Source organism: Amblyraja radiata, chromosome 2, assembly GCF_010909765.2.
Source record: "Amblyraja radiata isolate CabotCenter1 chromosome 2, sAmbRad1.1.pri, whole genome shotgun sequence".
Taxonomy (NCBI): Eukaryota; Metazoa; Chordata; class Chondrichthyes; order Rajiformes; family Rajidae; genus Amblyraja; species Amblyraja radiata.
The window spans coordinates 21,422,142-21,544,557 of record NC_045957.1 but is presented as its reverse complement, the minus strand read 5'-3'; the positions used below and the strand labels follow the sequence as shown (position 1 = coordinate 21,544,557).

The following is a 122,416-nucleotide window of genomic DNA, read 5'->3' as shown; positions in this document are numbered from 1 at the left end:
CTAAAACAAATTCAATATTACCTTCCAATGTTACCCCTATGAAGGATATCAAGCTGACATTTATTTTCATGCTTTCTGTCTTCCTACATTTGTAATAAAAGAATTACATTTGCTATTTTCCAATTGAATAGAACTTTACCCAGATTCACGGATTTTTTATCAGAATTCGAAAAACAATACACCAACTATCTTATTAGCCACTTCTTTTAAGACCCGAGGATGAAATCCATCAGGATCCAAAGACTAATGAGCACTCAGCTCCATCAGTATCATTTCCCTGAGTTTCTTAGTTCCCAATTCCTGGTTTATATCTATTTCTGTGATGTTGCTTCAATTCTTACAAAACTGATACAAATACCTATATATTTCATCTGCCTGATCTTTTTTGCTACTTGTTGTTCAGACTCACTTTCTAAAGGAACAAAGCTCTGTGATAACTTTAAAAAATATACTTTTTAATATTATTATTTTAGCTAGTTTTATCTTGTACTCTAATTTTACCTTATTAATCTAGTCATTTTTGACAGGGTGGCAGATCAGAATAGACAATATATTAAAATATGTGTATTCATATGTATTTTCTTTCAATGTGATACACTCTTTAACTGCTTTAAATAACAGTCGACTGAGTTCTCCCCTTCGAATTTATTTTGAGTTGAAATGCATTTATTTATTACATAATAAAAAAACCCACTTAAATGCATCTGATTTATTTCTTAACCGTTTGCTTCAACTAGCTCTTTTTTTCATGCCCCCATGGTTGCCCTTCTCTACGTTTAAAATACCAGTGTTGTATCTTAACTCCACTAACAAATGAGTTGTCATAGCTCTTCACTCGCACCATGTCGAAAGGAAGCAGCGTAAAATTCAGCCCTATTTGTTCATATATAGTCTGGTAAAAATGCACTTTGGAAATATTAATGCTGTCCTCCACTACTACCCATTCACTTCATCACTTTTCTGCAGACATGGAGGATTGCTCTCCTTTCCTAATCTAAAACATGCTGAACTCACTCCGAATTTATATGTAGTGAATTCTTCCAACCTCCTTCAATTCTGAGGAATTCTCTTTGTCATACAGTACTGAGCCATTTAAATAGGATTTGGGTGTGAAAATTAGCCGAGCCTGACACTAAAGTTGCTGTTTAATTTGGATCTCCAATCACAACCATTATAGAGTTAAATGCTGCGTGATTGGATTCCAAGAGCTGTAAGGAGAAGAGTGGGCTGATTACATAATGAAAAGTGGAAGCATCGAACATAGCTCTTCCATAATTCTTAAAAAGACTGTAATTGAAAATATTTATTTTCCAGCAATGATTCTTTTCAGGTCTTGTTCCTTCAAAGGGAATTTTTGATTTGTTTTTCTTTATTCTCTTGAATTTATAGTGGAAATGTCAGGGGCCATTGGTGGAATTTTCACCAAAAGGAAAGAGCACATCCATCATCAGAACTGAAAAACCGGGAAAAAGTAAGAGCACTTCCTCCAAAAAGTCAATAAAAAGCACCAAGGTAAGTATATATAGTAATATACTAAGCATATAGAATAATTTAGAGTGCAATTAAATGAATCAGCTGCAGAATTCTAAGTCACTAACACCTATCAAAGAGTTTTCATAAGTATATGTTTTTCAAATGTTCTTTCACCAAACCAGCATCTAATTCAAAACTGACCGTAATCTCAGTTCGGAATGGTCAGTTTACATAAATTATACATATTTGAGAACAGTAAACACATTGTGTCCAGTCTTGGGCATTAGGTAGCTGTGTTTAAATTATTTTGCAAACTGATAATATTAAACTATTTTATATGATTGGGAACAACACAGCAATGTACTAAACTGGAAAAAAGACCAAGAACATTCAGACCCACGAGTTCAGATTTGTCTTGGTATCCCATCTTTCTGCATGGTACTGGAGGATATCCTATTCAATCATGCACCAGTCACTAATTGGTTGCAATCAATACCCTCCTTAATTGCATTTTCATCGGTCATTAAACATTCAAATTATGTTGATGAGTACTTATGTATAACTTGACAACACTGGGTGGCACAGTGAAGCAACTAGAGAGCCACTGCAATACAGCACCAGAGACCTAGACAATCCCGACCTTGGGCGTTGTGTTTGTAGTCTGCATGTTCTCCCTGTGATTGCATGGGTTTCCTCCAGTTGCTCTGGGTTTTTTCCCACGTTCCAAAGACATGGTCAGTAATTGACCACTGCAAATTGGCCATAGTGTGTTGGCAAGTGGTAGAATTGTGGGGTGGGGTTAACCTAATCCTCTTCACCACGAACACAACCATGACTATATTGCTTACAAATACCACAGAGCTGAACCTAGGCCACATCCCTGTTAAAATCTATAACCTTTACAAACTTTGAGGACAACAGTAGCAGTTCAGGAGGAGGGAGAGGGGTGAGGGATCCCATTGAAACCTACCGAATAACGAAAGGTGGTTGTGGAGAGGATGTTTTCAGTGGTACGAAAGTCCAGAGGTTACAGCCTCTGAATAAAATTATTATTAAATCAAATTGATAGGTTCTTGATTAGTGGGGGTAAAGGTTATGGGGAGAAGGCAGGAGAACGGAGTTGAAAAGGAAAAATGGATCAGCCGTGATCAAATGACGGAGCCGAATCACTAGACCGAATGGCCTATTAATTCTGCTCCTACGTCTTATGCTCTGGAGCAGGTGCAATGGGATGCAATTTCTCCTCCAAGTTAGATGCTGCCTCACTTGGGAATAGCCACCGTTCATCGTTGTTGGGTCCAAATCCTGGAACCTGTCACACAGCATCACTGAATGCAGCTTCCTCAGTGGGTTGTAGCAGTTCAAGGAAACTGTTCACCAGCTCATGATCAATTTCCAGCTGAACCAGACTGCTCATCCTCCACGTCAATCAACATTGTCTGTACCAGCCCTTTTACTGCTGAATCTTTTATCTATTTCTTTATCACACCCTGTTCAATTGTTGAAGTTAGTGTGGTTTTCAGTTACTGGCCCACAAAAAAAAGATATTTGTGTGATTCAGTGAAATTTGATGAAATGCCTGATAGAATTCTACTAACATATAATTCATCAATTTGAGACAATGTTGTGTTTGATGTAATGGCAAGTATACATGTTAGAGTGACCCACTGTTTATTTTAGCAATGTGGGAGGTGCTTGCCCAAGGATTAACAGCAAATGTTTACTTTGATATTCTAATGAGCCATTCTCTGCCGGAGATCCAGGAGGAAAGCCAGAAGTCAAATCTTTGGTTTCATGCGTTTTAAAGTTATTGAGTACATTCTTGCATTTCCATGACTCCTGGGTTATTCTTTTCAATATTCCAAAAGGCTTTTAATTGGATCCTGACATGCTCAAGGTGGGGTCTTTTCAAATAAGTTGGTGTTTAATGTAAAAATAATGAAGCACACAGCTCCTATAACAAATCTAATTGTATTTGTACATCATTTAAACCAATTTCAATTTCAAACATTGATCATGACTTTTTAAAATCACAGTTGTTTCCAAGAAAGTGGTGATTTCAATAGCAATCCTTTTTTAGTTATTTCATCCTTAATGTTTTATGAACTTTTTCTTTAACCTTCAGCACAAAGGAAAATAGCCCTGGCATTTTTAACTATCCATACTAACTGAAGTCCCTTAAACTTTGTACCCATATCTTCTAAATCTGCTATGTATTTTGAACAAGGCCTTTATGTTCTTCCTAATTATATATATTAAATATACCAACCGGCATTAAGAATTTTGCCCAATAGCTGTTATACCCAATGTCTCAGCTCTCCATTCTCCTGTACCACCTTTAACCTATTTAATTTACATTGTATCTCCTTATTCTTCTTTCAAAAATTCATGTTGTTATACTATTATTGAATTTCATCTGCAACTTTATAGCCTAATTTTGCACTTACAAACCCAATATCATCTCTGAACTGCTGCATTTTCATAAGATCATAAGAGCAGAATTAAGCCATTTGGTCCATTGAGTCTGCTCTGCCATTCAATCATAACTGATCTATTTTTCCCTCTCAACCCCATTCTCTATTCTTCTCCCCATAACCTTTGACACTCTCACTAATCACAAACCTATCAATCTCCAATTTGATAATACCTGATGATGTGGTCTCCTGTGGCAATAAATTCTAGATTCACCACCTTGGCTAAAGAAATCCCTCCTCATCTCCATTCTAAAGATACGTCCTTTTATTCTGAGGCTATACTATCTGGTCCTAGACTCTCCCACTACTGAATAATCCTCTCCAGATCCACTCTATGCCTTTCATTATTTGGTATGTTCCAATGAGATCCTCCCTCATCCTTCCAAATGCCAGTGAGTACAGGCCCAAAACCATCAAACGCGGAGTGGAAGATTGCAACCTTCACGTGCCCTGTTTCGACAAATGCAATCAACCCGGCGTGCACAATCAAATAAGATCAATAGAACAAGTTGTCCTACAACTTTAGGCAGTGCACGCTCTACGCAAGAAGAAGAAGACCATCAAACGCTCCTACACATTAACCCCCACGGGATCATTCTTGTAAACCTCCTTTGGATCCTCTCCATCGTCAGCAAATCTTTGACCTTATCAAGCCTCCGCATTACTTAATAGCTTTTATATTCTAGTCCTTTGGAAATGAATGGCAACATTGCATTTGCCTTCCTGACCACCAACTCAACCTGCAAATCAACCTTTTGGAAACTCTGCACCAGTAATCCAGAGACACTTAGCACCTCCAATTTCAGAATCCTCTCACCATTTAGAAAATAGTCAATGCCTTTATTCCTTCCAGCAAAGTACATGACCTTGCTACACTGTAGTCCTCTTGCCACTTCTTTGCTCATTCTCCCAACTTGTCCAAGTCCCTCTGCAGGCTCCCTGCTTCCACTACCACCTACCAAATCAATTTTGTGTTTAACTGGCTTGCTCTCACTAGATACTATGAGATTCAACTTTCTGATCTTTCCAGGACCTTGTGAAAGGCCTTGCTGCACTCCAAATAGACAGTGTCTAACGGCCTGCCCATGTCAATCCTCTTGGTCTCCTATTCAAAAACTAAGATACGAGACAGGACTGACTATCCCTAATCTACCCCAATCTTCCCAAATACATGCAAATCTTATCTGTCAGAATTCTCTCCAGCAACATTCTTACTACAGACATTAGGCTTGTTTCATTGCAATAAAATTCAAACCTCTGAACCACCATTTATTCAAATCTATCATAAAAGTCGCAAAATAATTGTGTGCAAGAAACGGAACTCAAGTTCAAATAAAAATAAATACCTTTGGCATGTCTAAGTTTTTTTATTTTTACATTTAAAACATTTTAGGTAGACAATCTTTTCATTAATCCAAGTTGATAAAGTAGGTTTTTGTACAAGGCTATATATTAATACCACAGGATTACACCAATGTTATAAAATATTCCCAACATATGAAATAATTATGTCAGATGTAAAATAACTCTGCTTTAGTTTGAATCACACCATCATCTTGATTCCCGCATTAATGTGCTCCTGCTTCAGATCACTGACTTTAGTTTCCCACAAAATAATTAAATGAAATAGATTTGACAAATATCACCTATATTATGGGAAGAATCGGTCAATTGATTGAAAAAAGACAGCGTTCATAAAGAAAAAAAAGCCATGTTGAGCCAATGCTCCTGTACATTAAAATATTTCAGAATCAATCACTGCCAGCATATAGTAAACGGAATCGGAGAGCCACAGTCAAAACTGGTGTCACAAAATCCTTTCATCTTGCTTGTTTGGTCAACTTATTTCAACCACACCAAATAGATTTTCAATATTTTACATAAATTAGTTTCATTCAATTCAGCAAAACTGATTAAAAGTCAGTTCTTTAGTTGTAAATGGGTGTTTATTAATTAGAAGGCTACAATTGTCTGAAAATAATTATTTATTGTAATAATAAGGAAGATAGATTTACAGAGCTTAAATATTTGTCTGCAGCCAGTTTATTAAAGTACGTCAGCAAATTGCAATCCCACGTATTTTCCACAAATCAGTTTTTGTATAATCATGCTTAGTATCCATTGCAAGCAAAATAGTACACATGTTAATCAAAGTACACAGACTTTAAGAGGTAAATTCTACAAGATATTTCTTGCACATTATTTAAAGGAATTAAATAGAAACCCATGTTATGATATCAAATATGTTTTCCAAGCCACATTCCATAATGCAGTGAAGGTCATGACATTTTGATTTGAAATAATACCTCAAGAAATGATGGCATATGTACAAAAAATCATTTAATTACAAATTTGCTTGAGAGCTATTAGTTAAGTTGCAGGAATCTGTGGCAAGCCAAATTCGTCCACTAGTACACCATCCTGAAAATACAAATAATATTCGGTATTCGTTAGTGAAATAAAATACACTTTGCTGCCCGCATGAAGCACATTTAACTTAGTTTGCTAAATGACTACAAGCATTAGGTGCAAAACTCAATGCAGAAGTAAGAAAAATAGAAATTGTGAATGAAATATCAATTGGAACAGTACAGCACAAGAACAGGCCCTTTGACCCAGAATATCGGTGCCAAACATGATGCCAAGACCAACTCTTATCTGCCTGTACATAATCCAATTTCCTCCATTGCCTGTACGTCCATATGCCTATTCAAGACTCTTAAATGCCACTATCGTATCTGCCTCAATCACCACCCTCAGCAGCTCTTTCCAGGCACTCACCGTGTAAAAAGGTTTACCTGCATACCTCCTTTAAATCTTGCCCTCCTCACCCTCTAGTATTTTATTTGTCCGTCCTGGGAATAGGGTTTTAAATGTCTACCCTTTGTCTACCAATCTTTGTTTCATTGTATATACTACTATCAGGTCTCCCCACAACTTCTGGCATTGTAGAGAAAACTATTATTATTTCATTATCACTCATTAAAAATGTTAAAGTGCCGCTTTTATATTACTCAATACACTGGAGATGAAGCCGGCAGGTGCATGCAAGGATCCACAATGTTAACATATCATGTGCGACAATTAAATACAAATAGATAATCACACTGTAAACAACAGAATGCATGAATGCAAAGGGGGGGGAACACCAGCAGATTATAATGAAGCATACCTTGTTGGTTTTTGCGTCACTTGGAACACCCTCAGGAATAGACGGTGCAGATGCAGCCTCGTCCAAATAGGAAGAGTCTTCATCAGCTAGAAGTTCGTCACCAAGTGCATCCAGTTCTAAACGTACAAAACAGTACAGAAACATGCATTTTTTTTAAATCACACTATTCATTGTATAAAGCTTTGACTGGGAGAAGCATGTACGCCATTCTCACATCAAATTCTTTGACAACAATCCACACCACAAATCCTCAGGTAACAGGAATTTCTTGTCCACTGTCAGACACAGGGCGGTAAATAATCAACCAGTCATGCACAAGGAATGGGAGATTGCAGGCAGCTGCAGGACTAATAAGGTTGTCGTAGTAGGAATTTTAAAACTTTCCCATGATGGAGGTGCTAAAACTAGAGGGCAAAGGAATAAGGTTAGAGATAAAAGATTCAGAGGGGTCTGAGGGGGATTATTTTCCCCATGGAGTGTAGTTAGAACTATGAGCACACTGCTTGATGTGGTGGTCAAATAATAATAATAATACTCTTTATTGTCATTGTAAATACATACAATGAAATTTCAGAGCAAGTTTCAAAGCAACTACTTTTACCACATTTCACCAGCAACTGGACAAGCACCTGCATTGTCAAACATAGAAGGCACATAAATGACAAATGTACATAAATGGAATTAGAATAGATACAAACTCTGGATATTGTGGGCTGAAGTGGCTTTTTTCATGCTGTATGACTGAACTTTAAAACTATAGACAATAGACAATAGGTGCAGGAGTAGGCCGTTCGGCCCTTTGAGCCAGCACCGCCATTCAATGTGTCATGGCTGATCATCCCCAATCAGTACCCCGTTCCTGCCTTCTCCCCATATCCCATGACTCCACTATCTTTAATAGCCCTATCTAGCTCTCTTGGAAGTATCCAGAGAACCGGAGTCCACCGCCCTCTGAGGCAGAGAATTCCACAGACTCACAACTCTGAGAAAGTGTTTCCTCGTCTCCGTTCTAAATGGCTTACCCCTTATTCTTAAACGGTGGCCCCTGGTTCTGGACTCCCCCAACATTGGGAACATGTTTCCTGCCTCTAGTGTGTGCAAACCCTTAATAATCTTATATGTTTCAATAAGATCCCCTCTCATCCTTCTAAACTCCAGCGTGTACAAGCCCAGTCGCTCCATTCTCTCAGCATATGATAGTCCCGCCATCCCGGGAATTAACCTTGTAAACCTAAGCTGCACTCCCTCAATAGCAAGAATGTCCTTCCTCAAATTAGGGGAGCAAAACTGCACACAATACTCCAGGTGTGGTCTCACTAGGGCCCTATACAACTGCAGGACCTCTTTGCTCCTATACTCAACTCCTCTTGTTATAAAGGCCAACATGCCATTCGCTTTCTTCACTGCCTCCTGTATCTGCATGCTATTTGCAATGTGGAACATGTAGAGCAATTCACTGCTGATATATTCACAGAAAAACATTTAAATAGAGCATTAACCCGCCAAACTAATAATATACACAATGCGATCCTTTGTTGTTCGATCAAACTAAAGTATATATTTGTGCTCCAATATTCAACATTTAGAAAAAAAATTGTATTGTTTCAAATGCATCCAGTACTTTCAGCATGGTAATGCAATTGCAACTACCAAAAATAGGTTATCTTTTAAGTTTCCACTACCAGCAATTAGCTCTGCTGGATTCAATTATACTCTTATTACTACTGTAATACATTATGAGGAGTTCATCCTCACCTGCTTCCAAATCATCTTCATCAATTTCTGGTGTTCCATAACTGCGACTCAAGGCTTCCTGCACATCATTTGCTTCTTCCATCATGTCTTCTAATTGATCTTGTATGTTCTGTGGAGACCAATAGTGAATAAACTACAATGTAGCTTGTTGCATCAAAACCTACAAACCATACAGCAGGCAAACAGGCGTTTCAGCTCAACTCGTCCATGCTATCAATCTAAGCTAGTCACATTTGGCAGCATTTTGACCCATATCCATCTTAACCTTTCCTATCCATGTACTTGTCCAAATGTATTTTAAATGTTGTTATTGTATCTGCCTCAACTACTTCCTCTGGCAACTCATTACATATACCCACCATCCTCCATGTAGAAAAGGTTTGCCCCACGGGTTCTTATTAAAATTTCCCTTCTTACCTTAAACTGTTGCCTCTAGTTCTTGATTCCCCTACCCTGGGAAAATACCACATTCACCATATCAATGGGGTGGAAGTTTGCAACCTTCACATGGTCCGCCCTGTTTCGACTAATGCAATCAACTCGACGTGCACAAACGGAAGATCAAATAGAACAAGTTGTCCAACAACTTTAGGCTGTGCACGCCACACGAAAGAAGACCATATCAATTCTCATCATTTTATACACCTCTACAAAATAGTAAGATTAAATGAGAACTTACCAGTTTGAAGTTTGATCTTGATTTTATGAGGAATTACGATGAGTGATTACGTGAAGAAGGGCCGTCCGTCTGCGTGCGCGTCAATCTTCAAAGCAGCGGTGTTAAATCACAGATAAAAAGAAGACCTGAGAATAGTAAGATTGTGATGAAACTAGAACTTCCATATGACCTTGATAGTATGAGGGTGGGAGCGGTGGGCACGTAATCGCTCATCGTAACTCCTCATAAAATCAAGATCAAACTTCAAACTGGTAAGTTCTCGTTTAATCTTACTATTTTACTTCGGAGTCACGTGAGTGACTACGTGAAGATTTCAAAGCTCTGTGATTTTACGCCGGTTACGAATCCAGGCGTCACACACTGAATGGATTGACCATGGATGCGTGTAATCATTAAAGCATTCAGACATTACGTAGTTAAGTAAAGAAACTGATGCTTTAAATGAAAGAAACGTTTTTTAAAAAGTTACCCTCCCAACCTTGGGGGGGAAACTAAGGGACAGAACTTAAAATGGTACGTGCAAACACCCCCAGTTCGGTAATGGGTTTGTTATAAAACCGGTGGACCGTTATTTCATTCGTCCATCCTGCAGCCACTAGGATGTCGTCAAGGGCACGTCCATAGCTCTTGCTGCCAACGTAGATGCAGCCCTGGTGGAGTGAGATTTAACCATATAAATGTTTACTCCTGCTACCGCCATTACCTCTTTTGACCATCTGGTGATGGTTTGAGTTGACACCTTTTGGTGTGGTTTATTTATTTATTTATTTATTTTTATTTTATGGCTGATGAGGACCGATTGTTCTGAGCCTCTGAGGTTCTCCGTAACTCTCAGATAGTGGTGTTAGTATGTTACCACCCACACAACCGTTGGTCCTCTGGATATGCCAAGAACTGGATCTCCATCCCTGGCATTCCTGGCCTGCTCTGTTTTATAATGTTATGTTGTTCATATTGGTGGTCATGTAGTCCAACCGTAGCCTTTCCAGTGTCTGGACTCTTTGTCAGCATAACACCTTCAGGGTTAGTTATAGGCGGTCCCCACTGTCAAAGTAGGGTTTGTACCACGCTCACATCCCATGTGTCAGTGTACCTTGGCCATGGAGGTCTTTAATTGTAAATTCCCTTCATGAATTTTGTTGTAAAGGGGTGCACTCCTATCGAACTGTGCCCTGCTTCCGGCATCAGATTGGAGGAGAGTGCGCCTCTGGCACTATAGATGCACTATAACCTAGTTTATAGTTATAGTACAGTTGATAGGAACTCCAAGACATCCGTTATCCGAACTGTGTTGTATTTGTTCGGACAGTCCTATGCCTTGAAATGGCCTCCTCAGAATCTGCAGACCAACAAGTTATACGTTCATGTAGTGGATGATTGCTCCCTGTAACTGGGTTCACTAGGAGGTCCCTGCTCTTGGGTACAGCCATTACTTGCTGGACTATAATTCCCAAAATCTTTGGGGACCAGGCTTGAGTAGGCCAATCTGGCACTACCAATATGCCTGTGGCTTAGCCTTGCTTGATTTTTGTCAAGCATCGGTTTGTGAGACAAATTGGCGGAAAGCATACATAAACATTCCTCCCCAATTGAGGGAGAAAGCATCCACTGCCTTGCTCCTGGATCCAGCTCGCAGGACACATATCTGGGTAACTAATGGTTAGTCTAGATGCAAACGGATCAACATCTGGTATGCCAAATCGTGTAGTTATTTTGTTAAATACTGTCTGATTCAACATCCATTCTGTGTTGTTATTAAACATTCATGATCCAGCATCTGTCACCGTGTTATATCTACTTCGTAGATTTCCCAAATATTCCTCTCGATACACCAGTGTCAAATGAGGTTCGACAATCTGTTGTAAGATACAGATTTTACACCACCCTTGTTAATGGATATATGCCACCGCAGTGGTGTTATCAATCTGAATTTGAACAAGCACCAGTTGCATATCGCTACAGAGAACCTTGAGTCCATATTGTGTCCCCAACAATTCTGGGTAATTGATTCCATGTGTTGGGGAATTACAGACTCCTGCTCATTCCATCTGCCCCCACAGCTTTAGACTGTGTTAGTGTCTCCCCATCCTTAGCCGCTTGCATAGGTCTGAAGAACCCTCGATGGCTTTCGAGCAAAATTTCCCTGAGCTTTCTCCCATTCGTTATCCACCATAGTTATTCAACAATGGCCTCTGCTGGCAATCCATAGTTTGCCAATTCGGCCTGCATGTAATCTGAGTGTTCGTTCCTTTGCTTGCTGTAAGTTCTGGTAATGCAAAGGCCCGTACTGCTGGGAATGCAGCTACTATTTGCCAATTACACTCGCTGTTTGCCTGATAGATGGCTAGAATTTGACTATCAGGTCATTGTAGGCTTAATTAATATTGTCGTTTGCCCCTAGGCAAAGTCACCAACATATTTACTGTTTTTGATAGTAAATTCTAGGTAATCAATTACCCTTGTAGGTGTCAATTTTGATTTAACTGGATGGATGAGGTAACCAATTCTTTCAAACAGGGTTTTGGTTTGCTTGACTGATGCTTCTGCCAATTCTTGGTGACTCCAAAATGAAAATGTCCTCCAAATATGCCATTACTATGTTGTTTTGAGACCTTTGTCGTCCCAGAATTGGTTTCCGTAGTTTAGTCAATAGTCTAGGAGCTGATGTCAACCCATTTGGCAGAGCCATGCCATCCACTTAAACTTCAAATATCTCCTGTTCTTAATGAATACACACTGAATAGTATGCATCTTTGAGGTCGATGCATGCCATGTGACCATTTTATAGGAAGCTCCTATAAAACAGTAGTTAGACCGTAACAAAAAATTGCTGTTTCTAAAAGTCTGTACTGCACAAATGAGTTAAACCTGGATGAAGTGACATCCTCCATCTGTCACCTTTCCTGGAAGGCAATCCTGCCCAAAATACTGGGCCTGCCTTGAAGACAATTCCGGTCCGAGTTCCAAGTCTGCTTGGAACCTATGTATGTTGTGCAGCAACAAATAATCACATGTTGTTATCTGTTTTTTAAAACCAGATCTGAAATTCACGTTATTGTCATTTTGAACAAAAACACAAGAGTAAAATTACCAACATGTAACTGGTCCACAATCCCTTGTTTCAGTAAACCCAGACCCACCTACCTCCATGGCTACCGGTGGTCTTGAGGTAAGCCCAAAGGCCCCTGATGCGGGTTCCTTTTCTCTCCTTGATTGGGAGTTGGACTGGTAGGAAGTGTGGATTCCATGTTTCTCCTGACCTCTGCTTGGGTCTTGGTCTGAAAACCTTATCATACTGAGCCTGCCTTGTCGGATAATTCTGGCCATAATTCTGAGTCTGCCTTGAAAGACGACTCTGATCATATTTCCGTGCCCAGCTTTCAAGCTACAACCGGCTTCAGTGAACTGCTTACCCCCTATGGAGGTGTGGGGTGTGTTGTCGCCTACTGATGAAGTTTGCTTGTCGTTGGTACCTTGATTGGTCCGACAGCTTTTGCTTCCTTCTTCTGGTCTTACCTGAAGAGAGGATTCGGCGGCTGGTTTCTCCAAAGTCACCCTGATAGCGCTGTTCCCTTGCCGGCATTTGTGCGGATATTCTGCCAACTGCTGTCTCTTGAGGCCATATGCATGTGCTTCAGTATGTTCATACTTTAATTCGAGATCAGTTACCTACTGATCTCGAAACCAAATTTCGTTTGAACGTTATGTGAGGTTCAAATGACAAATAAATGGTATTGTATAGTATTGTAATTCGAGATCAGTTACCTACTGATCACTCACACTCCCCTCCATTGAGAGTGAGATTTGTAGGTAGCCCTGAAAACAGGTGCTGCCGCAGGCCCCTGAGGATACCTGCGCTGACATGGCCCCTCCAGCGGGCCTAAATGAGATTCTTGCTTTGGGTCAGACTGAAATTGACCGTGAATGCTCCTCTCCTCAGAGCAGGAGACATTTTCTAGATCTCTATCCAGGGAAGCACCCAGTGGAACCTGGATGATTGCTGAAGTATTTCTTTTCTTTTGTGCTTATTATTTATTTTATGTAAAGCTCTTTGGTGCAAGTTAACTTAAACAGTGCTATACAAGTAAAAGTTACTTACTTACTTCCTTTCTTCTGCTTGTCCCTGGGAAGGTCCCCCCCCCCCCCCGCCCCTGCTTTTGTACTCTGATTCAGAGTGGTTTCTTCCATATGTACTTCCCCCTCCAATGGGGAAGACATTGGGTTGCCCCATTATGCGAGGCTCCCGGTACTGCCTGCTGCTGTAGGCCCGGGCTGACACAGCTCTCTCCTTAGAGCAGGTCATTGTTGGAGCAACTTCTCCAAAAAGTTGCTCCTATGTGGGAGAGTCGTCCTCAGACGCTCTCCGTTGAGGCAGGGTATCCCTTTTCCCCCCGGACTCCGAGTCAACGGGTTGTTTGACTTGCAGGTGGATTTTCCCGTACTGCAGGACCACCAACGGATCTCTCCTCCTGCAACAAGTCTCCTGCCGGTTCAGCTGCCGGCGCTATGTCGGGAAACACCGTTGCCCGCTACTGGGAAATGCTGCGGTCTTCGGCAGCCGACTTCCCCGCGGACCGTCTCCCAGACATCTGGGCCCTGAAACTACAAAAAGTTTCAAGCCCGAAAGAATGCAGGTAAGTGATTCAACTTTCCTTACCTGCCATCCTAACGGCCTGGGAGGACGCAGTGCCTGCCAGCCCGTCGCGTTCAGACGTAATGGCGCGCACGCAGACGGACGGCCCTTCTTCACGTAGTCACTCACGTGACTCCGAAGTAAAATCACCCCTCAGCCTCCTGCACTCCAAGGAAATAAAGTCCCAGCCTGCCCAATCTCTCCCTATAGTTCAGGCCCTCGAGTCCTGGCAACAGCCTCTCAAATCCTCTCTGTGCTCTTTGCAGCTTAATGGTATCTTTCCTATTGCCACAGGGAACAAAAACGGAATATAGTACTCCCAATTGCAGCCTCGCCAACATCTGTACAACTATGACATAATGTTCCAACACTTAATTCCCTGACTGATGAAGGCAAATGTGCCACAAGCCTTCTTCACTACCCCATCCACCTGCAGTACTTAACAGATCACCCAGCATGCCTAGACCTCTCTCCTTTACAACACCCTGAGGCGCACCCTTAACCACAGGCCTCCAGTTAAAAATAAACCTTTCACACCACCCTTTGCTTCTTACAACAACGCCAATTCTGTATTCAGCTAGCTAGCTCACCCTGGATATCATGAAAACCTCCAGAGGACCCAGCATGCAAATCCTTATCAAAGGCATTGCTGAAACCCAGACCAAACCCATGGTTCCACCCTCAGCAACCTTCTTGATTAATTCACAAGACAATCAACTGTAATAAGGATTGTCCTTAAGATAATGTCATTCACTTTCTACATTTCCCTCGTCTTCACATCTTTCTCCACAGTAAAACCAGTGGCGAAGTATTCATTGAGGACCTTGCCAGCTCCTGCAGCTCCACATATAGAATACAACTTTAATTTCTGAGAGGCCATGCACATTTTACCTTGGTGCCGAATATACCATGTCAAATCCTTATGGATTCTCCTTAATTCTCCGCAAAAGGTTCACCCACTGACACTTCAATCACTTGCCTTGCCCACTTCCTTAAGAATAGGTCAAGCTTTGCTCTCTCCCCTTGAAGCATCCTCTACCTATTACCCAAGAAACCTTCCTGAACACACTTGACAAATTACACTTCAACTAAGCCGCTAGTACTATGGCAGTCCCAATTTAGTTTGGGAAAGTTAAAATCCCCTGGTGTGACAATGCTATTAGTCTTGCAGCTGTCTAAAATCTTTCGGCATATTTGTTCCTCTGATTCCTGTTGACTATTAGGGGGCCTATAGTACAATTCCAACAGGTGATCATCTTCTTTTTTATTTCTCAGCTCCACCCATACAGCCTCACTGGACAATCTTTCAGTAATGTCAGACTATTGCCATGATAAAGTAATACCTTAATAAAGTAACTCCCCTTTTACCGCTATAAACAGTAAGCTGTCAGTCCTGGCTCTCCCTTAGCCAGGTTTCCACAATGCCTTTAGGAGTGACCGGTAAGGTGGATAAATTAAGGGTGATAAGTATGTGCGACTGGGACGTTAAAGGCATTGCAGAAACCTAACTAAGAGAGAGCCAGGACTGGAAGCTTACTGTTGTTGATAGAGGTAAAAGGGGAGTTACCTTATGACGGTATTACTTTATCATGGGAATAGTCCAACATTTAGCACTGAAATAAATGCAATTCAACCGTCTTTCCTCGCTTCCATCAATGGAATTTGCTGTCATCAACTTCTGTACCGACCTCCAGCCTTCCACTTGCCTCATGATGGCATTGGATCTCATCCTTCTGCAGAACTGGTTCAAATCCTTCCATGGAACACTGGCAATCTTGCCCACCGGGATATTCGTCCCCCTCCAGTTCAGATGCAACCCCACCCCTCTTGTACAGTTCTCCTCCGCCCCAAAAGAGATCCCAATGTCCAGAAATCTGAATCCCAACCCCATCTTCCACCAACTATTCAGCCACACATTCACCTGTCCTATATTCCTACTCTCACTAGCACATGACACCGGGAGGAATCCGGAGAATCATGCCCTTGAGGTCGTTTTTTAAAACTTTTTGCTTAACTCTCTATATTTACTCTGCAGGATATCAAACCTTTTCCTATCCATGTGATTTGTGCCAATTGTGCACAACAATCTCTTGCTGCTCACCCTGAAGAATATTCTACTGCCGCTCAGAGACATCCGGGACCCTGGCATCAGGCAGGCAACACACCATCAGTCTCGTTAGCAGCCACATAATCTCTTGCCTGTCCTCCTAACTAATGAGTTTCCTCTCACTATATTCAGAAAAACAAAAGTGATTTTACACAACAAATCTATAAAATGTTATCTTATACACCTACAAAATATTTTCAGCAATTTTTAAACACAGTATACATCACCTCAATCTGATCAATCTTGACTTGTTTGTAAGCTTTCTTCATTTCCTTGACACCAGTTTTCATTGCATCCACCTGCACAACAGATCAAATGTCAAAAACCATACTGCACTAGTGCGGTTTAATTTAATTTGTGTCTGTTCATTTTAGTAAACTGCACTCCTATATTACAAATTAACTGAGAATTTACTTTATTGCACTACAAAGATATTGTATTCATATTAAACATGGTTTTATTCTACTAAAACAGGCAACATAACAGACAAGCAGAGATCTTCCGTTGTTACCGTGGTCTTTGTGTCTTTCAATGACTGTATGGTATAGTTGGCTTGCTCCATATTGAATGACTGTTGCATTAGGTTGTCCCTCTGTTGCTCATACCTGTAAATACGAACCACATACATTCCAAATAAATTACTGGTCAAATTATTTTGAATAAACTAATCTTATACAGAAAATAAATACAGAAAAAACTCAGGGAGAAAATCAGAGGAAAAAACTCTCAGACAAAAATTACTCACATCCTCTTCTGCTTTAAAATGCGCATTGCTTTTTGCTTTACCATGTTCTGGAAAGTAAACAAAAAGCCATTTTTAGTATTTGTATTGTTAATGGAGTCAAAGGCCCAAGTGCTGATTTACAACAAAAACATGATGAAATTATAGCTAGGTCTCAAGATCCTTTGTGCAGCACTTAAATCTTCAAATAATAACCCCTTCATTTATTAAATGACCTCTGTTACTAGTTATAGTTCTCCGAATACCCTTTGTCTTAAATCATAAATACTTCCATATGAAATATTCCTTTTTCATCTTATGCCAATTTGTAATAATAGGCAGAACTTAGTCATATTTTAAACACTTGCCTTTGCTGCACCCTCTCTCATTTTCTTCATCTGGTCTTTGTATTTGGCTAATTCAACATCAAGTCTGGCGATCTTCTTATCGATAGATTCTGCTCTTCCATCAACCTGAACAAAAAATTGAACAATTCCTTTGAATGGAACCTACTGTACTGGATGAAAAAGGCTGCAATAATTTTATAACGCTCAATCATACATGGGGGGGGGGGGGGGGGGGGGGGGGTATGAGTGCAAAATGTTCAAACACTGAACAATGCAAACCCCTCACGGTGCTATTGAACTCCTCATGAAGGTATTGAGGACAGAAAATGAGGAAGGAAATAGGATGCAGTGTGTTTGAAGGCAGAGCGGTAACTTAAACATACTGTAGAAGACCACTGAACAGGACATATTAAATAAACACAGCTAAACTGTATGTCTAAGTAAGACATTTCTATTATATCTCATGCATTAGAAGTTCACAAAACTCAATCTTTGCTAAAAGAGCCTGAATTACTGAGACAAAATGTGTAAGAAGGAACTGCAGATGCTGGTTTAAACCGAAGATAGACACAAAAAGCTGGAGTAACTCAGCGGGACAGGCAGCATCCGTTTCCCTTACCCTTAACCAGTCTGAAGAAGGGTCTCGACCCGAAACATCATCCATTCCTTCTCTCCAGAGATGCTGCCTGTCCCGCTGAGTTACTCCAGCTTGTGTTTGAGTGTGCCACAATTAGCAATTAGCTTGTTTTGTTGCTGCCTCGCAAAATACTAATGTTACCAGGTACAGCAAACAAATGCTGATACATTTTAAACAGAACAAAAAAAAAAGGCTAATGTTGAGTTTCATGTACAGAAATATATTGTTTTCTAATGGGAAAAATAATCTTGCCGCAGCAGCAGTGAAACTACCTAGGTCGATTCAGTTCTCTTGGACTGAGAGAGAAAATAGACATACCTTCTGAACAATAGGTCAAGACTAAATAAAACCATGCAGTATAAAAAAATCTGCAGTGACTTAAATAATGCTCATTCCCATCAATTCAGCCTCCGACACCAGTATACAAAGAAATGATTAGATAACACAGATGCAATTTCTGTGAACCCACTAGGTGGAAAGAGTATATACCCTTGGTTTCAATACAAAGCTATTTAAATTATTTATGGTGCAGAGATCATAGTATTATATAGTTCAAATCAAATCAGGTGTGAATTTATCAACATGCCTTGTTTGACTGAAAAATGTTGACAGGATGCTGTTACAAATGGAGCTTCACACAAGGGGAAAGCCGGCAAATGGAGCTCATGGAGAAGCACAATTTACACTCTGATAACCAATTAGAAGTACAGTTTATGTTACCAGACCAACTTTTATTAAAAGAGAACAATGTATCAATGCAAATCACATCATACTTTCCAAAATGAGAGAGTGGACACTCCTGAATGAAAATACAATCTTTGAAAGTCAGGAGATGAAGGCTCATCTGATAATATCTAGAATTCCACTAACTGAATGAAGATCAGTGTTCTTTGTCGATGGATTCGAGAAGAAAACAACCAGTTAGTAGCAGTCTCGGCTTCCTGAATGAACTGTTCTGTTTACATGGCAGGGCAAGGTTTATTCTGATGTTCTCAGTAAAACTTGAGCTTTATTTAAGAAAACCAAAGGATTTACCCATATACAATTAGAATCACCATGCTCCTGTTTTGTCTCGTCATGAATGTCAAATTCCAGTTTTATGTAAGTTTTTTTGTTTTACCATTTAAAGGATGTGCATGCTACATATTTTAGCCTCGGGTATCGTATGGTACTGGATTCTGATTCAGAAACCTCCCCTCCCCAGGTTGTAACCCACCCTCCTCCTCCTTCCCTATACTGAAGAATTTGCCATTGTGGTGTCATTGTGAATATATATATTTTTTAAATAGAACAGAAAATTTGCTACGTTCCTCAAAATGGTAAAACAATCAAATGTTATGAGTAAGTAGGAAGGAGGTATATTCTAAATCCTAAAATGCAACCTTTCTCTTGATCATAGAAATATTGAAATCATCAGTCACTGAAAGTACTCATGCACGTACAGCAGGCAGTGAAGAAAGCGAATGGCATGTTGGCTTTCATTGCGAGCAGATTTGAGTATAGGAGCAAGGAGGTTATCCTGCAGTTGTACAGGGCCCAGGTGAGACTTCACCTGGAGTATAATGTGAAAGAATGGGCTTATATTCACTGGAATTTAGAAGGATTAAAAATCTTAAAGAATTGGACAGGCTAGATGTAGGAAAAATATTCCCAATGTTGGGGGTGCCCAGAACCAGGGGTCACAGTTTAAGAATAAGGACTTATTTAGGATTGAGATGAGGAAACATTTCTTCACCCAGAGAGTTGTGAATCTGTGGAATTCTCTGCCACAGAAGGCTGTGGAGGCCAACTCATTGGATATTTTCAAGAGAGTTAGATTTAGCTCTTAGGGCTAAAGGAATCAAGGGATATGGGGAGAAAGCAGGAACGGGGTACATATTTTAGATGATTAGCCATGATCAAATTGAATGGCGATGCTGGCTCAAAGGGCCGAATGGCCTACTCATACACATATTTTTCTATGTTTCTATGTGTGAAACTAAATTTTTGCAGCACTAATCAAATAATTTTCTAAACAGTTGACATGGGATCAATAAATAAAGATCTGTAATGTTTTACGGAAATGGTCGCAGAAATCACACCATTCCAAAATTCGAATCCAATTGAAATTCTTGTATTCGGTGATCTGAAACTTGTGATTGTTTTTCTTTTACTTCTATAGAAATAAGGAAACAAAGGGTGAAGTAAAGATACAAATGAAGAAATTAAGGCAAGAAATCAAAGAATAAAAGGTAAAAATATGCATAATCTCATGTGACAGATGCACGAGGTTGTTGGTGTGTAGATTAATGTCACAGCTGAAATTCTTTTTTTAATTTTTAATGACAAAAGTAGTGTCTTCTGTCCATTTGGACATCTGAATTTCCCCTGAATAGGGGATTAATAAAGTATTTATTATTATTATTATTATTATTATTTGTTTATCGGTCACCCTCAACAGCACATTCACTCAGATATGAATTTGATGAGCATGGTTCAGGATTGCTAACTTCATCCTGGAACATTAAAATTTAGAGTACCAAAACTCTAAACAGAAATAGAACAATATATACAACTTAACTTCTCAATTGCATCATATATTTGCCTCTTTAACTTTAAAAAGATTAAGGCTATTGTTAGTGGTAAAACTATCCAGATACCATGTGTTCCTGGCATCATCTGCATTGCCAGTTGTACGTGGAGGTAATTCAGGTATAATATTGTTTCCATTAATGCAACTGATAAAATGGGGAATATTACTTGTATTATGCAGGCTGAATTGGTTCGAGCGCAATTTCAACTGGGAATTAAAAAGCTACTTTGGAAATTAACAAGCAGTCCTGATTAAAATAAAGTCTAGGTTTCGGTTTCCATGTAACCTCTCCACAATAATTAGATTCCACTGTTGCTTAAGAATATAGGGTGCTCATTTCACTGTGAAATTGACAACATTGCTTCTATTGACACTTGAGCAATAACACTCTGGTATTTTTAGCCTGCAGTATCTCAGATAAACTTATACCTATCAAAAAACAAGATACATTAAAACGAGACCGAAACGGAACAGCAGCTTTTTCCCCCACTTATCAAACTACTGACACTCCCATAATCTAGAGTGTAATCCCGATCTTCCAAACTAACTCCTTGCGGACCTTGGACTTCTTGCACTGTAACTATTGCAATAATACTGTAACACTATATTCTGTTGGTAATTTTTCATTTTGCACTACCTGTTATACTATGAATGGCTTGATTGTACTCATGAACCGTATGATTTGCCCGGATAGATTGCAGTTTTCAGTGCATCTTAGTACACATGACAACAATAAACCAATACTAAATTCTTATTTTTCAAATTCCTGCAGGAAAAATAACTTTGTTACCCTTTTCCCCATTGACCCAATTTTCTTCATAAATAAATTTTCTGTGACACAAGGTTTCTTAGGAATTGTAACTATTGTATTACAGCAAAGCCATCTGTGAGCAACTTTATGCAAACTGAAAGGATACACAATTTCTTAGTCTGAAGAAGGGTCTCGACCCGAAACATCACCCGTTCCTTCTCTCCAGAGATGCTGCCTGTCCCGCTGAGTTACTCCAGCATTTTGTGTCTACCTTCTATTTAAACCAGCATCTGCAGTTCTTTCCTACACCTCCTCTATAATCATTGTTTCAAATTTCCTTCCATCCAATCAGAAAAAATATTTTTTTGTTTGTGCGCTACAAACGCATTTACAATGAAATAAATTTGTCATGTCCTCTACCTATCTCTGAGGATCACATAACCTGAAGAATTTTGGTTGATGCAATGTTACTATTATTTCTATGGAATTTTCCTTTCCAAACCCTTTTCCACGATATCCTTCCAAAGCAGTTCATAGAAACATAGAAAATAGGTGCAGGAGTAGGCCATTCGGCCCTTCGAGCCTGCACCGCCATTCAATATGATCAGTTCTCGGCACCTGGTTCCATTACAAATCAATGCATACATATAGAAACATAGAAAATAGGTGCAGGAGGAGGCCATTCGGCCCTTCGAGCCAGCACCGCCATTCATTGTGATCATGGCTGATCGTCCCCTATCAATAACCCGTGCTTGCCTTCTCCCTATATCCCTTGACTCCACTAGCCCCTGGATCTCTATCTCTCTCTTAAATCCATCCAGTGAATTGACCTCCACTGCCCTCTGTGGCAGGGAATTACATAAATTCACAACTCTCTGGGTGAAAAAGTTTCTCACCTCAGTCTTAAATGACCTCCCCTTTATTCTAAGACTGTGGCCCCTGGTTCTGGACTCGCCCAACATTGGGAACATTTTTCCTGCATCTAGCTTATCCAGTCCTTTTATAATTTTATAAGTTTCTATTAGATGCCCCCTCATCCTTCTAAACTCCAGTGAATACAAGCCCAGTCTTTACAATCTTTCCTCATATGACAGTCCCGCCATCCCAGGGATCAATCTCGTGAACCTACGCTGCACTGCCTCAATCACAAGGATGTTTTTCCTCAAATTAGGATGCCAAAACTGTACACAATACTCCAGATGTGGTCTCACCAGAGCCCTATACAACTGCAGAAGAACCTCTTTACTCCTATACTGAAATCCTCTTGTTACAAATTCTAGTTCAGATTTTACCCATGAATATAGAAAACTCAATTACATTCATTGCTCCTTTAACTGTTGTTCGCAGAATTTGTCCTCTGCTACTTACAAATACAAGTATATCCTCTCCTTAGCAATACAGATTTGTCCTCATTCTGACCTCCACATCAAACTCTGCTTCATCCAGCAATTCAACGAAATGATTCGATTATTTTGTAAAATTCAGAGCACTGGAGTTAGTCAACAGGTCAGGCAGCATCTCTGGAGGACTTGGACAGGCAATGTTGTGGGTCAGAACCCACCTTGGACATGGAAAGGCGATGCTTCTATACTTTTGCACACCAAAAACATAAGCTTAAGTAAAGTGAAGAAGAGTCTCGACCCGAAACGTCACCTATTCCTTCGCTCCATAAATGCTGCCTCACCCGCTGAGTTTCTCCAGCATTTTTGTCTACCTAAGCTTAAGTAAATATTAGCTCACAGCTTTACCTTCCTATACACCTTCTTCCAAATCCATTATTCCTTCCAAACCAAATCCACATGAATTTCACTAAACTTCATGATGTATTCATCCAAGATTATAAACAATTCTTTAGCTCCGGGATTGCATATTTTCTGCTGGCCTTTCTACACCAGCCTTGTCATTTAATCTGAGAGTATGGTAGTTCTTATGGCAGTGAAGCCTTCTCATCAGCGAATGCCCATAACACAAATTGGGTGGTATCTTTTCAAATATCTCTACTCTGTCCATTAAGCTCAACTCCTCTACTTGGTCACACTCCTTAATTTCCTATCCTCACTCATCAATTTTGACTTTGCATGTTGTCTTAATATAAAAATAAGGAATTCACTAAGATAACTTACCAATAACTCTACTTCCTCAGAAGTTTTGAGGAGACTCAGCATGTCACCAAACACTATCACTTCTACAGGTGCCTGATGGAGAGCCTACCGACTGGTTGCATCATGACTTGATTCTGATATTCGATATTCAGGAACAAAGGAGGCTGCAGACAGTGATGGACTTTGCCCATTCCACCACGGGTGCTGATTGCCCCATCATCAAAGGAATCTACAGAATGTGCTGCCTCCAGTAGATATCAACAAAGTTTCACACCACCTGTCCATGCTTTCTTCTCGCTGCCATCTTTGAGAGGTTGTTACAGGAGCCTGAGTAGTTACCTCCAGGTTCAAGAACGGCTTTGCCTCGTCAACCATCAGGTTCTTGAACCACTCTGTGCAACTCTACTTCAGCACCGAACCACTGCAGACTTTGCATTATTGTGGTTGGTCTATGTACTTTGGGTTTTGCAGACATGCTCTCGTTTACTTGGAATAACTAATAATTTATTGTAAATCTTATTAATTATTGTTACATCCATTGTGCCTGAAAAGCTGCAGCAAGTTAAAAATGTAATTGTTGACCCTAAATTAATAATATTGGGCATATCAGAACAATACCTAAAACTCACAATAAACCAAAGAAATTTCCTTGATTACAGTATAATAATTGGGGAAAAATTGATATAAAAATTTTGGAAAAACCCAACAACCCCCACAATCAAGATGTGGATTATGGAGATGTCGGAGACCTTACATTTGGAAAAAATTAGATATGTCTTAATTGACAAACCAGAATTATTTATTAGAATATGGTCACCATTTATAGATTACTTGAAGGGGTAGATCGGACCTGCACGGAGGCCGGACTGAAGCCTGAACCCAGGACTAGATGAATAGTTATGTTCTCTGACCTATGGACCTATCTCCCAAGTTGTATTATTGATAGTTTATCCTATTTTTCTCATTTCTTTCTTTCTTTATTTTTCCTATCTATAAATATAAATAAATAATTAGAGGCAATGTTAATAGGTAACCGATAAAGGAAGATCCCAGCTACTTTGGTAACTGGGTCCTTGGAAACCTAGATATATAATATGTAACTGTTAAACAAAGTCTGTACTGGTTTGGATTATGATATGCAGATGCCTCTAATAAAAATGTATTAAAAAAATAAAAAATAAAAGTAATTGTTCCGGTTCATGCCCAGTACACAAGACGAGGGAAACAGTCTTGGCTCTTGAAAAACCTGTAAGATTACCTCAGAGGTGCTGGAATGTGCCCCTCCTTCCTTTTGAGCTTTAAATGCAACTCTTGTGCAATATCATTAAGTTCAGACCTAATAGATGCACCAGAATAACTAACCTGTCTATATTATCCACAGATGCTTTCCGGCCCGAGTATTTCCTGCATTCCAACTTTAGTTTTCCGTTTTAAACAACCAAACATTAAGAACTAATGCAATGTACTTGTGGATCAAAACTATTGATACAGATAACAGAGATGCTGAAAATGAAGAGAGCTTGGCAACGTTGTTGATATAAGAAGGGCAAAACAAGTGTGCCGGTACAATAAATAAAACCACCTTTGCAAGATCTTTCAAACTTAGATTCCTGCCTATGTCTCACCGAATCAGATGAAACCATTGTGTATACAAAATTCAATCCACAGTGGGGTGTGGAGGGACAGGGAGGAGTTAGAATTCTTATTAACATTACTTCCTTTACTACCCGTGATAGTGCATTCTGATAAGAAAATACATGGTTAGCGGGCTAATTTAAATATATAAATCTAAATAGGACGGGAGAAGCAAAGGAACCTGGGAATACAAAATTATAAAAATAAATCAGTAAATGAAAACGAAAGCGAGCAAGTGAATTTATTTCTAAAGAGAAAGGACTGAATTTAGACTACTTTCTATTGTTCTGGTCTTAAAGTCATAGCGTTAGAGTCATACCGCATGGAATAGGCCCTGCTGCCCATATTGCCCACAGGCCAACACGTCCCATCAACACTAGTAGTCCCACCTGCCTGCATTTGGCCTATACCCCTCTAAACCTGTCCTACCTGTCTAAATGCTTCTTAAACGTTGCAATAATACCTGCTTCACCGACCTCCTCTAGCAGTCCATTCCATACACCTACCACCCTTTGTGTGAAAAAGTTACCCCTTAGATTCCTATTAAAAAAGAGCCTCTGTGCAACTACCCAATCTATTGCTATCTTGATTTTGTACACCTCTATAAGATCACTCATCACCCTCCTGCACTCTAAAGAATTGAGTCCTAGACTGCCAAACGTCTGACTAGCTCAGGCCCTCGAGTCCTGGAAACATCCTTGTAAATCTTCTCTGCACCCTTTCCAGCTTGACATCATTCTTATAACATGATGCCCAAAACTGACCACAATACTCTAAATGCAGCCTTACTAACATCTTATACATCTGACCTCCCAACTTCTATACTCAATGCTCTGACTGATGAAGGCCAATGTGCCAAAAGCCCTTTTGTCCAACCTATCTACATGTACTGCCATTTTCAATGAACTATGTACCTGTACTTGTAGATCCCTCTGCTCTACACTCCCCAGAGCCCTACCGTTCACTGTGTACGTTCTGCCCATGTTAGTGCTCCCAAAATACACCATCTTACAATTCTCTGTATTAAATTCCATCAACCAATCTTCAGCCCTCCTGCCCAACTGATCAAGATCCTGGTGCAATTTTTGACAACCATCTTCACTAACTACAATGCCACCCACTTTTGTGTCACCTGCAAACTTGCTAATCATGCCACGTGCGTTCTCATCCAAATCATTGATATAGATGACAAACAGCAGTGGGTCCAGCATCGAACCCTGAGGCACACCACTAGTCACAGGCCTCCAGTCAAAAAAGCAACCTTCCACTATCACCTTTGGCTTCTTTCCATGAAGCTAATTTTCTATCCATCGTAAAAAAAACTTTCAAGAAGTGGAGTTAATCTTAACGAACTAACTAATGTAGTCTATGGTGACTACACTCCAGACCCCCGATCATTTGGACCTCAGTAGGCGAGCTGCAGCATACAGACATTCAGAGGCTGAGCACATGGCCGCATTCACTGACGCCTAAAGCGCATGTGCATGACAATGCATTTTCAACACGTGGAAGAGAAAGATTCTCCACCAGCCTACCCTCGCTCTACAATGCTGCCCTCTGACAAGAAAAGTTCACAGAAATCATGGACCACTTCTCATATGCCCGAAATATCTCTCAGTGAAAGCAGGCACAGTTGATGTTGGTTGATGCCACAGCATAGCCTGTGATCAATTGATCAAAGGGATGTATGAAGGTAAGGATGTCAGATCTTATACTAAACACATGGTCTACCAGGCAGCATTGTTCCCTGCATAATGCTCTGAGACAAGGACCAGAGAGTCAAGAGTGTTTTATTGTCATATGTCCCAGATAGGACAATGACAGTATATGTAAACTATCTAAGCAATGACCCCAAAATACTGGAAAGACAGTAGCAATACAAAATGTTCCTGGGTAGGATAAGCAATCCAATGTCAATGCCACCCACAAACCAAAGCACTGGGGATTTAATTACCCTCAGCTGGCTTTATTGACCATGCTATTTGCCTACCCAACTCTAGACAACTGTAACAGACACTCTATTCTACCCTTTCACAGAAACACAATTGAAAAGGAGATTCAAAGACATGCTCAACGCCTTCTTAAAAGAGACCAACATAAATGGCCGAAGGAACAAGCTACCCTTCACTTTCTCCATCAGACAACTCCTGTCCCATCTGTAGAATTACAATCATCTTAAAATTTACCAATTCATTAGGGAACATTAGAATCATCCTTAATACCAAAGGATTGCCCAAGTAGAATAAGATATGAAGCAGTAGAGGCACAAAAAAACGTTTAAATGGACAAAAGCAGATTTGTATTGGGTTATACATATCAACTGAGGCCATTTGAGTACAGGAAGACATGATTTTGTAGGTTTGCTGCTGTAATCAAGTCCATGTACAAATGTTATTCCCAGTGACCCCTCTACCCAACCCCTGAACTCATCAACATATCCCGCCTTCTGGCTTTACATTTCAGTCCTCTACTTAACTAACACTCTTTTGTTTCCTTTGCCTCTCTAGCCTTTGCCCACCATCAGCCAATAAATGCCCTCTGTCCACCCATCATTAGCAAGGGTCCCAACCCGAAATGCCACCCATCCATTCTCTCCACAGATGCTGCCTTGCCCGCTGAGTTACTCCAGCATTTTGTGTCTACCTTTATCCCGCCCCCATCTCTCTTCCAGCTTCCTGAAGATGGGTCCTGACCGGAAACGTCGCCTGTCCATGGTCTCCAGAGATGCTGCCACTCCAGCACTTTGTGTTTTGCTCAAATATGTCAGCATCTGCAGTTACTTGTGTCTCCAGCACAAAAATCTGGGAGAGTCACCGAGAAATCGGGAGACAAGGAGGGAGGTGGGGTTGAGGTTTACTTCTCTCATCCAGTGCGGGCAACCCGGACTGAACACAGGCCTCCGTCCGCGGCCTCTCCGTCCCCCGGGGCCGCGGCCTCTCCGTCCGTGTCTGCCCGCGACTCCAGCCCCTCACCGGGCGGCTCCTTCCCCCACACCCCGGGGCCGCGCCCCGCTCTCACCCAGCCCAGCCCGGGCCCTGCGCCCTGGTTTCCTCCCCCTCCTGCCCGCGGTTGGAGCACTCACGCTGCCGATGCAGTCCGTCAGGTTAGGCGGGGGCCCCTTGGGCTTGGCTCGACCGAACAGCCGGTTCATGGCGACGGAGACGGGGCGACGAGAGCAAAACAAATCCTCACCCGACCCCGCGACGGCGGCAGCGTCACAGTGGGCGTGGGCGAAACCACGGGATTAATGACGCGACACGCACGGAGAACCCTTCCGTCACGTCACCCACTACGTTGCGAGTGGCTGCCACAGGGGGCAGTGTAGAGACAGCAGACGCTGAAACCCTGAGCACGTTCAGAACCATAGACAGTAGGTGGAGTAGGCGGCCATTCGGCCCTTCGAGCCTGCACCGCCATTCAATATGATCATGGCTGATCATCCAACTCAGTATCCCGTACCTGCCTTCTCCCCATACCCCCTGATCCCTTTAGCCACAAGGGCCACATCCAACTCCCTCTTAAATATAGCCAATGAACTGGCCTCAACTACCTTCTGTGTCAGAGAATTCCACAGATTCACCACTCTCTGTGTGAAAAATGATTTTCTCATCTCGGTCCTAAAAGATTTCCCCCTTATCCTTAAACTGTGACCCCTTGTTCTGGACTTCCCCAACATCGGGAACAATCTTCCTGCATCTAGCCTGTCCAACCCCTTAAGAATTTTGTAAGTTTCTATAAGATCCCCCTCAATCTTCTAAATTCTAGCGAATACAAGCCGCTAGAATTTCGCCGATGGCTAGTCCTTCCTTCTTTCTTTCTTTCCATCTTTCTTTCCAACTTTCTTTCCTTTTTTCCTACTTTCTCTCCTCTCCTTCTCTCTTTCTCTCCTCTCTCTCCTTCTTTCCTTCTTTCTTTCTTTCCTTCCTTCTTTCTTTTCTTTCCTTCCTTCCTTTTTTCCTTCCTTCCTTCGCGGAGGGGTGTGTGGGCATGGGGGGGAGTGTGGGAGGTGGTTATGGGCGGGGGGGGGGGTGTGGGCGGGTTTGGCATGTGGGCGAAGGGTCTGTGTGGGCGGGGGGCTGGTGGGGGGAGAGAGCTCGGAGAAAAGATGGGGAAGAGCCATGGGGGAAAGGGGGGCAGGAGCCAGCGAGGGAGACCAGAGGGGAAGGGGCTGGAGCTGGCAGTGCGATGGGGACTCACAGCGGGTGCTTGTAGCTGGTCGTTCTCCGCCGGGATCAGAGTCGCCGCGTTCCGTTTGGCAACGTCTCTGACTCCGCGCAGCATCGAAAATTGTGTCCGGTTGGAGACCTCCTCCGGCCATCCCCAGCTCCAGTAAATATACGCGATGGCGCAGGAAGGGGCGGACCGTCCCGTGGAGTGTCACCCCCTTTGTCTCGTTTTCACACCTTTTCTTTCCTTATCTCCCTCTTCCCTGAATCAGTCTGAAGAAAGGTCGCGACCCAAAACATCACCCATTCCTTCTCTATCTAGAGATGCAGCATATCCTGCTAAATGACTTCAGCATTTTATGTCTATCTTTAGTTTAGTTCAATGATACGGTGTGAAAACAGACCCTTTGGCCCACGGCCGATCACCTGTATACTGGTTCTATCCTACACATTATTGACAATTTACGGAAGCCAATAAATTTGAGATAGACAAAAAGTGCTGGAGTAACTCAGCAGGTCAGGCAGCATATAACCATATAAACCATATAACAATTACAGCACGGAAACAGGCCATCTCGACCCCTCTAGTCCGTGCCGAACACATAATCTCCCCTAGTCCCATATACCTGCGCTCAGACCATAACCCTCCATTCCTTTCCCATCCATATAACTATCCAATTTATTTTTAAATGATAAAAACGAACCTGCCTCCACCACCTTCACTGGAAGCTCATTCCACACAGCTACCACTCTCTGAGTAAAGAAGTTCCCCCTCATGTTACCCCTAAACTTCAGTCCCTTAATTCTCAAGTCATGTCCCCTTGTTTGAATCTTCCCTACTCTCAGTGGGAAAAGCTTTTCCACGTCAACTCTGTCTATCCCTCTCATCATTTTAAAAACCTCTATCAAGTCCCCCCTTAACCTTCTGCGCTCCAAAGAATAAAGCCCTAACTTGTTCAACCTTTCTCTGTAACTTAGTTGCTGAAACCCAGGCAACATTCTAGTAAATCTCCTCTGTACTCTCTCTATTTTGTTGACATCCTTCCTATAATTAGGCGACCAAAATTGTACACCATACTCCAGAATTGGCCTCACCAATGCCTTGTACAATTTTAACATTACATCCCAACTTCTATACTCAATGCTCTGATTTATAAAGGCCAGCACACCAAAAGCTTTCTTTACCACCCTATCTACATGAGATTCCACTTTCATGGAACTGTGCACAGTTATTCCCAGATCCAGCATCTCCAGCATCTCTGGATAAAAACAATGGATGACATAGGTACACAGACAAGAGGTGCAGGAGTAGGCCATTCGGCATTTCGTGCTAGCACCGCCATTCAATGTGATCATGGTTGATCATTCACAATCGGTACCCCGTTCCTGCCTTCTCCCCATAATTCTTGATTCCACTAGCCCCAAGAGCTCTATCTAACTCTCTCTTGAATGCATCCAGTGAATCGGCCTCCACTGCCATCTGAGGCAGAGAATTCCACAAATTCACAACTCTGGTCGACATGTCATTAGCTTTCTTCACTGCCTGTTGTACCTGCATGCGTACTTTCAGTGACTAATATACAAAGACAGACAAAAATGCTGGAGAAACGCAGCTGGTGAGGCAGCATTAATGGAGCGAAGGAAATAGGCAATGTTTCGGGTCGAAACCCTTCTTCAGACAATGTTTCTTCCATAGATGCTGCCTCACCCGCTGAGTTTCTTCAGCATTTTTGTCTACCTTCGATTTTCCAGCATCTGCAGTTCCTTCTCAGTCTCAGTCACAGAGGCTGATGTCAGGAAATCCTTCAGAGGGGTAACCCTCGAAAAGCGCCTGGACCTGATGGTATACCTGGTCGTGTTCTAAAAACCTGTGCGGCCCAACTGGCTGGAGTTTTTACGGACATTTTCAACCTCTCACTTCTGAGGTCCGAGGTTCCCACCTGCTTCAAAAGGGCATCAATTATACCAGTGCCCAAGAAGAGTAAGGTGACGTGCCTCAATGATTATCAACCAGTGGCACTAACGCCTGTGGTAATGAAGTGCTTTGAGAGGTTGATCATGGCGCAAATCAACTCCTACCTGGACAAAAACCTGGACCCACTGCAGTTCGCTTACCGCCACAACAGATCAACGGTGGATGCGATCTCGCTGGGCCTCCACTCTGCCCTGGACCACTTGGACAACAAAAACTCATATGTCAGGCTGCTATTCATTGATTACAGCTCGGCATTTAATCCAATCATCCTCTCCAAGCTGGTTGCCAAACTCGCAGAACTGGGTCTCTGCGCATCCCTCTGCAATTGGATCCTCGACTTCCTCATTCACAGACCACAGTCTGGTCGTATTGGTAGAAATGTGTCAGACTTGATAACAATCAGCACGGGAGCACCTCAAGGCTGCACTTTTCACTGCACCTCTGTAAATGTAACAATAATAAACCTAAATCTAAACACAAGAACACTAGAAAGAGGAGGAGTGGGCAATTCTGTCCTTTTTGCTTCCTCTGCCACTTGTAAGATTATGGCTGATCTTTTGCATCAGCATCATTTTCCTGTGCTGTCTTTCTATCTATTTATTCCATTGACAATCCATTTATCTCTGGCTTGAATATAAGTAGCAGCTCTGCAATACCACTGGGGGAGGGAATTCAATAATTCACAACTCTCCGAGGAAATAAATTACTTTCCATCTCTGTCCTAACTGACTGACTCCTGATTTTGAGACAGTGCCTCCTGCTTCTAGACATCCTAGCCAGTGGAATCACCATTACTGTCAATCCCCATAAAAAGGCAGTAGATAGGACTGTTCGGCAAACTTTTGTAGCTTTGGCGGCGCCAAAACATGGCGACACTTGTGTACTGCCTAGGTGAGACCTGTTGTATGATTTTACCGGGTTGTATGGTAAACATAGCATTTCACTATCATTTAATTGAATTGAGCTCGTCCCTTATTCTTCCAAAGGCAAGAGAGTAGAAGCCTAATCTGCGGAAGCTCTGCTTGCAAGATAACCCACCAACCTAAGAATCAATTCAGTGAACTTGCATTGCACTTCCATTGCAAGTATAGCATTTCCTCCCTTGGATACACGATAAGAACTGTCAACAACTTTTCAGGTGGTGTCTCACCAAGGCCCGATATGGAACTCAAATCCTTGTGCGACAAGGCTAACAAACACATCACTTCCTTCTGCAAGTCAAAAGGTCATTGAGATGAGTTGGAGTAGATAGAAAGGGTTAAATGCAAGTAGATATACTTAGAGATAATTCATTAAAATTAATCTCCCTAGTTGAATGTGGATCAAGGAGAAACTCAGTGGTCTTCCATATTGTGTGTACAAATAACAAATTTGTAAGACACTGGGTCAGATATTTTATAGCTACAAAAAATTGCTATGAAAGTGATGGATGTCAGGGGTTATGGAGAGAAGGCATGGGAATGGGGTTAGGAGGGAGAGATAGATCAGCCATGATCGAATGGTAGAGTAGACGATGAATGGCCGAATGGCCTAATTCTGCTCCCTTATGAACTTATGAAGATATAATTTCATGAAAGTATAATTAATAAAGCAATTCACAAATTTACAGAGTGAAAGAGAATAAATTCAGAGAACATAACATTATTTAAGTTATTTACATCACTATTTAATGATATATAGAAATACATCTAGAAACTAATAAGAGTCAACATATTTCAAAAAGGAATTTCATGCTTGTCAAATGTAACAGAATGGTAAATAAATAATTTATGTATAGTTGAAATAAAAGGAAATTATTGGATTATTACACCAGTGCCAATTTTTTTGAATAGACTTGAATTACTTGTATTCCCACATCGATTCATTCTCCATTGGCAGAAGGTGGGATCTACACTGGCAGTGGTGTGATCACCATTGACATGAACAGAACTCCAGAATAAGAAAAACTATTTCAACCCGTGTTATTTGCAACACATTGAGGTAATTAGTTAATAAAAATGAAAGGCTGCAGCAGGGCCATTTAATGTGAGATGAAGAGAAAGTTCATTCGGATGGTGAAATTTTCAAACCTGGAGGTCAGTGGAGCCCTGATCAGTCATTGGTGATGTTCATTTATCCACATTAAAGCAGTTGAGGATACGGTGCAGAAAAAATTGTACATTGGCCATGAATGGGACGAATAATTGAGCAGGCTTAAGGTGGCAATGAGCCCATTCCTTCCCTTCATTGTGTTTTTTTCTGCTTAAATACAGTGTTGCCTCCGTCCACAAACGCAAACAAATTTCTCCAAATAATTAAAAACGACTTTCCAATTCCACAGTGAAACACTGCAAATGGCAGTTAATAACTTCGTTCGATTCCTTCACTGGCAGTTCGAAGATCCTCCTGAATCCCGTGAGAAGGTCCTGGGGGTGGGGTTACTGAAGTGGGAATGAGGGCATGAGTGAATTCACTCGAATTAGTGAATGTTAGAGGGATTCACTTAGGGATTCGACCCGAAACGTTGCCTATTTCCTTCGCTCCATAGATGCTGCTGCACCCGCTGAGTTTCTCCAGCATTTTTGTGCACCTTCGATTTTCCAGCATCTGCAGTTCATGCTTAAACACTTAAACAGGCGATGGGAACATTTTTAAACTACTGGCGGCCTCCTAATTAAACTTATGAAGCGAATTAACTATCTGCAAAATAAAGCTTAATTGGGAACCAAAACCAAATATAGGAAATTACTCTTAATGTAGCTGTTATAGGTTAGCTTCATTTTCTATTATATTCGGGAACAATTACTCTTGGGGTTAGAGCTTGCAGGAAACTATCTTAACCAGGCAGTCTGCCCAGAATTGTTTTCAGCCATTTAGGAAATATCTACAGTTCAGGCTATATTGTCGAAGAATTTACTTAAAATCACTCGGTCTTGTCGGCTGGGGCGATATTTATTTCCACAGCTTTCCTCTTGAAGTTGTGTGGAGATGAGTATGGAGGGAGTCAGCTTATGTTGAAAGCAGTTTCCTGCAAAGATCCTGCTCCGCTATAAGATCTTTGGTTTCCTGCTCTGGAGAGACGATCACTAAACCGCCCATCCCACACCAGGCTGATTATACTGGGGCAGGGGGATGCCTCAAGCTGCCCTTCCCTTCCCTTCATTTAGTCCCACCGCTGTGAGCAGCCAAAGTGGTCGCCTTGCTTCAGCCACCAGGTCAGTGCTGTTTCAGATCCTACACTTTCCCCTTCACGTTTTAATTCGTGCAACATGTAGACGATTAAAAAAAAATCCCCTCTGATGTTTTGTTCCCGTTCGAACACGATTAGTTATTGAGCTGTTTTGCTTCCCTAGAATCAAGAATGCTTCTCTTGCTGGTCGTGTTGTCGTTGTGGCCCATCGTGTGCCCTGTTTCCACTCAGCGGCCAACTTGCGCTTACTACCTGAGCAGTAAGTAGTTTTCGTGCTATTTTCTGTTTAACCAAGTGGTTATCGGATTATCAATACTTAGTCGCAACGTGCCAGTTAAATCCAGCGCTCTAACTACTGTACGATTGCTAACTCGTGCCGTAGTTATAGTAAAAACATCTTACAAAGTACTGGAGTAACTCGGCGGGTCGGGCAGCATCTTCAGAGTATGTAAAAACATCGTTTTACGGCACAGACTGTATTAACCTTTCAACATAAGAGCAAGCACTGGAAGTTAAATTTGCCTTGAATCTGTTTTATCTTTCTGCATGTTAAGAATACTTAATGTTATTTCCCCATGAGACAGGGGACCATTTTGACCCATCAAGTATATCTGGCTCGTAGACCAATCCCATTCCCTTATTTACCATGTAACCTATTTTACCCACATTCCCATCAACACAGCTCAGATTCACCTACTCACTGACGGCCAATTAACCGGCCAGGCACACAGCTTTGGTATGTGGGAGTAAACGGGAGTCCCCAGGGTAAACCCATCCAGTCACAGGTAGAATGTGCAAATTCCACTCAGGCAGCAACTCTACGATGTTGCCACAGTTATAGAACACATACATGGGCATGTTTACAATATTTATATTAACTACATAGAAGCCAACGTTGATCAGTATAAGTATCACCACCAACAATTTGGCCTGGCTCAATCATATTACCGCGATGGCCAAGAAAACACATTACTTCCACTGATAACCAAGGAAATTTGGCATGTCTCAAATAACTCTTTCTAATTTGACATATATAGCATACAAATCATCCTATCCAGATGCATCACAGTCTGGTATTGCAACTCTCTGCCCAGAACTGCAAGAAATGTACAGCTATGAGCACCACGGGGGGCGAGAAGAAGAAAGGAAAAAAGAAGAGGAGGAGCCCGAGGGCTGAGGGAGAGCTGAGAAGGGGAGGAGTCAGCAAGGGCTACCTGAAATTGGAGAATTCAATGTTTATGCCGCTAGGGTGCAGACTGCTCAAGCGGAATATGAGGTGCTGCTCCTCCAATTTCCGGTGGTGCTCGCTCTGGCCATGGAGGAGGCCCAGGACAGAGAGGTTGGATTCGGAATGGGAGGGGGAGTTGAAGTGCTGAGCCATAAGGTCAGGTTGGTTAATGTGGACCGAGCGGAGGTGTTCGGCGAAACGATCGCCAAGCCTACGCTTGGTCTCACCGATGTAGATAAACACTACAGATTCAAGAACAGCTTCTTCCCAGCTATTATCACACTATTTGTTGGACAAATTCCCGATCTTCCAATCTACCTTGTTTTGGCCCTTGCTCTATGTTTTTTATCTGCGCTTTCTCTGCAGCTGGAACACTACATTATGCACTGTTTATTTTCTCCTTTGCACTACCTTCTGTATTCACATATGGTATGCTTGCACCCATATATGGTATAATTTGCCTCAGGAGCAGAAAGCAAAGTTATATATTCACAAAGCAGATGTAGTTTGCTGCATATGGAAGTAATAAACCAATAGCAATATCAGTGACGAAGAGATGGATGGGTGAATGGATCAGTGTAATTTGGGACAGTCAATATAATGTGTTGATCTCTAGTTTAAGAGGGGTTGTCCAGGCTAGAGGTAGAACGGTCCGGTTCAAGGTTTCTGCAGCAGCATCTGTTGAAGGAACTGAGTAAGACAATGTTATGGAGAGCAAATGAGATAGTCTTATAGATGGCACGATTATCAGGTTTAAAGCTCAGTCCAAGGCCAAATATAACACCAAGGTTGTGAGTATAGTTCAGCCTCAGATAATTTCCAAGGAGAAAGGTAAAAACAATGGCTTTACTTTCCAAAACCTTTGGAGGAGATTTCTGCTTTCTGGTCCAACATTGCTCTGCAAGATAATACAATGGAAGTGTCAAGAGAGGGCCAATGAAATGGTTATGGGCATTTTTATGTAGTTGTACAATCTGATGGTGTGTTTTTTTCTTCTTCTTCCAAGAAGCACTATATATATATATATATATATATATACACACACTATATATATATATATATATATATATATACACACACACACACACACACACACACACACACACACACACATATATATATATATTTGTTACCAAATTACACAAATTTGTTACCAGCACGTATGGCAGGGTAAGTTGGGAGGCTAGAGTCGGGTGTGGGGGTTATAAAAGAATAAGAATCATAAATCCAGCCTGGACAGCCATTATTTACCATTTTATGACTTAAGTTTTCTTGCACTCCTGACTCTCTTAAAGCACTCCCTTCATCAGTTCTCTACTGTTAAGCTTTGGTGACCTCTATTGCTTTATCATTCTTCTTTAGAAAAAGTTCATACGTAGTAAAGCACTCCCTTCATCAGTTCTCTACCCTTTGCTTCCTGCTTCTGGTAGTTATGTAAAATCATAGAATTAACTTTCCATTTCACAATGCTGAAGAAATAGAAGAATCTCATGCAGTTAAATATCCACACAGTGATACTAATTATTCCTTGTTGAAGTCCTAAGCTGTCCAACAGAAGGGCAGAAAACAGTGCATTTTCATGTAATTGGAATGATTTCATTTATTTGGAAATTAGAGATCAAGTTGATGTCATCAATCGTGTAATGCTAACCTCTAATTATGCTCTAATTTTTTGAGTTTCTTTTCATGTGTTTTTAATTTTGTAGCTGTTAGCATGTGATTTTAAAAAGTCCTAAAGCAAGGAACCTTACTAAAAAACAGATAATGACCCACTGAAAACTGCAAAATACCAAGTGGCAAATTCCAAATTATGTCTGCAGATTTTTCTTTAGTCTACAATGTAATAGTAATTTCTCAACTTCTACTTTATAATTTGCACTGGAAATAGAAAACAGCTACAGTTAAGTCTGTTGTATATTTGAAAAATTTTCATGTTTTTAGTTCTACGCAAGCCCTTTTCAATTCATCCTCTAATGCTAAACAAATCTTGATATGAAAATGCCCCAATTAAGAAGTATTCTACCTCCAAATGCAGAAGTCCAATTTTAGATATTTAATACAAAATTGTACCAGTTTATTAATTTGTATGTAATGGCATAGAGAGTGCAATGATTTTTATACTTGACAATGACTGTTATATTTTCTGAACATACTTATGTCTATATCCAAATATGCTGAGACTGAGTTTGTCTTGAAATTCACTCGTATTCAAGGATTGAGATGATAAAAACAGAAATGTAATATGAATCACCAAGTCTCATCTGAACACAATATCACCTGGCATTCCAAGATGAGGCCTGGGAATTCTTATTCTACTGCTGTTTTTATAATCTCAGTGTACTTTTTTTGTTTGGTTTTAAAAGGAAAAAAGGCAGATCCATAATGAAAGAAATGCTGAAAAGTAAAATATATGTTTAGTATTTATTGTGCTCTTACACTGGAGTAAGTCCATCATTAGCTGTTTCCAACTGTGTCCCGTGAGATTTTAAGTCATTGCTTACTAAATGCTATAACTTGTCATCCTGAGTTTTACATCTGTGTGACTGTATTAGAAAAACAGGTAGAGTGCCTTGAATTGTCAGCATATGTATTATTTATATTTAGCAGATATTATTTTAGTTTTTCCTTAATTGCGAAATGATAAACTATTAATGATTGTAACAAGGGTATGTCTCAATATAGAATTTAGTTGTGGAACTAGATCATGAAAATGTAATGACAAAAAATATCTCTTAAGGGGATGTTTCAAATACATTTTTCGAGTGCATATTTTTAAATGACATGCTTCCTTTCCTGCAGGGCGTCAGAGTGGTGTGTTTCATTATGATCGGCAGAATCGTTATTCTTTGACTTTTCCTGCTGCCAAACTGGCTTGTGAACAAAGCTTTGGAGCTGTGATGGCAACTAGGGATCAACTTCATACCGCTTGCCTTTCTGGTCTAGAGGAGTGCAGGGCAGGCTGGCTGTTGTCAGGAGAAGTAGGTTATCCGAGGATTCACAGAAGCTGGAACTGTGGCCTATACAAAGTAGGCATAATATCATATGGTGTCAAAAAAAACCTGCAGGAAAAATGGGATGTGTATTGTTATAAACCTGATGATGACTGCTCTAATTATAATAAATTGCTACAACTGGAAGACAATATTTTAAACAGCAAATCAGTGAACATGTCACTGATCAGAACATTAGCTTCCTCAAGGAAGAATGTTTCCAAGAAACAAGAAATGCCTAAACCAAAACAGATCAGGACACAGAAAGATATAAATGTTCAGTTTTCCAATATAGCAAAACCATTGTATCTGAGTGAGCACAGTACACATCTATATAGCACGGAAACATCAACCTCTGTCCTATCTGTAAAATCGTCAACTGCTTTTCACATCAACAGTCTGGAAGCAGAGAGCAGTAAGGAACCATTGCACATTGAGAACTCTGATAAATGTTCAAATTGTAAGCATTCATTAGAGACTGAAGAAAAAGGCAAAGTTACTGCAGCTTTGGATACAAGTGGGACTAAAAATGAAAACCAAACTGAAGTGATAAGAAATTCATCGACATCTTCTGCTGCAGAGTTGTTACACATTTGGAATGTGCCTGTGGATGGATTTACAACCTCTACAATCAATAATGATGCAGGAGATGAAGACATTAGACCTTCTCAAGGTTCTTTTAATCAGCAAAAACATGTTGGGGTTGCTATCCCAACTGCTGGCCTTGAATCTGCTAAAACCAACTCTGTGACTTCACAAACTGTGCAACCAAATATGCATTTAGTGACTTTAAAATCTACATCTCAAATATCACCAGTTATAAGATTTATTACAGAAAGCAGTAATACATTACTAAGATCTGGGACAAATACATTTGGCACAGAGTTACCTTCATCCTCTGTGGGGGCTGTAACACCTGGACTGTCCTTGGAGGATGTGAGTAATGACAAAATGGGTCAACATCATCAAACTGTCTTGAAACTAATAGCGAATTATCTGAATGGGTTAAGACGGTTCCCTTCATCTGATTCAAATGCTACAGAATGGAAAAGTGAGCGTGCTGATGTAATTAATAGCACACACTCAGAGTTGAACATGGAGAAGCCTTTTATAGAAAAGAAGAAAGGGAAAAAACTCAAATTTGCTTTTCAAGGAGAAGTCGCCCAATTAGACTCTGTAAACACAAATGGGGTAACGGAAGTGGAAGAAGCTCAAGCACTCAGTACAGATCTTCAAATTTTTCAAAGTGTAACATCAATAAAATACAATACAGCATTGCCAGAAATAACAAATGCAGGAAATGCTTTTCATCTTAAGACAGCTAGGATTGATAATATCCGGTATCCAAACGAAACAAATCCAAAGAATCAAGGAATAGATCAACTTGGTTTCATCAGGAAAGATAATAAATCTCTTTCAGAAACAGGACACAATTATGGGGCAGTAATGAACCATTTACAAATAACTGAGGCAAGTCTTCCACAAACTGCAGTCACCAATATACGACTGACTACATCTGGTCCAGATGAAGTCACTTTTCCAGTAACGTTCACGTCAGAGACATATGTACAGCAGGATGTGACCTCAGATGAAAATTCTATCAACATAGCGACCAGTAAGAATTACTTGCACATGATCAGAAATGACAGCGATATTCACCTTCTAACAAATGCAGATCCAACTCCAATGCAGTCGGTTAAAACTAATCCCAATATCTCGGAGCCATCTTTCATAATTAGTGAAAACAGCACGGTGCTACTAAATTCTTCTGAAGACTCTGTTGAAGTGGAGACAGAAGGAGTTCCAACACCAACAGAGCAGTCTGGCTCATATTTTGTGACACATTTCATGGTGGAGGGTTTTGCCTCATTGGATGTAACCAATGTTGCCAATGTCACAGATGACAGCACTGAATCTCCATTGCCAGCTACATCATTTATGAGCCCTGCTTCTGTACAAATACCTGCCACCGATGAACCATTTTTGCAGCTCCATCAGATGAGCACTTTGAGCTTTTCAGCTGTCACCAAAGAAATAACACCAAAAGGAGATACTCTACTTCCATTCACTTCCTCGTTTATGTCCTCAGGTAAATCAATATATACTTCAGTCATTAAATGTACCATTTTTTAAGTGTAAGGTTCCTGAACCAGATTATATACCAAAGCACATCTACCTCCTTTTGGTTTAAGTTGAATGCTACAGGGTTACAAAATAATCATTAAATATGAAATCCTATGCAATGTACTATCATGCTATCATGCTCTCGTAACCACTGAATTTCCATGGCTGTTCTACTTTAGTTAGTGACTTTCAAGATATTGATACTGACTGTGGGGGACTAGGCGATCTAATTGAATATAAAGGAGAGATGGTTGGATTCTCTCGTTGGAGATGGTTATTGCCTGGCGTTTGTGTGGATCCATTATCATACTTCACTTATCACCATTTGCCTGAATGTTATCCAGGTTCTTGTTGCATACAGACATGGACTGCTTCATTTGCTGAAGATTTGTAAAGGTATTTGTACACTGCATCATCAGCAAGCAGCCTGACTTCTGATGAAAGAAGAGTCAATGATGGTGCAGCTGAAGATAGTTGATCTGAGTAATTATATTAGTTGAGTGTTTTTCCCTTTGATCGCTGACAGGTTTTACCAGGAAACTTTTATACCTCCCTTGATCAAATGTTGTCTTGATGTCAAGGACAGTTAGTGTCACCCTGCCTCCTTGCTTTCATCCCTTTGGTATATGCTGATGGAAACTTTCATTGTCATAGAGTTGTACAGTGTGGAAATAGGTCCTTCAGCCTAACTTGTCCACGCCGACCAACATGCCCCATCTACATACGTCTGCCTGTGTTTGGCCAATATCCCTCTAAACCTAGCCTATCCATGTACCTGTCTAAATGTTGCAATAATACATGCCTCAACAACCTCTTCCAGCAGCTTGTTCCACATAACTGCCACCCTTGTGTAATAAAGAAAGGTTAGGTTCCCATTAAATCTATCTCCCCTCCCTATGTCCTCTGGTGTTTGATTCCCCTACTCTTGTGCAAGAGGCTCTGTGTGTTTACCCAATCTATTCATCTCATGATTTTGTACACTCTATAAGATCACCCCTCATCTTTTTTAATCTCCAAGGAATATAGCCCTATCCTGCTCAATCTCACCCTGTAGTTCAGTTCCTTGAGTCCTGGCAACATCATGGTAAATCCTCTCTGAAACATTTCAAGCTTGACAACATCTTTCCGAATACACGGTGACCAAATCTGAACACAATACTCTAAATGTGGCCTCACCAACATCTTGTATAACTGTAACATGACCACCCAACTTCTACACTCAATATTCTGACTGATGAAGGCCAATGTGCTGAAATCTATCTTGACCACCCTATCCAGAGGTGCAGCGAGTTTTGGCATACAGGCCTTCAGTACCACAGCTGTGATGTTATCCAGTCCTGTAGATCCTGCTGTGCCAATTCGCTCAGCTGCTTCAAATTAGTTGGAGATTGAGGAAACAATTAGACAGGTACATTGATAGGACAGGTTTGGAGGGATATGGACCAAACACAGGCAGGTGAGACTAGTGTAGCAGGGAATGTTGGCTGGTGTAGGCAAGTTGGGCCAAAGGGCCTGTTTCCATGCTGTATGACTCTGACTCTATTGTTTCTGTGAAAGAGGAAGTCAGGATGAATCATCTATTCTGCACTTTTGGTTGAAGTTTTCTTATGCTGGTCCCAGCCATTGCTGAGGATGGAAATGTTTCCTAGAGTTTTATCTTCCTGAAAGCTGTTTAATGGTTAACTATGAAGAGACTCGAAGGACTGTAAAGCTTAAATCGCATCCATTGCTGTGGGATCTGTCAGCTTTGGTTGTTGCATGCTGTTCTGGCTGTTTAACATACAACTAAGGCGGAAGAGTGGTGCACATGATAGAGCTGCTGCCTCATAGTCCCAGAGACTTAGGTTTGATCCTGACATTGGGTGAGGAGTTTGCACATTCTCCCTGTGACTGCGTGAGTTTTCTCCTAATTCCTCCCACATCACAAAAATGTGGAGGTTTGTAGGTTAATTTGTGTCTGTAAATTGTCCCTTGTTTGTAGGAATGGGATAATGTAGAAATAGTATGAATAGATGATCAATGCTCAGCATGGACTTGGTGGCCAGAGGGCCTGTTTCCATGCTGCGTCTCTTATCTAGTTCTCTACAGCATTTTCACGAGACTGTGACCCAGGGAATGCCAGGAGTGCATGGTCTAAATAGAGAGAGAAAAGGATTAACTTCAAGGATTAAAGTAAATGATCACAAGTATGGAAAGTGAGCAAGCAAGCAAGGAGGTGTGGGTGGGTGTGTGTGTGTGCGTGTGTGCGTGTGCGCGTGCGTGTGTGTGGGTGTGTGTGTGGGTGTGTGTGTGTGTGCGTGTGTGCGTGTGCGCGTGTACGCGTGCGTGTGTGTTCCAAGAATCGTGAGCAAAATACAAAGTGTTGGAGTAACTCAATGGTTTACACAGCAGCTGGGGAGGGAATGGACAGATGTCATTTCAGGTCAGAACCCTTCGTTCATTAATTACAGTAGCGGGGAGAAATATGGAAAATAGCTGGGGTGGGACAAAGCCTGAGTGATAGGTGGATACATGTGAGGGGGTTTCATATGGGGATGGGTGGTGACAGTCTGCTGATTGTGGTTCATCTGTTTGGTGGTGTAGTGTAAGGGTGCAAGTCGAGAAGAATGAATGAGAACAGTTGAGAGAGATTTAAAAAGTGATGGAAATGAGAAAAAGGACATCCCCTGCTAGAAATTTGAAATAAATGCTGGAACTGCTCTGCAGATTAGATGTCTGGCATCTAAAACAGTTGGCTTTTGGGGTATAATGTAAATTTTCACGGAATCCTTTGAATTAGATGAGAACGGTATTGGATCCAATAATCCATTGAGATAATGCTTTTTAAGTAAAAGAACAAAATGTGAATCCTAAGTAAGAGAAATTTGTAATCTTGTTAATCTGTACAATATTGAAAATATTTGTTCCGTGATAATTGCTCTCAGTATCACATTTTGAATGTACATAGTGTATTATATAGATCATAAGGTGCATTGTGTGAAGGTTTTCCTCAATAGGCAGCACCCATATGACCAAGCATGCTCTGCTTCCTGCTAGATTCATGCGGTGGTGTGATGAGACAAACTGAGGGAAGATTTCAGACACCACACTATCCACAATCCTACCCAAGTGACATGGACTGCACCTGGGAGATTGAAGCTCCTCGAGGATATCTCGTCCGTTTGGATTTTATTTCTTTGTTTATCGAAGAGCACAGAACGTGCAAGTACGACTATGTGGTTGTTTACGACGGCAAAGGACCCAGCAAAGTGGAAATGGGCAGGTAACGACTGGACTTGTGATTCATCAACTTGTGAGTCTATAAGAACCTTAAAAATAATAATTAAGATGTGCAAAAAATATATATATATTTGAAAAAGAAATGATTGAGGTTTTAGGAGTATGTAGGCAGTATTTGTTCTTCATGCAAGGTTTATGAATTTGATAATAAATTCCATCTTATTATAAATATTTAAGGCACAAAGTCATTCACGGCTATCTCTATCGAAACATTTTGTACATCCATCTAATGGTTCTAGTACTCGGGAGCATCTTAAAATTCTGACGACACTGCGGAAAGCCATGAAATTGAATACAATAACCTGGTAATTTGTGGGCTGACTATGAAAACTCTCTTTGTAAAATCCCAATTAGTTCATTAATTGCTTTCAAGGAATGATCTGTTAATTGAACCTCTTAATGATTGTTAATTGAACCTCAACATCTATTTTTGGGTTTTGTTATGGTATTGGTTTATTATTGCATGTGCACTCTGATACAATGGGAAAACTTTGTTTTGCATGCTAAAAGGGAAAATAATACTCTGAGTGTAGAATATAGGTATATAGAATGAGCTGTCAGAGGAGATAGTTGAGGCAGGAACCATCACAATGTTTAAAAAAACATTTGGACAGGTACAGGAATAGGATAGAAACATAGAAATTAGGTGCAGGAGTAGGCCATTCGGCCCTTCAAGCCTGCACCGCCATTCAATATGATCATGGCTGATCATCCACTCAGTATCCCGTACCTGCCTTCTCTCCATACCCTCTGATCCCCTTAGCCACAAGGGCCACATCTAACTCCCTCTTAAATATAGCCAATGAACTGGCCTCGACTACCCTCTGTGGCAGGGAGTTCCAGAGATTCACCACTCTCTGTGTGAAAAAAGTTCTTCTCATCTCGGTTTTTGGATATGGGCCAAACACAAAAAAGTGGGACTGGTATAGATGGGGCATGTTGGTCGGCATGGGCAGGGTGGGCTGAAGGGCCTGTTTCCATGCTGTATGACTCAATGATGTGATAGATTGAAAAATCGGGAATTCTAATTTGGCAAAAGAGAGGTCTGATCGGTAATCTGATTACAGTGGGGGAAGTAGCTGTTCCTGATCTCTGGAACAAATTCCTGTTCTTTATTTTGTGGTTCTCTCTTAATGATCGTTAAAGGCAGAAGGAAACATTTAAGAAATGATTAAAACCAGACATTTTGGCACTGGTATGAGTAGCTTACAAATTAATGTAATGTGATTCAATTTATGATTAATTATGTATTTATTTACATAAAAGCATTTCCTGCATACTAAAATGTTGTCTTTGCTGTTCAATCATATAAATCAGATTCTGTGGATCTAAAGTGCCACCACAGCTCCAGGGATCATCCACCGTAATGAGCATCACCATGCGGTCTGACTCCTCCATGGAACTAGAGGGATTTTCAGCACGGTTCAGCACTTTCCAAATCCCTACAGGTAAATGTCAATCCAGTGGAGGTCAGCAATCTCTCCACATGCTGCTGATTTGGAATTCTCCTTGTTATGCTAGACTTGGAAGTTGCCAACTAAGTTAGCAGAACCTAAAGCTCATGGCATGTTTTCTTTCCTGCTCTGTTACTTGCAGGTTATATTCGTCTGGTTGGAGGAAAGACTATTTATGACGGCGTAATAGAAATTGAGTCTGATGGGCAATGGGGCGGAATATGTGCTAAGCAGTGGACCCATAGAGATGCCACTGTAGTGTGCCGCCAACTAGGCTTCACTGGACCCGCTTTATCTACAAGGTAAATAAGATATGTGTAGAAAGGGACTGCAGATACTGGTTTAAACCAAAGATAGACACAAAATGCTGGAGTAACTCAGAGGGACAGGCAACCTCTCTGGAGGGGAATGGGTTACGTTTTGGGTCGAGACCCTTCTTCAGACTAGAGTCATATAAGATATGAGCTGCATGATATGAGCTGCATATAAATGTGAGGTTATCCATTTTGGTGGATAAATGTGAGGTTATCCATTTTGGTGGCAAAAACAGGAAAGCAGACTATTATCTAAATGGTGGCTGACTAGGAAAAGGGGAGATGCAGCGAGACCTGGGTGTCATGGTACACCAGTCATTGAAAGTGGGCATGCAGGTGCAGCAGGCAGTGAAGAAAGCGAATGGTATGTTAGCTTTCATAGCAAAAGGATTTGAGTATAGGAGCAGGGAGGTTCTACTGCAGTTGTACAGGGTCTTGGTGAGACCACACCTGGAGTATTGCGTACAGTTTTGGTCTCCAAATCTGAGGAAGGACATTATTGCCATAGAGGGAGTGCAGAGACGGTTCACCAGACTGATTCCTGGGATGTCAGGACTGTCTTATGAAGAAAGACTGGATAGACTTGGTTTATACTCTCTAGAATTTAGGAGATTGAGAGGGGATCTTATAGAAACTTACAAAATTCTTAAGGGGTTGGACAGGCTAGATGCAGGAAGATTGCTCCCGATGTTGGGGAAGTCCAGGACAAGGGGTCACAGCTTAAGGATAAGGGGGAAATCCTTTAAAACCGAGATGAGAAGAACTTTTTTCACACAGAGTGGTGAATCTCTGGAACTCTCTGCCACAGAGGGTAGTCGAGGCTAGTTCATTGGCTATATTTATGAGGGAGTTAGATGTGGCCCTTGTGGCTAAGGGGATCAGAGGGTATGGAGAGAAGGCAGGTACGGGATACTGAGTTGGATGATCAGCCATGATCATATTGAATGGCGGTGCAGGCTCGAAGGGCCGAATGGTCTACTCCTGCACCTAATTTCTATGTTTCTATGTTTCTATGATATAAGATATATGGAGAAGGGTCTCGACCCGAAACGTTGCCTTTTTCCTTCGCTCCATAGATGCTGCCTCACCCGCTGAGTTTCTCCAGCATTATCGTACCTAGGATATATGGACTGTCAGTGTTAAGTGTGACACCTGACAGGCTGTTTTCCTTGTTTATACTCAAACTAAAGCCCGTGGCTTAGAATTTCCTTTGCACAACTCCAAAATATACGCTAAATGAAAACCCAAGCAAATTGTAGATTGTGGAAATCTGAGATAATAAGAACAAACGTGGGAAAATCTCAGAAGGTCAGACAGCATCTGTGAAAAGAAAAGCAATTCGCATCTTGGCTCTGAAAATTTCTGCCCATTTTACTTCTCTCTTGCTATTTACAGACCTGGCATTCTCCTCATAACTTGCTTTACCAATTATTTTGCACTGTCAGTAAATTTAGCTGTTTCCCTGCTGTGTGCTATCTAAGGAAGCTTGAAATGGATAGTGTTGGACAGGATAAATTGTGTATTTCAAATCAAAAGGTGCAGCTGAGGAGGTTAAACATTTAAAGAGAAAGGTAGCACTGCAGAGCAGTTGACGTCAGTGTAATGAGGAGGGATAGATGTCTGTTGGAAAATTATCTTGTGCTGGTAGCACTAAATACGCAATTAAGTAGCAGCTACATTTTACATTCAACTTCTGCAATTTGGCACCATTGATTTCAATGACTCCTGCTTTAATCTTCCCATGTTTCTGTTTTGTTTTCAGGGTTGATGGAAGTGGGCTTGAGAGTCAACAGGCAATCTCTTACATTAAATGTAGGGGAAGTGAGGTGACAGTGCAGGACTGTGACGTTAAAAGGAATGGTACCTGTGCAATGGGACAACGTGCTGCAGTCATCTGCCTGGGTAAGTCGCTCTCTCAGGCTTTAGTTTGTAGCCTAACGGAAAGTTCTGAGATCTGTAAATGGAACTTACTGTTGGCATAGACAATAGGTTCACAACATCCGTTTTGTAACCAGTTCTCATCTGTTATCCCACGATGTACAAATGAAACATACAAAGGAGCATAATTTACTCATTGTGTGACACAATTTTAAGTAAATGTTTAAAAGGAGGTAAAAAGGAGAAATGTCTTCCACACCTCTTGTTTAATTTATCAAGCAGTTTAGTTCTTAATACCACACTGAAGCTTCTTCCTAGGTTTTCCATTGTAATAAATGTCCATGGGGCGAGTTAAACAACTTGTGAGCTAAAACCAATGCAGGAAGCATTTGTCAAGTTACAAAGTTTGTACATTTTCTTTGCTGGGTTAGAAAGCAGATTGAAATCCTCCTCCTGCACCTCTTACTTGCTGGAGATAAACCGGAGCAGGTCTGATTGGTTATCTGACCTGGGTATAAGGATGAAAGGTTAATTGAACCATCTATTGGCTGCTTTTCTCCAAACTGTGGAGGAGAACCTGCTACCTCTGCCAGTTTCCCTTCATTCTCCACACAGTTTTATGTTGATGTGTTAGATGTGCTGTGCATTTAGTTTAGAGATACAGCATAGAAACATAGAAAATAGGTGCAGGAGTAGGCCATTCAGCCCTTCAAGCCAGCACCGACATTCAATATGGGATCGTGGCTGATCATCCAGAATCAGTACCCTGTTCCTGCTTTCTCCCCATATCCCTATATTCCGTTAGCCCTAAGAGCTATATCTAACTCTCTCTTGAATACATCCAGTGAATTGGCCTCCACTGCCTTCTGTGGCGGAGAATTCCATGGATTCACAACTCTCTGAAAGTTGAAAAAGTCTTTCCTCATCTCAGTCCTAAATGGCCTACCCCTTATTCCTAATCAGTGATTCCTGGTTCTGGACTCTCCCAGCATGGGGAACATTTTTCCTGCATCTAGCCTGTCCAATTCCTAAAGAACCTGATATGTTTCCATAAGATTCCCTCTCTAAATATGTTTATATGTTTCTATAAGATCTTCTAAATTCCAGTGAATATAAGCTATTCTTTCATCATATGTCCTGTTCATCAAACTGGCACTTCGTCCCACCGATTCCACGCTGACCAGCGATCACCCTGTACACTAGCACTATCCTACACACTAGGGGTAATTCACAGAAGCCGATTAACCTACAAGCCCATACGTTTTTGTGTGGTAGGAAACCGGAGCTACCGGAGAAAACCCACGTGGTCACTAAGAATGTGCAAACTCTGTACAGATAACCGTCAGAACTGTCCCCGGGTCTCCATCACTGTATGGCAGCAACTGTACTACTATGCCACTGTGCACTGTGTGTTTTGCAATTTTCTGTGCAGCCACACCTGCTAACTGCATGTAAATTTGGGAATTACTTACAAATTGCAAACTGAAGGGCCCGACCCACTTGGGCGTCATTTGCGCGTCATTTGCGCGAGATCATTTAGCGTCACGATGCACGACGCGCACGTGATGCGCACATGGCGTGCATTACGCGCGCATGGCGCGTGAACAAGGGGTCACAGTTTAAGGATAAGAGGGAAATCCTTTAGGACCGAGATGAGAAAATCATTTTTTACACAGAGAGTGGTGAATCTGTGGAACTCTCTGACACAGAAGGTAGCTGAGGCCAGTTCATTGGCTATATTTAAGAGGGAGTTAGATGTGGCCCTTGTGGCTAAGGGGATCAGGGGGTATGGAGAGAAGGCAGGTACGGGATACTGAGTTGGATGATCAGCCATGATCATATTGAATGGCGGTGCAGGCTCGAAGGGCCCAATGGCCTACTCCTGCACCTATTTTCTATGTTTCTATGTGGTGAGGCGTGGTGGCGTAGGCAGTGATGCGCGGTCACGTGCGGCGCCCCAGGATTTTGGGATTCACAAAATCTTCACTCGCCACCTGCGTGACGCGCAAATGACGCCCAAGTGGGACAGACCCTTCACTTCCCCTGCAAAGTGTCACAATTAGAGCTGTTAAATTGGCCGTTCTCAAGTGACACCACTGCTGGTTTGGTATAGGTGAACGGGTCTGATGCAGTGCACATCTCTCCCCAAAATATGAGGCCTTATGTGAATAGTAACCAGAAATCTGATCCAATTTCAGCCAAGCTGTCTGGAACTGTATCACCTGTGTCTAACGTGCATATAATAACTCGAGTACAAAATAGTTGCTTCAGTTGCAGCCAACGGAAGCTATTCTCCTGTTAATGCCAAGACTGTTTCCTTCCACCTTGACTGTAGTTCAGTGTTGGGACAATGGAATTAAATGCATAGAGGAAACATTGTGGAAACAAACCGTTCAGTCCAACTTGCCCACACTGACCCTTCTATACTAGTCCCACCTGCCTGCATTTTTGGTCCATATCCGTCTAAATCTATCCCATTCAAGTACTTGTCTAAATGTTACTTAAATGTTGTGATAGCACCAGTCTCTTCTGACAGCTCGTTCATAAACCCACCACTCTTTGTGTGAAAAAGTTACCCCTCGGGTTCCTATTAAATCTTTCCCCCCCCCTCACCTTAAATCAAAATGAATGTGGAACAAGTTTTTCATCTCCAAAACATGTTTGCCAGATTGTCGGAAACTCTGGAGTGAGCAGTGACACTGTACCTGAGAAAAACATTAGGGAACCATCTCAAAACTTGAAAATCACAAACAGACCATGGCAAACCAAACAGTGAAGACTAAGTGATGATTTTTTTTGATAAAACTGTAGGGTACAAAGATATTCCTCACATCTTACTTTGAATTTGTCACAGTTATGGAGTCCTGTGCAGCCTTAAAGAGTGCCGGCGTTCAGGAGTCTGGGACGTTCACCATAGATCCCGATGGCTTGGACACTGGAGTTGATCCTTTCCCTGTGGAATGTGACATGACGTCTGACTCTACAACGGGTTAGTCATCTACGGAGATTAGTTTCTAACTTATGGCAATAGCAAGTGGAGTATTATTCAACAAAATCATGCTTATATGGGTTTCAAATTTTATCAGTTAATTAATTGTAATGCTTTGTTGAAATGGTAAGTAGGAAAGAGCAAGGTAAATTCTCCTTGGCATAGAATGCGTTTGTGATCAGGTTCATATAAAATATTGTCATATGAATGGAATCTTGACCTTTGGTTCCTGGAAGAAGCAAAATTCCAACTAATGCCCAACTATAGACAATAGGTGCAGGAGTAGGCCATCCGGCCCTTCGAGCCGGCACCGCCATTCCATGTGATCATGGCTGATCATCCCCAATCAGTACCCCGTTCCTGCCTTCTCCCCATATCCCCTGACTCCTATCTTTAAGAGCCCTATCTAGCTCTCTCTTGAAAGTATCCAGAGAACCGGCCTTCACCGCCCTCTGAGCTGAGAATTCCACACTCGCAACTCTCTGTGTGGAAAAAGTGTTTCCTCGTCTCCGTTCTAAATGGCTTACCCGATATTCTTAAACTGTGGCCCCTGGTTCTGGACTCCCCCAACTAGCAATATTAATTCTATTGAGTGAAGAAATAAATGGATCTGTCAATATAAAGGGTGTCCCTTATTGGGCACTCCCTGTGTTTATTTTTTTTTTAGTTTGGCGATACAGTGCGAAAACAGCCCTTTCGGCCCACTGAGTCCGCACTGACCAGCGATTCCTTGCACATTAACACTAACCTACACACACTAGGGACAATTTACAATTATACCAAGCCAATTAACCTGCAAACCTGTAAGTCTTTGGAGTGTGGGAGAAAACCGGAGATCCTGAAGAAAACCCACGCAGCTCACAGGGAGAACGTACAAACTCCATATAAACAGCATCCATAGTCAGGATTGAACCCAGGTCTCTGGCACTGTAAGGCAGCACCTCTACTGCTGCCCTGCTGCGCCACCATGCCACTTCCACTGAGGGGCCGTTGAGGCCAAAATGATACATACAGACTGTGGTGAGGCAGGCAGTGTTTGATAGGGTGCACGGGTAGGTCATGTGGGAGTTGGTCCATCCCTTAACATTCTCCTTCAGGTAGTGTGCTGCTGAACCCAAAGTGGAGATGAACCTCATCACTGTTTGTTGTCACTGAGATTTGGCTCCTGAAATATAGAAAGGGATCAAGGTTTTTCAGCATTTTGTTGTAGATACTTATTGTTGGCAGTTTGTTGGGGCGGGGAGGGTGAATGGGGGGGGGGGGGAGAGGAGGTGGCAGTATTGTGTAGTGTTGGCAGGTTGCCAGGTTGCCAAAGGCCTTTTATACTGCAAGTGATCAGGCCCATATTTCCTCATGCCTCAGTGATGCCTTGGAGCTTGCCGTCCAAATATGTGCACTTGCACTTGTTATCAGCACACTGCAGTTCAATGACTGATGATTGATGGATCTTAGTTCTGCAGTAACCCTGTTTTTAAAAAAAAACAAAAAAAACAAAGGATGAGAATTTTAGGCAACCTGGGGTGGTTTTGTATGTTTTGTTTAAAGTAAAATTTGATGGCAGGCCTAATATATTTCATTTGAATTCAAAATGTGTTTTGTTGCATTCAGTACGCTTCTTTTAACTTTTTGGTATTTTTTTTAGTTGCAATTTTAGTAATTTAATTTTTTTTCTGGATCATTGTCAACTCCAAGGAAAGATTAAGATGAACATTTTGGCTATGTACCTTGAGTTATAGTGGATTGGGGTAGTTTTTCTGATCAATGTTTATACTTTACCTTCTTGGTACGGAATTCTGATTAAGGTTCTTTACAATATGTTGCAACAGCTTGAATGATACAATGCACGTATCAGATGCTTGTCTTAAATAAAGAGCACTGCAGGCCAATATTTGAGATTTGATTAAATAATGAAAGCATGTTAATGCTCATGTCAATAGAGAACCAAAAAGCTGATCTATTTGTTTTTCAGTGACCAGTTTCTTTATTGAAAGTCATGATTTCTGCGTCTGTTAAGGTATCACAGTGATAGGTCATGATTCGGAGGGGCGAAAGCGTGTGACTCCCTGTGAAGAGGCTGGGTGCTATTCCCAAATCATTAGTTACAATCAGGCATCACTTGATCAACTTGAGGCATTGACGGAGATCTCAAAATCCTGTGAACAATATATCAGCGTAAGTCATTCACGTTATTACTGACATCTCATGCATTGTGGCACTAGACTGTGTTACAGATTCCATGTTTATTTGTTATCTTTAATTAAAGATGTGTTATCCTTTCAATAATCCAGGTTACTTCCTGTATCCCTGTTGGCTACTTTTGCATTTAGTGACCTGCAAATTGAAACAAACAGTTGTCCTTGAGGAATAAGAAACAAAACAGAATATTTGGTACTGCTTAGTGGCTGAAGTCCTTACTCCAAACTTTCCTTTTTTAACAAATAAGAATAATTTAAATCAGTTTTCAGTTGTATTTCAGTTGTCATCTATTCACAGTCTTCCTTTCATTTCTATAGCCCCACTATTTCTTTTTCAAGTGGAAGCAAAATGCAAAAATAGTTGTTTGATCATCTTCAAACTGTTTCAAAATGGCAGAGGCATCAATGTCTGATGGGTAGCTTCCAAATATAGACGTGATTTTGCTGCATTATAACTATAGACAGCAGCCTATACGAGTATTTGATGCAGTTTTGACTGTATGCGACTGCGTTAAAGTAGCTTCAGCATGTTTCCATGTTTTGAATCTTGAGATTTTTATCTCTGAGGAAATACTAATATACACAAGGTACCGACAGGAAAAGAAATTTTCAGACACAGTTATCTGCTACATCTGAGTTCACTGAAGGATATGGTTCAAGAAACTTTAACTCATTAAACAATTGTTTATATCTTTGTCCTGGATAGTTGGAGTGTCGCCATATCCGCTTCCTCGGGGAACACTGGGGTTGGTGGGTGTCGAAGGATGGACGTAAAATAAACTCTTGGGGTGGAGCTTCAACTAACAGTGGAAAATGTGCATGTGGAAACAATGGTAAGAGCTATAGATAATCATTTTAAAAAAAACCCCAGAAAATCCATTCTTAGTGTGAATGTCTGAACCATGACTTTCCCTTTCTTCTTAAATGACAAAAGGCGTAAAAATGACTCATAAGGAATAGGAGTAGAATTAGGCCATTCGGCCCATCAAGTCTACCACCATTCAATCATGGCTGATCTATCTCTGCCTCTTAACTCCATTCTCCTGCCTTCCCCCACCCAAAACATGCTATTTGGTTCTCAAATAATATTAGAAGATGCGATGATTCATGATAATCGGACCAATCCAGACCTGTGATGGGGAAATCTCTCTAAATATTGTTTGTACATTATAGCTCCTGTAAGCCTCTGGCAGCCATGATATAATATTGTCTAAATAAAAATGTGACCAGTGTGTGGGATTTGAGCCTTGGAGCAGACTGAAAGTTGCAGCAACCAAAACAAGCAAACAATGCCTATCTTTCTCTTGAGGCAGTATGAACACTCTGTTGAATTGTTTAACTGGATTGAATGATCTTGTAAAGATTTATGAATATCATGGCAGTCACTGGTAAATATATAGTTATATTAATGTATGTATAAATCCTAAATGTTATGAATAAGAAAAATGTTCTAATATTTTGATACATTAAGACAAGCCAACATATTTCCCTCCACAGGCACCTGTGCTCTTGGTCTTTCCACCTGCAATTGTGATGCAAATGACATTGTTTGGAGGCAAGACGAAGGACATCTGAGGGACAAAACCGTTCTTCCTGTGCAGGAAGTGAGGTTTGGAGACACACAAGATTTACCAATTGAGATGGCATTTCACAGGATTGGTCCACTTCGTTGTCTTGGGCAGAGTAAGGTTTCTTGGAAAACAAATGGGTGACTTTTTTTTATCCAAAGCAGCGTTTCAAGTTTGTTGAACTAGACTGAAATTCAACGTGACATGTTAAGTAATAATATTGAATAAATATGATTAGTAAAGGAATTGGTGTTAGCTGAATATTAGAGATAATCAAACGCTCCACGATTTTATCCCATTTACCAGTGCTTGGTCCATAGCCCTCTATATCCACGCAATTCACATGCCCATCGAAACTTGCATACTGTTAGGTACCCAATGTCAAACAAGTGTTTGACGGCACTGGGCCTGTACTCACTGGAGTTTAGAAAGATGAGGGGGGGACCTCATTGAAAATTACCGAATAGTGAAGGGCTTGGATACAGTGGATGTGGAGAGGATGTTTCCACTGGTGGGAAAGTCTAGGACTGGGGATCATAGCCTTAAAGCCCTGTCCCACTGTACGAGTTCATTCAAGAGTTCTCCTGAGTTTGCTCTGATTCGAACTTGGAGATTTACGGTAATGGCCGCTCGCAGGTACTCGGGGCTCTCGTGGACATTTTTGAACATGTTGAAAAATCTTCACGAGTCTTCCCGAGCTTACCGCGTTTCCCGAGTACCTGTAAATACACAGACAGAGAAACACATCCTGGACTTTCTACGAACTCAGCACATTGTTGATTATTGCATGCAAATCCCATTCACTGTGATCTCGGACTGGAAGCGATCCTGGAACATGTACTCAGACAATTGATCACCTGTATATCTCGACATTTTATACTCCTCAATTATGTCCCCACTTAACCTCCTCTGCTCCTGGGAGAACAAACCTAATCTCTTCAATCTCTCCTACTGATTAAAATGCTCCATCGCAGGTAATATTTTGATGAATCTCCAACATTAATGCATCTTTCCTATACATTGGTGACCAGAGCAGTATCAATGCTCCAGCTGAGGTCTGACCAAGGTTTTATAAAGTTGGAGCGTAACCTCTCTACTTCTGTATTCAACTCCCTGACTAAGAAAGACAAGTATCCCAGATGCCTTGAATTAGTTAAGTAGTAATAATCTGAAAATATGATTAGCAGGCCTTTCTCTGTTTTCTTTCTGTTTTAGTATTGCATACTATCAAAAGATTTTATGCAATGATATTTTGTTTGAATTGATCAATTTTCCAAATCTGTACTTTTTTTCAAGCACAATCCTTGAGCTCAGATTCCAGGCACTGTATCTGCTCCGAGTTGTTCTTGCGTCAGTAGTGAAATGAACAGCTGGAAGCTGGGGATAGACAAAAAAGCTGGAGTAACTCTGCGGGACAGACAGCATCTCTGGAGAAGAGGAATAGGTGACGTTTCGGGTTGAGACCCTTCTTCAGACTGAGAGTCAGGGGGAAGGGAAATTAGAGAAATAGATGGTGATATAGAGAGATAAAGAACAAAGAAAAATATGCAAAAAAGACTGCGGTTTAATTGGCTTCTGTGTTTACTTCCTGTTCCGTTGATTGGCTATTTGTTGTTATCTGTGGCTCCATGGAAATTACATTATTTTTAGATCCTTTAGGGCCTGTCCACCTTGGCCGTCATTTACGTGACTGACGCGCGACAGTCACGCGCGTCATCATGCGTCCGCACAGCCGTCTGGAGCGCGTGACGTTATTTGAATACCCAGTTTATGATATTTACCCAGTTTATGATATTTATTGTGATTTTCTAAAATGTTCCAGTTTCTTGAGTGGTGCTAGCAATTCGAAAAACTGCAGACGTAATGCCCCTATTCAAGAAAAGAGGTGAATGAAAAGTAGCAAGATGCAGACCAAATTAATCTGTGGGAAGGAACTGCAGATGCTGGTTTAAATTGAAGAAAGACACAAAATGCAGGAGTAACTCAGCGGGACCGGCAGCATCTCTGGAGAGAAGGAATGGATGATATTTCAGTCTGAAGAAAGGTCTTGACCCGAAACGTCACCCATTCGACCCGAAACGTCACCCTGTCCCACTTGGCCATCATTTACATGACAGGCCGGTGGCGCATGAAGATTTTGTGCAGCACAAAATCCTGGCACGCTGCGCGATACCGCGCGCAACTCCACACTACACCACGGCACTCCATGCGCCCGTCCCGCGATACCCACACGCTACCAGGTCGCGTAAATGGCGCGCAAATGACGGCCAAGTGTGACGGGCCCTTTTCTTTCCGGAAAAGTTTGGGTATCATGATAGAACTGAGGTAAAAGGTCATTTTATTCAGACAAAAATGATTATATATTAGAGAGAACTCATTACGTCGGTAACATTGAACTATGGTTAATATCTGTAATTTATACTTTAATTAATGTGGCCAAGTGCCACTTTTCGACTATTGCCACAAATGTTCACAGTTTGTAACATATGGGAGAGGGAAAGGATGATCCGTCATGATCCTGCCGACTGATAGATAATCGAGAGTTGAATAGTGAAATGAGATTGGGGTAAGAAGGCGATTGATCACAAATTAGAAGAGACCAGGCATCCAGCATGGTTTGAAAGGCTAATGATTCGTAATGGCCACGAGCCCAGGAGGGTAACCAGGAGTGAGACCATTTTTGGGGAGGACTAAACCGTTCAGTAGAGAGCACATGATAGCAATCTTCTTACTTGGAGAAAATGAAATAAAAACTGACAATGTTAGAAGAACACAACAGGTCAAGTGGCATCTGTAGGGAGAGAAAAGGAGTTAACATTTCGTGTGGAAGAATTTCCAATAGCTTCTGGAGTAATAGTTATTTTGTTCTCTCCACAGATGCTGCCTGACCTGTTATTTTCCAGGTTTAAAAAAAAAAAAAATCCAGAACATGCAATTGTTTTTGTTTCTTGTGCATGTGATAAGTGATCTTATTTTATAGTACAATGCAAGAGGGCTCTTTTGAAAGAGGTGAAAGCATGTGAGACACAGCAATTGGGATCCTGGAATGGTGTACAAATGGTATTTGGAAAGAGCCATGGTCCAGTCCCTTGCATGGAATCAATATTCAAAGGCCAGCCAAGCATAGACGAAGGTGACATGCAGGGCACTTAATTGTGATTTGGATAAAAGCATGTTATGAGAAATTAGTATGGAGATTATGATCTTTTTTTTTTCTAGTCGAAACACTAAAGTAGGTGATGTCATCGAAAGTGACGATGGTTATCTAAAATGTTGGCAGGATCTTGATCAGCTGGGCAAGTGGGCTGAGGAAAGGCGAATGAAGTTTAATGCAGATAAACATGAGGTGTTGTATTTTGGGAAGTCAAACCAAGGCAGGATCTTCACACTGAATGGTAGTGCCCTAGGGAGTGTTGTAGAGCAGAAGGATCTTGGAATAGAGGAACATAGTTCCCTGAAAGTGACGTCACGGGTAGATAGGGTGTTAAAGAAGGTATTTGGTACATTGGCAATCAGTAGTCAGTATAGATGTTACGTTATGGTTGTACATGACGTTGGTGAGGCCACATTTGCAGTATTGTGTACTGTTTTGATCACTGCTGTAGGAAGAATGTCATGAAACTGGAAAGGCTGGCTTGAAAATTTATGAGAATGTTGCCAGGTCTCAAGGGCCTGAGCCATGGGGAGAGGCTGGGCAGGCTAGGACTTTATTATCTTGGAACACAGGAGGCTGAGGGGTGATCTTACAGAGGTGTACAAGATCATGAGAGAAATTAATGCACAGTCCTTCCCCCAGATTTGGAGAATCAAGAAATAGAGGACAAAGGTTTAAGGTAAGAGGGGGCCAGAGTGAGGCCACATGCAAATTGGAGGAACAGCACCACATATTTTGCTTGGGCAGCTTACAACCCAGTGGTATGAATGAAGGTTCTCAACCAGAAACATCACCTATTCCTTTTCTCCTTTTCTCCAGAGATGCTGTCTGACCCGCTGAGTTACTCTAGCTTTTTGTGTCTACCTTTGATTTCGCTAATTTCAAGTAACTCCTGCATTCTTTTCCCCTCCACCTCTCTCCCTGTCACCCACCCTAGTCGCCCTACTAGTTCCACCGTTCGCATCCTTGTACCCCTGTATCCCATGTAAATGTATGGATATGCAGGGAACCATATGGATATGCAGGGAATGGAGGGATATGGATTATGTACAGGCAGTAAAGAGTTGGTCTTGGCATCGTTCGACATAGACATTATGGGCCGGTTCTTGTACTGTACTGAACTATGTTTATTAAACATGCAAATCCTTGTGACAATGTTATTGCCGACAGTTTGCAAATCTGATTAATGGCAGAGATCGAAGCTGATAATTCTGTTTTGCTAATTTAATGAGATACATAGACAATAGGTGCAGGAGTAGGCCATTCAGCCCTTCACGCCAGCACCGCCATTCAATGTGATCATGGCTGATCATCCAAAATCAGTACCCCGTTCCGCTTTCTCCCCATATCCCTTGATTCCGTTAGCCCTAAGAGCTATATCTAATTCTCTCTTGAATACATCCAGTGAATTGGCCTCCACTGCCTTCTGTGGCAGAGAATTCCACAGATTCACAACTCTCTGGGTGAAAAACATATATGAAATACAATGGCAGTAATTTTAATCCAGTCAACCTGACAACTGGCCTGCAGGGATTTGGTGACGCTGTTGGTTTTGGCCTGTGGTTGCAGGTTCCCTTGTGCCGGTGCTGGAGTCGTGTGCGGCCTTGAAGGAGGCAGGATTCCAAGCGTCGGGTCACTATGTCATTGATCCAGATGGAGTTGGAACAGGAGTTCAAGAGTTTCAAGTCTTCTGTGACATGACATCTCATCCATCAAGTGGTAATTGATATTTATTTGCAAAATACGTAATCTTAAACTGAGATAAAAAATCTTACTATTATGTCACCTTGCCTAGCAAAAACATGCCCAGAAAGGTCAAGGTAGAGGCACAGACAATTCTAATGAATCACATCATCTGTAACTCTCTTTTGTTGAAAATCTTGATCAACCATTCGTATCTAAACTCAAATTTAATATCTAAACACAAATTTGCTAAGATCGATCGGCCTTAATTTTAACAATTATTTTATCTCGTATCGGCTGACAGTAAATCAATGGAATCCCCTGGATTATTTAAATGATACAATTTTCATTAAAAACATCCATCTGGGCAAGAGAGTAAAAAATGACTTGCGCGAAAATGCTGAGTGTTTGCAGCTAGGCTACTAATACTATCAATTATATCCTTTGAGTTTTTGGTGAGGCACTGACTGTCATGTGTCTGGTGCAGCTCTAACCGTGGTGGGCCATGACAGTGAAGGACGCATACGAGTTGCCCCCTGTGAGGGACCGGGCTGTTACAGCAGGAAGATCAAATATGCTGCAGAACTGATCCAGTTGAATGCCCTGACGCTTATTTCGGACTCCTGTGAACAATATGTCAAGGTGAGAATACCATACAAGACAATTAACTGAATTATTTTAATCCGTATAACAGTGGTTACTGGACCCAAAAGGCTCGGCCACTGACAGTCATTTGTCCTTCCCAATTTCCTATGAATAGATCGAGCTTTGGTCTCTCCCTTGTAGAGCCCCTCTCCATATTGCTTGAGGAAACTTTTCTGAACACATTTGACTAATTACTCCGTGTCTAAGCCTTCGATTCTTCTGATTCCATCAGGAACTCTGACTGGAAAACAGGAATTTTCCATCCAATGGGTTCTCTAATTTTCAGCTTTTCTCTCTCTCAAAATCTCCTGGCACCTAATAGGGTTTGGCAGTTAACTTTGATTTCTCAATAAGATAAAAAAAAGGCATAGCTTGTTCCAATTCAAAGAATAAATATGGAAAATAATATGGTTGTGTGTGCGCTCATCAACAGTCTGGAAACTAGATCCTGTTCAGCCACCATTCTATCTTTGCAACTGTGGCATTATATTTCCACAAAATACTGAGTCTGTCCATAGCAAGCGATGTCTGCGAAGGGCGCGCAGCATCGTCATGACTGCTCTCACCCCAGCCAGTCTGTTTACCCTCCTACCATCCGGGAGGCGCTACAGGTCTCTCCGTTGCCGGACCAGCAGGTCCAGGAACAGCTTCTTCCCTGCGGCTGTTACATTACTTAACTCTGTACCTCGGTGATTGCCAGTCACCCCCTCCCCGGACACTCCTTTCCCCAGAAAAATTGCACTACTACGACTGTATGTACGTATATATATTTATTGCTCATTATTCTATGTTCGCTCTTCTGGGGAGATGCTAACTGCATTTCGTTGTCTCTGTACTGTACACTGCACAATGACAATAAAGCTTGAATCTGAATCTGACCCCACTGTTGGGTAATGGGAACTAAAACACTATTACTATTTAAAATCTAAAATATTCAACAAATCAGGTGGCAGCTGTAGAAATGACCTTTAAACTTCTTTCTTCACAGATGTTGCCTGACCTGAGTATTTGCCAAATTTCCTGCTATTGTTTTCGATATCCTGTACCTGCAGTTCTGTTCTTGAGCAGTTTTGATTTGTGTTATTCTGAATCATTAAAAAATTGTACAGTGGGAGGTGTTTCTGCCTGTCCTGACATGTGCCAAGATTATCCAACCTATCTGTATCACACATGTAGATAATAACACTGAGCATGACTTGGGGATAATTGCTTGATGAGCTGTTGCTGCTCTGACTCAACATTTCCTATTGTGCCTACAGTTGGACTGTCGCCACATTCGCTTCATACAAGCCGGCTGGGGCTGGTGGACATCGTGGGATGGGAAGAAAATGTTCAACTGGGGAGGTGCAACCTCCAATAGTGGACGCTGTGCTTGTGGAATTACAGGTACCCGAGAACTCAGCCAAACACTTGGTCTTTAACCTGAACTATTTTCCTCTCTCCACATTGATTCACAAATTATTCTTCCTATAGTGTTTATTCACTTACTGCTTGAGGTCACTGGTTGATTTTGTTTCCATCATCCCATTCCTCAGTGAATTCCAGATCATAAATACTCTCTGGTTAAAAAAAAAATGTTGCACAGCCCTAAACTTTATGCCCCAATTTTTCAATCTTTGCTCCCATTGGTTAACTTATGATGAGCGTTTGTCGGCACTGGGCCTGTACTCATTGTAGTTTAGACGAATAAGGGGGGACCATTGAGACATACAGAATAGTGAAAGACTTGGATAGAGTGGATGCGGAGAGGATGTTTCCACTTGTGGGAGAGTCTAGGACTAGAGGTCATAGCCTCAGAATTAAAGGACATTCTTTTAGGAAGGAGATGAGACATTTCTTTAGTCAGAGGGTGGTGAATCAGGTATGGGCGAAAGATGATCAATAATATAAAAACTCATCTCCTTGCGACGATTTGATAATCTCCTTCCTGCTTTCTTTTCTTGCTTATTTATTTTCCTCAATATCTCTTTTTCCTCCTTTTTATTCACACACGCTAGACTTTCCTCTATTCTTTACTATCTCTTTCTTTCTTATTTCTCTCTAAAAAAAGAAAAATGAAGTTATACAGAGAATGTATTATGTTAACATAATTTTGGGAACCTGTTAAAAAGGTACCACTGTATTGTACTTCTAATAAAATAAAAATGAGGGTGGTGAATCTCTGGAAGCCTTTGCCACAGAAGGCTGTGGAGGATATTTTTAAGGCAGAGATAGATTCTTGATTAGTACAGGTGTCAGAGGTTATGGGGAGAAGGGGGTTAGGAGGGAGAAATCAGCCATGATTGAATGGCGGAGTAGACTTTATGGGCCGAATATCCTAATTCTACTTCTATTCCTTATGACCTTATTTTGTTGTTCCATGTACTATTAGGAACAGTGATCCTCTATCTACTCCAGCAAAACTGGCCCTCGGTCATGTGCTCTCAAAATTCTGTGGTTCAAGGAAAGCAATTCCAGCTTTATCAGTCTAACTTTGCAGCTGAAATGCCTTATATTTAAATATTAAAATAATAAGTCAATTAATTTTATTTGAATAGCATACTGCCCTCTGGTGACTTAAAATGTTTTCCCTTCTGTGGCTTCAGTCCAGAACTAGTATAGTTTTGTTTGGTTTCAGATCTGCATAAATGTTATTAATGTAGGTCATTAATAAGATGTTATTAATTCGTCAAAACCCTTCTTCAGACTGATGTTAGGGGAGTGGGCGGGACAGAGATAGAATGTGGTCAGAGGCAGTCAGGCTGGTGGGAGAACTGTGAAGGGGAGGGATCCTCCATCCAATGACAAGGAACCAGAGGTTAAATAGTGATCAATAGTGAATCATTTCAAAGATGTAAAATTCACATGTAACAATTGTGTCGTGGGAATATAAAAATTCTGAATGTTGCAAATCTTTGAATTTTGAGCGTTTCCCAGTGTGTACTGTTAAGGCCTTGAATAAACCAACTTTTTTTAGAAACTTGCCCCTGCTTTACGAGATGCTCTATGTGTCTGTCCCTCTCTAAGCTGTAGGAGGGCAACTGAGCCCCACCTGAGGCCAGGGTATAGGTTAAATGCAAAATTCCCTCCAACAGTATGTTTGAGTTGATTTGGAGCTTTCAAGAGGGAAGAAGCAAAAGTAGGAATTAACTAGTTAACTATAAAATAGTGAAGAATCCAAATACTATTTTCTCTTTGTGGAGATATAACAGTGAACCTATTAAGTAAGTAAGTAAGTAAGTAAGTAAGTAAGTAAGTAAACTTTATTTATATAGCGCATTTTAAGCCAATTTGCATTGACCCCAAAGCGCTTTACATAATTTAAATAATAATAAGTTCCATTGCAAACCATAGAAAAAGGTTTAAAAAAAAAAAGAATAAAAATGGACACAACATATTACAGAGTTCAACACAAACATCCCCCCACAGCAGAATCAAAACATTTCAACTGCGGGGGAAAGGCACCAGAAAGTTAAGTCCTCTTCCTCTGTGAAACATCCCGAGGTCAGGGCCCATCTGTGGCCGTGCAGCCAGTCCGATGATTTTCAGGGCCCTCTTGCCGTAAAGATGAAACATCGGCGTCGGGTGAAACATTCCTCAGCGGCTTGGAAAAGTCTGGAGCGGCTGTCCCCTCCCCGGAGAGCGGAGACCGCGGCACTCGTAGTCCTCCGGCCGCGCCGGCTGGAGCTCCGACCCCGGCGAACTCGATCTCTGGCTCTGCGGCGCTCCAAATCAAATCCAGCGCCGCCCGCGGCCGAACGCCCGCAGCCACAGCTCCGCGATGTTGGAAGTCGGCGACCAAAGCGCTCCGGAGCTTACCGCACGGCGACCCGGTAGGCATCGCCCGCTCCTTGTTGGTATCCAAGCACTGCGCCACCGCCGCCGAAGCTGTAGTCCCAGCCGGTCCCGACAGGAAAACGCCGCTCCCCTTTCGGTGGTAGGCCGCGAGGACGGGGCGAAGAAACAGCACGGAGGGATGCTGCCTCTCCGACCAGGTAGGGGACTAAGAATAAAGTTTCCCCCTTCCCCACCCCCACCCCCCACATAGAAGACCTCCACTAACATAAAATAAAATAAAGAAAGGTGTAGAGGCGGACTGCGGGCAGGCTGCCATACACAGACGGCGCCCACTCCCGCACATCCGCCATCTTGTTTTAAGGGAAAGGCTTGCAGTGAGCTCAGTATAGTTTGTCACGTGTACCGAGTTACAGTGAAAAGCTTTACAGAGAAGAGCAAGGTCATGATGTTGTTTGGGGTAGTTTAAGTATTCTAGGTAAAATGTAAATGATGTAGACTGAAGTTGAAGAGAATTTTTAAAAGTTCACTGTGATGGTGATCAAGCTGATAAATGAACTTGGCAGAAGAGCTTCCTTCTAATATATAACACTGATTAACTGTTGAGTCAAAATATACCTTGATCATTGTATCAATTTATGTTTTTTTTAATTCCTACAGAATCTTGTTCTGCTCCAGGCTTACTCTGCAATTGTGACAGCAATGACCATGTCTGGAGAGTGGATGATGGGATCCTGCGAGATAAATTATCATTGCCCATCCAAGCGGTATACTTTGGTGATACTGAGGATGCACCATTGGAGATGGCCTTTCATACCATAGGAAGACTCCAGTGCAAAGGAAAAGAAGGGACACAGAAGAATCATCAGTCATTATGATGGTTTTCGCAATTGTGAAAAAAAAAAAATCATATCTTTTATTTGTCACCATGAGAGAAATGCTTTAAGCTGGACTGGACTTACTCAGATAAGATTTAGCTGCCATTTTACTGACATCTTTTAAACAGAAAATGGCCATTCAGTGCAACAGGTCTGTGACAATCTTTACCCTCCAAGCTTGCTGTCCTGACCTTTCATCATCCTTTATTGAAATATCTTTCTATCCCTTTCTTCTTCCTGTACTTTTCCATCTCCTTTTTATTGATTTGTGTAGAGAGACCAGCAGTTAACATCTTTTTTTCAGAATATTTTGTTCCTTTGGTCCAAGCTTAAAGAAGTGATCAGAATATCTATTGTCTCTCCCCGCATTACCTTTAAAATGTACCCAATGATTTGTATTGGTTCTATAAATTCTTCCCAAAACGTATCACTTCATAAATTGCTGCTTTAAATGTAATCTAATTTCTCCAGTCTCTCTTATTAGGTCTGAAACTGATGTCTCAAATTAAAATAAGAGGTGGGAAGATAGAGTTGGCTATGTTTACATATCTGTTGTGCTGCTGCAAGTAAGAATTTCATTGTTCTGTTTCAGGACATATGACAATAAAAACTTTCTCTCACTCAATGGATATAATCCATTAATCAAGAGCAAGCTGGCGGGAAATCCAGACAGTACAAGTCTGTGAAAAGAAAGGAACATGGTCCTGGGATGGTTAGACTGAGAAATAAAGAAATAGCAGAAGCTTTGAACACATTTTGCTTGCACCCAACGCAGCAAAAACCTATTGTTGCAAGGATAAAATGCAAACTAATAAGTTTCAAATCCACAAGACCCTGGACTTGATGACTGCATTCTAGGGTCATAAAAAGGTGTAGATAGGTGTTTAAATATTCTGGAACAGTGTCAGTAGATTGGACAATTGCCCCTGTTCACGAGAGGAGGGAAAAAGCAAGAAAGTAAATGTCAGTCGGCCTGATACATGTTATTGGGGAAAATTAGTTTTTTAGTTTGATAAAGGGGTCCACTGAGTCAGTGCCAACCAGCCATCCCCATACACTAGTACTATCCGACACACTAGGCACCATTTACAATCTTTACCAAAGCCAATTATCCTACAAACCTGTACATCTTTCAAGTGTGGGAGTGAACCGGAGCATCCAGGTAAAACCCACGCGGTCACGGGGAGAACGTACAAACTCCGTACAAACAGCCCGTTGTCAGGTTCAAAACCGGGTCCCTGGTGCCCCAATGGTCCAATTTGTTTAGTAACAAGACTTGTAATACAGTTAAATGTAGTTAATGTGGTTTAATAAAAGGTAAATGTAACAAGCAGGATGCATAGAGGAACCAATGTATTTCCCTTACTTGGAATTTGGAGATTCTTTGCGGCCATGTCACATTGTCCTGTGACTTATCTTTGTATTGTCAACAAATTTTGCTCAGTGCACTCATCCTTTTATTTTCACCATTAATGTAGATTGTAAATAGTTAAGGTGCCAATACATTAGGTGCCCTGCAATATCCTACAAGTTAACGCTTACTAACGGACACATTATCAATTTATCCGGACCAGGCTTCTGCAAGTTACCTGACCCTCATTCCTCACATTTTCAGAAGGCATTAAACTGTGCATAGTAAAAGGCTACTACACAAGGTAAGATCTCACAGCAATGAGACAATATATGCAATTATCTAAAATTTTTACAAAGGAAACGAATGACTCATTGAATCAGTCAAAGAGAAAATGTTTAAACAGTCCACAACCAATGGGCCTGGGTAATTACGGGGTGAAAAGTTTCAAATGAAGAATCATCCTTTAATGCTTAACTACTTGCTATTACACCCATTCCGAGGACTAGGTTTCCATGCGTTGGTTCAAACACAGTTAACATCGGAAGACTGCATCATTCATATGTTCAAAGTAATTTCATTTTTATTGAGTGCAATAATTACACAACTACCTTTAACATTATCACGCTGAAGCAGATTTATCAAAAGCACAAACCAAGGGAGAAAACAATTAAGCCTTAGATCAGCATTGTCTGCAGCAGCAACACAGAGGCTGACCGAAACACACAGTACACAATTCATCCCATTGATTTTGCTCCTTTCACTTGTTTCCCATGCAATTCTGATATTCTACAGTGTAGATTTGCATCCCAATTTGTTATCAGTTGAATTGAATTTATGATTTTACAAAACTGTCTCTCCTTACTTAACCAGCTCTCTTATTCATTACTGATTCGGTTACTTCCTGTCCCATAATTTCTATAGGATATGTGGCCCAAATATAATCAGAAACCAGCATTCTTTAGTCTTGAACATCAAAGTAATCAATGATTGCTTCCTCCTTGAATGGCTTTTGCAGGGCAATTGTTCCATTGTCAATCCTGGATGATTAAAGAAAATTATTTTAATTTCAGCATTTTGCAATTAGCAATGTGCATGTAACAACATCTAAGTTGAACTGTTGTGCATCGTACCAATGCAAAATTACATGTGCCTTCCGCTTTCATCAACTGTAACAATTCAGCCAACTGTCAGCTGCAGGCCCTCGTCTACAATAACTCCCAGATAAAGAGTAAATTCCAGATTCTTACATGGACTGGCCTATATGCAACTCTAAAATCACATGTATGGTTGTTTTGTAAATGCCTCCTCAGTTCAGCAACAATTAGAGAAGAGTGGTAAATGGCAGTGATGTCCACATCACATAAATAAATGAATGGTAAGAAAAGGTCATGGCTCAGTTTTCTCATTCTTTTAAAATCCCTTTAAGGCCTCACCTTATTTTGCCTTATTTGATTAAAGGTCAAATTTCATTGGCTAATTTGCCCTGGTAGATTTTACTGTGTGATGATTTCCTCTTGGTGAATTTCCAGAATGCCCAAGGTCCCATAATGTCAAATTATATAATGAAATAAGCCAAGATCTTAACTGGGACTACACAGAAACAACTCAACAGTTTTGGGGGGAAAGATTGGATAAGATTAAATGTTTTCTTTGGAGCTGAGGAGATCATGGCAGACTTAAATGAGGTTCATAAAATATGAGGGTCTTCGACAGAGTAGGTAGGAGTACCATTTTTCCTAAGCAGAGGTGTAAAAACAACAGGGGTCATGGATTTAAAGTAATTGGTAGAAGTATTGGTGCAGGAGATGAGATCAAGTCTGAGCTCATTGCTTAAATGACCTTCTTTCTGTGTTTGCACATTTTCAATATCTGACAACTTCCTCTGCCTTTGGGTGTTGCTCTGATCCCGTCTAGTAGTATTCCCCTGTTGCAGGCACGAGGCACTAGACAGGCAGCGCCTCTACCCGAAGCTAAAAATATACACACACGCACACAAAGACTGGCCGCCACAATAATCCATAGATTGCCACCACCGCCTCTCCAAGCCCAAAGCTAAACTGCCAGGAAGAAACCTGTACCATCAGTCACTCCTCTCAAGGTAGGGGCAAACTGCAAGAAGAAGCATGAGATCGCCATGCTTCCCCTTCGAAGAATAGGACTAAGCTACTGCGACAAGCCAGAGATCGCCAACGCCATCGCACTGGCGAAGGACAGTACCCCCATGGTGTCCTGTACTTTCTAGCCACTAAATAGAATAAAGTATGGGAGTTCGTCCTGCTGCGGGTTACGGTGCAGTCAATGTCGAACCTGGTGTCATCCTTGACGCCACAGATGCTAAAGTGTAGCCTTTCACAATGGAATTTGCAATGAACCAAGACTTGGTTGAACATTCACATGCAGGGTTGTGCAGAAGAGATTATAATAACTAAAACTAATGATTGTAAGGAGCTTCCATGTCCCTAGTCCTTTAATCCTTTAATTATGCTATGATTTAATTCCAGATAATAGGTTCAGGTGAGAGTTTAACTAAATGGCAGAATTTGAAAAAGTTGGGGCATCGATCAGCCTTGAGTAAACTATTAACTGTAAACAATGCACGATGTAGCACTGACTCCTCTAGTATAGCCAAAAGCCCGGCATCACTGCTTTCTGAAAATGCGACAGACGTTACTAATCCATTAAAATAAATAGCATCTCTGAGATTTACACTTGGTTCCAATTCAGATAATATCAGAGGTTCCAATGGAGGAATATCATTTTACATAATTACATTTTTCTTTCTTTTAGAATTAGCTTGTTATTGTTGATAAGACATTTTATTAGCAAGATCATAGTTGGTAGATTAAAACAAATGCATATCCTGGTACTTACTTGGGCATTTGTTGCCTGTAGTGGGCAATTGGTGGTGGTGGTCTAGTTGACATTTCTCTCTCTATCAAAGTAGTCAGTGAAACACTTGGACATACAGATTTTCCTCTATAAAGAATAATAATTTATTGAAATAGTTCAATAAAGAAAAACTGCAACACATACCATCTTTTTAAGAGTTAAAGTACTAATCTGGGCATAATTGATTCAACCAATTACTTTTCCAATTCCACATTATACGTCAGTTTCAGCACACTCTAATTTATGAACCACTGTCTACAAATCAAAACCAAAAGTGCTGGAGGAACTCAGTGGGTCAGGCAGCATCCGTGGAGGGAATGGATAGATGACGTTTCAGATTGGGTCCTGAAATGTCGTTTCTCTATTACCTCCACAAATGCTACGAGATCCGCTGAGTTCCTCCAGCACTTTTTGTTTTGATCAAGGTTACAGCATTTGCAGTTTCTTGTGTCATCAAAGGTGTTTTGGAAATGCCATTGGTTTCCTGCTGTCCCTCCTCCACCAGTTTTGAAAATCAAGTCTTCGTTAAAAACTGTTTGATAACTAGTTGGGCAACTTGTTACTTCATCACAACCAGGCGACTTATGGACAACTCAAACTTTACACACAAGTTCTCCTGTTAATGTTGTACAGGTCATTGCAGAGGCATTCACGTGTTCTTTAAATGGTGTCTCAACTTTAATGCTACATTTGCTGGAATCCAACGAGGATGCCTGAGAATGTAAGAAGATATTCGGGCAATCTTTTGTCAAGACTTCACTAACACGAAACCAACATTGAGTACTTCAATTAAAAGTAATAAAGGCCATTCATTTTCTATTGACTTTCATTCTCCACTTTGAACATAATCTTCTTGTGGGCTCTTCAAGAAATCATCAATTATTTCCAAGTTAAATTGGGCCCAAGTTCAATAAAGAACTAATAGAATTCCTACATATAAACAAAATGAAGGCCACCCTTGCCTATTGGTGTGCAGATCATTTCAGAGACATTTAAATGCTACTTGGATAGTGTCTTAGTAGCAGGAGCAGGGAGGTTCTACTGCAGTTGTACAGGGTCTTGGTGAGACCACACCTGGAGTATTGCGTACAGTTTTGGTCTCCAAATCTGAGGAAGGACATTATTGCCATAGAGGGAGTGCAGAGAAGGTTCACCAGACTGATTCCTGGGATGTCAGGACTGTCTTATGAAGAAAGACTGGATAGACTTGGTTTATACTCTCTAGAATTTAGGAGATTGAGAGGGGATCTTATAGAAACTTACAAAATTCTTAAGGGGTTGGACAGGCTAGATGCAGGAAGATTGCTCCCGATGTTGGGGAAGTCCAGGACAAGGGGTCACAGCTTAAGGATAAGGGGGAAATCCTTTAAAACCGAGATGAGAAGAACTTTTTTCACACAGAGAGTGGTGAATCTCTGGAACTCCCTGCCACAGAGGGTAGTCGAGGCCAGTTCATTGGCTATATTTAAGAGGGAGTTAGATGTGGCCCTTGTGGCTAAGGGGATCAGAGGGTATGGAGAGAAGGCAGGTACGGGATACTGAGTTGGATGATCAGCCATGATCATATTGAATGGCGGTGCAGGCTCGAAGGGCCGAATGGCCTACTCCTGCACCTAATTTCTATGTTTCTATGTTTCTTAGCTTTAATGCTTCACTTGCAGGATGTGAAGCAAGTGAGGACTTTAAGGAGACGTGTAAGAAGATTTTCAGGCATTTAACCTCAAAAGGAAATCTAAACATCTTTTCAACCGAGCCAAATATGAACAGCAAAAGATCAATATGTATTTTTAAAGCCAGCAAAAGCATTCTCACACTCACTTTACAGCAGTGATAACAACATTGCGCTTGGGCTCACTGTCGTAGCTGACACTTTCAACACCATAGACCTCAGCCAGCTCATGAATGATCCTGCGATGCTCCCTGTTCATTGGGGGATAGCAGCGGCTTTTCTTCTGCTGTTTGCCCTGGATTAAAAAGAAAAAATCCATTTAAGATTTTCAAATAAAAATGGTTTGTGTTGCCTAATATCTGTTTACCTTTACTGCCACGCTAACTTGGCAACATTTTCAATTTAAAAAAAGTGGAAATATAAATGCAATCCTTAATAGATTAACAAGATAATAATTTTGTAGATTTTTCATGCACCTCTTTGCTTCATTGAAAGGATAACAAGGCAACCGATCCTCAAGCTTTGGGCAATGTTATTTTACAGGGTCCAATGAGAAAGAGAAGACAAAGCCTTATCCTATTTTCTCTTTCTCCAGCGAATAATTTGATATTCCCATGGAATTTATCCTAGATGTCTTGGAATAAACAGAAACTCTATTGGACCAATTTTCTCCAAATGTATTTCACTGCAGAAACTCCTAGATACCCAGAGCAGAGTTTTAAACTAAGGCAGTAGTTTAGCATAAGACCTGCTTGATATGGCAGTTGAAGCCTAAAATAGGAATGACTGCCTCAAAATTGCTAAATTCCCTGTGATTTATAAGATTGCACGACTTTCTGATGCTTTGGACCTGAAATACACGCTCCCCTATTGGTGACCAGGTCACTTCAGAGGCATTTAAATGCTACTTGGAAGGTCTTAGCTTTAACACTTCACTTGCTGGTTGCTTAATGAAGACTTAAGGGATTTGTAGGAAGATTTTCAGGCAATATTTTATCAAGACTTCACTAACACTAATCAACATTCATTTCTGAAATTCCCTGAGAACTTGATCGAAAGATAATGAATTGTATTGGCTCGCCTGCCTGAATGCTTTATAGGAGTTACCAGGAGAAAGGAAGTGCTTGTTTTTGCTAAGTGTCTGCTGAGGGAACAAGAATGATAATGCAAAGCGGGTTTGGAGTAGAGAGAAAGATGGATACTATCCTACATGTGCTTGTAGGACATTTCTATTCTGAACCGTATTGACCAGGTCACCTAGTTCCGCATCCGAGGAACTTTGCACCTCCTCGTTTAGCCATCTGATACTTCCCATGTGCCAATGCGGTAGTAGCTGAGTACTTACTACACAGGCTGCTCCATTGTTAGGACTTTAAACCAATCATCGCTAGAGTACTAAATTCACAGGACCCCGTGTTTTAGCAACCCCATGTAAAATAAAAATTAACTAATTTGCAATTTGGACTAAAATTAGTTTCTCAAACTGACATTTTAAGCACAATACCAATCTGGCATCTCTTCATACTTTCACCACAGTAAAGGGGTCAAGGAAAGAGCGTTCACGTCGCGGCCCTGTTTCCACCAATCTTTCCACCACCATGCACAAGAAGCAACAAGACAGACACCATTGTATGCAGATGCCGAGAAGTGTGTTCAGCTCCGACTGAACAACTTCTAATCTTGTGTGTGGACTCGATAAGAAGAAGAAGACCACAGTAAAACGCTAAGCCCTTTAAATTCTACACCTCAAACTAAGAATATTTCATATCATGGCATAGAAAATATTGTGAGCAATTTTGGACCCCATATCTGAAGAAGGATGTGCTACCGCTGGAGAGGGTCCAGAGGAGGTTTACTAGAATGATCCCAGGAATGAGTGCATTAACATATGATAAGCGCTTGATGAGCCTCTACTCGCTGGAGTTTGGAAGGATGAGGGGGACCTCATTGAAACTTACCGAATAGTCAAAGGCCTGAATAGAGTGGATGTGGAGAGAATGTTTCCACTATTGGGAGAGTCCAGGACCAGAGGTCATAGCCTCAGAATTAAAAAACTTTCCTTTCGGAAGGAGATGGAGGAATTTCTTTAGTCAGAGGGTGATGAATCTATGGAATTCAATGCCAGTCAATCGATATTTTTTAAGGCATAGATTCTTGATTAGCATGGGTGTCGGGGGTTATGGGGAGAAGGCAGGAGAATGGGGTTAGAAGATAGTTCAGCCATGGCAGAGTAGACTTGATGGGCCGAATGGCCTAATTTTGCTCCCATCATTTATGAACCACTAAACCAATAATAAAACCCCTTTCTGACCATTTTAGGAAAAAGGCAATTAAATATTCACCATAATTTCTCAATTTCTGCATTCAGAAAAATATATGTTCAGATTGTAATAAACTTGCTTTGAGGTAGAATCTACTAAAGCTGCCCTGCCCCCCCCCCCCCCCCCCCCCTTCTGAATATCATCTGATTTTGACCTAATCAATCCATAAGGTACATTATCACAAAAATATCCCACTGTCCTGCTGGCTGACTATTACCAAAAGAGAACAGTTGTTGATTTGCACAACACTGGTACCATTTTCCTGTTTGTATTTAGCTTCGTCCCAGACAACCTTCCATCATGAATTCTACCTGCCCTTTGGAGTAAAGCTTTCAGGCAATTTACATTTGAGAGGATTTTAATAATAAAAGCAAATTGTTAACTTGAGAACTAACCTTATTGACACCTTCCACAAGAGCCTTAATTTCTTCTTCAACTTCAGTCACAAACTTTAAATCTTTTCTTCAGTCAGGAGGAAAACATACATATGATTTAAGCACACATTAACATAAATCTCATGGATTTACAATAAGTGCATGCATATAATTATATAACATTTCACGAACCACCCAGGTTTGTACTTTCTACTACTGACTATTCCAAATGGATTTTTTTTTACAGGTATGCACCATTTCAAATTAATCGATCAGTACATTAATCTTATCAATTCGAGTCACAACTTTTAGAGTGGGTTTGACATTTTTCAGTAAAAACATGGAACAAAAGAGCAATTTCATCTCTGTATTCAGAAAACAAAATAACTTCTTTGGTCTTTCCTATTTTAGTGAAGAGACCAGTTAGAAAAACAGAAGGTTGAGTGACGCACTTCAATTGTGTAATGGTGTAGGGAAACTTTTTTTTACAAACAGCACTATATTAACATAACTCTCAGTAATATGACTATGATGACATGTGCATATCAATAGTGGTTCAAAGACAAGATATATTCTGGCTTCCTGATGGGAAGAAAAATTAAAATCACCATAATGGTCATAAAAAGGATGGAAAAATAAAACAAACAGGAAATGTTTAAATCTGGCAGATTCACAAACATTTGAAAGCATTGTTTTGAGGGAGGTTTTTCCAGAATTGTGTAGGTGGTTTCATAAAAAAATGTGATCAGTTCCCTTGCCAAATTATCTGTGTAATGCCAGCATATTATGCCACTCCGAGCGATGATACAAGGATACAAAGGACATTTATTTGCACATACACCAATTAGTGTAGTGAAATTTGACTTGCCATTGTAGCACACCAATAAGAATAAGACACAACATTAAAGAATTTAACAATAAACATAAAAACATCCCCCCACAATGGTTCCCACTGTGAGGGGAGACAGCAAAAGTCCAGTCCTATCCCCTGTTCACCCATAATCGGGCCTATTGAGGCCTCCGCAGTCACTGCCACGGCAGCCCGATGCTTCAGCCCCTCTCGCCGGATGATGGAACTCAGGCGTCGAAAGAACACTCTCAGCAGCTTGGAGTGTCTGGAGCGGCCGCTTCCTCCCCGGAGACCGCGGCTCCCGAAGTCCACGGGCCGCACTGGTCTGAGCTCTGACTCTGGCGACCTCGACGTGAGATCCCAGGCTCTGTGGTGTTTAAAGTTCAGCGGCGCCCGCGGATGTTGGAGTCGGCAGTCTCAGCACGGAGCCCACCGCACGGCGACTCGGGTAAGACATCGCCCGCTCCACGATGGTGCCTCAGCCCTGTGCCGCCGCCGAAGCTGAAGTTCTGGCCGGTCCCGGCAGGAAAACGCCGCTCCAGTCCTGTTGGTAGGCCGCGAGGAAGGGACGAAAATACGGCTCAGAGAAAAGCCGCATCTCCGACCAGGTAAGGACCGAGAAAAATAGTTTCCCCCTTTCTCCCCCCCCCCACCCCCCACATAAAAAGACTAGAAGACCTCCAAAACAAACACTTTTAACTCACTAAAAATTAAAAAAAAGGGTGAAAGGGCTAACAGCCGCTGGCAGGGCAGCCATACTCGACGGCGCCCCCTATTAGATTCAATATAATTATATATTTAATTAAGACAGCAACTACAGATACATTAACCTATGTATTTTGTAGCCTGGATGCCACATATCCAAATATAGTTTGAACATTAACTCTTGTATATCTTTACTTGATTACAACGCAGATAATCAATCACTCTTTATCTACCTTGCATCCTCCTTCAGACTGTCACTGTACTTGGATCCTAAACTGCGAGTGTGAAATGGATCTGAGGCAGGGCTAATATTTAAAGCATCTGCTACCCGTCTGTGAAAAAGAAAAACATTAAGCATAGTTATGCACTGTGACAAAGAATAATGTAATAGATTATGCGGTGACATCGGAGCAACTGAAATGCCCGAACCAAATTATGCAATGGAATCTTATGCTCACAAACCTAATTCAATGGATCTCACACATAGTTATAGCCCAATGATAAAAAATAATAAAGGAGAAGAGACTTACTTATTCAAAAGGTTAATCTTTCTAATATTTCAGTCTGATTAGTTTGATGATTGATTGCATCTAGAATTCACAAGACATGTTTGACTCAACTAACTTGCAGATTATTCTAAATGTTCATGACTTTTAAATGTATCATGTTTTTATTTTTCAGTTTAAATTTACCAGTCACAAACTGAAGATTCTATTTTACACGTTATAAACTTCCCTTAAACAATGGGTTCGTTATCCTCACAATAATTCATGTAACTTAGTGATATATTTTCTCCTTATCCTTTGACATTGTTCTTGCTAGATATTTGAACACAAGCTTCTCTAATCTTTCCTAAACCATTTGCACTTCTTGTTCATTACAAGTAAAATTATTATTGTAACAAGGAATTTTTCCTCTGATAGTTGTATGGATGCTGAAAATCTACACACCAAGTTAGGCTTCGGCAGTTTTCATATTTCGACAAAAGTATCAGAACATACATTATGCTGAATACACGTTTGAATTCATGTTTCAGAACACACCTGTTTCTCTCCAGTGTTGCACATTCGTGATCACATTCCAATCTGCAAGGAAAAGCAGCAATTTAATTACCCGATAGCCATTTGACCCTTGAACTATGTTTCCAACATGAGCGTTAACTTAATGACCCATACAAATTTGCAAAATGTGCTCATGTCAGAACAATAGGGTTCGCTATAAATAGTAGTCATAGACTATGGAAACAGGCTCTTTGGCCCAACTTGACCATGTCGACCAAGATGCCCCATCTAAGCTAATCCCATCTGCCTGTCTTTGGCCCATCCCTCCAAACTTTTCTTACCTGTCCCGAGTTTCTTTTAAATGCTGTTATCATATCTCAATTAACTGCTCTGGCAGCTCATTCCATACATACCCACCAACATTGCAGTTAAAAGGTTGCCTCCCCAGGTTCCTATTAATTCTTGCCCCTCTTGCTATAAACCCATGTCCTCACATGTTTGATTCCCCAACCCTTGATAAAAGACTGCATTGATCCCATCTATTCACCTCATGATTTTATACAGCTTTGTCAGATCACCCCTTGGCCTTGTGTGCACCTAGGTATAGTACTGGCCTGCCCAATCTCTCCAGATCAGCTCCTCAAGTCCTAGCAACATCCTCGTAAATCTGCTAAATGATATATTTCTTATAGCAGAGTGACCGAAACTGAACACAGTACTCCAAATGTGGCTTCACCAATGTCTTGTATAACCAAGATATAACATCCCAACTTCTATACTCAAAACCCTGACTGATAAAGGCCAATGTTCCAAAACCCTTCTGTACCATCCCATCCACCCGTGATGCCACTTTCTGGGAACTATGTACCTGTACTCCTGGATCCCACTGCTGTACAGAGGCCCTACCATTCATTGTGAAAGTCCTGCCCTGGTTTGACTTCCCAAAATGCTACACCTCGCACTTATCTGCATTAAACTCCAAGCACCAAACATGTATATTGAGAGTAATACAAAAATGATCTGGCTCACTTTGATTATACAGTCCAATAAATTGACAAAATATGGTTTGTCGTTTGTAATTACTTCCAGTTTATACTCTGATTGCCAAATTACTACCAATGAAACTATTCCCTTATAAGCTTGTGTTCTGAGACTACCCACACTGTTCAAAATTGATTTACCTGGTTTGTTTAATTTCTTTCTTAGAAACAAGTCGACTGATTTCCACAGTGTCTCCAAGTTGCATATCAGAGAGTTTACTAGCCATGGAAATAGCAGTTATTCTACAACGAGAACAAGCAAAACAACATAAAACTAGGCGACATAATATCACTTATTGCAAGTCATAATTTTTACAAGTGAAAAAAAATCACAAGCAGAGGGAATATAATCAAATTCATTTGCAGAAATATTACATTACCATCTGATGTTTTAAAGATTTACAGAATGTGATCATTTCGAACATTCTCAATGTGTATCACGTGATATTACCCGAAATGATTGAGGATATAACATGTAATATGGAGATGGCCAGCTTTAGCCTAAGTTGCATCAGTGAGCAATACTTATTCACTGACAAGTAGTTAAATAGGGGACTGTGGACATGCCTAGACAAGGTATCAGATTAACAAGGCCACAGTTAAGTGGCGAGACAATTATGAACTTCCACCACAAACATTACCTTGGAATCAATGTTAAAAGCTTTCATATCCTTTTATTATTATTTATAGCTTAAACATGGCATCGGTATTGGTTTATTATTATTGTCGAAGAGAGTGAAAACTTTTTTTTGGGTGCTATCCAGTCAAATCATGCATGGACACAAACAAGCTGTACACAAGTACCAACAAGGGCAAAGAGAAAAGCCACAGATGGCTGTGGAGGCCAAGTCTTTGGGTATTTTTTTAAAGCAGAGATTGATAGGTTTATGATTAGTAAGGGTGTCAAATGTTATGGGGAGAAGGCAGGAGAATGGGGTTGTGAGGGAAAGATAGATCAGTCATGATTATACTCAGTGGACTGAATGGCCAACTTCTACTCCCATGACATGAAAAATACCAGAGTGCAGAATACTGTGTGGCAGCATTATAGCATTAACAGTTAGAGAAAGTGCAGATAAAAACAAGCAAGATTCGCAAAGGTATGAATATTGAATTCTTCAGCTTTAGGTAACTAACCAAACCCTCCCGTCACTCCTCCTTCACATCCTCGGCTTTTCTTACTCCCTTCTCTTCCCTGTGCCTCACCTGGGCTCACACAGTTTTGTCCTCTCCCCTTCCACCTCCATTCCTTCTCTGGCTTCACAATTCGTAACTCTTCTATCTATCTCACACCTTCTGTCTATTTATCTCTGGCCTTTGCCAAACCATCCTCCTCACAGTTCACACTGCCACCCAGCTTTGTGCCATCTGCAAATTTGCTGATGTTACTTGTAATCCCTTCATCTAAATCATTAATATATATTGTAAATAGCAGCGGTCCCAGCACCGAGCGGTACCCCACTAGTCACTGCCTGCCTCTGAAAGGGACCCATTAATCCCTACTCTTTGTTTCCTGTCTGCCAACTAATTTCATATCCATGTCAGCACTCTACCCCCAATACCATGTGCCCTAATTTTGCCAACTAATCTCCTCTGTGAGACCTTATCAAATGCTTTCTGAAAGTCCAGGTACACTAAATCCACTGGCTCTCCCTTGTCCATTTTCCTAGTTTCATCCTTAAAAAATTCCAGCAGATTAGTCAAACATAATTTCCCCTTTGTAAATCCATGCTGACTCGGACCAATCCTGCTACTGCTATACAAATGTGCCGTTATTTCATCTTTTATAATTGACTCCAGCTTCCCCACCACCGATGTCAGGCTAACTGGACTATAATTTCCTGTTTTCCATCTCCCGTCTTTCTTAAAAAGTGGGATAACATTAGCTACCCTCCAATACACAGGAACTGATCCTGAATCTATAGAACATTGGAAAATGATCACCAATGCATCCACGATTTCCAGCGCCACCTCCTTAAGTACCCTGGGATGCAGACCATCGGGCCCTGGGGATTTATCAGCCTTCAGTCTACCCAACACCATTTCCTGCCTAATGTGTATTTCGTTCTGTTCCTCCGTCACCCTAGATCTTCTGGCCACTATTACATCAGGTTTGTGTCCTCCTTAGTGAAGCCAGATCCAAAGTACTTGTTCAACTCATCTGCCATTTCCTTGTAACCCATAATAAATTCACCTTTTTCAGTTTAACTAATTTTTTCCTCTTCAATACCTAAAGAAGCTTTTACTATCCTCCTTTATATTCTTGTCTAGCTTACCTTCGTACCTTATTTTTTCTCCCCGTATTGTCTTTTTAGTTATCTTCTGTTGCTCTTTAAAAGTTACCCAATCCTCTGGCTTCCCGCTCACCTTTGCTATGTTATACTTCTTCTCCTTTATTTATATGACTTCCCTTGTCAGCCACAGTCGCCCCTTACTCCCCTTGGAATCTTTCTTCCTCTTTGGAATGAACTGATCCAGCACCTTCTGTATTATTCCCAGAAATACCTGCCATTGTTGTTCCCTGCTAAGGTATCTTTCCAGTCAACTTTGGCCAGCTCCTCCCTCATGGCTCCATAGTCCCCTTTGTTCAACTGTAATACTGACACCTCTGATTTACCCTTCTCCCACTCCAATTGTAGATTAAAACGTATCATATTATGGTCACTACCTACTAATGGCTCTTTTACCTCGAGTTCCCTTATCAAATCAAGTTCATTACAAGCTGCTCTAAGAATCCATCACGGAGATGCTGTTCCTTAACACTCCCTGCCCCAAACTATCAGTTACTCGTCAATTAATTAGGCTTCGTATTCAATATTTCATTCTGGAAACAATACAAACCTCTGGTAATTACTGGAAGCTTCATTGCAAATCATGACATCTTTTCTTCGTTGACAACTGCAATATAATATCACCTGAAATACAACAGCTGTAATAGTTAGCAATACTAAATTAAAAAATGTAAAATATACAACTAACTCATTGATAATTTGATTATTTTAAGTGTTAAACTAGATTTCAGTCACATAGTTTCCCTGTTGTTAAAACACTCAAAATCTGACTACATAATGCTGGAGTCAGTTAATGTAATAATTTTGTTCAACTTCGATTTTGTTACACCCCATTACAACTCTTCAAAACAAAAGATAATCCAGGCCCATGAGTTTGCACATGCCTCTGGTGAGCCTGGTGGAAGGTTGCAATGTACCATACAGCGATACTCTAACAATTTGCTCTTTGACTATTTAGGTATCCCTGTGGATCAGCATCTGACTCACCAGGTGATGTTTGTTGTGTTCCCTTTCCACTCACTAGGACCCTGCTTCCTATGCTCTCTTTAAACTTAGTTGGTTCAATGGATTTTGTTTTATAATAGTAAGTAACATCTAAAAAAGTGAATTAAAAGTGTACTGAAGTTATCAATAAAAATAATATAGCCTGGAAAATCTGGCAGCATTGTGGGGGGGGGGGGGGGGGGGGGGGGGTGGGGTGGAGTCAACAACATGGAAGCGTTTGCGTGCAGTTAACAGGAAAGAGAGTGTAGGAAAGGTCACCCTAATCCTAACCCTAACCTGGCAGGGGGGATGGGAACTAATGCGACAGAGGGCCTTAAAAGGACAGAAGCAAAAGTTAGAAGGGAGATTAAAAAAACCTGAAAATGTTGTGCCTTAATGCGACTGAGATGAGGAAAAACGTTTTCACCCAGATAGTTGTGAATCTGTGGAATTATCTGCCACAGAAGGCCGTGGAGGCCAATTTACTGGATGTTTTCAAGAGAGAGTTAGATTTAGCTCTTAGGGCAAAGAGAATCAAGGGATATGGGGAAAAAGCCGGAATGGGGTACTGATTTCGGTTGATCAGCCATGATCATATTGAATGGCAGTGCTGGCTCGAAGGGCCGAATGGCCTACTCGTGCACTTATTTTTCTATGTCACCACCAAGCATGCCTGGTTATTGGAGTTTTAGTCACAGTTGTACAGCATAGAAGCAGACTCTTCAGCCCACTGCATCGATGCCAACCATCATGACAATTTACACTAATTCCACTTACTGCTTTAATTCCATGTAATGCTATTCCTTGCTCATTCAGGTGCCTGTCCAGATGCCTCTTCGATGTTGTTACTGTTACAACCTCCATCACCTCCCATGGTAGCTCAGTCTAGATACCAACTACTCTGTGTGGAATATTTACCACATGGATTCCCTTTAAATCTCCTCCCTCTTACCTTACTCTAGGTCCTCTAGTTCTGGGAACCCTGACCATGTATTTGGAGATGTTAAACAAGGACCTATTTGCCTGCCCTGGGATGAATAGAATTTCTCCTTGCCTCCTGGCTGGAATTCCTTCCTCAGAAAATAATGTAATCTTCATTTGCCAAATAGGTACATTGGCTGGTATGCTATCTTGCAAAACAACATGGAATACAATTCAAAATTTCACACATGGTCTTCAATGTTCCTTGAGATGTCACCAGATATTATTCAAATACAACTTTTCTCATTCAAAAGACATTTGATTTTTTGAACAGTAACAGTGCTTTGCGATCATACCTCTGCATGACATGGTACCTTCGGACATGGTGAACCTGGGTGGCATGGAGACGAACATGGATGATTACAGTCAGGTCGTGGAATGATACATAGCTGTTTACATTGCCCCTCAGTACCACAGTCGCCTTTATGACAAATCTTCTTACATTTGTGCATTCCACAAGGCAAGAGTTTGTTACACGCAAACCCACAGGAAATGCCAGAAATGTGACAAGGAATGTTGCTTCGCATCTGGAAATAAAAGCACTGTATTAAATCCATGCACCAACAAATCCACAGATATGGCACTTGCACCATCATTCACATGCAAGTTTCCAAACAGCCATCCTTGCGTGCTGATGCATTTTGCAAAATCAAATAGGACAACACAACTTGTCAGAAACTATCAATATGTTTTTTTTCCCCATACTTCTGTTTATTTACTCCCAACCAATTATTAACCCAAGGTTTTCCCAAATGTCTATACTTTCATTTTTGCATATAATCACTTCTACAAAGCTTTAGGAGGGTCCTTGGAGACACCATTCAATAGAAATTCGTTAAAGACAGAAAGCTGGAAGAACTCAGCGTGTCAAGTAGCACAGGTGGAGGCAAAAGAGTGTAAATCGACATTGTATCAAGATCCTAAATCAGGAGACTGAAGGGGAACGGAAAGATTGCCAGTATTTATCAAAGGTCAGTTTATTGTCACATGTACCAATTAAGGTACAGTGAAACTCGAATTATCATACAATCATACTAAAAGAAAGCACCAAGACACACAAATACATTAAAGTTAACATAAACATCCACCACAGCGGATTCCCCACATTCCTCACTGTGATGAAAGGCAATAAAGTCCAAACTTCTTCCTCTTTATTCTCCTGCAGTCGAACCATCCTCAGTCGGGGCAATCGAAGCTCCCACAGCCGGCGATTGACGCCCCCGCATCGGGGCGGTCGTAGCTCCTGCGGCTTGGAACTCCTGAAGTCGGTCTCTAACCAGGAACTGTGCTCTGAGGTCGATCCCCGACAGGGACCATCAGCTCCCGCAGTCAGAGCTCCCAAAGACGACTCCCGGAGAGGCCACCAACTCCTCTATGCTAGTCCGCAGTGCGGACGGAGATACGATACGGAATAATATTGCATCTCCGTCGAGCTAAGAGATTAAAAAAAAGTTTCCCCCAACCCCCCCCCCCCCAATCCCACATAAAACAAGCTGAAGAACACTAAAACATACATTTAACACATACTAAAAAACAAAGGAAGGGACAGACTCTGTTGATGAGGCGGCCACACCACCAGCAGGCACACAACGGCTGCCTTGCTAGCGGTCTGTCTTCGTCTTTTTCCTTCTTTGTGCTTTTAGTTTGTTGTAAAATGTATGTTTTAATTTATCTTTAGTTTTGTATTTGTGGGGGATGGTGGGGGAAACTCTTCTTACCTCTTTCCTCGACAGGGATGTGATTTTTTCCGTGTCATATCTCCGTCTGCACTGCGGCCTAACATCGTGGAGTTGGCGGTCTCTTGTTTGGGACTTCCAGAGTTCCAAAACCAGAGCCTGTGGATCTTGGAGCGGACGATCCCTTTGCCAGGGGTCGGCCTTTAGTGCTCCAACCTGCGGACTTTAACATTGTGAAGCTCGTGGTCCCTGGTTAGGGACCGACTTCAGGGACTCCAAGCCGCAGGAGTTTCGACCACCCCGATGCGGGAATTTAGACTGCCCCAACCACGGGAGGAAAGGAGATAATACTTTATTGCCTTCTATCACAGTGGGGAACATGGAGGAGCCGCTGCGGTGGATGTTTATGTCAATTTTTTATGTGGTTATGTGTCTTGTTGCTTTTTTGGTATGACTGTATGGCAAATCAAATTCCTTGTATGTTGCAAAACATACTTGGCTAATAAGTTACGATTATGATGGTTGGTGGGATAGATGCTGCTAGGTGATAAATCCTCCACAGATGCCGCTTGATCTGCTAAGTTCTTCCAGTGTTCTTTTTATTCCAGATACCAGCAACTGCAGTTTGTGTCTTCATGCTAAATCCAGCATGTTAGTGATGTTCGTAAATTTATTCTTAAAAATGAGTCAGACATGATTTTTTCACAAATTTCAGATGAGATTAAAAATGAAATGCTGGACAAAACCAGTAGGTCAGAGACAATTGCCAAGAAAGTTAGTGTTTCAGGCTGATGACCTTACATTAAAATGAAACATCAACTCTTTTTCATTTTACAGATGCTATCGGACCACATCACTGAGTATTTACAGCATTTTGTATTTTTTCAGATTTCCAGCTCCTGCCGTTTTTGCTACTACACTAATTAAGGCTGATTCGCTTAAACCAGTGCTTTTCTGTTCTAATGCTCAGTTACATTATCCCCGATTCCAATAAATTCCATGCAATGAGGATAAACAGACCATCTGTCCATTTCTCTCCACAAATGCTACCTGATCCACTTTTCCAATGAGGTTTTTATGCTCACGTTTCCAGCATCTGCAGTCTCTGGTGTCTGAATATTAAATTAATATTAACTGTCCAATGTCTTGGATTTTTAAATAATCTAATAACTTTTGAAATGTTCTACTTTAGTTGGTACAAATCCTGAATTTGAGTACTTCATAAAATGATAAATAAACCATTTGCAATTTTCCCATTTACTTAGAGTGGAAATGATTCAGCAGCCTATTAGTTCCTCAATGCCCACATATTTACTTTCAATTTATAATTTGGGAGAAGAACTTAATGTATAATATATTCCATTATATTCCAGGTATTTGTATTGTTTCTCTCTTATAAAAATGGATGCAAAGTATTCAATATCAACGTTTCTCTCATTGTGTGACACGGGACCGATACTCTATTCTCGTAAAACATGCATAAAAATCTGTGCTGCCTCAAAGTTCAGAGAGCCATACAACACGGGAACAGACAGATTTCACTATGAACATCAAGCATACACTAATTCCCATACTATGTCAACTCTCCCCAGATGTTACTTCCACTAAGAGCAATTTAGAGCAGTCAATTAACCCACCAAGCCACAATCATTTGGGATGTGAAAGGAGACCAGCACAGGATGTCTCAGTGATCGCTGGGAGAATGTGCAAATTTGACTTGGACAATACTGGAGGTCACTAATGAATCCGGAATGTAGGAATTTTGAGTTAGTCATCCAGTTTGATATCTCTTGCATTAGACTTAAAAAAATATTTTTATGCTTTTTGTTGTTATATATGGATCTCTCAGTTAGTTGGATCTCCACTTTCACTCAATTATATTTTGTGCCTGCAGGCACTAATATCACCAAAGCTACAGCCATATAAGGGAGGCGAATTTAGCAGTTTTCTTTTAAATGCATTAGAAAATGCATTGGATGTTGTGGAGGTCCAAATCTCACAGCAAGTCACATTTTCTTCAGCTATACTTACCTCATGTTTCCCCATGCACAACTTTTGAGTGAGGTAGGTACAAGGCGGGCATTTCTCTTCACAGTGGCAATTGTGGAACACTATAAATGCAGAAGGAAATGCACATGTATGACATCCTGAAGCATTTATGTACTTCGATACTTACTATAGTAAACAACAAAGGTTACAATTGAAGAGAATAATGTGAAAAGAATAAATATTTTTTAACATTTAACTCAACCTGCTTTTTGGAAACCTGGAAACTGGCTGCATATATCTTGTCTGTAGGGGACAATCGTATCAAGACATGGTGTGGGATTTGAATGCGACAGCCTGTATGATTGTGCTTTGCAGGAGAAAATCCTTCAACATCAGAACAGCATTGATTCCAAGTTATAAAGTAAGAGAGTCTCTTTAATCTTTAACAGAATGCAGTTTGGTGAGAATGTGGTTTTGTTTCAGAGGGCAAGGTTTGGAAAGAACATATGAATGACGACTGGTGCAAGCCTGTGAAGTAAGTGAGTGAATTGTCCACAGTTAATCCAGAGGGGCCACACAAGGAAGTGAAGTAAATACCAATAATTGTTAAGATAAAATAGAAGGAAAGGGACGGAAGACATTTGTCCAAAGAGAAAGTGGCTCCATAAACAGGTAATGGAAAGGTTCAATTAACTTTGAAAACACATCAGGGCAAGCAATAAATTTGCTATTTAATTCTGGATTAAACCCAAAATGATCTATGTAATGACACCCCACAACCTATCATACATAAATCAACTCATTCTGAACTCTGCTGTCTCCAGGTAATCTGTCCAAAGCCCCATTTTTTATGACATTGTGCTATCCTCACAAATCCCACATCTCTGCCCCTACCCTTCCAAGTCATGCTCAGTGCACGTTCCCATTGTTTCTCGTGATTTGTACAAATTCTTCTGTAAATTTATGGGGGTTTTTTTTTAAATTGTATGTGATGTTAACTTTAATACTGACAATAACAAAATGTTTGTAATTTAATAGACAGCTTGAAATTATTCATCCATACCTGGATGATCACACTCATGTTTCCTTATGCATGGGTTTTTGCACTCGGGAGGTCTGGTACCACAAGGCACTGGAGGATAGATTATAGATGCTCCACAATGACATGTCAGTTCATCAAAACCTAAACAGCAAACGATGAATTAGTTGTGGGAGAGCAACGTGATAACGCATGTAAAGTCAAATACTGGAAGCACATGTAGTTTACATATAAAAAGGATATATTTAATCAAAATAACGCAGTGAGGAAATTAAAGAATTACCAATACTTTTTTAATTTTCAGCAACATACGAAAGGAGACCATTCAAATTTTAACCAACTAGCTACACTTCTCTCTGGAACTGGCATATAAAATTGCAGAGATTTACTTTGGGAGATGATGTTGATATTTCAGGTGAATTGTGTGCGATGGATTTTGGAATTGTCTTGGCAAATGATAGTCCACATGAGAAGCCAAGTGGTATTCTTGGCCAGAAAAAAAAATTTAATTTAATTGTCCCGAAAGGCTTTACAGGGTTTGGCTAGCAAAAAGAAAGGTAAATTGTAATTGATTTTTATTGCAAAAGCATGTAAGCATAGCAACATCTAAGTAGAAAGAATCCTAGTGAGATCACATCTAGAATATTAGTTTGGTCTGGTCTCACTACCAAACGAAGGATATACTTGCACCAGAGGAGCACAATGAAGGTTCATCAGATTGATAGACTGATTCCTGGAATGGCAGGTTTACTGCATGAGGAAAGATCAAGTAGACTATGTTGTCCTAAGATAGAAGAACGGGAGATGACCTGACAGGGTGGGTGCAAAGCTGATGGTTCATTTGGCTGGGGTCTCTAGAAACTGGGGATGTAGCCTCGAAATAAGAGTCATCGTTTAGGAAAGAAACTTTTTTTGCCATTGGGTAGGGCTCTTACAATTGCTCTATCCAGGAGGGAACATGTGGTCACTCAATAACAAGAGATAAATATATTTTTAGACATTAGATAATCGAGCAAATTAAGGCTGAGATAAATCTGGTCTGCTTCTGTTTCTATCCCTTATGTTTTCAGACAAGGTTTCTTCTGCCTTCATTCCAGCTGTAGATTATACAGTGTATTCGAAGCATTAGCTTTATTTCAGACTATAAAGAACCTAAAAAATTAATGAAGGCCTTATTTACTGCTATAAGTAAATTGAAGATTGTGCCTCCTCAGATTCACAAATATTACCAATTCCTAATTCTGCAGTGTAACAGATTTAAAAGCTTAGAACACCTCCCAAGTCATTAAAAAGAGTACAAAATCCTGTGATGAAATTCTTCACAAATTGCAAAAAAAATAGTTATTACAATGGATAATCTGTCTCTTATTACCTTAATGCAATTTTAGACTGTACTTATCAAAATAGTTGCCCGGGATCAGTATTTGTTTTCCCAGTACGTGTTGGGCAAATTAAATATAAAACCCCTAATAAATTATTACATGGTTCATGGATATTAAATTAAAATAACAATGAAACCATCATTTATGACATCCTACGTACTACTTTGCCAGCAATTCTGACAGTTTCCACGGTGGCAAGGCTCTTCACACTTATGTTGTCCACAGTTAAGCTTGCGTCCACAGAGAAGAAGGCACTTGTGTTCAATGTCCTTGGGGAGAAAAATGAGAAGGGAATGAATCGATCATGTTACAAATGGCCTTACAATGTCTAAACTATTCCAAATTTAATATTCAATGAAGCAGAAAACAAGGGAGAACAAAGCAGTATGCAGCATCATGATCATACGAAGAGCTGAAAAGGTAGGCAGCACAGATGGAAAGTACGTTGATGTTGAGTAACAAAGGGTAAATGCTGGGACATGTCCTGCACCTTTGCCATTCTGCACATTTGCCACAACAGTCCAAATGCTCCAAATTAACAGTTTGCCGTAACTTTTTAACAGTTATTTTGTGTTATGCACATAATACATATTTTTGTTTTAGGAGTCATTCAGTATTTCTTTATTATTGTTATAAATGTGTTTCGATAAGCAATGAGTAGGTAGATACATCATAATGGTGAGCACAAAGAGATGAACATCACAAAAAAAGTAATTTGTGTTTTACTTTTTTTACTATGGAATAAATGAGTTCTCACAGTTTGTCCTGTTGTTTTCCTTAATTCCTGGTCTTATGGCTGATGCCAATGTAACAATTCAAATACATCAGAACTTTGGTTATGACTGCACTTGTCCAGTGATAAGGATCAATAACTGAAATTATTGTCCTTTGTCAAAAACTCATATACTATCAGAAAAGTTTATATTTATCATAATACATTATTTTGTCACTATATTTGGACTTTGTATTAAACAAATAAAACTAGCATTAATGACATCTCAAACATATTTTGTTCTACTTACCACACAACAAATTTCATTACACTTATGGCGGCCACAAGAACGCTTCTTATTACAGCGCTTGTCACATAAGAACAGCAGATCTGCTATACAAGAGAATTTATTTTTAGCATAGTGATATGATACAGGAGCTTCAAAAGACATAGTCCTACATAATGGATAATACTCTTCCAGTGGCACAATTACAGTCATTACAAGAAGATTAGTAACATCTGCAACAATGACAAAAAATATGTTGTAAAGCGATAGAAAGACTGACATTTGAATGCTAAAGTACGGGCAATCCTTCCATATTTCTCAACAAATACCCTAGTTAATTTGGTATTCGGTATATGAAGCAGAGCAAAATAAATTTAAATGTGTGCATTGTTATGCAAGATTTCATAAGAATATTAGTTGTGGATACTTAGAAATGTAATAAAACAGTTTTAAGAATGTTTCACTTTAAGCAGTATTTCCAAAATTAATCAACAAATCATAGAGCAGTTCAAGTAGAATGCATTAAAAAAAAATCCCCATCAGATCAGTACCCTGGATCCTCATGGTCGAAAACACAATAGGACTTTACTGCTGTCTGCAATTAGCTATAAATCTGCTCTGTACACAAGTCTTGATTGCACTTCTAAACTTTAGCAACATTAAAAAGAAACCCCCCAATATCCATTACATTTACATCAGATCATAATCAGTGAACATAATAATGGAAACTCAATGTGTGATGATGCCTGCTCTGTAAGTGGAGTTCATTTCTGTAATTCCGCTTACACCAGTCATAGAACAAGACAGCATGGAAACAGACCCTTCAGGCCATCTTATCCATGCCGACCAAGTTGGCATACTGAGCTAGTCCCATTTGCCTGTAATTGCCCATAGCTATCCAAAATCTTCCTATTCATAAATCTTGCAAGGTCCAAGCTAGGCGGCATTGCTTGGAAGTTGGTTGTGGGGTAAAAATAACACAAGTTACAGTGCATGCAAGCTTGAAGTTAAGTAATTGAATCATACAGTAAAGACAAAATCTCTTCGACCAAACTCATCCACACTGATCAAGATGCCTCAACTAGACTAGTCCCATTTACCCACATGTATCTGTCCAAATGTCTTTTAAATGTTCTTACTATATTTGCCTAAACTTCTTGCTCTGGCAACTCATTGAAAATGTTGTCCCTCGGGTTCCTATTAAAATGTTCTCCTCTCACCTTAAACCCCTCAACCTCCTGCGTTCCGACCTGTAGATCTGACCCACAAGTCCTGGCAACACATCTTCAATATTATTCTCTGCATCCTTTCCACCTTGATGGCATCTTTCCTACGGTAGGGTGACATCACAATACTCCCAGTGCGGCTTCACCAACTTTAACATAACGTCCTAACTTCTACACTCAGTTCCCTGAGTGTCAAAAACATTCTTCATCTATCTACCTGTGACACCACTTTCAGGGAACTATGTACATGTATTTGTAGATCCCGCTGCTCTACAACATTCCCCAGGGTCATGCTGTTCACTGTGAAAGTCCTATCCTAGTTTGACTTCCAAAATGCAACCCTTCACACTTGTATGACTTAAACTTCATTAACATTTTCCTGCCACACTTGGCCAGCTGGTCAAAATCTTGCTGTAATTTTTGATAACCATCTTCACTGCCTATGAAATCACCTATTTTTGTACTATCTGCAAACTTATTAATCATGCCTTGTACATTTTCACCAAAATTGTTGACAAACAGCAATGGGCGCACCACCGACCCCCGAGGCACACCACTGGCCACAGGCCTTCCATCACTAAGTTCTGCCTTCTATCATGAAGCCTATACTCTATCCCGTTATCCATGGATACAAAGCGATTAGTACATTCTTTCAGTTCTCCACAATAAATCCTTAATTAAACATTTACTGGATGGCATGAACAAAACTTTCAAAATTAATCTTTATACTATAAAACTCTGCTCAGAGGGACTGGATGGAGGAAATGTAATTCAACTGCCATGAGCACTTTTACATGAACAATTTCATAATAGCTCTGGAAGACACTTGGTTCATCTGAAAATCACATTCATAAAGTCATTGAGACCGACAGCATGGAAATAGACTCATTGTCTTGTATAGTCCACACTAACCAGTGCCCATCCATTTACACCAATGCTACATTAATCCCAGTTTTTAAAACGATTACTCCCATATTCTCATTAACTCCCTTCAGATTCTATTTATCCACATCCTAGTGACATTTTTGTAGTCTATCAACCCACACATCTTTGGGACATAGGAAGAAAAGCACAGGGAGAACGTGTAAACTCTACACAGACAGAAGCAGAGGTCAGGATTGAACCTGTGTCTCCGGTGCAGTGAGGCAGCAACGATACTTACTACATCACTTTGCTGTCAATATATCAGTTTGAGAAAGATAAATTTAAAATACAAACGTCCATTCATCCCATTTTAAATAACTTTAAATTAAAAAAATGGCAAGTTTCGAACATCTTTTTATCCAAATTAAAAGACACATGAAACAAAGAAAAGCTTTAGACATCCCAGAGCTTACCTTCCTTAGTGATATTGGCACAAGGAACATCCTATGGAGAAGATGACCAATCATTACTCAAGCTGAAATCTTAATATTGATTCAAAATTATTTTTATTGAACTATGCAGGCTAACTGCAAGATCATGAGCAACTAATATTCAAGTTATTTTTAGTCCCAAACCTTAAACCAAAGTTGGAGATTAATAGCAAATCTGATGTTATAATGGACAGTAATGCTAATTTAATTGGTGGCAATTTAATGTTTTTTTGGTTTAGACAGTTTATTAGAACTATTTACCATCTATAATTCTGTTAATTTCAGTAATTTAATGTGACACACTGCAGCTGATCTTGAATCTTCCTGCATCTCCTGCAGGTCATTCACCAAAATTAACAATATTATACAGATTTAATATTCAATTCCATAAGTGCCTTAGTATTGCTAATGATGCAAATAAATTTAAATTGATACATTACATTACACATCTATGCTTTTACTGACCTTTTTCTTAAACCCACACCGACAATTAATGTTTGAAGTTCCTGCACATGGTCCACATTCACCTTCATGGCACAGATCACTACAGGTATGAATTACATCTAGATTTCAAGTAAAAACAATGTATTAATTTCTACATGAAGCCTCATTTCGCAATGTCTGTGGTTAAGCATTCACCCGAATAACAGAGAGGAAGCATTATATTCAGAAAATAAATCGAATGATGGTATGCTAGTTCTGATCTCCCAGATTGATCTTTTCAGCACAAGGCTGATATATCTTCGCTACGATGAAGGGAAAATTAGTCTGAGGGTAGTCACCAAGTCACAACTCCTTGTAGCCGAGAAGCAGACCCTTCATTTTCTGAATGTCATAGAATGCAACTGCCATATGCCAAATACATTCAAAATAATGTTTGCTTAAGACTGTTAATGAACTGCATCAGATCCTGTCAATGTGTAGAAAGTTCACAATTTGGCCACATTTACTTGGATGACTGCTTCTAATGAGCACCTGAATTGGCTAATAAATTATACTGCCCTTTTGTTCAGGAATAAGTGATTATACTTTCAGTGGCAGTCTGCCCTTTTGATGTTCAGGGTTAAGTGATTATAGTTTGAATGGTAGCCTAGCCCAAGGTAGGCTCTGCATAAACCATAATAACTGTGTATTTTATTTCATGTGTTATATAAAAGTGTGAAAATACATTTTTAGTTCATTTATGTTTTGTACAGAAGGACAGTGGAGTTGTAGGCTTGTTAGCAGAAACATCCTCTTTAAAAATTTGGCATGTGATGGTGGGTATAGTATAGTCATTCATTTGATTTATTTTTGTTGTATTTTTGTAATATGCGGAGAGAATGGAACAGCTGGGCTTGTACACTCTGGAGTTAGAAGGTTGAGAGGGGATCTTATTGAAACATATAAGATTGTTAAGGGTTTGGACACGCTAGAGGCAGGAAACATGTTCCCCATGTTGGGGGAGTCCAGAACCAGGGGCCACAGTTTAAGAATAAGGAGTAAGCCATTTAGAGCGGAGACGAGGAAACACTTTTTCTCACAGAGAGTTGTAAGTCTGTGGAATTCTCTGCCTCAGAGGACGGTGGAGGCCGGTTCTCTGGATACTTTCAAGAGAGCTAGATAGGGCTCTTAAAGATAGCGGAGTCAGGGGATAAGGGGGGGGGGGGGGGGGGGGGGGGGGGGGGGAGGCAGGAACGGGGAACTGTTTGGGGATGATCAGCCATGATCACATTGAATGGCGGTGCTGGCTCGAAGGGCCGAATGGCCTACCCCTGCACCTATTGTCTATTTACATTAACCCTGTATAGGATTAAAATACAGAATTGCAGTATTCAGGCTACCAGCACAACCCTATTCCTATGGAAGCCAGATGGCTGAGAGTAAACTGTACATAGATTCGTCAAGATATTGAATCGTGAAAAGGTGAAAGTAAAAAATCTTTAATTAATAAACTTTAATAATTAAGATTTAAATCGTATTTTAAATATATTTCAGATTCAGATTCAACTTTAATTGTCATTGTCAGTGTATAGTACAGAGACAACGAAATGCAGTAGAACATAACTAAAAATAATCTATTCTCCTCACCATCAGAACGGCAGGGCAGGGGTTTGCAACAAGTCTTCCCACATGATGGCATTAGTTCGATGCAGTTCCTACGTTCAGGGTAACCAAGTTCTAAAAGCTTGGATAAAGGGGTTTGCCCACAAGGACAACTGTGCACCTGGTTTGGCAAGCGAGGACAGAGCTGACATGCAGATGGATGGCAGAACTGGAGACAATTATGGTTTCCACAGGTGAGCATCCTAAGAAAGTGAACATGTTTAGAATCCATGAAAATGTTTCAAGGTAAAATAGGGGGGTGCAAGAATTGCAACAGTCATGTTAACAGAATATACCAGTCTGATACTATCTTCAATACTGATAATCACAATGATAGGCCACATACATTATGAACATAAATTAGAACAATAGAAATGTAAAACCTTCAGCACATAATCTGCAGGATTAGTGCATGAAACCTGCATTTGTGGTAATAAAGTGTGACAAACTGAAAACTTTTCAAATCATTAATCTAATCACCTTTTCTAATAACAACATGGCACATGCAAGTAAACTTGGTAGATAACATTTCACAAAATTGTGAAGACATAAAATAATTTTGAAAAATTACATTGGAATGTTTTTCATCTCAAGAGTAATTACAATGACGAAGATGTGCAAATGGCACTTATCACCAAAATCAAAACAGAAATATCTGGAAATACTCAAGCCGTGGACTTTATGTGGAGAGAGAGAGAGAGAGAGAGAGAGAGTTTAGCAACTCAGGTCATAAGACATGGTCAAAGTTAGAATTCAAATAAGTTGAAGAAAAGGGAGAGGTTTGAATGCCTTTGTCAAGGTGGAGCTCAAGAGTAAAATGTTATCAATGCATAATACGCCATTCCCAGACTGCGTAAATCTGATCACCTGACAGTGCTTCGTTTCCTTGTTTACCAGTAGAAACTGAAGTGGGAGGATCGGGTACAGAAAGTTGAGCAGTGCTGGTCCGACAAACCAAATGACAAATGGTTTGAGTTGGTGGACTGGTCTCCGTATTCAAGGATTCAGCAGCTAACCTAGATGAATTTGCCATTGGTCTCACACTTCATCAGCACTGCATACCTAAGAGGAAGATACGTGTGCTCCCCAACTGAAAAACATACATGAAACTTGAGGTCCACTCACAGGTGAAGTTCAAATCTGCACCATTCAAATCAAATGATCCCGAGGGATATAAAAAATCTATCTGTTACCTTTGGGGAGCTATTAAGGATGCAGAGGAATTCTAAACCAAGCTGGAGTCTGGAGGAATAGACACAGATACCCCTAGATTACGGCAAGGTTTGCACGCCATAATGGGCTACAAAGCAAAATAAGGTGTTAAATGATGACTGCCCAGTGGCTCCAACATCCACCATCATGAGGAGGGTTGAGTCTGGTGAGTGTGCGCATTAACTCCAGCCTCACAGCCAGCCTTGATCCACTGCGATTTGCTTACCATCACAACAGGACCACAGCGAATGCCATCTCCATGGCCCTAGGCTCATCTTTGGAACACCTAATCAACAAAGACTCTTACGCTAGACTCCCATTTATCGACTAAAGTTCCGCCCTCAACACCATAATCCCATCCAAACTCATCACCATACTCCTGGATTTAGGAATCAGCACCGCCGTTTCCCCCCCCCCCACCACCCCCGTTGACATTGGATCAACTTTCAGATCCACAGACCACAATCAGTAAGGATAGGTGACAACACCTTCTCCACAATAATATCCCATAAGGATGCGTTCTCAATCCCCCACCATGCTCCCTATACACACATGACTGTGCGGCCAAAACGCCATCCAGACGTTTGCAGAAGACATCACTGTGGTGGGTCGAATTATAAACAATGATGTGACCGAGTATAGGAAGGAGTTAGAGAACTTAATAACATGATTCCAGAACAACACCCTCCTTCAATGTCAGAAAAATTGAGCTAGTTATCGACCTTAGGAAGTGTGGTGGAGTACATGCTCCAATCAGCATAAATGATGCTGATGCAGAAATGGTTGAGAGCTTCATGTTCCTTGCTGCTAATATCACCAACGAACTGTCATGGACCACCCTATGTTCACCTATTACCAGCCATGCTCTGTCCTGCCCCTCCTCTCTCTCAGCTTTCTTATTCACAACCCCCCCCCCCCAACCAGTCTGAAGAGGAGTTATGCAAACTATCCATGTTCTCCAGGGATGATAGATGGGTAGACACAAAGCGCTGGAGTAACTCAGCGGAACAGGTAGCATCTCTGGATAGAAGGAATGGGTGACGTTACAGGTCGAGGCCCTTATTCAGACCTGACAGAAGACTTCTTCTTCAGATGGTCTGAAACAGTAGGTATGTTGCAAAGCCTACCTGAAGCGTCTTTGAAAATCTGCCGTTGCGGGTGTGCGCGATTTTGGCGCCGTTTAGAGGGGGGCGGGTTTAAAACGCGATTTTCTCTAGGCTGTTCAAATCGAAGATGTTCAGCCTAGTTAATTATTAACGAAAAATCGCTGGAAGACCCCGTCGCAAAAGCTATTATTAGGTTTAAAGGCCTCGTATAATAGTTATAGTAGTTTAAAAATCAATCTCTAAACCCGCGACCGCCAGCAACCGCAGAGTCTCATAAAGCAAATAGCAGAAGTTAGGTTGTATATTTTTACATTAAAAAGGGCTTCTAAAGATCCCTTTATACAAAATTTAATATTGCGAGTAGCTCAATTTGGCCCCATTATATCGCGCAGTATTTTTCTGGGCATTTGGGGCACAAATCTACCGCAATGTGAACGTTCTAAACCAGCGCGTTCCACAGGGACCCACTAGAAAGCTGATTTAAATGGGCATTTATTTACAGCAATTGAACACTGAATTCCTTCCATTTGGTCTATAAATTAATGTAAATGAGATTTAAAAATCATGTTTTATTGTGAATTATTTGTGAATATTATTTGGACATTTAGGCTATTTAAAAATGTTAATAATTTATTAAGAAATGGATAGATGTTTAGATCTAGTAATTGAAGTCTGAAATTAGCTACAATTAGGTAACTAACTAATTATATGCTTTAATTTCAGGTCATCCAAGTAAGATTATTTTATATTTGTTTCAGAATGCTTCAATCTATGATAACTGAAAATTTCATTCAGTTCTCTTAATTTTTAAGAAAGTTATGGGCTTTTGACTGTTCACGATCACAACTTTTTTGTTATGTCCATAGAAAATCAATAGGGAACAAGATGCTCATTTCCGAGTATGAAAATGGCCATAACTTTTTAAATACTTGAGATATGAAAGTGAATTAGGTGTCAAATTAAACTTATTTTTATGCTTTATCTGATGGGATAAATTACAGACTTGATTTTTAAAATCTCAAAATTTTGTAACATTGCTAGAAACAGGGTCTCGACCCAAAAAGACACCCATTCCTTCTATGCACAGACCTTGCCTGTACCCACTGAATTACTGCAGCATTTTCTGTCTATATAACGCATGTCTCCAATGAATCTTACAAACATTCTACAGAAGCACCACAGAAAGCATACTTGTCAGGTTGCATAACATCCTGGTTGGGGAACTGCCCAAGACCTCACAAAATTACAGTGTTGTAGATTCCATCACAGACCAGACTTCCCACCATTGACTCCATCTACACTTCACACTACTTTGGAACAGCAACCAAACATAATCAAAGACTTGTCCTACCCAAGGTAGACACAAAATGCTGGAGTAACTCAGTGGGTCAGGCAGCATCTCTGGAGAGAAGGAATGGGTGACGCTTCAGGTCGAGACCCTTCTCCACCCTAATCATTCCTTCTTCTCACTACTCCCATCCTACAGATGATACTCCCATCCTACAGATGATACAGAAACTTGAAAGCACACATCACCAGACTCAAGAACAGCTTCTTCCCCTCTGTTATCAGGCTTCTGAACGGTCCTTCCATAAGCTAGGGTACTGTCCGATTCATATCTACCCCATTGCGGACATTGGACTTTGTCTATGGAACTGATGCACTACAATGCCGAGAACTTATCTTCCCCTTGTTCCATCTATTATACTCGAGTATGACGATTCTATTTATGTATAGTATTATATGATCTGTTTGGATAGAACGTAAAACAAGATTTCCACTGTACTTTGGTGCATGTAATATTAATAAACCTAAACCCGAGTTGGTGCTGATGAATAGTGAAGCTGAACAGAATGTCTGTGTCTTTTATTAAAACTTTATCACCCACAATGGCTTCATTTTACCCTTTTTGTTTTAGCTGAGTGTTAACCAAAACTAATTTTAGAAGTCACAATTCTTTCCTTAAGGAAGACATTTAACTATGCAGCTTACTATAGATATTAATTTGTTCTTTTCACCCGTTCCTCTTCACTGCAACCTAAAATTGATATGATTTCCAACTTTTTCCAGTTAGGTTCAAGGGCTAATAAAGGAGAGCAAGAAACAGAGATCTGGTGGTTAAATAGGAATTTGGTTTAAGTAAGGAGATGGAGAATTTAAAAAGTAATTGTTACACAAGATAATTTGATTACAACACATGATAATCAAATAGTAACTAACATATAATGTTCTGGGGTAACTCAGCAGGTCACATAGCATCTGTGGAGGGAATGGACAGATGATGTTTCGGGTCTGGACTCTTGTTCAGACCCAACCCGAAATGTCGCCTGTCCATTCCCACCACGGATGTTGCCTGGTTAGTTGAGTTACTCCAGCTCTTTGTGTTTTGCTCAAGATTCATGCATGTATAATCAATTAATATTTAAAGAATATCCTTTATTTATTGAATTAGTTTGATAATATTTGATTGCTGGGAAAAACTTCAGCTGGATGAGCTTATGCTGAGACTGAGCAACAGCTGGAGTCACTACTGTACCTCCATGAGGTTGAGTATTTTTCAAGAATATAGGTGAGATGGAGTGTGACATTTTGATACTGCGTAAGGGGATAAGAATCCTGAGAGCACCTTGATTTCAAACCCTATGTAGTTCGGATTACTGATTAAAGTAATGTAGACCGAGCGAAGAGCATTACACGGAGTTTATGTAGTTGCAGAAATAATTTATGATGGCATATTGCTTCCTTAGCACCAGGTTCAAAGAATTTTACAATGCAATTGCAGAAAATCCTGGAGTTGGAGAGTAAACAGCAATAAATTGTAATCCACGTTGGTATCAAACATGCGAGTGTGTAGAGCAATAAAAAGAAAATACAGATAGATGAGGGATAACTTTAGATTTCAAAGATGCCATGTTCTCGGGTAGGCAAGAGCAGTACGGATCTAATGGAGCTGGGATTAATGCCCATGGAGGAAGGTTCATTGACACCACGAAGTAGATTTAAACTAACATGACAGGAGATGGGGCAGAGGAAGTCAGCAAAAAAAGTATAAATCAAGAGCAACAAAATGCTGCAGAACAAGAAACAAGGTTTTGGGGTAGAAGCAGATCGAGAGAGAGTACAAGACAGTCAAAGATATGCTGTGACAACACAATTGAAAGAAGCATATTAAAAAGGTTGGTGCAATTAACTACTTGGGAATGAATTACAGTGTCTATAACAGACATGGTAAAAATGGGCACAGTTAGGTTCTAAATATTCTTGGATACAAAGTATTCAGACAAGATAGGAAAAGAAGAAAATAGATAACAGTGGCAATGTTGATTGAGGAGAATACTATAGTGTCAAAAAGTAAGGGATGATGTGCTGGAAAAATCATGCAGAAAATCTGTTTGGAATTAAAAAGAAAAGGTTATGGCACTGGGAAAGTTTTATGAACCAGCAACAGGCAGGAAGGATATCGAGGTGCACATTTTCAGGAGTATGGGGAAGTGTAAAAGCTTTAGAGTACACAGCAGTAATATTTTGGCCCAATGAGGAAAGTAACAATGTTAGACTTGATTTTAAAAAGAGCCAGGCTAAACTGAGCAAGCATCAATGCAGGAACACCCAGTAGTGAGCAACCATAATACCTTAAGGTTTAAAATAGCTATGCCAAAGAATACAGTTCACTCTGAAGTAAAAACTGCTAACTGTAGTAGGGCCTGTTTGAATGGGATGAAAATGTTCTGGGAAAAGGTTAGCTGTCAAAAGGGAGCTGCATAAATATCTAAAGGGTATTTAGATATTTGCAGATCTCTGGTGTGAGAGACACAGAGAGGGGATGCAGTTGGCAGCAGACAAGTAAGAGTCAGATAAAGAAAAGGTGAACAAGAATTATTTAGAAGGGAGAAAAAGATAAGAACAAGGACATACTTAGGCTTGAGCTTGAAGAAGGAAGAAACAGTCCGAAAAATCCTCGCTACAGTGGTAGAAATGACTTCTACTTTCAAACCCTCATTATAAAACAACACATTCCTTGATTCATTGTAAGCATTGCCTCAGAAAAATCCCCTACATTAAATTATTAAAGTTAGAGTCAGATAGAGCTCTTAAAGATAGCGGAGTCAAGGGATATGGGGAGAAGGCAGGAACGGGATACTGATTAGCCATGATCACAGTGAATGGCGGTACTGGCTCGAAGGGCCGAATGGCCTACTCCTGCACCTATTGTCCATTATTGAAAAAAAGTACAATCTACTTACTTCGCACAAGGTTCCTGACATGAAAAGTAGCCTTTGCCATCGAATGATTCTTCATCAGTCCCACAAAGCACCTCTCGAAAAATGTTTTCACAGAAGCAGGCTGGAAAGAGGCAAACAAACAAGAATCTTAACACTACAGGTTCAGCTGCTGTTTCCCTAGTCTGCAAAGTAGAACATTACTGAATTACTGTACCTCAACAGCTTCATAATGCAGAATAGAACTTGAAGAAATTGAAGCACCATGGTGTTCAAGTCTTCTCAGCCCATGTTTTCATTCCATCAGTCTCTTTCTACTGGTCTTCATTTACATACATCAGCATGTTAATCTATTTATTTCTCTCTCGGGTACATTAACGCTGTTTGTCTTCATTGCTCTGTACAGTGCAATGTTCCACATTCCACATTCCCTCTGGCTAACGTATTTTCTTATGGATTAATGGTGACCACTTTATATGCTACATCATCCATCCAAAAGAAAGTACTTTTATCAGGACCGATCTGGTTTTCTCCACGTAAGTCCTAGTTTCTAGCATTTGAGCCAGAAGCAACAATGTTCTGCTAAAGCACATCATACTTAACCATAATATATATATGAATAGTGAATTTGAGTGAGTCAAGGAAAAAGGCGCAGTTATATATTTAAAAAGCTCAAATAAATAACATGGAACAGTACAAGAAAAGCAATGTGTTGTAGCTGCAATATGTGAGAACTGATTACACATCAAGTTCCCTGGAAACCAATCTGTAGCTTGAGGAATGGTGCCTCAGAGTTGTTTATCTAGATTCTGGCATTTGGTCACTGAAAAGCATCAGGACAGCAGAAAAGTAACTGGGATGTGTTGTTCCAAGAGACAGCCACAACCTTGTGATAAAATAAATGATAAGTCAAAAGGAAAAAGATGGCAAGACTGTAAGTGAAGTAGATATGGGGATCTTGAATGTAGCACTGGAGAAGAATCGCATCTTGCACTTGTTCAGAAATACAGTAGTGATAGGGCATGGTACAGTTCGGGGAATAGATTCTGTTCTCTGCAGTTATGCACGAGTGCTGAAGGCCTGTATGGTGCCAGAATCAATGATATCTCCTTATAACTGGTCAGAAATTTGGAGTGGAATAAGAAAGATCCACTTGCCAAATTCGATCCAGAAATCAATGACTGAGATAGGAGTAAAAGGATGGTTCTGCTGATGTAGTGTAAGCAGCTTGGGTCCAAATTTAAAAAGCAGAACATAAAGGTAAAGATCTTGGATTAGACTAAGCCAAATGCAAATTGATACAAACTCAATAAGATTAAAAACCTGAATGCATGGCTCAAAGACTGGTGCGGACTATGTGGGATTCAATTCATTGTGCACTGGCACCAATATTAGGGAAGGAGATAGCTGCTTAATTTGAATGGGCTTTACTGGGAATGGGCTATTAGATAGAATGATCATGATTGTGGATAAGGCTTTAAACTAGGGACGGTTCTGGTGAGAGGATATTTAGAAAGTTAAACAGAAAGGACGAGGCAACAGTGCAGGGTGGTGAAAAAGTCAATAGCTCCAGAAATAGTGGATGCATTAGTAATAATCTTTCAAAACTCTTTAGATTCTGGAGTAGTTCCTGAGGATTGGCGGGTAGCAAACGTAACCCCACTTTTTAAGAAGGGAGGGAGAGAGAAAACGGGGAATTACAGACCAGTTAGTCTAACATCGGTAGTGGGGAAACTACTAGAGTCAGTTATTAAAGATGGGATAGCAGCACATTTGGAAAGTGGTGAAATCATTGGACAAAGTCAGCATGGATTTACAAAAGGTAAATCATGTCTGACGAATCTTATAGAATTTTTCGAGGATGTAACTAGTAGCGTGGATAGGGGAGAATCAGTGGATGTGGTGTATCTGGACTTCCAGAAGGCTTTCGACAAGGTCCCACATAAGAGATTAGTATACAAACTTAAAGCACACGGCATTGGGGGTTCAGTATTGATGTGGATAGAGAACTGGCTGGCAAACAGGAAGCAAAGAGTAAGAGTAAACGGGTCCTTTTCACAATGGCAGGCAGTGACTAGTGGGGTACCGCAAGGCTCAGTGCTGGGACCCCAGCTATTTACAATATATATTAATGATCTGGATGAGGGAATTGAAGGCAATATCTCCAAGTTTGCGGATGACACTAAGCTGGGGGGCAGTGTTAGCTGTGAGGAGGATGCTAGGAGACTGCAAAGTGACTTGGATAGGCTGGGTGAGTGGGCAAATGTTTGGCAGATGCAGTATAATGTGGATAAATGTGAGGTTATCCATTTTGGTGACAAAAACAGGAAAGCAGACTATTATCTAAATGGTGGCCGACTAGGAAAAGGGGAGATGCAGCGAGACCTGGGTGTCATGGCACACCAGTCATTGAAAGTAGGCATGCAGGTGCAGCAGGCAGTGAAGAAAGCGAATGGTATGTTAGCTTTCATAGCAAAAGGATTTGAGTATAGGAGCAGGGACGTTCTACTGCAGTTGTACAGGGTCTTGGTGAGACCACACCTGGAGTATTGCGTACAGTTTTGGTCTCCAAATCTGAGGAAGGACATTATTGCCCTAGAGGGAGTGCAGAGAAGGTTCACCAGACTGATTCCTGGGATGTCAGGACTGTCTTATGAAGAAAGACTGGATAGACTTGGTTTATACTCTCTAGAATTTAGGAGATTGAGAGGGGATCTTATAGAAACTTATAAAATTCTTAAGGGGTTGGACAGGCTAGATGCAGGAAGATTGCTCCCGATGTTGGGGAAGTCCAGGACAAGGGGTCACAGCTTAAGGATAAGGGGGAAATCCTTTAAAACCGAGATGAGAATAACTTTTTTCACACAGAGAGTGGTGAATCTCTGGAACTCTCTACCACAGAGGGTAGTCGAGGCCAGTTCATTGGCTATATTTAAGAGGGAGTTAGATGTGGCCCTTGTGGCTAAGGGGATCAGAGGGTATGGAGAGAAGGCAGGTACGGGATACTGAGTTGGATGATCAGCCATGATCATATTGAATGGCGGTGCAGGCTCGAAGGGCCGAATGGCCTACTCCTGCACCTAATTTCTATGTTTCTATGTCTATGTTTCTATCCATTGTGCATCAGGAAGGGGCTGAGCAAAACGACATAAGAGCATAGCAACAGCAAGGGTATAAATACACACATGTGGGCACTAGGGTTGGTGATACATCAAAAATAATTAAAAACATTAAAATGAAGTAAAATAAATCAATCCTTCCTTTTGATGAGGATTTAAATGTTTGATTACTGTGACGGATTACCGCATTCACATGCCAGCCCCACCTTGCATAAAGCAAAGGTTTGTGCTTCTGCAGCTTTAACCTCAGCAAGCCATCCCTCCATTCCTGAAAGTCTGGCGATGGAGCAGTTAGTCAAATGTATGCACATCTGACTTAGCTCATCTTGGGTTTCTGCATTTGATTGCAGATGTGTCCAGTCTCAGGTGTGATACACTAATATCCGCTATCTGTGTTTCCCTTTGGACTCATTTGGGAATCAATCAGCATGATCAAGCCTACTCTTTGGTTACTTTTCAGTTATCTCTCAACTCTCTACCCACTCTATGCATTTTATAATTTGATATTAGGTTCATCAGCCTCCAATGTTTCGGAAAAAAAACCGATCCAAATTTGTGCAAATGGCTAATAAATCCCAATTCAGTTATTAATACTTATTTTACTAAGTAGGTAACAAGGTACTTAAACATTTATTTATCCTGTCTATACTCTCTTAAGGCCTCTTTGCTTCCTTCTTATAACCCACTTTCATTAATGAAATTGGGACACTTTTGCTGCTTCATCCAACTCAATAACATAAATTGTGAACTGCATCCTACTGTATCCCGCATATTACAGCCTCCTGACTTTAAAGTGACGCGCCTGTTCCTACTGTCCTTTTTGTCCATAAATCAATCCTTAATCCTTACGTGTACATCACCGATAATCTCTCTCAGAGTTAGAATTGTCCTTTGTATGACACCTTATTGAGGTCTGAAAGCCTAAATGCATCATATCTGCTGATTTCCACTCATGGAGTCATGCAGCAAGGAACAAGGCCCAACTGGTCCACTTGCCCACGTCAACAAAGACGGCCCATCTACATTTGTCTCACCAGCCTGCATTTTGTTTTCTAAGTGATCTGTTATCACTTCTAGCATCCTGTTTCTCACATCATGCGAACTGGACTGTAGTTCCCTGATTTTTATTTCTCTCCTTTGCTTTTACAGTGGGGTTACATTTGTTATATTCCTATCTTTGTGAGAATCATTCTAGAATCTACAAAGGCAGGTGTGGAAATCTAGCAAAAAAAAAGAAACAGAATTTGGATACATAATTATAGTTCAGAATCTCTGATAATATCTAAATTAATGAAAATGAAAGAATGACAAAACATTTGAAAACTTCTCTAACTCTGACCCAATCCGCTACTGCAATGGCCGATTCCTAAATAACTAGCTGTTAAAAGTCTACCATGCAGCCAATTGATAATTGTTTGAGTGATAAGGTCTGGGGCCACCTACCTTGTTGAACTGTAAGTGGACATGACTGGCACTTTCCTGTATGGCAAACTTGAACACATGTATGCTTTCCACAATTCAATTGATTTCCACATATGTTTTTGCACTGAATGGTTCCAGGCTGACCACAGCGAACTGACTGACTGTTGGAAAGAGAAACATTTAAACAAAATAAACATAATGGAATATTAATACATTACAAATTAGTGACTGAAATTTTTGTTTTTAAAAAGTTGCATTTAATTGTTATTTTAAGGAAGTCTACAAGAATATCATTAATGCAACAGAATAACTATGGACTAATGGAATAGGACTACTTTATTAATAGTCACATGCGACTAGGCAGTGAAATTCTTTGCTTGCATACCCGATGTACACAAATAGCAGTCACCTACGGCGTTGGCAAAGTTACAAAGCACACCGGCTCCTCCTTTAGTTTCCCCCCCCAAAGTCCCCATTGACCTTCCAAATTGTCTATTGTTCTTCTCCCCCCTTCACGGCAGTCCCCCCACGCCGGGTCCCCCATTGTTCTTCCCCCCATCTCCTTCACGGCGGTCCCCCCACGCCGGTTCCCCCATTGTTCTTCCCCCCATCTCCCTCACGGCAGTCCCCCCACGCCGGGTCCCCCTTTGTTCTTCCCCCCATCTCCCTCACGGCGGTCCGCTCTTGCCGGATCCTCCATTGTTCTTCCCCTTCCCCCCCCCTCACGGTGGTCTTCCACGCTCTCATCGACCGGCGACCGAGGGTCGACCCACGAGGCATCGCTGCCGCCATGAAGCTTCACCACCGCTGAGGCCCCATCGTCGCGAGGCTTCACTGTCGCTGAGGCTTCACTGCTGCCAAAGCCTCACCACTGTCGACGCCCCACTTCACGCCTCCGTGGTGCCAACCCGGGCCCCAGCCGCAGACTCTGTTGGCCGCTCCGCTGACCGGACTCCGACCCGCGAGGCCACGACCGGGCGCCAAACCAGGCGTCGACGCGGCAATCCGGGAGGCATCGAGACTGCAGCGTCTCGATAAAGGCCTCCGGCCGCGTTCCCAGTCCACAGCCAATGCAATTAAAGGACTCATGTACCAGAACAAAATGCCCATGTATCTGTACACTGTAAATGGCTCGACAGTAATCATATATTGTCTTTCCGCTAACTGGTTAGCACAAAACAAACGCTTGTCACTGTACCTCGGTACATGTAACAATAAACTAAACTAAACATAAGTGCTATGATAAATATGCAGGATTAACTTGCACTGGTTTATAAATATATTAGACTAAGTGGGATCCCAGTCACACAGGAGGCCTGACCCCCCAACGCAACCCATTCCCCAACACAATATTCCACCACTCACCCATAGCCCCTAACCGCACAGGCGCGGCTCATTTCCCCTCATCCCCCAGCACTCCCTCCCCCTCCTCAGCCTTCTCTCCCTCCCTTAACTGTTCACAAAGAACGATCAGGGGAATAAAATAGTTAAGCCTGTAGCAAAACCCAACAGAGTCCCAGCAGTGACTGGCCAACATGGCCGTTTGAATTTATTGTTCTACGTAGTTTTGATAGTAATGATAAGTACAGAAAAAAGAGATTAAACAATACAAACCCATCATACCGAGTTGCTTACCTTGTTCTGCCACATTCACATGCTTTTGTCACAAATGCTGGACAGGATGGACATGGTCCAGGATGGCACAAGCTGAAAAGATAGATTATATTTCAGAGGATTTTACTTATAATTGAAATAGAAATTTAATTCATCTAAACTGTACTTTTGTTTTAGTGTGTGCGTGTTTCAAAAGTAAACTCTTGGTTTATTTGGTGGGAAAGTGGCCGATATATTTGTACATAAAAATACCAGCTCGTCCCTATTGGGGTTATGAAAGCCCCAGAGATCAGATGCAAATTTGACAAGGGAATTTAAAATCCTGCCATGTGGATTAAACATATTCTCGGTTATCAAATCTTCCCTGATTTGCCATATATTTATCAGAATGGACCTCGTTATACAACATATATATATATATCTTAATGCACACACATATACATAACACAAACCTGCCACTGTTTAGATTTCTGAGCTTCATTTAGCCTTCAGAGATGATTTTCAGTCAGAGGCCAAGACTTTCAATGTTGGTTGAAACAGGGTACATTGGAAATAAAGCAAAGGTTAAAATAAATAAAGGAGGATGGACAAAAGGAGGAAACGGGGGGAAAAAGGTAAGACAAGGTGAGAAGTTGAAATAGTTTTGGTTCTTTATTTAAAGTTGCTTACAAGTGTATAGTTCACTTGTGTAAAGTTAGTCTTGACATTTAGTTGCTTTCTAACTGTAAACACGCTAGGATAAATATATAATCTAATGTAAAAAAAAACTTTCAGTTATTCTAAGATTGCTGTATTAACCTTATCAGTGGACGTGTGCACAGAGGTTAGTGTTGGTTAATGGTTACCACCCAATTCCACAAAGATTTAATAATACTAGGGACAATTTAATAATAAGCAAAAAAAAAAATAATGAACTAAGGCAGTTTTGTCAACATGGATTGTTAGAACAGAATTGTTAGAACAGAGGGGAAGATCATTTCAATTCACTCTCATTGGATCTTATAGTATGATCATTTAGTCATTCTACACTAGAAATTGGATGTTCAGAGGGATTAATTCCTCTAAAATTTGATTTTCTTCCCGTGACCATTTAAATGTGCCATTAATCTGTGGGCACAGTGAAAATCTAGCTACCGGAATGGTTAATAGACCATAAATCAATTATGTGATGTTATTTTCTTTTAGTTTTATTAAAGATAGTTTAGTTTTCAGAAGTTCAATCGGTGCCCTAATTCACCAGTTTGAGCAAAAGCTCAATCGAGCACAGTTCTTGGTGATCATGTCGTCTGGATTTTGTTTACATTGTTGATTAAAAAAAATATTTAATGGTCTTAAATGATTATTCAAATGTCCATTAATTGTGTGAAATATCATAAATATTTAACCCTGTTTATTAAGTATTCAACTATTTAAAACATCGTTTGCGAGACTGGGCTTTGTTGGAAGAGTAAAGGCATCTGAACTGGGGAGAGAATTGTTTACTTTGCTTTCCTATTTGAATGTAATGGTGTATATTAAGTAGAGCAGCCATGACAATATAGTGGGAGTGAGTGATATTACTTCCACTTTTGAGTGTGATACTTGAACTTAAACTGTTGTTTTGTTACTTTAGAGTCTCGACAAATGGCAGGACTGCAGCAAACCAGATAGCTGAATTGCAAATCAGTATATATTAATCAAAAAATCCAGTCGAATAAACGTTTTCAACGCTGCGATTACGATCCAAGTTCCGTCATAATAAAAGAAATATGACAATATTTTCTAAACAGCATAAATAATAGTACATTTTTAAAATGGCAGCTCTAAGTGCAAGCAGGCACCATTGATAGATTATACCACATATTTTTCATGTATTAGAAAATAGAGGCAGACGAGGTAATTCAGAATTTCATGCCAGCTATTTATTTCAATAATGTCACAGCAATCTATTATCTCAATGTCACTTTCCTCCATCAATCCCACATCTCTTCATTTCCTTAATAACCAAAAACCTCTTTATCGCTGTCTTTTCACACACTCAGAAACAAAACCCCCATTTTTATCATGGGTAGAGAATTCTAAACCTTCATGGTAAAAAAAAGTAATTTCATGACTAAACTGAATGGGCAACCCCTTTTAGTTTTCCTTTAGTTATAGAAATACAGCACGGAAGCAAATACCAAGTTCGCAATCTCGATCAGCGATCACCCCGTACACAAGCACAATCCCACACACTGGGGACAATTTACAATTTTACCTCAGCTAAATAATCTACAAACCTCCTCGTCTTTGGAGTGTAGGAGGAAACCACACAGGGAGAACGTACAAACTCTGTACAGACACACCCTTAGTCAGGATCAAACCCGGGTCTCCGGCACTGTAAATTAGCAACTCTACCACTACGCCATTGTGCCGCCCTTCTTTTGATATTAACCTCTACTTCATGTCACTTTATCCCAAGGAAACAGCAACAATTTCATACCATTAATGAAATCACTTCTCCATTTAAACCCTACGCGTGAGAGCTGACTGTTTAATCTTTCATTGTGTGATAAATCTGAAATGCAGTATCATTCTAGTGAACTGTTGCTGCATTCTCTTTCTGAATTGCATCCTATAATTTACATCCCATATTTAGAAAGACTGCCTGGTTCAAAGATATTACAAAGATATTACAAAGATTTTAAATAATCGCAAAAACTGAGTATTTCAATAACAATATTTCACAACTAAGGGTCTTTTTATTATCAAGCAAATCTGTTAATTTTTGAATTTCCTTTTCAATGTCTTTTTTAAAACAAATTACATTATAATTAATCTTACTCTGATTAGCAAATATCTCCCAATCATAGGGAGCGAGGGTGTTTTCCCAAATCAGCGGTTAATAAATTTGTTAAAACCAAATGGACTATTGTCCAATGTTAATTTCATACCCAAGGTAGTGAAAATGGAACTGAAAATAGCATACAGAAAACTAAAATAATGCATTTGCTCTTTTACAGAAACAATTTAAAAAAAAAGCTTGTCCAAAGGAAATGTAAAAAAGACAAGCAGTGTATCAAATGCAAAGTACAGTAACAATACAAACCCAGGGAATGCATGTGTTTTATATTTGTTTTGCTTACATGTTACATGAATGAGGACAATCACTTCCAGCTCGTTTTTTTCCACAGAGCTCTCCACAGCTGTGAGGTATTTCATTTCTGTTCCACTCCGGATTGTTCACCTTGCCTTACATAGAACACAAATGGAACATAATCTAAGCCTCAGTTGTGAGTCCTTAAAAATAAAAGCACTGCGAAAACATCTGGAGAAAATCTAAACAGCATATCTCAGGAGTACTTTTACATTACAAGTACAACTCATTACAAGGTGGTTTACCAAGAGAATTAAATATGAGGAAATGTATTCTCTGGATTTAAAAGGAGTATACTGATTAATAATATGCTATATCTTTGAACATAAGAATACAGTTGAACTCTGAAAAGCTGCTGATAAGAACTGATAAAGGAGAAATCTTGGGATATACTATACAAATAAATGCACTAAAAATAAGAGGAGGCATTGGTGGTTTTGAAACACATTAATGTGGATAAATCCCCAGGGTCTGACCAGTGCATCCTCAGACTTTGTGGGAAGCTAGGGCGGAAATTGTAGAGGCACTTGCAGAGATATTTGCATCATATTTCACCGCAGGTAAAAGTTCCAGAAGTTTGGGTTGGGGCGGCTGATGTACCACTTTTCAAGAAAGGCAGTAAGAACAAGCCAGGGAACTACAGGTGGTGAGACTAATGTCAGTGGCGGGTAAGCTGTTGGAGGGGATTCTTAGGCACAGGATCTACCAGCATTTGGATGGGCACAGATTAATTGGGGATAATCAGCATGGCTTTGTCTGTGGGAAATCGCGTCTCATAAATCAGAAAGAGTTTTTTCTGAAGAGGTCAAAGAAAATTGATGATGGCGAAGCAGAAGACTGTCTATATGGCCTTTAGCAAAGGCCTCCGTGGCACGCCTATCTAGAAGGTTAGAGCGCATGGAATCTAAGGTGAACCAGCTAATTGTAGGTATGTTGCAAAGCGTACCTGAAGCGTCACTGAAAATCTGTCCCAGTCCGTGTGCGCGATTTTGGCGCCGTTTAGAGGGGGGCGGGTTTAAAACGCGATTTTCCCTAGGCTGTTCAAATTGAGGATGTTCAGCCTAGTTAATTGTTAACGAAAAATCGCTGGAAGGTTCCGTCGCTTTAGCTATTATTACTTTTAAGGGCTTTATCTAATTGTTATAGTAGTTTAAAAATTAACCTCTAAACCCCCGACCGCCGGCAACCGGCCGGATCTCATACAGGGGACAACAGAAGGTAGGCTGTTTATTTTTACATTAAAAAGGGCTTCTTAAGATCCCGTTATACAAAGTTTAATGTTGCGAGTAGCTAATTTGGGGCCCCATTAAATCCCGTAATATTTTTCTGGGCATTTGAGGGCACAAATCTACCGCAATGTGAACGTTCTAAACCAGCGCGTTCACAGGATCCCACTAGAAAGCTGATTTAAATGGACTTTAATTTACAGCAATTGAACACTAAATTCCTTCCATTTGGCCTTTAAATTAATGTAAATGAGATTTAATAATCATGTTTTATTGTGAATTATTTGTGAATATTATTTGGACACTTAGGCTATTTAAAAATATTAATCATTTATTAAGAAATGGATAGATGTTTAGATCTAGTAATTGAAGTTTGAAATTAGCTACAATTGGGTAACTAACTAATTATATGCTTTAATTTCAGGTCATCCAAGTAAGATTATTTTATATTTGTTTCAGAATGCTTCAATCTATGATAACTGAAAATTTCATTCAGTTCTCTTAATTTTTAAGAAAGTTATGGGCTTTTGACTGTCCACGATCACAGCTTTTTTGTTATGTCCATAGAAAATCAATAGGGAACAAGATGCTAATTTCCGAGTATGAAAATGGCCATAACGTTTTAAATACTTGAGATATGAAAGTGAATTAGGTGTCAAATTAAACTTCTTTTTATGCTTTATCTGATGGGATAAAGTGCAGACTTGATTTTTTAAAATCTCAAAATGTTGTAACATTGCTACTAATTGGATTAAAAATTGACTTGGAGGTAAGTGTCAAAAGGTAGCTGTGGGTGGGGTGTTTTACTGATTGGATACCATGGTGTATCACAGGGGCCAGTACTGGATCCATTGCTGTTTGTTATACAAATTGACAATTTGGATAACAGTTCAGATAACATAGTCAGTAAATTTGCAGGTGACACCAAAATTAGTGGCATTACAGACGGCGAGGGAGTATATTTAAGTTTGCCATAAGATCTAGTTAATTGGGAGGATGGGATAAAGAATGGCAAATGGAATTTAACTAACAAGTGTGAGGTGTTGCACTTTGCCATGACAAACCAGGGCTAGACTTGCACAGAAAATGGTAGATCCCTGGAGAGTGTTGAGGAACAGAGAGGTTGAGGAGTACGGGTGCATGTTTCCCTCAAAGTGGCGAGTCAGGTGGATAGGATGGTGAAGGCGGCATCTGGAAGGGTATTGAGTACAAATGTAGGGGCATTAAGTTGCAGCTCTATCAGTTAATAGCGAGACTAGGTCATGTTGCCCATCTATATAGGAAGGATGTCATTAAGCTGGAAAGGATGCAAAAGAGATTCACTAGGATGTTACCTGGGCTTGCGGCTTTGAGTTGTAGGGAGACGTTGGGAAGGCTGGGACATTTTTCTTTGTGGTTTAGGATGTTGTGGGGTGACCTTATTAAAGAACAAGATCAGAGGGAGTATGGATGAGGTGAACACTCACGGTCTTATTCCCCAATGTGGAGGATCCAAACACTAGAGGCATTGACTTAATGTAAGAGGGACTTCAGGGGCAACTTTCTTACTCAGTAGGAAGTCCATATCTGGAATGAGTTGGAGGTAAACTACAGAAGTGGATACAATTACGACATTAAAAACAGAGGCATTTGGACAGATATATGGATAGAAAAGATTTAGAGGGCCATGGGCCAAATGCAGACAAATGGGAAGAATGGAATATGCAAACTTGGTCAGCTCAGTCAAAAGTGGGCTGAGGGCCTAATCACATGCTGCACAGCTCCATGACGCTCAGATTCAATCAATAACTTGTGTACATTGAATATAGTCATGCAGCTATACACTTACCACAAAAACACATGTAAGCGTTAGGGACCCGTACCGAAACATTCTGGCATGCAGGACATCGCCAACCACCATTTGTATCTAGCAAGTTAAAAAAAAAATTACCAAGCACATCATTAAGAAAACAACTTATTACGGAATTATTCACTGTATGAAGACATGAACAGTTTACATTATCTAAGTGCAGAGGTAATTTACACGCTGATGGGTTTTCTTTCTCAGAGGGTTGCAAAAATGTATCATCTTGTGAATTAAGTGTTGAAGCACTGGAAATGTCAAGCCAGCTGCTGATTCAGATAGTTATACAAGCTAAAAGGAGTTAGTGTTTGGTAACATTGGGCGCATGGAATCAGTCTTGCTGCTCTTCAGTTTGGAGTTTTCCAGCATTTACATTTCCTGCCCACCCCTATCACCGCAATTTTTCTAAACTTAAGTACTTTCCCCACCTTCCCTAAAATCTGGGACATTACATGGCTACTGGTTCACAGAGAATTTCAGGTCTTTAAAGACTGAAATGCAAAATATGCATAATAATGCTGAATGACAGATGCATGTAATCTGTTCCTGAGCCCATCCCAGACTTAACTGTGGGGGAATGGCCAAACATATCCCATTGGACATTTTGGTCCGTTATAAGGGCCATAGGGATGACATGTGCACAAATTTGCTATTGTACTATATGTACCCATACATCAAAGAAACTTCATTAGCTTTATGCATTGTGAAAGATGTTCTGAATAGGAAGCAGTCATTTTACATTATTAATGAATTACAATGGAAATTGGACATTTACAGGCGGCATAAATGGATACTTCCTATATTGCTGATAGTTTTTAATTTGCCATTGGCAGAACTTAACATCAGATTTCTCATACGTATTTGATCTTGCACCATTTTCCCCTCCTTCCCCCTCCACTTGCACCAATGTTGCATGGATGCACAATTTGCAACTTTTCAATCCCTGAGCATAATAATTCACAACTCTTTATCCTCTCGGGTTCACACCTGTCTTTTCATCCCTGCTTTTTGTCCAACAATCTGCCTATCAGATAACCCCCTCGCCTGAGGTCACCCATTACTGGCCATGATCTGTCCTACCCTTTCTCTATCCTAGCTTTCTTTCCCCCCCCCCCCCCCCCGCAAGCAGTCTGAAGAAAGGTTCCTTGTCCATGTTCTCCATGGATACTGCCTGACCCACTGAGTTACTCCCACATTTTGCGTCTATCAGATTTCTTATGCCTAATTTAGTGCATTAACAATCTGCACTATAAAATCACCCAAATAATTATAAATTGTGTGCCTAATATTGTTTGAAACAGCCAAGAATAACTTTAAAATGTTGTACATGGAAACTAACCTTCAGCCTGAGAAGCTGGTGATCTTGCCCATTTTTTAATGCAGTTCAAGTGGAATGCGTGGTAACAGCTTTGACAGCTCCAGATTGGCACCATCACACGGATCACATCACAGCAAACCATACATTCATATTTCTCAGCTGTGAGGTGTTCAATCAGTAAACCTGGAAAAAAAAAAAAACAGATGAAGAAAATAATACTCGTGGCCAGAGAAGAAAATTACCAGTGAATGGTGAATGAATATTTAAACTTGCAGCTATACTGATAGTGGACTGAAAAAATTGGGCATTTTAATATGTTACATTGTAATGTACTCAATGTTACAATTTATTGATTTGAATAAACTATATTAAAAATAGGGGATGATGTCACATTTAAAAAAAGTAAATTATAAAGCCATAGGAAAAATGGCATGACATACGATTATTTCACCATTTCAAATTGCTCCCACATCACTGACCATAACCCTATCAATTAATTATAGGAATGTAAACATAGCATGGCACAGAAACAAAGCAATCATAATGTGGTCAAGCAATCTGGAGGAGAGTTCACATCCTGGTGTGCAATTTGAGAGAATAAATTCTACTGATTCTGGCGAAATAACTGCACAAAATAATTCAAAGTTTGCTGGACAGTTACAAAAACACAAAGGAGCAAAATCGATCCTGAGATTAATCATTTTTGCTAATGAAAATATTAAAATCACTGGAATTTCTTAAGTAAGAAAATGACAATATACAATTTATTTTATGCTCAAATATTTTAGTCTGCCGTAATTATGTTCAGTGCATCATTAACATATTAATTTAACTCAGAGGTTATATTTTAACACGACTGCTTTGTAAATACCCAAATATACGCTCGTGATTTCAATTTAGTGATCACAGAGAAGGCTGCAAATTGCACAACCCAAAGCAGTTGTCAGTTTCATGGAATTACATGGGTAAACAATAGTAATATCAAGGTTTCGAGGTGTTTGTCACATGTATCAATTAAGTTACAGTGAAATTTGAGTTACCATACAGCCATACTAAGTGAAAAGCAACAAGACACACAACCACATCAAAGTTAACATAAACATCCATCACAGTGGATTCCACTGCTATCACTAGATATAGATCATTATTTCCTCATGTTATTAAAAAAAGGAAATGCTTGACAAATTCAGCAAGGCAGGCAGCATCTGCAGACAAGGAAACAGAGTTAATATACTCAACAAGGAGCAAAAAGCAATTGCACATTAAATTGAAGAGAAGGGAAAGACTGAAGATAACAAAGGGAATGTTTGTGATAAAAGGAAATCAAAACTTCCAGGTGATACAGAGGCTACTGGTGCTTCCCTACAGAAGGTGAAGGATGCTCTCCGATCATTTCATTGATCGGTCTGCAAAAGAGTCAGGAGATGAATGAGGGAGAAAGTACAATGCAAAATTGTGAGGTGCAAGACCAGTAGTTGCTGAAAAGCTGAAATTAAAGAGAAGGATGGCGATCTCCCGACTCCAGGCTGACACATTTGCCAATCAACCCTCCTTACCTGAATCCATCTTTCACTTGCCAGCTCATGCCCCACCACTTCCCCTCTATCTACCAGCTAACTCACCTCTCCTCCATCAGTCTGTAGAAGGGTCCCAATCTGAAACATCATCTATCCATTTCCCTCCACAGACGCTACCTGACCTGCGGAGTTCCTCCGACACTTTGATTTTTGCTGGAAATAGTTAACAAATGAGGTAGTATCTGTGGAAAAATCAAATCTAAGCTTGTGGTACAAGTGGATGACCTACTCAGTTCTAACATAAACAGAAAAAGCTAAATATCTGAAATTGATGAATTCACTGGTCTTTCCCCCCTCCCCCCCCAAGGGCACCAACATGAGATGCTTTTCCTCAAGCTTTGTTGCAGGGTATCAAAAACAGTAAGGTCAGAAAGGAAGCGATGAGAATTAAGATAACAGGCAATTGGAAGTTCAAGTCAGTCTTCCTAGAAAATATGGAGGATGCTCTTATTACAACTTCTATTTTTGTTTCAGTTCCAGTTTCTGCTCTTATTTACTTTTCCTTTCCCCATATCATCTATCGCATAGCATACTATTGCAATGTTTAAGAAACATTTAGACAGGTACATAGATTGGACAGGTTTAGAGGGATATGGTTCAAATGCAGGCAGGTGGGACTAGTGTAGGTGGGACATGTTGGCCGATGTGGGCAAGTTGAAGGACCTGTTTCCAAGCTGTAAGACTCTATGACTATCTGTGGACTCTTTGGTCTGTTACTTCAAACCTATAGTGGATATGGTGTTAAAGGCAGCAAATGGTATGCTTGCTTTCATTGGTTGAAGCATTCAGTATAAGAATCATGAAGTCATGTTGATGCTTTATATGACTATGATTAAGCCACATTTTGGAGTATTGTGTGCAAAGGCTGACGGGGCACTTGAATGAAGTTTATACAATTATAACGTTTATAAAGTTTTCTTTTAACATTGAGAGTGGTGGTTGCTTAGAATGTGCTGCCTGGGGTGGTGGCATAGGCAGATACTATAGTAGCACTTAAAAGGCTTTTGGATAGGTACATGGGTGTATGGGGAATGGAGGGATATGGATCACATACAGTAGAGATTAGTTTAACTTGGCATCGCGTTCAATGTGGACATTGTGGAGCAAAGCGCCTGTTCCTGTGCTGTTCCATGTTATATATGCTCTGGTTCCAATATTATCGATATGAACAAGTTGGGCTGAAGGGCCTGCTTCCACGCAACCTCTTCCCTTTCATTGTAACTTATATGACCTAATAAACAGGGTGTTTAATGCATTAAAAAGGTTTGCTATACCAGCAATTTTGCTGAAAGTAAATACCCTAACACAACAACATTTTTTTCTTTTTGTAGTGGCTTTAACAAAGAAAGAACAAAAGAGGGAATTTATGCCAGGAGCCAGAGAGAGTTGACAAGGCACTAAATGTATTGTGCGTTGTTAACTTGTGTTAGGTCACAAACAAATGTCAGTGTGGGAGTAAGAGGGTGGATTTAAAGTAGCAGACAAATGGAAGCTCAGGGTCATTACTGTGGACTGAACACACATTATGAACACAAAATAGAATAAGCTAGATTGGAAATGCAATTTGAACCGCTGCTTTGTCAGAAAAGACTGTTGGGGTTCACAAGAAGTTGTAGATGCTAGAATTTGAGCAAAAAAAAAAAATAAGGCACTGGAGGAACTCAGTGGGGCAGAGATCATCTGTGGAGGAAATGGACAGATAACAATTTGGGTCAAAACCCATTTCTAGTGAAATTCAATTTTCCAAAAATGCAATACCTTCATTACATTTAGAGTGTTCTAAAAAAAATCATTTTTAAACATGGAATTTAATATTCTAACCTGTATGAGTTTCCTTGCTCTTGTGCATTTCCATTTGTTTCTTCCAAAATGTCTTTCTTCCCAAATCAAAGGATTTTTTTTGCAGATCTTGCGGTCGTTTCCTTCTGTCTACTTCACTCACTTTCCACGATTGTGTTCGGTGACTCAATCTGTCGCGCAAATTGGAATTCACTCTTTCTTCACCTACATCAGTCTTGACATCCAATTCTGAAGCAGTCATTGAGCAACTCAAACCTGTTCTAACACTGTCTACATTTGAATCTTTGTACACTTCATCAAGATGATATTCTTTGCCCTGAGTGAATCCTCTATAACTATTTTTACTTCTAGGAAATTTTCTTTGTGATTCATCACTATATTTTTCACCATTCTTATCCAGTCTACTAGGCTCATTAAGTGTTTTTCTTTGACTATCCTCCGGTGGGCAAATGTTTTTGGTTATTTCTGTGACAGTTTTTCCAAATATTCTACTGTTTTTTTCAAAGGCCTGTTTTCCTTGCATTCCTCGAGTGGGTTTATGTAAATGCAAATTCATTTTCTTTGGTTTAGCTCCTCCCCGACTTTCTGGCGCTCGCCAATTTTCTTGTTCTACGTCATGCATCTTTCTGTGTCCCAATGAATCTGTCCCCTCTTTTGTTGTGTTTTGTTTAACAAAATCTTTCATCATTTTTTTCTCAGTTGGTTGCATAAGGTTTGTAGCAGCTTCCCACCGTGACTCATCAGTGAACGGCATTTCTCCAGAACAAAGCTTGTCATCTTTCAGTCGGTGACGACGCTGATTTTGGAAGCTATGCATACCTGCTTTATTTTGGTTAGTCCTGTGATCCTCAGAGGCAGTTTTAGAATTAGGGGTAGGGACTTCCTCAAAAGGATTCCTTGATTGTTGATAATATTCCCTGTGTGTCAAACTACAACGATAACTTTGAAATGGCTGTTGTCTTGAGGGTGGCGTGTGTGTGCTGTTTCTGCCAAACTCCTCCAAATTCTTGTTCTTATGCGACTCCTGCATTTCCCGAGGAATGAAATCTGCAGCATCTGGATTTAGCTCCAGTCCACCTGGTTGAGAGAGAAATTATTTAAACTAGAGGTTTCCTGAGGGCTGCTGTAAAATGTTTGTCTGTGTTAACCCTTTAGTAAAATTTAAACAATACGACAAGTAACATAACAAAGAATAAAATAAAATATCAAAAGTTGATTTCAAAATAAAGATGAACTCTATTGGTTTTCTCGACATTTCAGTAAATATAAAATTAATTGATTAGAAGGAACAAAGCCAGTATGGATATATATTTAGTTATGGAACAGTAAGCCAAGAGTTATATAGTGAATGACACTTTTCCAGATTGAAGGGAAAACACAGCAGTGTTTCCTGGTGGATTGTTACTAACACTTTTGGTCTTTGATCTGATTTAATTGTGCTTTTTCCACTGTACTTTGGTACAGGTGACAATAATAAACCTGATCCAAAAGTTAAAAAATTAAAAGTAACGTGAACTGGCACAGAGATATCAGTTACTTCTACGCCACCGTGCGCTGCCTCCTTAACATTACTATGTTGGAGAATGCCTGTCAGAACACGTCATGAAGAGGCCAAAACATCCTCCAACTCATCCTGCTTTACATCTCAAAACTCCTGCATTCATTTGTGTAAGTTATCAGTCTCCAACTTCCATTTACTAATTGACCAGATGAACGTGGTAACCAGGCTCATCCCCATCGTTACTCCAGTTTTATGCTGTCAGTGACATCCTTCCTTTATAAGCTTCATTTGTCTTTCATCAACCCAAAATGCTAAATGTTTCATTTCCCACAGATGTGGTCTGCCCTGCTGAGTATTTCAGAATTCTTTGTTTTTATTTCAATATTGGTAAAGTTGATACTATCATGTTTAGTTTCACTTATATTTTGGATTCAGATTAGTTTATTGTCATATAAACCTAGTTTGCATGAACCATTTTAGCCCAATATCCATTTTTATGCCGTTTGAACCTAATGCTGCATAATCTTGGAATACTTTACAATCCCCAGCAAAGAATCATACAAGTTTCTTTCACCAAAACTCTCCATTTCTACTTGTGACAATTTTCTGCAGTTATGATCCCTATCTAGACTTTTACCCACTCCAAAAAAGATCCTTCAGCCTAACCGGCTCATATTTATCTTAACGCTTCACATAATTGACCTACCCACCAATACCCAAGTGATCACATCCTTCCATTATTTTCATCACGCCATTTATCTTGCTCCCGCTGAAATATATTCATCTGCAAAGGGCATTGGTTAATATTTGGCCGAATTCACTATTAGATCATTGATTTTCTTTAATTATGGGCCGTAGGTCTGGACTACTGCCTGATCAGTGGGAATAATTTATCTAAATCATCTCCGCTGCCATAGCCGTTCATAACTTTAAAGGGTTTGTGAGACCAGTTAATTTATCAATGGGTGTTGCAGGGATTAAGCTTCTTCCCGTCACGGTATCTATCAGTGATGATCCCGCCGTGCGCTTGCCCCGGCCCCGGCCCCGGCCCGAGATACCGTACCTGGCGGCTCCCCTTCTCTCGGCTCTGCCATCCTACTCCTCCTGACCACCATTCACATCCTCCTGTGAACAGTGGGCACCCGGCGGGCCTGCTCAAAGATCCTATAGCGGGGCGGGCCTGCTCTCAGCTCCGACAAACGAAAACTCCGAACCGGCCCGGAAACGGAAGGCCAACGCTGCCCGAGGCCCGATGCCTTGGCCGCTCGGTACGCATGCGCCCCACTCACTACGCGCCCGCCGCGACTCGAGCCGTCAGCCGGCGCGGGGGGGGGGGGGGCCCGCACGGTCCCGGTCCAGCCGCGGGGGGCGCTGTGGGGGGAGGAGCCCCGCACGGTCCCGGTCCAGCCGCGGGGGGCGCTGTGGGGGGGGGGAGAGCCCCGCACGGTCATGATCCAGCCGCGAGGGGCGCTGTGGGGGGAGGAGCCCCGCACGGTCATGATCCAGCCGCGAGGGGGCGCTGTGGGGGAGGAGCCCCGCACGGTCCCGGTCCCGCCGCGGGGGGCGCTGTGGGGGGAGGAGCCCCGCACGGTCATGATCCAGCCGCGAGGGGGCGCTGTGGGGGGGGGGGGGGGGACCCCGCACGGTCCCGGTCCCGCCGCGAGGGGGCGCTATAGGGGGGAAGCCTCGCATGATCATGTGATCAGGCTGCAAATGGTGGTTGTCTTTCAACTTCAACAAGATACAAAGCAAAGATCTTATAGGATCTTTGATACAAAGTGCAATAGTGGTTCAAACTGCAATTCTGGACAACATGAATAGGCAACGGAAACTAGGGATGGGATCTGATCCGATCCCAAGGGACTATAAGAGTGACAAGAGTGTTTGGTCTAAGGATAGTTGTGAACACTACTGAATAGTTTAGTATATTATTGTCACGTGTACTAAGATACAGTGAAAGGGTTTTTTGTTCAAACTCCAGACGGGCCGCGTGCTGCTGCCAGACACCAGCAGCAGGCCTGGCTCACCCACCGCGGGATCGGGAACGTGCCTGGAGAGGGAAGCCGCAGGTGCCCGGCTCCTGCTTGTCCCTGAGGACCAGAGAACTGGAGAGGAAGGTGAAGGGAGTCAGCAATGACGGTGAACGCTAGAACAAAGGGCCAGTTTGAAGAATCAGGGCTGTTACCGTCCCCGCTCTCAAGACCAGCTGCAGGAGGCGCCCGAGGGGCACAAGATGTGGCCAGGCGAGGAGATGAACGCCAGCTCACTGGACGATCCCGTGGAGGCCATGGGTGTAATTGGCTTTTTTTCCAGTCACGAGACCCCCCCTTAAGCGGAGGTCCGTCTATGTAGGGATTCTTCCCCTTTATATTGGAGACCTGGGGTGGAGTGCACTACACCTAGGAGTCTCATGCAGGTATTTCCTGAGGCAGTTCACAGACTCGCCAGCAACCTTCCTTTTCCGTAGGCTGGAAGAGTCTGTGTTCTATGCCTACATGGAGTGTGTGAGGTTGCAGTCTCTGTTTGTGTACTTGAAGAGGCTGCTTCTTCCTTTCTGGCTGCACTTCAGTCCCACCATCCTCATCTTTGGGCATCCATTATGTAGGGGAGTGGGTAGAGCAGAGGATGTCTTGGTTCGTTTACCTCTGGGCCTGGCCATTCGTGGGTCACTGTGCTAAACAAAAGAGTGCTCCGTCTGAGCCGCCTGCCTGCCCATTTTCCAGGGTTACTTCCATGCCAAGGTGTCCTTCGAAAAGGAACACGTAGTGTTCAAGGGCACCATGGGGGATTCCGGGTCTGCTGGGCACCATGAGGGGTTAAATGCATCCTAGAGCAGGATTGTAATATAGTTATTTAGTATTAAGAATAATTGGTAATTTTTGTATTTGGTGGTGTGTGTGATCTTGCTGTTTTGTAAATATTAATGTTAATAAATTAATACATTTATTTTTGAAAAAAAGGACTTTTATGTCCAGCTGCAGTTGGGACTATGAAAATGGTGCCAAAACCATGCATATGGCCTCAGTGGGCTGTTTCTATACATTCTGTACTTAATCTGGGATTATATTTATGTATGGTATTAATTTTACTGAACTGTATGTGTTGAGGAACCGAGAACCCGCTGGGAGAGGAAATCTGCCGATCCTGGCTCCTGTTCGCCCCGTGGACTGGAGAGGAGGGAGACGGAGTCAGAGAGAGGATGGGTAAGCAGACCAATTGCAGGAGGCAGTGCAGTGCTTCGACGGTGGAGTGGGCCGCTGGAGGCCCTGCAGCAGACGAGGGCTAGTCTGAACTGGGCGCAGCTCCAAGAGGCCTAGCACATGGACGGGACGTGGCCTGCTTCGGAACAGAACGGTGGAGCAGCGGTGGAGGACACCAAAGGCCATGCTTTGCCAGGCTGACCCTGCAACGCCGCCAGGACAATGGGCCTTCATGGTCAGGTTAAGAATGCTACACCTATAACAACTGGGAGTTGAAAATGGCACTAAATCTAGCGACTCTGTTTACTATCTCAGTGTACTAATACTATACACTTGTACTGTATCTGAGATGCTTATCTAAGATGTATATGTAAGTGCTTATGTATAGTGATAATTCTACTGAACTGTAGCGGTGGCGCAGCATCTGTCCAATGTCCAATCAACATGCTATTTTCACTATCATTCCCACAATCAGCAATACACCATTAAATAGAACCACATTTCTATTTGTCAATTTTCTGACATTTTTTCCTAAACTCTTTCATTTTCTAGGTTTCATTTTCAGTTTTGCTTTCCTTCTGAATCTTCACTTAGCTTCCCTATCTGCCTGCAAACGTAATGGATCCCCTGTCAAGGTGCGGCATATCTCAACTATATAATTTGGATTGAATCCCCCAGGAATCTAAAACGGTTCCTCATTCATCTCGTCTCCAATCATGTATTCGGCACAATCCTATTTCTCTACCACCAGGAGTAATCCAAAGCCTTTGAAGTTCTGCTTTATCTTTCTCCTAAACTGATTTATTATTTTTTTACATCTGATTCCTGCCAATATCATCCTTGAAAAACAAAGATGTAATTTCAGATGTTTCTGGATAAAATGGTACAGCATTTCTTGCTTAACTCAATTTACCTAGTTTTTAATATGGATTCATTCAAAATTTAAAATGGTTAGATTTCATAGAAGAGTTTTGAAAATATGTCATGAAGAAAAATAAACATGAAAATTCTCAAGTTGTCTCAAGAGATCAGTTCATGCTTTGTACAATTCATAAATTTATCATTGGCACTGCAGTTAATATTTTATTCATCCAACAGGATTTTATAGGATTTTATTATGCGGAAAGACCTTAGAAAACGTGGACCACATGTTGGCGAAGGCAGCCATTGATAACAAAATTCATCATTGACTTCAGTGAGTTAGCAAAGCCTTTAGTCTATTGAACTAAACGGTTTTCGCAGATAAAAGCCTCGGACAAGGTACAAAACCTATGATCCACTGGGCAGCAGTAAGCCTTGACTCCAAATGTTTTTGAGAACTGTACTTTCTGCAGCAGATGTCTCAAAGCACTGAAAAGATATCAACAAGCAGATTCCACAAATTAGTGTTAGGCTACATTGCAAGCTTCACAT

At 40.8% G+C, this 122,416-nt stretch overlaps 3 protein-coding genes across 5 annotated transcripts; 1 reads left to right on the top strand and 2 right to left on the bottom strand.

Annotated features, from left to right (window-relative positions):
* Nucleotides 1-5,298: 5,298 nt before the first annotated feature.
* On the bottom strand, nucleotides 5,299-28,274 carry chmp5 (charged multivesicular body protein 5). The gene is made up of 8 exons (XM_033042908.1): nucleotides 28,141-28,274; nucleotides 17,383-17,487; nucleotides 17,039-17,085; nucleotides 16,805-16,898; nucleotides 16,521-16,592; nucleotides 8,875-8,983; nucleotides 7,120-7,235; nucleotides 5,299-6,368 (listed from the first exon to the last, which is right to left on the bottom strand). Exons 1-8 carry the CDS (start codon nucleotides 28,207-28,209, stop codon nucleotides 6,318-6,320), a joined length of 663 nt encoding a protein of 220 aa, XP_032898799.1. The 5' UTR covers nucleotides 28,210-28,274; the 3' UTR covers nucleotides 5,299-6,317.
* Nucleotides 28,275-34,245: 5,971 nt separating this feature from the next.
* Nucleotides 34,246-65,046, top strand: LOC116987007. 2 transcript variants are annotated; one of them, XM_033042897.1, is made up of 14 exons: nucleotides 34,246-34,627; nucleotides 38,396-40,675; nucleotides 43,747-43,972; nucleotides 45,307-45,437; nucleotides 45,586-45,745; nucleotides 47,520-47,659; nucleotides 50,490-50,624; nucleotides 52,639-52,796; nucleotides 53,526-53,652; nucleotides 54,317-54,502; nucleotides 59,111-59,260; nucleotides 59,712-59,866; nucleotides 61,129-61,255; nucleotides 64,304-65,046. In XM_033042897.1, exons 1-14 carry the CDS (start codon nucleotides 34,540-34,542, stop codon nucleotides 64,519-64,521), a joined length of 4,281 nt encoding a protein of 1,426 aa, XP_032898788.1. In that variant the 5' UTR covers nucleotides 34,246-34,539; the 3' UTR covers nucleotides 64,522-65,046. The 2 variants fall into 2 exon arrangements, with proteins under 2 accessions (XP_032898788.1, XP_032898781.1); XM_033042890.1 differs by having other exon boundaries at nucleotides 45,307-45,458.
* Nucleotides 65,047-66,429: 1,383 nt separating this feature from the next.
* Nucleotides 66,430-119,086, bottom strand: nfx1 (nuclear transcription factor, X-box binding 1). Of its 2 annotated transcripts, none has more exons than XM_033042877.1 (24): nucleotides 118,867-119,086; nucleotides 116,324-117,379; nucleotides 112,947-113,108; nucleotides 111,593-111,670; nucleotides 108,528-108,633; nucleotides 105,445-105,516; nucleotides 103,831-103,970; nucleotides 99,293-99,392; nucleotides 92,716-92,933; nucleotides 91,111-91,208; nucleotides 90,628-90,658; nucleotides 88,089-88,171; nucleotides 87,227-87,335; nucleotides 85,709-85,828; nucleotides 84,688-84,767; nucleotides 81,277-81,507; nucleotides 79,566-79,639; nucleotides 76,866-76,967; nucleotides 75,727-75,768; nucleotides 74,917-75,015; nucleotides 73,150-73,216; nucleotides 70,583-70,728; nucleotides 68,747-68,851; nucleotides 66,430-66,912 (listed from the first exon to the last, which is right to left on the bottom strand). In XM_033042877.1, exons 1-24 carry the CDS (start codon nucleotides 118,916-118,918, stop codon nucleotides 66,834-66,836), a joined length of 3,450 nt encoding a protein of 1,149 aa, XP_032898768.1. In that variant the 5' UTR covers nucleotides 118,919-119,086; the 3' UTR covers nucleotides 66,430-66,833. The 2 variants fall into 2 exon arrangements, with proteins under 2 accessions (XP_032898768.1, XP_032898774.1); XM_033042883.1 differs by having other exon boundaries at nucleotides 88,089-88,168.
* Nucleotides 119,087-122,416: the final 3,330 nt, after the last annotated feature.

What these genes read in the sequence shown, in the direction of transcription:
- chmp5 (XM_033042908.1), bottom strand. Translation starts at nt 28,209, where the DNA reads ATGAACCGGCTGTTCGGTCGAGCCAAGCCCAAGGGGCCCCCGCCTAAC. An exon ending in TGAAGATGATTTGGAAGCAG is followed by an intron (nt 7,236 to 8,874) that starts GTGAGGATGAAC and finishes TTGTACGTTTAG; the next exon opens with AACTGGATGCACTTGGTGAC. An exon ending in GTGACGCAAAAACCAACAAG is followed by an intron (nt 6,369 to 7,119) that starts GTATGCTTCATT and finishes TTGTATTTTCAG; the next exon opens with GATGGTGTACTAGTGGACGA.
- nfx1 (XM_033042877.1), bottom strand. Translation starts at nt 118,918, where the DNA reads ATGGTGGTCAGGAGGAGTAGGATGGCAGAGCCGAGAGAAGGGGAGCCG. An exon ending in TGTCAGGAACCTTGTGCGAA is followed by an intron (nt 92,934 to 99,292) that starts GTAAGTAGATTG and finishes TCACTTTCTTAG; the next exon opens with GATGCTCACCTGTGGAAACC. An exon ending in GGTGTGGGTTTAAGAAAAAG is followed by an intron (nt 90,659 to 91,110) that starts GTCAGTAAAAGC and finishes TCTTCTCCATAG; the next exon opens with GATGTTCCTTGTGCCAATAT.
- LOC116987007 (XM_033042890.1), top strand. Translation starts at nt 34,540, where the DNA reads ATGCTTCTCTTGCTGGTCGTGTTGTCGTTGTGGCCCATCGTGTGCCCT. An exon ending in TTCCTCGTTTATGTCCTCAG is followed by an intron (nt 40,676 to 43,746) that starts GTAAATCAATAT and finishes GCTTCCTGCTAG; the next exon opens with ATTCATGCGGTGGTGTGATG. An exon ending in ATGTGCATGTGGAAACAATG is followed by an intron (nt 53,653 to 54,316) that starts GTAAGAGCTATA and finishes TTCCCTCCACAG; the next exon opens with GCACCTGTGCTCTTGGTCTT.